The sequence below is a fragment of the Salvelinus alpinus genome, chromosome 4 (genome assembly GCF_045679555.1).
Source record: "Salvelinus alpinus chromosome 4, SLU_Salpinus.1, whole genome shotgun sequence".
Taxonomy (NCBI): Eukaryota; Metazoa; Chordata; class Actinopteri; order Salmoniformes; family Salmonidae; genus Salvelinus; species Salvelinus alpinus.
In genome coordinates, this window is record NC_092089.1 from 102,772,952 (window position 1) to 102,899,328 (window position 126,377).

At 42.4% G+C, this 126,377-nt stretch overlaps 1 protein-coding gene across 1 annotated transcript; it reads right to left on the bottom strand.

Annotated features, from left to right (window-relative positions):
- Positions 1–22,438: 22,438 nt before the first annotated feature.
- Positions 22,439–104,708, bottom strand: LOC139574871 (endothelin receptor type B-like). Its single transcript, XM_071399840.1, has 8 exons — positions 104,461–104,708; positions 86,910–87,623; positions 77,108–77,220; positions 76,808–77,012; positions 74,127–74,276; positions 24,215–24,348; positions 24,021–24,129; positions 22,439–23,546 (listed from the first exon to the last, which is right to left on the bottom strand). Exons 2-8 carry the CDS (start codon positions 87,339–87,341, stop codon positions 23,409–23,411), a joined length of 1,281 nt encoding a protein of 426 aa, XP_071255941.1. The 5' UTR covers positions 87,342–87,623; positions 104,461–104,708; the 3' UTR covers positions 22,439–23,408.
- Between the last annotated feature and the right edge of the window lie 21,669 nt (positions 104,709–126,377).

The window sequence follows — 126,377 nt, forward strand, 5'->3', positions numbered from 1 at the left end:
GGACAAAATAAATGTATGCAACATAGCGCACGATGGCGCACGCGCGCAGCCGGTTTGGGTAAGGTGTAAGGTTCAGTCTGAATGGTCAGCACACGCAACTATGTCGAGAACGATGTTGTTTACACTTTGATCTTAATATAAATCCACAAGCGTTCTATAATTACAATATTCGTTTGTGTTTCTTACATCTGCAAACAGCTAGTTTGTATTTTCTTAGCAAGATAAGCTAAATCGTGTTAGCCGCTAATCGCTAGTTAGCTTGCTAGCTTCCTAGTTAGCTTGCTAGCTAACTAGCTAATAAAAGTACTGAGTCAGAGCAAACCTAGCTAGCTAATACAGCCTGATACCAGTACTGGTGGAGGCTTAAATCAGCATGTTGTCTGTTCAACAGTATCTTTTAAATCAGAGGAATAGGCGAAGCATGTAATGTTGTCTATATGAATAAAGATTTAATGTAGCCAAAGATTATAGGGTCCCCTAGGAAACACTGAACATCACTTTGGTTCCTACCCTGTCAAAATAACTCCTCCATGGCATTTTCATTCGTTGTCATGTCAAACATCACTATTCAAAGTACCCACTATTATTAATATAGAATTACAATAAACATATTTCCATGATTCTAAAAGTTCACCCAGGTGTTTTGATCTAAATCGCAATTGCAACATTTGGTTAAAAATTAGGCCTCGTATTTTTACCCATATCGTGGCAGTGTAGAAATGATCTCAAATGAGTGCAGGAAATGCAGAAATGGATGGAAATGCAGGAAATTATTTTTGGTTTATACTGTTAATTTCGACTTCAACCTATCAGAATGGAGAAAGACGCATTGATATATTTTAGAATATATGTGTTGCCCCCCTAGGGTCACACACTACTCATAAAGCAAATTTAGAAATCAAAAACATAAAATACTGTAATGAAACAAGCAGGGAGCAAGTCTCGAACCATCGACCTAGCCCGAAGTCCAGCGCACTATCGACTGCCGCAAAAGCATACTCGTGCGGCAGAGTCGATTTCCGCGCTTATAAACCCAGGGTCGTTACAATACCGTCAAATACCGTCAAAAATGTGAAAAATACCATGATATGATATTTGAGCCATATCGCCCAACCCTACGTCAAGCAGTGCAGCCACAATAACAGCAAAGTATTTGTATTTGTTTCAGCTATTTTCTAGTGATATTTATTTGGACACATCCATAACAATGAGCTAATGAGGTGTGATTTCACCCTGGCATAGAACATGTGTTCTCTCACCAGGACACTGTTGTTCAGAGGAGTTAGCCAACAACACAGCCAACAACACAGCCAACAACACAGCCAACAACACAGCCAACAACACAGTCAACAACACAGCCAACAACACAGCCAACAACACAGTCACTTCAAACTGAAGCAGGAAAGACTGAAAACCAGCTGCACTTCGTTTCATGTTACCATATTTCTTCGTATATGTCCATAATGATGCCAGGTAATTCATGATTTCAACTGGCTGAGAAACGCTGCCTGCCTGCCTGTCTCTCATCCCGACTCCCGACACGTTCGTTACTATGGGACAGCTGGAGGTCGATTTTGAATATTGAAACAATGTTGCAAATGTCAGAAAAACAGACGACAAGGTTTATACAAATCTCCGCTGTTAAAAACTAAATGTTAGTCTGAAAGAAATGTGAGATAATGTCTAGATGCTGTTTATAGTAGAGATCAAGTTTATAAATTGCCTGGCTGGGCTGATGAGACAGTGGATTGCACAGTCAGATGGAACAGAGTAAATAAGCATTTTAACGTCATAGATTTAGCCGGTGGTAACTTTTGGAATAGACACCGGCTGGAATGCGGTTTTAACCAATCAGCATTCAGGACTAGACCCACCCATTGTATAATTAAGCAATAAGGCCCGTAGGGGTGTGGCATATGGTCAATATACCACAGCTAATGGCTGTTCTTAGGCACGTCGCAACGCAGAGAATGATAGTCAAATAACAAATGATAGTCCCACTAAACACAAACCAGATGGGATGGTGTATTGCTGCAGAATGCTGTGGTAGCCATGCTGGTTAAGAATGCCTTGAATTATAAATAAATCAGACAGTGTCACCAGCAAAGCGCTCCCACACATCACACTTCCTACTCCATCTTTAATGTTGGGAACCGTTCCTACTCTGCGTCTCACAAAGACACGACAGTTGGAACCAAAAATCTCAAAGTTGGACTCATCGGACCAAAGGACAGATTTCCACCAGTCTAATGTCCATTGCTCGTGTTTCTTGGCCCAAGTAAGTATTTTCTTCTTCAATCCAGAAAATTTCAAGAACTTTGAAAGTTTCTTCAAGTGAGATCGCAAAAACCATCAAGCGCTATGATGAAACTGGCTCTCATGAGGACCACCACAGGAATGGAAGACCCAGAGTTACCTCTGCTGCAGAGGATAAGTTCATTAGAGTTACCTGCCTCAGAAATTACAGCCCAAATAAATGCTTCACAGAGTTCAAGTAACAGACACATCTCAACATCAACTGTTCAGAGGAGATAAGACTGACTAGACTGTCATAGACGGTTCTCTCTGCTACCTCACGGCAAGCGGTACCGGAGCGCCAAGTCTAGGTCCAAGAGGCTTCTAAACAGCTTCTACCCCCAAGCCATAAGACTCCTGAACATCTAGTCAAATGGCTACCCAGACTATTTACACTGCTCCCCTCCCCCTCTTTTACGCTGCTGCTACTCTGTTAATATCTATGCATAGTCACTTTAATAACTCTACCTACATGTAAGTAAGTATTTCACTGTAAGTTCTACACCTGTCGTATTCGGCGGATGTGATAAATAACATTTGATTTGATTTGCTGCAAAGAAACCACTACTAAAGGACACCAATAAGAAGTCACTTTAACTCTACCTACCTACCTACATGTACATATTATATTACCTGAACTACCTTGACTAACCTGTGCCCCTGCACGTTGACTCTGTACCGGTACTCCTTGTATATAGCCTTGTTACTGTTATTTTATTGTTGCTCTTTAATTATTTGTTATTTTTCTTTTTTACTTCAGTTTATTTGAGTAAATCCTTTCCTAACACAAATTTTTCTTAACTGCATCGTTGGTTCAGGGCTTGTAAGTATTTCACTGTAAGGTCTACTACACCTGTTGTATTCGGCGCATGTGACAAATTCAATTTGATATGACTTTGAGACTTGCTTGGACCAAGAAACACGAGCAATATACAGTGGGGCAAAAAAGTATTTAGTCAGCCACCAATTGTGCAAGTTCTCCCACTTAAAAAGATGAGAGAGGCCTGTAATTTTCATCATAGGTACACTTCAACTATGACAGACAAAATGAGAAAAAAAATCCAGAAAATCACATTGTAGGATTTTTAATGAATTTATTTGCAAATTATGGTGGAAAATAAGTATTTGGTCACCTACAAACAAGCAAGATTTCTGGCTCACAGACCTGTAAATTATTCTTTAAGAGGCTCCTCTGTCCTCCACTCGTTACCTGTATTAATGGCACCTGTTTGAACTTGTTATCAGTATAAAAGACACCTGTCCACAACCTCAAACAGTCACACTCCAAACTCCACTATGGCCAAGACCAAAGAGCTGTCAAAGGACACCAGAAACAAAATTGTAGACCTGCACCAGGCTGGGAAGACTGAATCTGCAATGTAGTCCTGGTCCCCCCACTGTACATTAGACTGGTGGAAATCTGTCCTTTGGTCTGATGAGTCCACATTTTGAGATTTTTGGTTCCAACCGCTTTGTCTTTGTGAGTTGCAAAGTAGGTGAATGGATGATCTCTGCATGTGTGGTTCCCACCGTGAAGCATGGAGGAGGAGGTGTGATGATGCTTTGCTGGTGACACTGTCAGTGATTTATTTAGAATTCAAGGGGCACAGTTAAGCAGCATGGCTACCACAGAATTCAGCGATACGCCATTCCATCTGGTTCACGCTTAGTGGGACTATCATTTGTTTTTCAACAGGACAATGACCCAAAACACACCTCCAGGCTGTGTAAGGGCTATTTGACCAATAAGGAGAGTGATGTTGTGCTGCATCAGATGACCTGGTCTCCACAATCACCCGACCTCAACCCAATTGAGATGGTTTGGGATGATTTGGACAACAGAGTAAAGGAAAAGCAGCCAACAAGTGCTCAGCATATGTGGGAACATCTTCAAGACTGTTGAATAGACTATAATAGAGTATATACAGTTGAAGTCGGAAGTTTACATACACTTAGGTTGGAGTCATTAAAACTCGTTTTTCAACCACTCCACAAATTTCTTGTTAACAAACTATAGTTTTGGCAAGTCGGTTAGGACATCTACTTTGTGCATGACACAAGTCATTTTTCCAACAATTGTTTACAGACAGATTATTTCACTTATAATTCCCTGTATCACAATTCCAGTGGGTCAGAAGTGTACATACACTAAGTTGACTGTGCCGTTAAACAGCTTGGAAAATTTCAGAAAATTATGTCATGGCTTTAGAAGCTTCTGATAGGCTAATTGACATCATTTGAGTCAATTGGAGGTGTACCTGTGGATGTATTTCAAGGCCTACCTTCAAACTCAGTGCCTCTTTCCTTGACATCATGGGAAAATCTAAAGAAATCAGCCAAGACCTCAGAAAAAAATTTGTAGACCTCCACAAGTCTGGTTCATCCTTGGGAGCAATTTCCAAATGCCTGAAGGTACCACGTTCATCTGTACAAACAATAGTACGCAAGTATAAACACCATGGGACCACGCAGCCGTCATACCGCTCAGGAAGGAGACGCGTTCTGTCTCCTAGAGATTAACGTACTTTGGTGCGAAAAGTACAAATCAATCCCAGAACAACAGCAAAGGACCTTGTGAAGATGCTGGAGGAAACGGGTACAAAAGTATCTATATCCACAGTAAAACGAGTCCTATATCGACATTTCACATTCTTAAAATAAAGTGGTGATCCTAACTGACCTAAGACAGGGAATTTGTACTGGGATTAAATGTCAGGAATTGTGAAAAACTGAGTTTAAATGTATTTGGCTAAGGTGTATGTAAACTCCCGACTTCAACTGTACATATTAAATGGGTAAAACAGTATGTAAATATTATTATAGTTAACAGTGTTCCATGAATCTGTACATAGGGCAGCAGCCTCTAAGCTGCAGGGTAGTACTGGGTGGAGGCCAGCTAGTGGTGACTATTTAACAGTCTGATGGCCTGGAGAATCTGATTTTCAGTCTCTCGGTCCCAGCCCAGTTTACTGTCTCCGCCTTTTAGATCAGCGACTGGCAATTTCCGGTCCGGCCCCCCTTTTGAAAAAGAATTGCAACAAACTGCATTTTCTCTACGCCCCAAGGCAAAATGTGTAGAATTGCATAAAATTAACTCTAAAACGTCCAAAAAATATTTCTGCTGTCAAGAGGGGCTGCTAAAATGTTTTGGTCCCCACCCCCATCCCTGGTGTTTCAGGTTGTCAGTAATGTTCACGCCGAGGGACTAGAAGCTCTTCAGTCTCCACTGCGGCCCCGGCCATGTGCTTTCTCTGCTTCTGAAGTCCACGATCAGCTCCTTAATTCTTTTCATTCTGAGGGAGAAGTTGTTTTCCTGGTACCACTACGCCAGGGCTCTCACCTCCTCCCTGTTGGCTGTCTCATCATTGTTTGTAATCAGGTCTACCACTGTTGTATCGTCTGCAAACTTGATAATACAGTTGGAGACGTGCATGATCACACAGTCATGGGTAAACAGGGAGTACAGGAGGGCCCTGAGGATCAGCGTAGTGGTGTTGCCTACTTTAACTACCTTGGATGATAAATTATGATTTATTAAAGGGTAGGAGGCCCGTTAGGAAGTCCAGTTTTATAGAACTGCAGTCCTCCTGTGATGAAGCCAAAGTTTACAGAATATTAAAGGGATTCTATACTGAACACTAATATAAAGGCAACATGTAAAGTGTTTCATGAGGTAAAGTAAAAGATCTCTCTCTTTTTGGTCATAAAATGGGTTTACAAACCTGTTAGTGAGCATTTATCCTTTGCCTAGATATTCTATCCACCTAACAGGTGTCACATATCAAGAAGCTGATTAAACAGCATGACCATTACACAGGTGCATCTTGTGCTGGGGACAATAAAAGGCCACTTTAAAATGTGCAGTTTTGTCACAACACAATGCCACAGATGTCTCAAGTTTTGAGGGAGCGTGCAGTTGACATGCTTTAATTAATTTAATGTTAATTTCTCCACCATAAACTGCCTCCTACGTCGCTTTAGAGAATTTGGCAGTACGTCCAACCAGCCTCACAATCGCAGACCACATCTGACCACGCCAGTCCAGGACCTCCACATCCGGGTTCTTCACCTGCAGGATCGTCTGAGGGGGGTAGAGGGGGTGCTGAGGAGTTTTTATGTCTGCAATAAAGCCCTTTTGTGGGGAAAAACTCATTCTGATTGGCTGGACCTGGATCACCAGTGGGTGGGCCTATCCCCTCTGTGCCCTGCCAGTCATGTGAATCCATAGATTAGGGCCTAAGGAATTTATTTCAATTGACTGATTTCTTTTATATGAACTGTAACTCAGTAAAGTCTTTGCAATTGTTGCGTTTATATTTTTGTTCAGTATATAATGTTAGATTACATTTTTGTCATTTAGCAAGTGCGTTGCTCAAGGGTACAGCAACAGATATCCCCCCTAGTCGGTCCTGGGATTTGAACCAGCAACCTTTAGGTTACTAGCCCAATGCTCTTAACCGCTAGTCTACCTACTGCCCTAGATTACAGAATGTTAGATTACAGATTGTTAGTGATTCTAGAATGTTAGATTACAGAATGTTAGATTACAGAATGTTAGATTACAGATTATTAGTGATTCTAGAATGTTAGATTACAGAATGTTAGATGACAGAATGTTAGATTACAGAATGTTAGTGATTCTAGAATGTTAGATTACAGAATGTTAGTGATTCTAGAATGTTAGATTACAGAATGTTAGATTACAGAATGTTAGTGATTCTAGAATGTTAGATTACAGAATGTTAGATTACAGAATGTTAGATTACAGATTGTTAGTGATTCTAGAATGTTAGATTACAGAATATTAGATTACAGAATGTTAGATGACAGATTGTTAGTGATTCTAGAATGTTAGATTACAGAATATTAGATTACAGAATGTTAGATGACAGATTGTTAGTGATTCTAGAATGTTAGATTACAGAATATTAGATTACAGATTGTTAGTGATTCTAGAATGTTAGATTACAGAATATTAGATTACAGAATGTTAGATGACAGAATGTTAGATTGAACAATGTTAGGGCTCAGACACACCAATAGCATTTGCTGGTAGAGAGTATTTAGCACCTCTGAAAATATGCGAACTGAGTGCGCAGCGATTTTGTGCAGAATGGCCTGAAAACGCCACAAAAGAGATGCCAGCCAGACGTCTACAGCAGGTGCTCCCTAAAACACAGCATGCTGAACAATCGCAGAGGAATTCTAGATACAAATTCGGTGCGATGTGTGCGAGCCTTCAGAGAGTGATTCTAGAATGTTACATTCTAGAATGCTAGATTACAAAATGTTTGAGTGATTCTAGAATGTCTATCAACTGAGGAATGTTGGGGAGGAACCTCCCGTGGAGGAGGGAAAAAAGTTATCTCAATAATCTAATCAAAGCTGTAGAGGTCTCAATAATCTAATCACAGCTGTAGAGGTCTCAATAATATAATCACAGCTGTAGAGGTCTCAATAATCTAATTACAGCTGTAGAGGTCTCAATAATATAATCACAGCTGTAGAGGTCTCAATAATCTAATCACAGCTGTAGAGGTCTCAATAATATAATCACAGCTGTAGAGGTCTCAATAATCTAATTACAGCTGTAGAGGTCTCAATAATCTAATCACAGCTGTAGAGGTCTCAATAATATAATCACAGCTGTAGAGGTCTTGTCATGGTCCTCTGTGTGTCTCTATTCGCGCACGCACACAGACACTCTGTCAGTCTACACACACACTCTCTGTTAGTCTACACACAGACACTCTGTCAGTCTACACACACTCTGTCAGTCAACACACACACTCTCTGTCAGTCTAAACACACACTCTCTGTTAGTCTACACACAGACACACTGTCAGTCTACACACTCTCTGTCAGTCAACACACACACTCTCTGTCAGTCTAAACACACACTCTCTGTTAGTCTACACACAGACACACTGTCAGTCTACACACACTCTGTCAGTCAACACACACACTCTCTGTCAGTCTAAACACACACTCTCTGTTAGTCTACACACAGACACACTGTCAGTCTACACACACTCTGTCAGTCAACACACACTCTCTCTGTCAGTCTAAACACCCACTCTCTGTTAGTCTACACACACTCTACACACACTGCCAGTCTACACACACACACACACTATGTCAGTCTTCACACAGACACACTGTCCGTCTACACACTCTCTGTCAGTCTACACACACTATGTCTGTCTACACACACACACTCTACACACACTGCCAGTCTACACACACACACACTATGTCAGTCTTCACACACACACTCTGTCAGTCTACACTCAGACACACTCTGTCAGTCTACACACACACACACACACTGTCAGTCTACACACACTCTGTCTGTCTACACATACTCACTCTGTCAGTCTACACACACACACACACACACTATGTCAGTCTTCACACACACACACACACTATGTCAGTCTACACACACACACACACTATGTCAGTCTACACACACACACTCTGTCAGTCTACACACACACACACACACTGTCAGTCTACACTCAGACACACTCTGTCAGTCTACACACACACACACACACTGTCAGTCTACACACACTCTGTCTGTCTACACATACTCACTCTGTCAGTCTACACACACACACACTATGTCAGTCTTCACACACACACACTATGTCAGTCTACACACACACACACACTATGTCAGTCTACACACACACTCTGTCAGTCTACAAACACACACACACACACTATGTCAGTCTACACACACTCTGTCTGTCTACACACACACACTCTACACACACTGCCAGTCTACACACACACACACTATGTCAGTCTTCACACACACACTCTGTCAGTCTACACTCAGACACACTCTGTCAGTCTACACACACACACACACACACACTGTCAGTCTACACACACTCTGTCTGTCTACACATACTCACTCTGTCAGTCTACACACACACACACACACTATGTCAGTCTTCACACACACACACACACTATGTCAGTCTACACACACACACACACTATGTCAGTCTACACACACACACTCTGTCAGTCTACACACACACACACACTGTCAGTCTACACTCAGACACACTCTGTCAGTCTACACACACACACACACACACTGTCAGTCTACACACACTCTGTCTGTCTACACATACTCACTCTGTCAGTCTACACACACACACACTATGTCAGTCTTCACACACACACACTATGTCAGTCTACACACACACACACACACTATGTCAGTCTACACACACACTCTGTCAGTCTACAAACACACACACACACACACACACTATGTCAGTCTACACACACACACACACACTCTCTGTCAGTCTACACACACACACACACACTATGTCAGTCTTCACACACTCTGTCAGTCTACACATACTCACTCTGTCAGTCTACACACACACACACACACACACTATGTCAGTCTTCACACACACACACACACACACTATGTCAGTCTTCACACACACACACACTCTCTGTCAGTCTACACACACACACACACACACACTATGTCAGTCTTCACACACTCTGTCAGTCTACACATACTCACTCTGTCAGTCTACACACACACACACACACTCTGTCAGTCTACACACACACACTATGTCAGTCTACACACACACACACACACACTCTGTCAGTCTACACACACACACTATGTCAGTCTACACACACACACACACACTCTGTCAGTCTACACACACACACTATGTCAGTCTAAACACACACTCTCTCTGTCAGTCTACACACACACACACACACACACACTATGTCAGTCTTCACACACTCTGTCAGTCTACACATACTCACTCTGTCAGTCTACACACACACACACACACACTCTGTCAGTCTACACACACACACTATGTCAGTCTACACACACACACACACACTGTGTCAGTCTACACACACATTTAAAATACTACACAGTATGTATTTAGAATACTACACAGTATGTTCTAAACAGTATGTATTTAGAATACTACACAGTATGTATTTAGAATACTACACAGTATGTTCTAAACAGTATGTATTTAGAATACTAAACAGTATGTTCTACACAGTATGTATTTAGAATACTACACAGTATGTTCTACACAGTATGTATTTAGAATACTACACAGTATGTTCTAAACACTATGTATTTAGAATACTAAACAGTATGTATTTAGAATACTACACAGTATGTATTTAGAATACTACACAGTACACAGACCAATAACATCTGCTAAATATGTTTATGTGACCAATAACATCTGATAAATATGTGTATGTGACCAATAACATCTGTTAAATATGTGTATGGACCAATAACATCTGTTAAATATGGACCAATAACATCTGCTAAATATGTATATGTGACCAATAACATCTGCTAAATATGTGACCAATAACATCTGCTAAATATGTGTATGTGACCAATAACATCTGTTAAATATGGACCAATAACATCTGTTAAATATGGACCAATAACATCTGCTAAATATGTGTATGGACCAATAACATCTGTTAAATATGGACCAATAACATCTGTTAAATATGTGTATGGACCAATAACATCTGTTAAATATGTGTATGGACCAATAACATCTGTTAAATATGGACCAATAACATCTGTTAAATATGTGTATGGACCAATAACATCTGATAAATATGGACCAATAACATCTGTTAAATATGTGTATGGACCAATAACATCTGATAAATATGGACCAATAACATCTGCTAAATATGTGTATGTGACCAATAACATCTGCTAAATATGGACCAATAGCATCTGCTAAATATGTGTATGGACCAATAACATCTGTTAAATATGGACCAATAGCATCTGCTAAATATGTGTATGGACCAATAACATCTGTTAAATATGGACCAATAGCATCTGCTAAATATGTGTATGTGTCAGAGCTACTAGGAGTACTGGGTGGATGGAATCAAGCGCAGAGAGCAGGTTTAAGGAACGTGGATTTATTTCCCAATGCACAGGGAAAACGATCATGCCTTAAAACACACGGGCGCATGAAACGATGAGTCCAAAAACACCGGACTAAACTGTTCCGAGAAAATAACAAAATCCACTTCACAATCCAACACCAACATAACAGAAAAACAAGCCCGCACAACAGCCAGCGGGCTACCTACCCTTAAATAGCCTACCCACCAAACTAAACTCAAAACAGGTGCACCCAATCAGCCCAAACTAACAGAAACAAAAGAAACGAATCGATGGCAGCTAGTAGGCCGGTGACGACGACCGCCGAGCGCCGCCCGAACAGGAAGAGGCACCATCCTCGGCGGGATTTGTGACAGTACCCCCCCTCTGACGCGCGGCTCCCGCAGCGCGCCGACCCCGGCCTCGAGGACGACCCGGAGGGCGAGGCGCAGGACAATCCGGGTGGCGACGGTGGAAATCAGCCAAGAGGGAAGGATCTAAAATGTCTCTCCCCGGTACCCAGCACCTCTCCTCCGGACCGTACCCCTCCCAGTCAACGAGGTACTGCAGGCCCCTCACCCGGCGTCTCGAGTCCAGAATAGCTCGTACAGCGTACGCCGGGGACCCCTCGATCTCCAGAGGGGGCGGAGGGACCTCCGGTACCTCACCTTCCTGAAGGGGACCAGCTACCACCGGCCTGAGGAGAGACACATGAAACGAGGGGTTAATACGATAGTAAGAAGGGAGTTGTAATCTATAACACACCTCGTTTATCCTCCTCAGGACTTTAAATGGCCCCACACACTGCGGCCCCAGCTTCCGGCAGGGCAGGCGGAGGGGCAGGTTTCGGGTCGAGAGCCAGACCCTGTCCCCTGGTGCGAACACAGGGGCCTCACTGCGGTGGCGGTCAGCGCTCCTCTTCTGCCGCTCACTGGCCTGCCTGAGAGAGGCCTGAACTGCCCGCCAGGTCTCTCTAGAGCGCTGTACCCACTCCTCCACCGCAGGAGCTTCGGTCTGGCTCTGATGCCACGGAGCCAGGACCGGCTGGTACCCCAATACGCATTCAAATGGCGACATGTTAGTTGAGGAGTGGCGGAGTGAGTTCTGGGCCAACTCTGCCCACGGGACGTACCTTGCCCATTCTCCCGGCAATACGACCTCAGAAACCTACCCACTTCCTGGTTCACTCTTTCCACCTGCCCATTACTTTCGGGGTGATACCCAGAGGTAAGGCTGACCGAGACCCCCAGACGCTCCATAAACGCCCTCCATACCCGGGACGTGAACTGGGGACCTCGATCAGATACGATGTCCTCCGGCACCCCGTAATGCCGGAAGACGTGGGTAAATAGAGCCTCCGCAGTCTGTAGGGCCGTAGGGAGACCAGGCAATGGAAGGAGACGACAGGACTTAGAAAACCGATCCACAACGACCAAAACGGTAGTGTTCCCCTGAGACGGGGGAAGATCAGTCAGGAAATCTACCGATAAATGAGACCATGGCCGTTGTGGAACCGGGAGGGGTTGTAACTTCCCTCTCGGCAGGTGCCTAGGAGCCTTACTCTGTGCGCATACCGAGCAGGAAGAGACATAGAGTCTCACGTCCTTAGCCAAGGTGGGCCACCAGTATTTCCTCCTAAGACCCCGCACTGTCCTCTCAATCCCCGGATGACCCGAAGAAGGTAGTGTATGAGCCCACCGAATCAAACGATCACGAACACCAAGCGGTACGTACCTAAGGCCAGTTGGACACTGGGATGGCACAGGTTCTACCCTTAACGCCCGCTCGATGTCCGCGTCCACCTCCCATACCACCGGGGCCACCAGACACGAGGCTGGAAGGATGGGAGTCGGATCGATGGGCCGGTCATCCGTGTCATAGAGACGAGACAGCGCGTCGGCCTTAGTGTTGAGGGAACCTGGTCGGTAAGAGATCGTAAATCTAAAACGAGTAAAGAACATGGCCCACCTAGCTTGACGCGGATTCAGTCTCTTCGCCTCTCGGATATACTCCAGATTGCGGTGGTCAGTCCAGATGAGAAAAGGGTATTTTGCCCCCTCAAGCCAGTGTCTCCACACCTTCAGGGCTTTTACCATAGCTAGTAACTCCCGGTCCCCCACATCATAGTTCCGCTCCGCCGGCTCCAGCTTCTTAGAAAAGAAAGCACAGGGACGGAGCTTCGGTGGCGTGCCCGAGCGCTGTGATAGCACGGCTCCAACACCAGCCTCGGACGCATCCACCTCCACTATGAACGCTAACGAAGGGTCCGGATGCGCCAACACGGGAGCCTCAGTAAACCTTGCCTTCAACTGGTTGAAGGCTCCATTTGCCTCGGCCGACCACCGTAGACGCACCGGCCCCCCCTTCAGCAGTGAGGTAATGGGTGCCGCCACTTGGCCAAAACCCCGGATAAACCTCCGGTAGTAATTGGCAAACCCTAAAAACCGCTGCACCTCCTTTACCGTGGTTGGAGTCGGCCAATTACGCACGGCGTTAACGCGGTCACACTCCATCATCACCCCCGAGGTGGAAATGCGATAACCCAGGAAGGAAACGGCTGGTTTGGAGAACACACATTTCTCAGCCTTGACGTACAGGTCATGCTCCAGCAGTCGCCTAAGCACCCTGCGCACCAGGGAGACATGCGCGGCGCGTGTGGCAGAATAGATCAAGATGTCATCAATATATACTACCACACCCTGCCCCTGCAAGTCCCTGAGAATCTCATCTACAAAGGATTGGAAGACGGCTGGAGCATTCTTCAACCCATACGGCATGACGAGGTACTCATAGTGGCCTGATGTGGTACTAAACGCTGTTTTCCACTCGTCTCCTCCCCGAATACGCACCAGATTATACGCGCTCCTGAGGTCCAGTTTTGTGAAAAAACGCGCTCCGTGGAATGATTCCATCGCCGTAGCGATGAGAGGTAGTGGATAACTAAATCCCACTGTGATTGAATTTAGACCTCGATAATCAATGCACGGACGCAGTCCTCCCTCCTTTTTTCTCACAAAAAAGAAACTCGAGGAGGCGGGTGACATGGAGGGCCGAATGAACCCTTGTCCCAGAGCTTCCGTGACATATGTCTCCATAGCCAACGTCTCCTCCTGTGACAATGGGTACACGTGACTCCTGGGAAGTGCAGCGTTCTCCTGGAGGTTTATCACGCAATCCCACCGTCGATGAGGTGGTAATTTAGTCGCTTCTTTCTTACTAAAAGCGATAGCCAAATCGGCATATTCTGGGGGAATGCGCACAGTGGAAACCTGGTCTGGACTCTCCACCGATGTGGCACCGATGGAAACTCCCACACACCTACCTGAACACTCATCTGACCACCCCTGAAGAGCTCCCTGTCGCCAGGAAATGAGGGGATTGTGAATGGCTAGCCAGGGAACCCCCAACACCACTGGAAACCCAGGTGAATCAATAAGGAAAAAACTGATCTGCTCCCTATGATCCCCCTGGGTTACCATGTCCAGCGGAATCGTGGCCTCCCTGACCAGCCCTGACCCTAACGGTCGGCTATCTAGGGAGTGCACGGGAAAAGGTGGGTCTATCTGCACCAGCGGAATACCCAACCTACGGGCGAGTCCGCGATCCATAAAACTCCCAGCTGCGCCTGAGTCGACTAGCGCCTTATGCTGAAGAGAGGGGAAAAACGCAGGGAAAAAAATAACCAAAAACATGTGACCAACAGGGAGCTCTGGGTGAGTCTTGTGCCTACTCACCTGGGGTGGCCGAGGAGTATTCCGCCTGCCATCCCGACTCCCAGATGGACTCCTCCAGCACCGGTCCGAAGTGTGTCCTCTCCGGCCACAATAGGTGCAAGAAGAGCCACCTCCTCCGGTCACCCTAGATGCAGCTCCTCCCAACTCCATCGGAGTTGGAGCGGGAGGGCTGGGAGGTGGAATGGACAGGACCCCCTCTGAACGCCCGCGGGCAGCTAGCAAGTTATCTAATCGGATCGACATGTCGATCAGTTCATCGAGAGAGAGTGTGGTGTCCCGACAAGCTAGCTCCCGACGGACGTCCTCCCGGAGGCTACAACGGTAATGGTCTATTAAGGCCCTGTCATTCCACCCCGCACCAGCAGCCAAGGTCCGGAACTCTAAAGCGAACTCCTGGGCGCTCCTCGTCTCCTGTCTAAGGTGGAACAGACGCTCACCCGCCGCTCGGCCCTCTGGTGGGTGGTCGAACACAGCCCGAAACCGGCGGGTGAACTCTGCGTAATGGTCCCGAGCCGAGTCTGGGCTGTTCCAGACTGCGTTGGCCCAGTCCAGGGCCCTCCCCGACAAACAGGAGACAAGGAGGCTTACACTCTCCTCCCCCGAGGGAGTCGGACGCACGGTAGCCAGGTAAAGCTCAAGCTGGAGCAGAAATCCCTGGCAACCAGCCGCTGCTCCATCGTACACCCTCGGAGGGGTGAGACGCAATGAGCTGGTCCCAGCCGATGACCCTGTAGGAGTGGGCTGTGTCGTCTGCAGGGGAGCTGAAGGGGCCGTCGGGAGACCACTCCTCTCCCATCGTTCCATCCTCTCCATCATCTGGTCCATCGCTGACCCGATACGATGAAGGACAGCGGTATGATGATGGACACGCTCCTCCATAGTTGGGAGAGGGGTGGTCGCTGCTCCTGCTGACTCTATAAGAGGTGCGGGCTTCTGTCAGAGCTACTAGGAGTACTGGGTGGATGGAGTCAAGCGCAGAGAGCAGGTTTAAGGAACGTGGATTTATTTCCCAATGCACAGGGAAAACGATCATGCCTTAAAACACACGGGCGCATGAAACGATGAGTCCAAAAACACCGGACTAAACTGTTCCGAGAAAATAACAAAATCACAATCCAACACCAACATAACAGAAAAACAAGCCCGCACAACAGCCAGCGGGCTACCTACCCTTAAATAGCCTACCCACCAAACTAAACTCAAAACAGGTGCACCCAATCAGCCCAAACTAACAGAAACAAAAGAAACGAATCGATGGCAGCTAGTAGGCCGGTGACGACGACCGCCGAGCGCCGCCCGAACAGGAAGAGGCACCATCCTCGGCGGGATTCGTGACAGTATGGACCAATACAATTTGATTTGATTTAAAGTAAGAAGTAGGAAAGCCAGATTTCAGACACGGCCAGACTGATTATTCTGACTTGGGTTAACTATAATCTTACTGGATCCAGAGTTATATTATTCTGACTTGGGTTAACTATAATCTTACTGGATCCAGAGTTAAATTATTCTGAGGGTTGACTGTAACCATATTGGGATCCAGAGTTATATTATTCTGAGGGTTGACTGTAACCATATTGGGATCCAGAGTTATATTATTCTGAGGGTTACAATACATTACATAATCTGAATCTACTCTTCCCTCGCTAGTCCTAATACGTACATGATACATTCACTTCAGTGACCTCTTTTAGTAGAATCTATAATAATATATAAGAGTCTTATTACCAATTGATTCTGAAAAGCAAAGTGCATTGTACCCATATCGAGATCCAGAGAGTTTGAAACCAGACTGTGATAAAATAGTATTTATTGCTGCATAGGTACAATAGAAAAGCTTTTTTTAATATGAAAAACTCCAGCAATAGTTCTATTTTACATAAAAGGAAAACACATTGGTAAAGTAAATATATTTGAAGATAATCACAACATATAATACAGTATTTTGTAAAGATAAAATGGTAATAATTTGGACAGTTTGAATAAATGTCTTACAAAAAGATATTTTCTTATAAAAATACATCTGAAGGCACTCAGGCAATCTTTAGACAAAGTTGGAGGCTTTATACATAATGGTGGCTATATTAGGGTTGCAAAATGACGCTAACTTTCCCAAAATTCCCAGGTTTTCCAGAAATTCCGGTTGGAAGATTCCCAGAATCAGGAGAGAACAGGCCTACACAGGAAATCCAGAATCTGGAGAGAATAGGCCTACACAGGAAATCAAGAATCAGGAGAGAACAGGCCTACACAGGAAACCCAGAATCAGGAGACAACAGGCCTACACAGGAAACCCAGAATCAGGAGAGAACAGGCCTACACAGGAAATTCAGAATCAGGAGAGAATAGGCCTACACAGGAAATCCAGAATTAGAAGAGAATAGGTCTACACAGGAAATCCAGAATCAGGAGAGAATAGGCCTACACAGGAAACCCAGAATCAGGAGAGAATAGGCCTACACAGGAAACCCAGAATCCACCAACCAGGACTCCGGGAAAACCTGGTAATTTTGAGAAAGTTCCGGGAACTTTGCAACCTCAGGTAAGGCTTTCTACATAGTGGTTTCTACAGATTACTACTAGCTATAAGAAGACGAAACAACAACATACACAGATCTTAACATGATCATAACAGTATTACAGGGATTCACCTGTCGCTTGTTAACGGTCTGAAGTCGATCCGACCGCATGACTCTAATGTGCCATTCATCTCTGTCCTCTCCTGGCTCTGTGCTGTGTATCACATGATGATGCAGCCCTGCAGACATTAAGCCCCTCTCTGTCTGATGCCAGTATTGAGATAAACCTTGTTTGCTACTGTGAGAAACAGTAGCTTTTGTCTGGTCTGGTCATCATGTGTAACTCAACATCTAATTCAGATGTCAGTATGGTAAGTATTACAATTAGCTTTGCTTTGCTTCACTCCAAGGTAAGTATTAGGGATAGCTTTGCTTTGCTTCACTCTATGGTAAGTATTAGGGATAGCTTTGCTTTGCTTCACTCTATGGTAAGTATTAGGGAAAGCTTTGCTTTGCTTCACTCTATGGTAAGTATTAGGGATAGCTTTGCTTTGCTTCACTCTATGGTAAGTATTAGGGAAAGCTTTGCTTTGCTTCACTCTATGGTAAGTATTAGGGATAGCTTTGCTTTGCTTCACTCTATGGTAAGTATTAGGGATAGCTTTGCTTTGCTTCACTCTATGGTACGTATTAGGGAAAGCTTTGCTTTGCTTCACTCTATGGTAAGTATTAGGGATAGCTTTGCTTCACTCTATGGTAAGTATTAGGGAAAGCTTTGCTTTGCTTCATTCCAAGGTAAGTATTAGGGATACCTTTGCTTTGCTTCACTCTATGGTAAGTATTAGGGATAGCTTTGCTTTGCTTCACTCTATGGTAAGTATTAGGGATAGCTTTGCTTTGCTTCACTCTATGGTAAGTATTAGGGAAAGCTTTGCTTTGCTTCACTCTATGGTAAGTATTAGGGATAGCTTTGCTTTGCTTCACTCTATGGTAAGTATTAGGGATAGCTTTGCTTTGCTTCACTCTATGGTAAGTATTAGGGTAAGCTTTGCGTTGCTTCACTCTATGGTAAGTATTAGGGATAGCTTTGCTTTGCTTCACTCTATGGTAAGTATTAGGGATAGCTTTGCTTCACTCTATGGATGGTAAGTATTAGGGATAGCTTTGCTTTGCTTCACTCCATGGTAAGTATTAGGGAAAGCTTTGCTTTGCTTCACTCTATGGTAAGTATTAGGGAAAGCTTTGCTTTGCTTCACTCTATGGTAAGTATTAGGGATAGCTTTGCTTTGCTTCACTCTATGGTAAGTATTAGGGAAAGCTTTGCTTTGCTTCACTCTATGGTAAGTATTAGGGAAAGCTTTGCTTTGCTTCACTCCATGGTAAGTATTAGGGATAGCTTTGCTTTGCTTCACTATGGATGGTAAGTATTAGGGATAGCTTTGCTTCCCTCCATGGTAAGTATTAGGGATAGCTTTGCTTCCCTCCATAGTAAGTATTAGGGATAGCTTTGCTTCCCTCCATGGTAAGTATTAGGGATAGCTTTGCTTCCCTCCATGGTAAGTATTAGGGATAGCTTTGCTTCACTCCATGGTAAGTATTAGGGATAGCTTTGCTTCACTCCATGGTAAGTATTAGGGATATCTTTGCTTCACTCCATGGTAAGTATTAGGGATAGCTTTGCTTCCCTCCATGGTAAGTATTAGGGATAGCTTTGCTTCACTCCATGGTAAGTATTAGGGAAAGCTTTGCTTTGCTTCACTCTATGGTAAGTATTAGGGAAAGCTTTGCTTTGCTTCACTCTATGATACGTATTAGGGATAGCTTTGCTTTGCTTCACTCCATGATAAGTATTAAGGATAGCTTTGCTTTGCTTCACTCCATGATAAGTATTAAGGATAGCTTTGCTTCACTCTATGGTAAGTATTAGGGATAGCTTTGCTTTGCTTCACTCTATGCTAAGTATTAGGGATAGCTTTGCTTTGCTTCACTCTATGGTAAGTATTAGGGATAGCTTTGCTTTGCTTCACTCCATGATAAGTATTAAGGATAGCTTTGCTTTGCTTCACTCCATGATAAGTATTAAGGATAGCTTTGCTTCACTCTATGGTAAGTATTAGGGATAGCTTTGCTTTGCTTCACTCCATGGTAAGTATTAGGGATAGCTTTGCTTCCCTCCATGGTAAGTATTAGGGATAGCTTTGCTTCACTCCATGGTAAGTATTAGGGATAGCTTTGCCTCCCTCCATGGTAAGTATTAGGGATAGCTTTGCTTCCCTCCATGGTAAGTATTAGGGATAGCTTTGCTTCCCTCCATGGTAAGTATTAGGGATAGCTTTGCTTCACTCCATGGTAAGTATTAGGGATAGCTTTGCTTCACTCCATGGTAAGTATTAGGGATAGCTTTGCTTCCCTCCATGGTAAGTATTAGGGATAGCTTTGCTTCACTCCATGTAAGTATTAGGGATAGCTTTGCTTCACTCCATGGTAAGTATTAGGGATAGCTTTGCTTCCCTACATGGTAAGTATTAGGGATAGCTTTGCTTCCCTCCATGGTAAGTATTAGGGATAGCTTTGCTTCACTCCATGGTAAGTATTAGGGATAGCTTTGCTTCCCTCCATGGTAAGTATTAGGGATAGCTTTGCTTCACTCTATGGTAAGTATTAGGGTTAGCTTTGCTTTGCTTCACTCTATGGTAAGTATTAGGGATAGCTTTGCTTTGCTTCACTCTATGGTAAGTATTAGGGAAAGCTTTGCTTTGCTTCACTCTATGGTAAGTATTAGGGATAGCTTTGCTTTGCTTCACTCTATGGTAAGTATTAGGGAAAGCTTTGCTTTGCTTCACTCTATGGTAAGTATTAGGGATAGCTTTGCTTTGCTTCACTCTATGGTAAGTATTAGGGATAGCTTTGCTTTGCTTCACTCTATGGTACGTATTAGGGAAAGCTTTGCTTTGCTTCACTCTATGGTAAGTATTAGGGATAGCTTTGCTTCACTCTATGGTAAGTATTAGGGAAAGCTTTGCTTTGCTTCATTCCAAGGTAAGTATTAGGGATACCTTTGCTTTGCTTCACTCTATGGTAAGTATTAGGGATAGCTTTGCTTTGCTTCACTCTATGGTAAGTATTAGGGATAGCTTTGCTTTGCTTCACTCTATGGTAAGTATTAGGGAAAGCTTTGCTTTGCTTCACTCTATGGTAAGTATTAGGGATAGCTTTGCTTTGCTTCACTCTATGGTAAGTATTAGGGATAGCTTTGCTTTGCTTCACTCTATGGTAAGTATTAGGGTAAGCTTTGCTTTGCTTCACTCTATGGTAAGTATTAGGGATAGCTTTGCTTTGCTTCACTCTATGGTAAGTATTAGGGATAGCTTTGCTTCACTCTATGGATGGTAAGTATTAGGGATAGCTTTGCTTTGCTTCACTCCATGGTAAGTATTAGGGAAAGCTTTGCTTTGCTTCACTCTATGGTAAGTATTAGGGAAAGCTTTGCTTTGCTTCACTCTATGGTAAGTATTAGGGATAGCTTTGCTTTGCTTCACTCTATGGTAAGTATTAGGGAAAGCTTTGCTTTGCTTCACTCTATGGTAAGTATTAGGGAAAGCTTTGCTTTGCTTCACTCCATGGTAAGTATTAGGGATAGCTTTGCTTTGCTTCACTATGGATGGTAAGTATTAGGGATAGCTTTGCTTCCCTCCATGGTAAGTATTAGGGATAGCTTTGCTTCCCTCCATAGTAAGTATTAGGGATAGCTTTGCTTCCCTCCATGGTAAGTATTAGGGATAGCTTTGCTTCCCTCCATGGTAAGTATTAGGGATAGCTTTGCTTCACTCCATGGTAAGTATTAGGGATAGCTTTGCTTCACTCCATGGTAAGTATTAGGGATAGCTTTGCTTCACTCCATGGTAAGTATTAGGGATAGCTTTGCTTCCCTCCATGGTAAGTATTAGGGATAGCTTTGCTTCACTCCATGGTAAGTATTAGGGAAAGCTTTGCTTTGCTTCACTCTATGGTAAGTATTAGGGAAAGCTTTGCTTTGCTTCACTCTATGATACGTATTAGGGATAGCTTTGCTTTGCTTCACTCCATGATAAGTATTAAGGATAGCTTTGCTTTGCTTCACTCCATGATAAGTATTAAGGATAGCTTTGCTTCACTCTATGGTAAGTATTAGGGATAGCTTTGCTTTGCTTCACTCTATGCTAAGTATTAGGGATAGCTTTGCTTTGCTTCACTCTATGGTAAGTATTAGGGATAGCTTTGCTTTGCTTCACTCCATGATAAGTATTAAGGATAGCTTTGCTTTGCTTCACTCCATGATAAGTATTAAGGATAGCTTTGCTTCACTCTATGGTAAGTATTAGGGATAGCTTTGCTTTGCTTCACTCCATGGTAAGTATTAGGGATAGCTTTGCTTCCCTCCATGGTAAGTATTAGGGATAGCTTTGCTTCACTCCATGGTAAGTATTAGGGATAGCTTTGCCTCCCTCCATGGTAAGTATTAGGGATAGCTTTGCTTCCCTCCATGGTAAGTATTAGGGATAGCTTTGCTTCCCTCCATGGTAAGTATTAGGGATAGCTTTGCTTCACTCCATGGTAAGTATTAGGGATAGCTTTGCTTCACTCCATGGTAAGTATTAGGGATAGCTTTGCTTCCCTCCATGGTAAGTATTAGGGATAGCTTTGCTTCACTCCATGGTAAGTATTAGGGATAGCTTTGCTTCACTCCATGGTAAGTATTAGGGATAGCTTTGCTTCCCTCCATGGTAAGTATTAGGGATAGCTTTGCTTCCCTCCATGGTAAGTATTAGGGATAGCTTTGCTTCACTCCATGGTAAGTATTAGGGATAGCTTTGCTTCCCTACATGGTAAGTATTAGGGATAGCTTTGCTTCCCTCCATGGTAAGTATTAGGGATAGCTTTGCTTCACTCCATGGTAAGTATTAGGGATAGCTTTGCTTCCCTCCATGGTAAGTATTAGGGATAGCTTTGCTTCACTCTATGGTAAGTATTAGGGATAGCTTTGCTTCACTCCATGGTAAGTATTAGGGATAGCTTTGCTTCACTCCATGGTAAGTATTAGGGATAGCTTTGCTTCCCTCCATGGTAAGTATTAGGGATAGCTTTGCTTCCTTCCATGATAAGTATTAGGGATATCTTTGCTTCACTCCATGGTAAGTATTAGGGTTAGCTTTGCTTCCCTCCATGGTAAGTATTAGGGATAGCTTTGCTTCCCTCCATGATAAGTATTAGGGATATCTTTGCTTCACTCCATGGTAAGTATTAGGGCTAGCTTGGGTCATTGGTTTGTTTTCGTCCGATGCAGGCTGTCTGTTTCAGTGCTACGCAGTGATTTCACAGCATTGTCGACCTGTCAGTCCCAGTAACAACATGTGACTGGGAATGGGGCCAAGGGAGAGGGGATGGGGCTGGGGGTATGTTGGGTTTAGAAGGAGAGGGGATGGGGCTGGGGGTATGTTGGGTTTAGAAGGAGAGGGGATGGGGCTGGGGGTATGTTGGGTTTAGAAGGAGAGGGGATGGGGCTGGGGGTATGTTGGGTTTAGAAGGAGAGGGGATGGGGCTGGGGGTATGTTGGGTTTAGAAGGAGAGGGGATGGGGCTGGGGGTATGTTGGGTTTAGAAGGAGAGGGGATGGGGCTGGGGGTATGTTGGGTTTAGAAGGAGAGGGGATGGGGCTGGGGGTATGTTGGGTTTAGAAGGAGAGGGGATGGGGCTGGGGGTATGTTGGGTTTAGAAGGAGAGGGGATGGGGCTGGGGGTATGTTGGGTTTAGAAGGAGAGGGGATGGGGCTGGGTGAAGTTAAACTGGGGTTAGGTTGGGTTTAGCTGGACTGGACAGGAAGGAAGGGCTAGTGTGTCTTCATGCATGAATGTACCTGTGTGTGAGTGTTTGTTTAGGTGGAGGTGTATTTCTGACTGGAACGAGAGCTTGTTCTGTCGAGTTCGTTGCCATGACAGCTTCCCTTCCAGCGGACACCGTCTCTCTCTGGAATCACATTCCTGCTCCTCGTACACCAGCAGCACAGACATGACTACAGACACAGACACAGAAATACGAGTTAGAAACTAAAGCTGAGGCATTCAATCTATCTGAATTTTGGTACATTGCAATCCCTTTATCCCTTTCATGAAATGGAGGTAGAGGGTTCATGACAGCTGCAGATTAAATAGAGGTAGAGGGTTCATGACAGCTGCAGATGAAGTAGAGGTTTTCGTTTTCCATTTCTGCTTAGAACAGACAGCTGTATGATAAAATAGCTGTGTACTGACTGTCTGTCTCACACCATCTCTCTCATCCTCTCTTCATCTCACACTCTCTCATGCTCTCACTCTGTTTCTCTCTCCCTCTTACCCCTTCTCTCTCTCTCTCTCTCTCTCTCTCTCTCTCTCTCTCTCTCTCTCTCTCTCTCTCTCTCTCTCTCTCTCTCTCTCTCTCTCTCTCTCTCTCTCTCTCTCTCTCGCTCTCTCTTTCACCCCTTATTTCTCTCTCTCACGCATCCTCTCACCTTGAAACAGTTTTTGAACTTCTGGCTGACGAAGTAGAGAGCGACAGGGTTGATACAGGAGTTGAGAGACGCCATGTTGATACCGATATAATCCATCACTAGCAGGAAACTACAGGGGTTATAGGTCAGGGGTCAGCATCACATCAACAGGAACCACAGAACAATGGACCATGGGGCAGGCATGGTGTGTGTACCTGAGTAGTTCACAGCGGTTGGGGTCGTTCTGATCGTAGATCGTTTTCTTCAGGATGCGGCTGAGGTGGAGCGGTAGCCAGCACAGAGCAAAGATCACCACCAAGCAGAAGACTGTCTTAGCCACTTCGCGACGCTACACAGACACATACAGGGTTAGGCTTTTACACAGCACGTATATCACATAGGTTATCATAGTTCATATAGCTGATGACAGCAGAGATTGCTGAGTTTATTTTTAACGTCTTTATGTGAAAAGGTCATGTGAAGAAGGCTCCCTCTGAGCTGCTGTTATATACTGTACACACACACACACACACCACATGCTGTTAGAAAGAATTCAAACTCAGAGGCCCCGCCGTTGCAAAATAAAAACATGAAAAAATCCTGTGAAATTTCATGTGAATCATTTCTATTTTTTATTATTTTACATGAGTCCATACGTGATTTCTTCCCACATGTTTATTTTTTCCCACTTCCAGCTATATCTGGTCTCCCATCCAGGGACCAACCAGGACCGACCCTGCTTCAGCTTCAGAGACAAACCAGCAGTGGGATGCAGGGTGCTATGTTGCTGGAATGAATGTGCCAAGACTTACAACTGGAGAAAAGGAAGCCAAAGCAAAGGCTGAGTAACAACTAAAGATAGGGGAAACTGCAGGAAAATAACAACTAATGATAGGGGAAACTGCAGGAAAGTAACAACTGAAGATAGGGGAAACTGCAGGAAAGTAACAACTAAAGATAGGGGAAACTGCAGGAAAGTAACAACTAATGATAGGGGAAACTGCAGGAAAGTAACAACTAAAGATAGGGGAAACTGCAGGAAAGTAACAACTAAAGATAGGGGAAACTGCAGGAAAGTAACAACTAAAGATAGGGGAAACTGCAGGAAAGTAACAACTAATGATAGGGGAAACTGCAGGAAAATAACAACTAAAGATAGGGGAAACTGCAGGAAAGTAACAACTAATGATAGGGGAAACTGCAGGAAAATAACAACTAATGATAGGGGAAACTGCAGGAAAATAACAACTAAAGATAGGGGAAACAGCAGGAAAGTAACAACTAAAGATAGGGGAAACTGCAGGAAAGTAACACAACTAAAGATAGGGGAAACTGCAGGAAAGTAACAACTAAAGATAGGGGAAACTGCAGGAAAGTAACACAACTAAAGATAGGGGAAACTGCAGGAAAGTAACAACTAAAGATAGGGGAAACTGCAGGAAAGTAACAACTAATGATAGGGGAAACTGCAGGAAAATAACAACTAATGATAGGGGAAACTGCAGGAAAGTAACAACTAAAGATAGGGGAAACTGCAGGAAAATAACAACTAATGATAGGGGAAACTGCAGGAAAGTAACACAACTAAAGATAGGGGAAACTGCAGGAAAGTAACACAACTAAAGATAGGGGAAACTGCAGGAAAGTAACAACTAAAGATAGGGGAAACTGCAGGAAAGTAACACAACTAAAGATAGGGGAAACTGCAGGAAAGTAACAACTAATGATAGGGGAAACTGCAGGAAAATAACAACTAATGATAGGGGAAACTGCAGGAAAGTAACACAACTAAAGATAGGGGAAACTGCAGGAAAGTAACACAACTAAAGATAAGGGAAACTGCAGGAAAGTAACAACTAAAGATAGGGGAAACTGCAGGAAAGTAACACAACTAAAGATAGGGGAAACTGCAGGAAAATAACAACTAATGATAGGGGAAACTGCTGGAAAGTAACAACTAAAGATAGGGGAAACTGCAGGAAAATAACAACTAAAGATAGGGGAAACTGCAGGAAAGTAACAACTAAAGATAGGGGAAACTGCAGGAAAGTAACACAACTAAAGATAGGGGAAACTGCAGGAAAGTAACACAACTAAAGATAGGGGAAACTGCAGGAAAGTAACACAACTAAAGATAGGGGAAACTGCAGGAAAGTAACATAACTAAAGATAGGGGAAACTGCAGGAAAGTAACATAACTAAAGATAGGGGAAACTGCAGGAAAGTAACAACTAATGATAGGGGAAACTGCAGGAAAATAACAACTAATGATAGGGGAAACTGCAGGAAAATAACAACTAATGATAGGGGAAACTGCAGGAAGGTAACAACTAAAGATAGGGGAAACTGCAGGAAAGTAACAACTAAAGATAGGGGAAACTGCAGGAAAGTAACAACTAATGATAGGGGAAACTGCAGGAAAGTAACAACTAAAGATAGGGGAAACTGCAGGAAAGTAACAACTAAAGATAGGGGAAACTGCAGGAAAGTAACAACTAAAGATAGGGGAAACTGCAGGAAAGTAACAACTAAAGATAGGGGAAACTGCAGGAAAATAACAACTAAAGATAGGGGAAACTGCAGGAAAGTAACAACTAAAGATAGGGGAAACTGCAGGAAAGTAACAACTAAAGATAGGGGAAACTGCAGGAAAGTAACACAACTAAAGATAGGGGAAACTGCAGGAAAGTAACACAACTAAAGATAGGGGAAACTGCAGGAAAGTAACATAACTAAAGATAGGGGAGACTGCAGGAAAGTAACATAACTAAAGATAGGGGAAACTGCAGGAAAGTAACAACTAATGATAGGGGAAACTGCAGGAAAATAACAACTAATGATAGGGGAAACTGCAGGAAAATAACAACTAATGATAGGGGAAACTGCAGGAAAGTAACAACTAAAGATAGGGGAAACTGCAGGAAAGTAACAACTAAAGATAGGGGAAACTGCAGGAAAGTAACAACTAATGATAGGGGAAACTGCAGGAAAGTAACAACTAAAGATAGGGGAACCTGCAGGAAAGTAACACAACTAAAGATAGGGGAAACTGCAGGAAAGTAACAACTAATGATAGGGGAAACTGCAGGAAAGTAACAACTAAAGATAGGGGAAACTGCAGGAAAGTAACAACTAATGATAGGGGAAACTGCAGGAAAATAACAACTAAAGATAGGGGAAACTGCAGGAAAGTAACAACTAATGATAGGGGAAACTGCAGGAAAATAACAACTAATGATAGGGGAAACTGCAGGAAAATAACAACTAAAGATAGGGGAAACAGCAGGAAAGTAACAACTAAAGATAGGGGAAACTGCAGGAAAGTAACACAACTAAAGATAGGGGAAACTGCAGGAAAGTAACAACTAAAGATAGGGGAAACTGCAGGAAAGTAACACAACTAAAGATAGGGGAAACTGCAGGAAAGTAACAACTAAAGATAGGGGAAACTGCAGGAAAGTAACAACTAAAGATAGGGGAAACTGCAGGAAAGTAACACAACTAAAGATAGGGGAAACTGCAGGAAAGTAACACAACTAAAGATAGGGGAAACTGCAGGAAAGTAACACAACTAAAGATAGGGGAAACTGCAGGAAAGTAACATAACTAAAGATAGGGGAAACTGCAGGAAAGTAACATAACTAAAGATAGGGGAAACTGCATGAAAGTAACAACTAAAGATAGGGGAAACTGCAGGAAAGTAACACAACTAAAGATAGGGGAAACTGCAGGAAAGTAACAACTAAAGATAGGGGAAACTGCAGGAAAGTAACACAACTAAAGATAGGGGAAACTGCAGGAAAGTAACAACTAAAGATAGGGGAAACTGCAGGAAAGTAACAACTAAAGATAGGGGAAACTGCAGGAAAGTAACACAACTAAAGATAGGGGAAACTGCAGGAAAGTAACACAACTAAAGATAGGGGAAACTGCAGGAAAGTAACACAACTAAAGATAGGGGAAACTGCAGGAAAGTAACATAACTAAAGATAGGGGAAACTGCAGGAAAGTAACATAACTAAAGATAGGGGAAACTGCATGAAAGTAACAACTAATGATAGGGGAAACTGCAGGAAAATAACAACTAATGATAGGGGAAACTGCAGGAAAATAACAACTAATGATAGGGGAAACTGCAGGAAAGTAACAACTAAAGATAGGGGAAACTGCAGGAAAGTAACAACTAAAGATAGGGGAAACTGCAGGAAAGTAACAACTAATGATAGGGGAAACTGCAGGAAAGTAACAACTAAAGATAGGGGAAACTGCAGGAAAGTAACAACTAAAGATAGGGGAAACTGCAGGAAAGTAACAACTAAAGATAGGGGAAACTGCAGGAAAGTAACAACTAAAGATAGGGGAAACTGCAGGAAAATAACAACTAATGATAGGGGAAACTGCAGGAAAATAACAACTAATGATAGGGGAAACTGCAGGAAAATAACAACTAATGATAGGGGAAACTGCAGGAAAGTAACAACTAAAGATAGGGGAAACTGCAGGAAAGTAACAACTAAAGATAGGGGAAACTGCAGGAAAGTAACAACTAATGATAGGGGAAACTGCAGGAAAGGAACAACTAAAGATAGGGAAAACTGCAGGAAAGTAACAACTAATGATAGGGGAAACTGCAAGAAAGTAACAACTAAAGATAGGGGAAACTGCAGGAAAGTAACAACTAAAGATAGGGGAAACTGCAGGAAAGTAACAACTAAAGATAGGGGAAACTGCAGGAAAGTAACACAACTAAAGATAGGGGAAACTGCAGGAAAGTAACACAACTAAAGATAGGGGAAACTGCAGGAAAGTAACACAACTAAAGATAGGGGAAACTGCAGGAAAGTAACAACTAATGATAGGGGAAACTGCAGGAAAGTAACAACTAATGATAGGGGAAACTGCAGGAAAGTAACAACTAATGATAGGGGAAACTGCAGGAAAGTAACAACTAATGATAGGGGAAACTGCAGGAAAGTAACAACTAATGATAGGGGAAACTGCAGGAAAATAACAACTAATGATAGGGGAAACTGCAGGAAAATAACAACTAATGATAGGGGAAACTGCAGGAAAGTAACAACTAAAGATAGGGGAAACTGCAGGAAAGTAACAACTAAAGATAGGGGAAACTGCAGGAAAGTAACAACTAATGATAGGGGAAACTGCAGGAAAGGAACAACTAAAGATAAGGGAAACTGCAGGAAAGTAACAACTAAAGATAGGGGAAACTGCAGGAAAGTAACAACTAAAGATAGGGGAACCTGCAGGAAAGTAACACAACTAAAGATAGGGGAAACTGCAGGAAAGTAACAACTAATGATAGGGGAAACTGCAGGAAAGTAACAACTAAAGATAGGGGAAACTGCAGGAAAGTAACAACTAATGATAGGGGAAACTGCAGGAAAATAACAACTAAAGATAGGGGAAACTGCAGGAAAGTAACAACTAATGATAGGGGAAACTGCAGGAAAATAACAACTAATGATAGGGGAAACTGCAGGAAAATAACAACTAAAGATAGGGGAAACAGCAGGAAAGTAACAACTAAAGATAGGGGAAACTGCAGGAAAGTAACACAACTAAAGATAGGGGAAACTGCAGGAAAGTAACAACTAAAGATAGGGGAAACTGCAGGAAAGTAACACAACTAAAGATAGGGGAAACTGCAGGAAAGTAACAACTAAAGATAGGGGAAACTGCAGGAAAGTAACAACTAAAGATAGGGGAAACTGCAGGAAAGTAACACAACTAAAGATAGGGGAAACTGCAGGAAAGTAACACAACTAAAGATAGGGGAAACTGCAGGAAAGTAACACAACTAAAGATAGGGGAAACTGCAGGAAAGTAACATAACTAAAGATAGGGGAAACTGCAGGAAAGTAACATAACTAAAGATAGGGGAAACTGCATGAAAGTAACAACTAATGATAGGGGAAACTGCAGGAAAATAACAACTAATGATAGGGGAAACTGCAGGAAAATAACAACTAATGATAGGGGAAACTGCAGGAAAGTAACAACTAAAGATAGGGGAAACTGCAGGAAAGTAACAACTAAAGATAGGGGAAACTGCAGGAAAGTAACAACTAATGATAGGGGAAACTGCAGGAAAGTAACAACTAAAGATAGGGGAAACTGCAGGAAAGTAACAACTAAAGATAGGGGAAACTGCAGGAAAGTAACAACTAAAGATAGGGGAAACTGCAGGAAAGTAACAACTAAAGATAGGGGAAACTGCAGGAAAATAACAACTAATGATAGGGGAAACTGCAGGAAAATAACAACTAATGATAGGGGAAACTGCAGGAAAATAACAACTAATGATAGGGGAAACTGCAGGAAAGTAACAACTAAAGATAGGGGAAACTGCAGGAAAGTAACAACTAAAGATAGGGGAAACTGCAGGAAAGTAACAACTAATGATAGGGGAAACTGCAGGAAAGGAACAACTAAAGATAGGGAAAACTGCAGGAAAGTAACAACTAATGATAGGGGAAACTGCAAGAAAGTAACAACTAAAGATAGGGGAAACTGCAGGAAAGTAACAACTAAAGATAGGGGAAACTGCAGGAAAGTAACAACTAAAGATAGGGGAAACTGCAGGAAAGTAACACAACTAAAGATAGGGGAAACTGCAGGAAAGTAACACAACTAAAGATAGGGGAAACTGCAGGAAAGTAACACAACTAAAGATAGGGGAAACTGCAGGAAAGTAACAACTAATGATAGGGGAAACTGCAGGAAAGTAACAACTAATGATAGGGGAAACTGCAGGAAAGTAACAACTAATGATAGGGGAAACTGCAGGAAAGTAACAACTAATGATAGGGGAAACTGCAGGAAAGTAACAACTAAAGATAGGGGAAACTGCAGGAAAGTAACACAACTAAAGATAGGGGAAACTGCAGGAAAGTAACAACTAATGATAGGGGAAACTGCAGGAAAGTAACAACTAATGATAAGGGAAACTGCAGGAACGTAACAACTAATGATAGGGGAAACTGCAGGAAAGTAACACAACTAAAGATAGGGGAAACTGCAGGAAAATAACAACTAAAGATAGGGGAAACTGCAGGAAAGTAACAACTAATGATAGGGGAAACTGCAGGAAAGTAACAACTAAAGATAGGGGAAACTGCAGGAAAGTAACAACTAAAGATAGGGGAAACTGCAGGAAAGTAACACAACTAAAGATAGGGGAAACTGCAGGAAAATAACAACTAAAGATAGGGGAAACTGCAGGAAAGTAACAACTAAAGATAGGGGAAACTGCAGGAAAATAACAACTAATGATAGGGGAAACTGCAGGAAAATAACAACTAAGGATAGGGGAAACTGCAGGAAAGTAACAACTAATGATAGGGGAAACTGCAGGAAAATAACAACTAATGATAGGGGAAACTGCAGGAAAGTAACACAACTAAAGATAGGGGAAACTGCAGGAAAGTAACACAACTAAAGATAGGGGAAACTGAAGGAAAGTAACAACTAAAGATAGGGGAAACTGCAGGAAAGTAACACAACTAAAGATAGGGGAAACTGCAGGAAAATAACAACTAATGATAGGGGAAACTGCAGGAAAGTAACAACTAAAGATAGGGGAAACTGCAGGAAAATAACAACTAAAGATAGGGGAAACTGCAGGAAAGTAACAACTAAAGATAGGGGAAACTGCAGGAAAGTAACACAACTAAAGATAGGGGAAACTGCAGGAAAGTAACACAACTAAAGATAGGGGAAACTGCAGGAAAGTAACATAACTAAAGATAGGGGAAACTGCAGGAAAGTAACATAACTAAAGATAGGGGAAACTGCAGGAAAGTAACAACTAATGATAGGGGAAACTGCAGGAAAATAACAACTAAAGATAGGGGAAACTGCAGGAAAGTAACAACTAAAGATAGGGGAAACTGCAGGAAAGTAACACAACTAAAGATAGGGGAAACTGCAGGAAAGTAACACAACTAAAGATAGGGGAAACTGCAGGAAAGTAACACAACTAAAGATAGGGGAAACTGCAGGAAAGTAACAACTAATGATAGGGGAAACTGCAGGAAAGTAACAACTAATGATAGGGGAAACTGCAGGAAAGTAACAACTAATGATAGGGGAAACTGCAGGAAAGTAACAACTAATGATAGGGGAAACTGCAGGAAAGTAACAACTAAAGATAGGGGAAACTGCAGGAAAGTAACACAACTAAAGATAGGGGAAACTGCAGGAAAATAACAACTAAGGATAGGGGAAACTGCAGGAAAGTAACAACTAATGATAGGGGAAACTGCAGGAAAATAACAACTAATGATAGGGGAAACTGCAGGAAAGTAACACAACTAAAGATAGGGGAAACTGCAGGAAAGTAACACAACTAAAGATAGGGGAAACTGCAGGAAAGTAACAACTAAAGATAGGGGAAACTGCAGGAAAGTAACACAACTAAAGATAGGGGAAACTGCAGGAAAATAACAACTAATGATAGGGGAAACTGCAGGAAAGTAACAACTAAAGATAGGGGAAACTGCAGGAAAATAACAACTAAAGATAGGGGAAACTGCAGGAAAGTAACAACTAAAGATAGGGGAAACTGCAGGAAAGTAACACAACTAAAGATAGGGGAAACTGCAGGAAAGTAACACAACTAAAGATAGGGTAAACTGCAGGAAAGTAACATAACTAAAGATAGGGGAAACTGCAGGAAAGTAACATAACTAAAGATAGGGGAAACTGCAGGAAAGTAACAACTAATGATAGGGGAAACTGCAGGAAAATAACAACTAAAGATAGGGGAAACTGCAGGAAAGTAACAACTAAAGATAGGGGAAACTGCAGGAAAGTAACACACCTAAAGATAGGGGAAACTGCAGGAAAGTAACACAACTAAAGATAGGGGAAACTGCAGGAAAGTAACACAACTAAAGATAGGGGAAACTGCAGGAAAGTAACAACTAATGATAGGGGAAACTGCAGGAAAGTAACAACTAATGATAGGGGAAACTGCAGGAAAGTAACAACTAATGATAGGGGAAACTGCAGGAAAGTAACAACTAATGATAGGGGAAACTGCAGGAAAGTAACAACTAAAGATAGGGGAAACTGCAGGAAAGTAACACAACTAAAGATAGGGGAAACTGCAGGAAAGTAACAACTAATGATAGGGGAAACTGCAGGAAAGTAAAAACTAAAGATAGGGGAAACTGCAGGAAAGTAACAACTAATGATAGGGGAAACTGCAGGAAAGTAACAACTAAAGATAGGGGAAACTGCAGGAAAGTAACAACTAAAGATAGGGGAAACTGCAGGAAAGTAACACAACTAAAGATAGGGGAAACTGCAGGAAAATAACAACTAAAGATAGGGGAAACTGCAGGAAAGTAACAACTAAAGATAGGGGAAACTGCAGGAAAATAACAACTAAAGATAGGGGAAACTGCAGGAAAATAACAACTAAGGATAGGGGAAACTGCAGGAAAGTAACAACTAATGATAGGGGAAACTGCAGGAAAATAACAACTAATGATAGGGGAAACTGCAGGAAAGTAACACAACTAAAGATAGGGGAAACTGCAGGAAAGTAACACAACTAAAGATAGGGGAAACTGCAGGAAAGTAACAACTAAAGATAGGGGAAACTGCAGGAAAGTAACACAACTAAAGATAGGGGAAACTGCAGGAAAATAACAACTAATGATAGGGGAAACTGCAGGAAAGTAACAACTAAAGATAGGGGAAACTGCAGGAAAATAACAACTAAAGATAGGGGCAACTGCAGGAAAGTAACAACTAAAGATAGGGGAAACTGCAGGAAAGTAACACAACTAAAGATAGGGGAAACTGCAGGAAAGTAACACAACTAAAGATAGGGGAAACTGCAGGAAAGTAACATAACTAAAGATAGGGGAAACTGCAGGAAAGTAACAAAACTAAAGATAGGGGAAACTGCAGGAAAGTAACAACTAATGATAGGGGAAACTGCAGGAAAATAACAACTAATGATAGGGGAAACTGCGGGAAAATAACAACTAATGATAGGGGAAACTGCAGGAAAGTAACAACTAATGATAGGGGAAACTGCAAGAAAGTAACAACTAAAGATAGGGGAAACTGCAGGAAAGTAACAACTAAAGATAGGGGAAACTGCAGGAAAGTAACAACTAAAGATAGGGGAAACTGCAGGAAAGTAACACAACTAAAGATAGGGGAAACTGCAGGAAAGTAACACAACTAAAGATAGGGGAAACTGCAGGAAAGTAACACAACTAAAGATAGGGGAAACTGCAGGAAAGTAACAACTAATGATAGGGGAAACTGCAGGAAAGTAACAACTAATGATAGGGGAAACTGCAGGAAAGTAACAACTAATGATAGGGGAAACTGCAGGAAAGTAACAACTAATGATAGGGGAAACTGCAGGAAAGTAACAACTAAAGATAGGGGAAACTGCAGGAAAGTAACACAACTAAAGATAGGGGAAACTGCAGGAAAGTAACAACTAATGATAGGGGAAACTGCAGGAAAGTAACAACTAAAGATAGGGGAAACTGCAGGAAAGTAACAACTAATGATAGGGGAAACTGCAGGAAAGTAACAACTAAAGATAGGGGAAACTGCAGGAAAGTAACAACTAAAGATAGGGGAAACTGCAGGAAAGTAACACAACTAAAGATAGGGGAAACTGCAGGAAAATAACAACTAAAGATAGGGGAAACTGCAGGAAAGTAACAACTAAAGATAGGGGAAACTGCAGGAAAATAACAACTAATGATAGGGGAAACTGCAGGAAAATAACAACTAAAGATAGGGGAAACTGCAGGAAAGTAACAACTAATGATAGGGGAAACTGCAGGAAAATAACAACTAATGATAGGGGAAACTGCAGGAAAGTAACACAACTAAAGATAGGGGAAACTGCAGGAAAGTAACACAACTAAAGATAGGGGAAACTGCAGGAAAGTAACAACTAAAGATAGGGGAAACTGCAGGAAAGTAACACAACTAAAGATAGGGGAAACTGCAGGAAAATAACAACTAATGATAGGGGAAACTGCAGGAAAGTAACAACTAAAGATAGGGGAAACTGCAGGAAAATAACAACTAAAGATAGGGGAAACTGCAGGAAAGTAACAACTAAAGATAGGGGAAACTGCAGGAAAGTAACACAACTAAAGATAGGGGAAACTGCAGGAAAGTAACAACTAATGATAGGGGAAACTGCAGGAAAGTAACAACTAATGATAGGGGAAACTGCAGGAAAGTAACAACTAATGATAGGGGAAACTGCAGGAAAGTAACAACTAATGATAGGGGAAACTGCAGGAAAGTAACAACTAAAGATAGGGGAAACTGCAGGAAAGTAACACAACTAAAGATAGGGGAAACTGCAGGAAAATAACAACTAAGGATAGGGGAAACTGCAGGAAAGTAACAACTAATGATAGGGGAAACTGCAGGAAAATAACAACTAATGATAGGGGAAACTGCAGGAAAGTAACACAACTAAAGATAGGGGAAACTGCAGGAAAGTAACACAACTAAAGATAGGGGAAACTGCAGGAAAGTAACAACTAAAGATAGGGGAAACTGCAGGAAAGTAACACAACTAAAGATAGGGGAAACTGCAGGAAAATAACAACTAATGATAGGGGAAACTGCAGGAAAGTAACAACTAAAGATAGGGGAAACTGCAGGAAAATAACAACTAAAGATAGGGGAAACTGCAGGAAAGTAACAACTAAAGATAGGGGAAACTGCAGGAAAGTAACACAACTAAAGATAGGGGAAACTGCAGGAAAGTAACACAACTAAAGATAGGGGAAACTGCAGGAAAGTAACATAACTAAAGATAGGGGAAACTGCAGGAAAGTAACATAACTAAAGATAGGGGAAACTGCAGGAAAGTAACAACTAATGATAGGGGAAACTGCAGGAAAATAACAACTAAAGATAGGGGAAACTGCAGGAAAGTAACAACTAAAGATAGGGGAAACTGCAGGAAAGTAACACACCTAAAGATAGGGGAAACTGCAGGAAAGTAACACAACTAAAGATAGGGGAAACTGCAGGAAAGTAACACAACTAAAGATAGGGGAAACTGCAGGAAAGTAACAACTAATGATAGGGGAAACTGCAGGAAAGTAACAACTAATGATAGGGGAAACTGCAGGAAAGTAACAACTAATGATAGGGGAAACTGCAGGAAAGTAACAACTAATGATAGGGGAAACTGCAGGAAAGTAACAACTAAAGATAGGGGAAACTGCAGGAAAGTAACACAACTAAAGATAGGGGAAACTGCAGGAAAGTAACAACTAATGATAGGGGAAACTGCAGGAAAGTAAAAACTAAAGATAGGGGAAACTGCAGGAAAGTAACAACTAATGATAGGGGAAACTGCAGGAAAGTAACAACTAAAGATAGGGGAAACTGCAGGAAAGTAACAACTAAAGATAGGGGAAACTGCAGGAAAGTAACACAACTAAAGATAGGGGAAACTGCAGGAAAATAACAACTAAAGATAGGGGAAACTGCAGGAAAGTAACAACTAAAGATAGGGGAAACTGCAGGAAAATAACAACTAAAGATAGGGGAAACTGCAGGAAAATAACAACTAAGGATAGGGGAAACTGCAGGAAAGTAACAACTAATGATAGGGGAAACTGCAGGAAAATAACAACTAATGATAGGGGAAACTGCAGGAAAGTAACACAACTAAAGATAGGGGAAACTGCAGGAAAGTAACACAACTAAAGATAGGGGAAACTGCAGGAAAGTAACAACTAAAGATAGGGGAAACTGCAGGAAAGTAACACAACTAAAGATAGGGGAAACTGCAGGAAAATAACAACTAATGATAGGGGAAACTGCAGGAAAGTAACAACTAAAGATAGGGGAAACTGCAGGAAAATAACAACTAAAGATAGGGGCAACTGCAGGAAAGTAACAACTAAAGATAGGGGAAACTGCAGGAAAGTAACACAACTAAAGATAGGGGAAACTGCAGGAAAGTAACACAACTAAAGATAGGGGAAACTGCAGGAAAGTAACATAACTAAAGATAGGGGAAACTGCAGGAAAGTAACAAAACTAAAGATAGGGGAAACTGCAGGAAAGTAACAACTAATGATAGGGGAAACTGCAGGAAAATAACAACTAATGATAGGGGAAACTGCAGGAAAATAACAACTAATGATAGGGGAAACTGCAGGAAAGTAACAACTAATGATAGGGGAAACTGCAAGAAAGTAACAACTAAAGATAGGGGAAACTGCAGGAAAGTAACAACTAAAGATAGGGGAAACTGCAGGAAAGTAACAACTAAAGATAGGGGAAACTGCAGGAAAGTAACACAACTAAAGATAGGGGAAACTGCAGGAAAGTAACACAACTAAAGATAGGGGAAACTGCAGGAAAGTAACACAACTAAAGATAGGGGAAACTGCAGGAAAGTAACAACTAATGATAGGGGAAACTGCAGGAAAGTAACAACTAATGATAGGGGAAACTGCAGGAAAGTAACAACTAATGATAGGGGAAACTGCAGGAAAGTAACAACTAAAGATAGGGGAAACTGCAGGAAAGTAACACAACTAAAGATAGGGGAAACTGCAGGAAAGTAACAACTAATGATAGGGGAAACTGCAGGAAAGTAACAACTAAAGATAGGGGAAACTGCAGGAAAGTAACAACTAATGATAGGGGAAACTGCAGGAAAGTAACAACTAAAGATAGGGGAAACTGCAGGAAAGTAACAACTAAAGATAGGGGAAACTGCAGGAAAGTAACACAACTAAAGATAGGGGAAACTGCAGGAAAATAACAACTAAAGATAGGGGAAACTGCAGGAAAGTAACAACTAAAGATAGGGGAAACTGCAGGAAAATAACAACTAATGATAGGGGAAACTGCAGGAAAATAACAACTAAAGATAGGGGAAACTGCAGGAAAGTAACAACTAATGATAGGGGAAACTGCAGGAAAATAACAACTAATGATAGGGGAAACTGCAGGAAAGTAACACAACTAAAGATAGGGGAAACTGCAGGAAAGTAACACAACTAAAGATAGGGGAAACTGCAGGAAAGTAACAACTAAAGATAGGGGAAACTGCAGGAAAGTAACACAACTAAAGATAGGGGAAACTGCAGGAAAATAACAACTAATGATAGGGGAAACTGCAGGAAAGTAACAACTAAAGATAGGGGAAACTGCAGGAAAATAACAACTAAAGATAGGGGAAACTGCAGGAAAGTAACAACTAAAGATAGGGGAAACTGCAGGAAAGTAACACAACTAAAGATAGGGGAAACTGCAGGAAAGTAACAACTAATGATAGGGGAAACTGCAGGAAAGTAACAACTAATGATAGGGGAAACTGCAGGAAAGTAACAACTAATGATAGGGGAAACTGCAGGAAAGTAACAACTAATGATAGGGGAAACTGCAGGAAAGTAACAACTAAAGATAGGGGAAACTGCAGGAAAGTAACACAACTAAAGATAGGGGAAACTGCAGGAAAATAACAACTAAGGATAGGGGAAACTGCAGGAAAGTAACAACTAATGATAGGGGAAACTGCAGGAAAATAACAACTAATGATAGGGGAAACTGCAGGAAAGTAACACAACTAAAGATAGGGGAAACTGCAGGAAAGTAACACAACTAAAGATAGGGGAAACTGCAGGAAAGTAACAACTAAAGATAGGGGAAACTGCAGGAAAGTAACACAACTAAAGATAGGGGAAACTGCAGGAAAATAACAACTAATGATAGGGGAAACTGCAGGAAAGTAACAACTAAAGATAGGGGAAACTGCAGGAAAATAACAACTAAAGATAGGGGAAACTGCAGGAAAGTAACAACTAAAGATAGGGGAAACTGCAGGAAAGTAACACAAGTAAAGATAGGGGAAACTGCAGGAAAGTAACACAACTAAAGATAGGGGAAACTGCAGGAAAGTAACATAACTAAAGATAGGGGAAACTGCAGGAAAGTAACATAACTAAAGATAGGGGAAACTGCAGGAAAGTAACAACTAATGATAGGGGAAACTGCAGGAAAATAACAACTAAAGATAGGGGAAACTGCAGGAAAGTAACAACTAAAGATAGGGGAAACTGCAGGAAAGTAACACAACTAAAGATAGGGGAAACTGCAGGAAAGTAACACAACTAAAGATAGGGGAAACTGCAGGAAAGTAACACAACTAAAGATAGGGGAAACTGCAGGAAAGTAACAACTAATGATAGGGGAAACTGCAGGAAAGTAACAACTAATGATAGGGGAAACTGCAGGAAAGTAACAACTAATGATAGGGGAAACTGCAGGAAAGTAACAACTAATGATAGGGGAAACTGCAGGAAAGTAACAACTAAAGATAGGGGAAACTGCAGGAAAGTAACACAACTAAAGATAGGGGAAACTGCAGGAAAGTAACAACTAATGATAGGGGAAACTGCAGGAAAGTAAAAACTAAAGATAGGGGAAACTGCAGGAAAGTAACAACTAATGATAGGGGAAACTGCAGGAAAGTAACAACTAAAGATAGGGGAAACTGCAGGAAAGTAACAACTAAAGATAGGGGAAACTGCAGGAAAGTAACACAACTAAAGATAGGGGAAACTGCAGGAAAATAACAACTAAAGATAGGGGAAACTGCAGGAAAGTAACAACTAAAGATAGGGGAAACTGCAGGAAAATAACAACTAATGATAGGGGAAACTGCAGGAAAATAACAACTAAGGATAGGGGAAACTGCAGGAAAGTAACAACTAATGATAGGGGAAACTGCAGGAAAATAACAACTAATGATAGGGGAAACTGCAGGAAAGTAACACAACTAAAGATAGGGGAAACTGCAGGAAAGTAACACAACTAAAGATAGGGGAAACTGCAGGAAAGTAACAACTAAAGATAGGGGAAACTGCAGGAAAGTAACACAACTAAAGATAGGGGAAACTGCAGGAAAATAACAACTAATGATAGGGGAAACTGCAGGAAAGTAACAACTAAAGATAGGGGAAACTGCAGGAAAATAACAACTAAAGATAGGGGCAACTGCAGGAAAGTAACAACTAAAGATAGGGGAAACTGCAGGAAAGTAACACAACTAAAGATAGGGGAAACTGCAGGAAAGTAACACAACTAAAGATAGGGGAAACTGCAGGAAAGTAACATAACTAAAGATAGGGGAAACTGCAGGAAAGTAACATAACTAAAGATAGGGGAAACTGCAGGAAAGTAACAACTAATGATAGGGGAAACTGCAGGAAAATAACAACTAATGATAGGGGAAACTGCAGGAAAATAACAACTAATGATAGGGGAAACTGCAGGAAAGTAACAACTAATGATAGGGGAAACTGCAAGAAAGTAACAACTAAAGATAGGGGAAACTGCAGGAAAGTAACAACTAAAGATAGGGGAAACTGCAGGAAAGTAACAACTAAAGATAGGGGAAACTGCAGGAAAGTAACACAACTAAAGATAGGGGAAACTGCAGGAAAGTAACACAACTAAAGATAGGGGAAACTGCAGGAAAGTAACACAACTAAAGATAGGGGAAACTGCAGGAAAGTAACAACTAATGATAGGGGAAACTGCAGGAAAGTAACAACTAATGATAGGGGAAACTGCAGGAAAGTAACAACTAATGATAGGGGAAACTGCAGGAAAGTAACAACTAATGATAGGGGAAACTGCAGGAAAGTAACAACTAAAGATAGGGGAAACTGCAGGAAAGTAACACAACTAAAGATAGGGGAAACTGCAGGAAAGTAACAACTAATGATAGGGGAAACTGCAGGAAAGTAACAACTAAAGATAGGGGAAACTGCAGGAAAGTAACAACTAATGATAGGGGAAACTGCAGGAAAGTAACAACTAAAGATAGGGGAAACTGCAGGAAAGTAACAACTAAAGATAGGGGAAACTGCAGGAAAGTAACACAACTAAAGATAGGGGAAACTGCAGGAAAATAACAACTAAAGATAGGGGAAACTGCAGGAAAGTAACAACTAAAGATAGGGGAAACTGCAGGAAAATAACAACTAATGATAGGGGAAACTGCAGGAAAATAACAACTAAAGATAGGGGAAACTGCAGGAAAGTAACAACTAATGATAGGGGAAACTGCAGGAAAATAACAACTAATGATAGGGGAAACTGCAGGAAAGTAACACAACTAAAGATAGGGGAAACTGCAGGAAAGTAACACAACTAAAGATAGGGGAAACTGCAGGAAAGTAACAACTAAAGATAGGGGAAACTGCAGGAAAGTAACACAACTAAAGATAGGGGAAACTGCAGGAAAATAACAACTAATGATAGGGGAAACTGCAGGAAAGTAACAACTAAAGATAGGGGAAACTGCAGGAAAATAACAACTAAAGATAGGGGAAACTGCAGGAAAGTAACAACTAAAGATAGGGGAAACTGCAGGAAAGTAACACAACTAAAGATAGGGGAAACTGCAGGAAAGTAACACAACTAAAGATAGGGGAAACTGCAGGAAAGTAACATAACTAAAGATAGGGGAAACTGCAGGAAAGTAACATAACTAAAGATAGGGGAAACTGCAGGAAAGTAACAACTAATGATAGGGGAAACTGCAGGAAAGTAACAACTAATGATAGGGGAAACTGCAGGAAAGTAACAACTAAAGATAGGGGAAACTGCAGGAAAGTAACACAACTAAAGATAGGGGAAACTGCAGGAAAGTAACAACTAATGATAGGGGAAACTGCAGGAAAGTAAAAACTAAAGATAGGGGAAACTGCAGGAAAGTAACAACTAATGATAGGGGAAACTGCAGGAAAGTAACAACTAAAGATAGGGGAAACTGCAGGAAAGTAACAACTAAAGATAGGGGAAACTGCAGGAAAGTAACACAACTAAAGATAGGGGAAACTGCAGGAAAATAACAACTAAAGATAGGGGAAACTGCAGGAAAGTAACAACTAAAGATAGGGGAAACTGCAGGAAAATAACAACTAATGATAGGGGAAACTGCAGGAAAATAACAACTAAGGATAGGGGAAACTGCAGGAAAGTAACAACTAATGATAGGGGAAACTGCAGGAAAATAACAACTAATGATAGGGGAAACTGCAGGAAAGTAACACAACTAAAGATAGGGGAAACTGCAGGAAAGTAACACAACTAAAGATAGGGGAAACTGCAGGAAAGTAACAACTAAAGATAGGGGAAACTGCAGGAAAGTAACACAACTAAAGATAGGGGAAACTGCAGGAAAATAACAACTAATGATAGGGGAAACTGCAGGAAAGTAACAACTAAAGATAGGGGAAACTGCAGGAAAATAACAACTAAAGATAGGGGAAACTGCAGGAAAGTAACAACTAAAGATAGGGGAAACTGCAGGAAAGTAACACAACTAAAGATAGGGGAAACTGCAGGAAAGTAACACAACTAAAGATAGGGGAAACTGCAGGAAAGTAACATAACTAAAGATAGGGGAAACTGCAGGAAAGTAACATAACTAAAGATAGGGGAAACTGCAGGAAAGTAACAACTAATGATAGGGGAAACTGCAGGAAAATAACAACTAATGATAGGGGAAACTGCAGGAAAATAACAACTAATGATAGGGGAAACTGCAGGAAAGTAACAACTAATGATAGGGGAAACTGCAAGAAAGTAACAACTAAAGATAGGGGAAACTGCAGGAAAGTAACAACTAAAGATAGGGGAAACTGCAGGAAAGTAACAACTAAAGATAGGGGAAACTGCAGGAAAGTAACACAACTAAAGATAGGGGAAACTGCAGGAAAGTAACACAACTAAAGATAGGGGAAACTGCAGGAAAGTAACACAACTAAAGATAGGGGAAACTGCAGGAAAGTAACACAACTAAAGATAGGGGAAACTGCAGGAAAGTAACAACTAATGATAGGGGAAACTGCAGGAAAGTAACAACTAATGATAGGGGAAACTGCAGGAAAGTAACAACTAATGATAGGGGAAACTGCAGGAAAGTAACAACTAATGATAGGGGAAACTGCAGGAAAGTAACAACTAAAGATAGGGGAAACTGCAGGAAAGTAACACAACTAAAGATAGGGGAAACTGCAAGAAAATAACAACTAAGGATAGGGGAAACTGCAGGAAAGTAACAACTAATGATAGGGGAAACTGCAGGAAAATAACAACTAATGATAGGGGAAACTGCAGGAAAGTAACACAACTAAAGATAGGGGAAACTGCAGGAAAGTAACACAACTAAAGATAGGGGAAACTGCAGGAAAGTAACAACTAAAGATAGGGGAAACTGCAGGAAAGTAACACAACTAAAGATAGGGGAAACTGCAGGAAAATAACAACTAATGATAGGGGAAACTGCAGGAAAGTAACAACTAAAGATAGGGGAAACTGCAGGAAAATAACAACTAAAGATAGGGGAAACTGCAGGAAAGTAACAACTAAAGATAGGGGAAACTGCAGGAAAGTAACAACTAAAGATAGGGGAAACTGCAGGAAAGTAACACACCTAAAGATAGGGGAAACTGCAGGAAAGTAACACAACTAAAGATAGGGGAAACTGCAGGAAAGTAACACAACTAAAGATAGGGGAAACTGCAGGAAAGTAACAACTAATGATAGGGGAAACTGCAGGAAAGTAACAACTAATGATAGGGGAAACTGCAGGAAAGTAACAACTAATGATAGGGGAAACTGCAGGAAAGTAACAACTAATGATAGGGGAAACTGCAGGAAAGTAACAACTAAAGATAGGGGAAACTGCAGGAAAGTAACACAACTAAAGATAGGGGAAACTGCAGGAAAGTAACAACTAATGATAGGGGAAACTGCAGGAAAGTAAAAACTAAAGATAGGGGAAACTGCAGGAAAGTAACAACTAATGATAGGGGAAACTGCAGGAAAGTAACAACTAAAGATAGGGGAAACTGCAGGAAAGTAACAACTAAAGATAGGGGAAACTGCAGGAAAGTAACACAACTAAAGATAGGGGAAACTGCAGGAAAATAACAACTAAAGATAGGGGAAACTGCAGGAAAGTAACAACTAAAGATAGGGGAAACTGCAGGAAAATAACAACTAATGATAGGGGAAACTGCAGGAAAATAACAACTAAGGATAGGGGAAACTGCAGGAAAGTAACAACTAATGATAGGGGAAACTGCAGGAAAATAACAACTAATGATAGGGGAAACTGCAGGAAAGTAACACAACTAAAGATAGGGGAAACTGCAGGAAAGTAACACAACTAAAGATAGGGGAAACTGCAGGAAAGTAACAACTAAAGATAGGGGAAACTGCAGGAAAGTAACACAACTAAAGATAGGGGAAACTGCAGGAAAATAACAACTAATGATAGGGGAAACTGCAGGAAAGTAACAACTAAAGATAGGGGAAACTGCAGGAAAATAACAACTAAAGATAGGGGCAACTGCAGGAAAGTAACAACTAAAGATAGGGGAAACTGCAGGAAAGTAACACAACTAAAGATAGGGGAAACTGCAGGAAAGTAACACAACTAAAGATAGGGGAAACTGCAGGAAAGTAACATAACTAAAGATAGGGGAAACTGCAGGAAAGTAACAAAACTAAAGATAGGGGAAACTGCAGGAAAGTAACAACTAATGATAGGGGAAACTGCAGGAAAATAACAACTAATGATAGGGGAAACTGCAGGAAAATAACAACTAATGATAGGGGAAACTGCAGGAAAGTAACAACTAATGATAGGGGAAACTGCAAGAAAGTAACAACTAAAGATAGGGGAAACTGCAGGAAAGTAACAACTAAAGATAGGGGAAACTGCAGGAAAGTAACAACTAAAGATAGGGGAAACTGCAGGAAAGTAACACAACTAAAGATAGGGGAAACTGCAGGAAAGTAACACAACTAAAGATAGGGGAAACTGCAGGAAAGTAACACAACTAAAGATAGGGGAAACTGCAGGAAAGTAACAACTAATGATAGGGGAAACTGCAGGAAAGTAACAACTAATGATAGGGGAAACTGCAGGAAAGTAACAACTAATGATAGGGGAAACTGCAGGAAAGTAACAACTAATGATAGGGGAAACTGCAGGAAAGTAACAACTAAAGATAGGGGAAACTGCAGGAAAGTAACACAACTAAAGATAGGGGAAACTGCAGGAAAGTAACAACTAATGATAGGGGAAACTGCAGGAAAGTAACAACTAAAGATAGGGGAAACTGCAGGAAAGTAACAACTAATGATAGGGGAAACTGCAGGAAAGTAACAACTAAAGATAGGGGAAACTGCAGGAAAGTAACAACTAAAGATAGGGGAAACTGCAGGAAAGTAACACAACTAAAGATAGGGGAAACTGCAGGAAAATAACAACTAAAGATAGGGGAAACTGCAGGAAAGTAACAACTAAAGATAGGGGAAACTGCAGGAAAATAACAACTAATGATAGGGGAAACTGCAGGAAAATAACAACTAAAGATAGGGGAAACTGCAGGAAAGTAACAACTAATGATAGGGGAAACTGCAGGAAAATAACAACTAATGATAGGGGAAACTGCAGGAAAGTAACACAACTAAAGATAGGGGAAACTGCAGGAAAGTAACACAACTAAAGATAGGGGAAACTGCAGGAAAGTAACAACTAATGATAGGGGAAACTGCAGGAAAGTAACAACTAATGATAGGGGAAACTGCAGGAAAGTAACAACTAAAGATAGGGGAAACTGCAGGAAAGTAACACAACTAAAGATAGGGGAAACTGCAGGAAAATAACAACTAAGGATAGGGGAAACTGCAGGAAAGTAACAACTAATGATAGGGGAAACTGCAGGAAAATAACAACTAATGATAGGGGAAACTGCAGGAAAGTAACACAACTAAAGATAGGGGAAACTGCAGGAAAGTAACACAACTAAAGATAGGGGAAACTGCAGGAAAGTAACAACTAAAGATAGGGGAAACTGCAGGAAAGTAACACAACTAAAGATAGGGGAAACTGCAGGAAAATAACAACTAATGATAGGGGAAACTGCAGGAAAGTAACAACTAAAGATAGGGGAAACTGCAGGAAAATAACAACTAAAGATAGGGGAAACTGCAGGAAAGTAACAACTAAAGATAGGGGAAACTGCAGGAAAGTAACACAACTAAAGATAGGGGAAACTGCAGGAAAGTAACACAACTAAAGATAGGGGAAACTGCAGGAAAGTAACATAACTAAAGATAGGGGAAACTGCAGGAAAGTAACATAACTAAAGATAGGGGAAACTGCAGGAAAGTAACAACTAATGATAGGGGAAACTGCAGGAAAATAACAACTAAAGATAGGGGAAACTGCAGGAAAGTAACAACTAAAGATAGGGGAAACTGCAGGAAAGTAACACAACTAAAGATAGGGGAAACTGCAGGAAAGTAACACAACTAAAGATAGGGGAAACTGCAGGAAAGTAACACAACTAAAGATAGGGGAAACTGCAGGAAAGTAACAACTAATGATAGGGGAAACTGCAGGAAAGTAACAACTAATGATAGGGGAAACTGCAGGAAAGTAACAACTAATGATAGGGGAAACTGCAGGAAAGTAACAACTAATGATAGGGGAAACTGCAGGAAAGTAACAACTAAAGATAGGGGAAACTGCAGGAAAGTAACACAACTAAAGATAGGGGAAACTGCAGGAAAGTAACAACTAATGATAGGGGAAACTGCAGGAAAGTAAAAACTAAAGATAGGGGAAACTGCAGGAAAGTAACAACTAATGATAGGGGAAACTGCAGGAAAGTAACAACTAAAGATAGGGGAAACTGCAGGAAAGTAACAACTAAAGATAGGGGAAACTGCAGGAAAGTAACACAACTAAAGATAGGGGAAACTGCAGGAAAATAACAACTAAAGATAGGGGAAACTGCAGGAAAGTAACAACTAAAGATAGGGGAAACTGCAGGAAAATAACAACTAATGATAGGGGAAACTGCAGGAAAATAACAACTAAGGATAGGGGAAACTGCAGGAAAGTAACAACTAATGATAGGGGAAACTGCAGGAAAATAACAACTAATGATAGGGGAAACTGCAGGAAAGTAACACAACTAAAGATAGGGGAAACTGCAGGAAAGTAACACAACTAAAGATAGGGGAAACTGCAGGAAAGTAACAACTAAAGATAGGGGAAACTGCAGGAAAATAACAACTAAAGATAGGGGCAACTGCAGGAAAGTAACAACTAAAGATAGGGGAAACTGCAGGAAAGTAACACAACTAAAGATAGGGGAAACTGCAGGAAAGTAACACAACTAAAGATAGGGGAAACTGCAGGAAAGTAACATAACTAAAGATAGGGGAAACTGCAGGAAAGTAACAACTAATGATAGGGGAAACTGCAGGAAAATAACAACTAATGATAGGGGAAACTGCAGGAAAATAACAACTAATGATAGGGGAAACTGCAGGAAAGTAACAACTAATGATAGGGGAAACTGCAAGAAAGTAACAACTAAAGATAGGGGAAACTGCAGGAAAGTAACACAACTAAAGATAGGGGAAACTGCAGGAAAGTAACAACTAAAGATAGGGGAAACTGCAGGAAAGTAACACAACTAAAGATAGGGGAAACTGCAGGAAAATAACAACTAATGATAGGGGAAACTGCAGGAAAGTAACAACTAAAGATAGGGGAAACTGCAGGAAAATAACAACTAAAGATAGGGGCAACTGCAGGAAAGTAACAACTAAAGATAGGGGAAACTGCAGGAAAGTAACACAACTAAAGATAGGGGAAACTGCAGGAAAGTAACACAACTAAAGATAGGGGAAACTGCAGGAAAGTAACATAACTAAAGATAGGGGAAACTGCAGGAAAGTAACAACTAATGATAGGGGAAACTGCAGGAAAATAACAACTAATGATAGGGGAAACTGCAGGAAAATAACAACTAATGATAGGGGAAACTGCAGGAAAGTAACAACTAATGATAGGGGAAACTGCAAGAAAGTAACAACTAAAGATAGGGGAAACTGCAGGAAAGTAACAACTAAAGATAGGGGAAACTGCAGGAAAGTAACAACTAAAGATAGGGGAAACTGCAGGAAAGTAACACAACTAAAGATAGGGGAAACTGCAGGAAAGTAACACAACTAAAGATAGGGGAAACTGCAGGAAAGTAACACAACTAAAGATAGGGGAAACTGCAGGAAAGTAACAACTAATGATAGGGGAAACTGCAGGAAAGTAACAACTAATGATAGGGGAAACTGCAGGAAAGTAACAACTAATGATAGGGGAAACTGCAGGAAAGTAACAACTAATGATAGGGGAAACTGCAGGAAAGTAACAACTAAAGATAGGGGAAACTGCAGGAAAGTAACACAACTAAAGATAGGGGAAACTGCAGGAAAGTAACAACTAATGATAGGGGAAACTGCAGGAAAGTAACAACTAAAGATAGGGGAAACTGCAGGAAAGTAACAACTAATGATAGGGGAAACTGCAGGAAAGTAACAACTAAAGATAGGGGAAACTGCAGGAAAGTAACAACTAAAGATAGGGGAAACTGCAGGAAAGTAACACAACTAAAGATAGGGGAAACTGCAGGAAAATAACAACTAAAGATAGGGGAAACTGCAGGAAAGTAACAACTAAAGATAGGGGAAACTGCAGGAAAATAACAACTAATGATAGGGGAAACTGCAGGAAAATAACAACTAAAGATAGGGGAAACTGCAGGAAAGTAACAACTAATGATAGGGGAAACTGCAGGAAAATAACAACTAATGATAGGGGAAACTGCAGGAAAGTAACACAACTAAAGATAGGGGAAACTGCAGGAAAGTAACACAACTAAAGATAGGGGAAACTGCAGGAAAGTAACAACTAAAGATAGGGGAAACTGCAGGAAAGTAACACAACTAAAGATAGGGGAAACTGCAGGAAAATAACAACTAATGATAGGGGAAACTGCAGGAAAGTAACAACTAAAGATAGGGGAAACTGCAGGAAAATAACAACTAAAGATAGGGGAAACTGCAGGAAAGTAACAACTAAAGATAGGGGAAACTGCAGGAAAGTAACACAACTAAAGATAGGGGAAACTGCAGGAAAGTAACACAACTAAAGATAGGGGAAACTGCAGGAAAGTAACATAACTAAAGATAGGGGAAACTGCAGGAAAGTAACATAACTAAAGATAGGGGAAACTGCAGGAAAGTAACAACTAATGATAGGGGAAACTGCAGGAAAGTAACAACTAATGATAGGGGAAACTGCAGGAAAGTAACAACTAAAGATAGGGGAAACTGCAGGAAAGTAACACAACTAAAGATAGGGGAAACTGCAGGAAAGTAACAACTAATGATAGGGGAAACTGCTTGAAAGTAAAAACTAAAGATAGGGGAAACTGCAGGAAAGTAACAACTAATGATAGGGGAAACTGCAGGAAAGTAACAACTAAAGATAGGGGAAACTGCAGGAAAGTAACAACTAAAGATAGGGGAAACTGCAGGAAAGTAACACAACTAAAGATAGGGGAAACTGCAGGAAAATAACAACTAAAGATAGGGGAAACTGCAGGAAAGTAACAACTAAAGATAGGGGAAACTGCAGGAAAATAACAACTAATGATAGGGGAAACTGCAGGAAAATAACAACTAAGGATAGGGGAAACTGCAGGAAAGTAACAACTAATGATAGGGGAAACTGCAGGAAAATAACAACTAATGATAGGGGAAACTGCAGGAAAGTAACACAACTAAAGATAGGGGAAACTGCAGGAAAGTAACACAACTAAAGATAGGGGAAACTGCAGGAAAGTAACAACTAAAGATAGGGGAAACTGCAGGAAAGTAACACAACTAAAGATAGGGGAAACTGCAGGAAAATAACAACTAATGATAGGGGAAACTGCAGGAAAGTAACAACTAAAGATAGGGGAAACTGCAGGAAAATAACAACTAAAGATAGGGGAAACTGCAGGAAAGTAACAACTAAAGATAGGGGAAACTGCAGGAAAGTAACACAACTAAAGATAGGGGAAACTGCAGGAAAGTAACACAACTAAAGATAGGGGAAACTGCAGGAAAGTAACATAACTAAAGATAGGGGAAACTGCAGGAAAGTAACATAACTAAAGATAGGGGAAACTGCAGGAAAGTAACAACTAATGATAGGGGAAACTGCAGGAAAATAACAACTAATGATAGGGGAAACTGCAGGAAAATAACAACTAATGATAGGGGAAACTGCAGGAAAGTAACAACTAATGATAGGGGAAACTGCAAGAAAGTAACAACTAAAGATAGGGGAAACTGCAGGAAAGTAACAACTAAAGATAGGGGAAACTGCAGGAAAGTAACAACTAAAGATAGGGGAAACTGCAGGAAAGTAACACAACTAAAGATAGGGGAAACTGCAGGAAAGTAACACAACTAAAGATAGGGGAAACTGCAGGAAAGTAACACAACTAAAGATAGGGGAAACTGCAGGAAAGTAACAACTAATGATAGGGGAAACTGCAGGAAAGTAACAACTAATGATAGGGGAAACTGCAGGAAAGTAACAACTAATGATAGGGGAAACTGCAGGAAAGTAACAACTAATGATAGGGGAAACTGCAGGAAAGTAACAACTAAAGATAGGGGAAACTGCAGGAAAGTAACACAACTAAAGATAGGGGAAACTGCAGGAAAGTAACAACTAATGATAGGGGAAACTGCAGGAAAGTAACAACTAAAGATAGGGGAAACTGCAGGAAAGTAACAACTAATGATAGGGGAAACTGCAGGAAAGTAACAACTAAAGATAGGGGAAACTGCAGGAAAGTAACAACTAAAGATAGGGGAAACTGCAGGAAAGTAACACAACTAAAGATAGGGGAAACTGCAGGAAAATAACAACTAAAGATAGGGGAAACTGCAGGAAAGTAACAACTAAAGATAGGGGAAACTGCAGGAAAATAACAACTAATGATAGGGGAAACTGCAGGAAAATAAGAACTAAGGATAGGGGAAACTGCAGGAAAGTAACAACTAATGATAGGGGAAACTGCAGGAAAATAACAACTAATGATAGGGGAAACTGCAGGAAAGTAACACAACTAAAGATAGGGGAAACTGCAGGAAAGTAACACAACTAAAGATAGGGGAAACTGCAGGAAAGTAACAACTAAAGATAGGGGAAACTGCAGGAAAGTAACACAACTAAAGATAGGGGAAACTGCAGGAAAATAACAACTAATGATAGGGGAAACTGCAGGAAAGTAACAACTAAAGATAGGGGAAACTGCAGGAAAATAACAACTAAAGATAGGGGAAACTGCAGGAAAGTAACAACTAAAGATAGGGGAAACTGCAGGAAAGTAACACAACTAAAGATAGGGGAAACTGCAGGAAAATAACAACTAAAGATAGGGGAAACTGCAGGAAAGTAACAACTAAAGATAGGGGAAACTGCAGGAAAATAACAACTAATGATAGGGGAAACTGCAGGAAAATAAGAACTAAGGATAGGGGAAACTGCAGGAAAGTAACAACTAATGATAGGGGAAACTGCAGGAAAATAACAACTAATGATAGGGGAAACTGCAGGAAAGTAACACAACTAAAGATAGGGGAAACTGCAGGAAAGTAACACAACTAAAGATAGGGGAAACTGCAGGAAAGTAACAACTAAAGATAGGGGAAACTGCAGGAAAGTAACACAACTAAAGATAGGGGAAACTGCAGGAAAATAACAACTAATGATAGGGGAAACTGCAGGAAAGTAACAACTAAAGATAGGGGAAACTGCAGGAAAATAACAACTAAAGATAGGGGAAACTGCAGGAAAGTAACAACTAAAGATAGGGGAAACTGCAGGAAAGTAACACAACTAAAGATAGGGGAAACTGCAGGAAAGTAACACAACTAAAGATAGGGGAAACTGCAGGAAAGTAACATAACTAAAGATAGGGGAAACTGCAGGAAAGTAACATAACTAAAGATAGGGGAAACTGCAGGAAAGTAACAACTAATGATAGGGGAAACTGCAGGAAAATAACAACTAATGATAGGGGAAACTGCAGGAAAATAACAACTAATGATAGGGGAAACTGCAGGAAAGTAACAACTAAAGATAGGGGAAACTGCAGGAAAGTAACAACTAAAGATAGGGGAAACTGCAGGAAAGTAACAACTAATGATAGGGGAAACTGCAGGAAAGTAACAACTAAAGATAGGGGAAACTGCAGGAAAGTAACAACTAAAGATAGGGGAAACTGCAGGAAAGTAACAACTAAAGATAGGGGAACCTGCAGGAAAGTAACACAACTAAAGATAGGGGAAACTGCAGGAAAGTAACAACTAATGATAGGGGAAACTGCAGGAAAGTAACACAACTAAAGATAGGGGAAACTGCAGGAAAGTAACATAACTAAAGATAGGGGAAACTGCAGGAAAGTAACATAACTAAAGATAGGGGAAACTGCAGGAAAGTAACAACTAATGATAGGGGAAACTGCAGGAAAATAACAACTAATGATAGGGGAAACTGCAGGAAAATAACAACTAATGATAGGGGAAACTGCAGGAAAGTAACAACTAAAGATAGGGGAAACTGCAGGAAAGTAACAACTAAAGATAGGGGAAACTGCAGGAAAGTAACAACTAATGATAGGGGAAACTGCAGGAAAGTAACAACTAAAGATAGGGGAAACTGCAGGAAAGTAACAACTAATGATAGGGGAAACTGCAGGAAAATAACAACTAATGATAGGGGAAACTGCAGGAAAATAACAACTAAAGATAGGGGAAACAGCAGGAAAGTAACAACTAAAGATAGGGGAAACTGCAGGAAAGTAACACAACTAAAGATAGGGGAAACTGCAGGAAAGTAACAACTAAAGATAGGGGAAACTGCAGGAAAGTAACACAACTAAAGATAGGGGAAACTGCAGGAAAGTAACAACTAAAGATAGGGGAAACTGCAGGAAAGTAACAACTAAAGATAGGGGAAACTGCAGGAAAGTAACACAACTAAAGATAGGGGAAACTGCAGGAAAGTAACACAACTAAAGATAGGGGAAACTGCAGGAAAGTAACAACTAAAGATAGGGGAAACTGCAGGAAAGTAACACAACTAAAGATAGGGGAAACTGCAGGAAAATAACAACTAATGATAGGGGAAACTGCAGGAAAGTAACAACTAAAGATAGGGGAAACTGCAGGAAAATAACAACTAAAGATAGGGGAAACTGCAGGAAAGTAACAACTAAAGATAGGGGAAACTGCAGGAAAGTAACACAACTAAAGATAGGGGAAACTGCAGGAAAGTAACACAACTAAAGATAGGGGAAACTGCAGGAAAGTAACAACTAATGATAGGGGAAACTGCAGGAAAATAACAACTAATGATAGGGGAAACTGCAGGAAAGTAACACAACTAAAGATAGGGGAAACTGCAGGAAAGTAACACAACTAAAGATAGGGGAAACTGCAGGAAAGTAACAACTAAAGATAGGGGAAACTGCAGGAAAGTAACACAACTAAAGATAGGGGAAACTGCAGGAAAATAACAACTAATGATAGGGGAAACTGCAGGAAAGTAACAACTAAAGATAGGGGAAACTGCAGGAAAATAACAACTAAAGATAGGGGAAACTGCAGGAAAGTAACAACTAAAGATAGGGGAAACTGCAGGAAAGTAACACAACTAAAGATAGGGGAAACTGCAGGAAAGTAACACAACTAAAGATAGGGGAAACTGCAGGAAAGTAACACAACTAAAGATAGGGGAAACTGCAGGAAAGTAACATAACTAAAGATAGGGGAAACTGCAGGAAAGTAACATAACTAAAGATAGGGGAAACTGCAGGAAAGTAACAACTAATGATAGGGGAAACTGCAGGAAAATAACAACTAATGATAGGGGAAACTGCAGGAAAATAACAACTAATGATAGGGGAAACTGCAGGAAAGTAACAACTGAAGATAGGGGAAACTGCAGGAAAGTAACAACTAAAGATAGGGGAAACTGCAGGAAAGTAACAACTAATGATAGGGGAAACTGCAGGAAAGTAACAACTAAAGATAGGGGAAACTGCAGGAAAGTAACAACTAAAGATAAGGGAAACTGCAGGAAAGTAACAACTAAAGATAGGGGAAACTGCAGGAAAGTAACAACTAATGATAGGGGAAACTGCAGGAAAATAACAACTAATGATAGGGGAAACTGCAGGAAAATAACAACTACTGATAGGGGAAACTGCAGGAAAGTAACAACTGAAGATAGGGGAAACTGCAGGAAAGTAACAACTAAAGATAGGGGAAACTGCAGGAAAGTAACAACTAATGATAGGGGAAACTGCAGGAAAGTAACAACTAAAGATAGGGGAAACTGCAGGAAAGTAACAACTAAAGATAGGGGAAACTGCAGGAAAGTAACAACTAAAGATAGGGGAAACTGCAGGAAAATAACAACTAATGATAGGGGAAACTGCAGGAAAATAACAACTAATGATAGGGGAAACTGCAGGAAAATAACAACTAATGATAGGGGAAACTGCAGGAAAGTAACACAACTAAAGATAGGGGAAACTGCAGGAAAGTAACACAACTAAAGATAGGGGAAACTGCAGGAAAGTAACAACTAAAGATAGGGGAAACTGCAGGAAAGTAACACAACTAAAGATAGGGGAAACTGCAGGAAAATAACAACTAATGATAGGGGAAACTGCAGGAAAGTAACAACTAAAGATAGGGGAAACTGCAGGAAAATAACAACTAAAGATAGGGGAAACTGCAGGAAAGTAACAACTAAAGATAGGGGAAACTGCAGGAAAGTAACACAACTAAAGATAGGGGAAACTGCAGGAAAGTAACACAACTAAAGATAGGGGAAACTGCAGGAAAGTAACAACTAATGATAGGGGAAACTGCAGGAAAATAACAACTAATGATAGGGGAAACTGCAGGAAAGTAACACAACTAAAGATAGGGGAAACTGCAGGAAAGTAACACAACTAAAGATAGGGGAAACTGCAGGAAAGTAACAACTAAAGATAGGGGAAACTGCAGGAAAGTAACACAACTAAAGATAGGGGAAACTGCAGGAAAGTAACACAACTAAAGATAGGGGAAACTGCAGGAAAGTAACAACTAAAGATAGGGGAAACTGCAGGAAAATAACAACTAAAGATAGGGGAAACTGCAGGAAAGTAACAAATAAAGATAGGGGAAACTGCAGGAAAGTAACACAACTAAAGATAGGGGAAACTGCAGGAAAGTAACACAACTAAAGATAGGGGAAACTGCAGGAAAGTAACACAACTAAAGATAGGGGAAACTGCAGGAAAGTAACATAACTAAAGATAGGGGAAACTGCAGGAAAGTAACATAACTAAAGATAGGGGAAACTGCAGGAAAGTAACAACTAATGATAGGGGAAACTGCAGGAAAATAACAACTAATGATAGGGGAAACTGCAGGAAAATAACAACTAATGATAGGGGAAACTGCAGGAAAGTAACAACTGAAGATAGGGGAAACTGCAGGAAAGTAACAACTAAAGATAGGGGAAACTGCAGGAAAGTAACAACTAATGATAGGGGAAACTGCAGGAAAGTAACAACTAAAGATAGGGGAAACTGCAGGAAAGTAACAACTAAAGATAGGGGAAACTGCAGGAAAGTAACAACTAAAGATAGGGGAAACTGCAGGAAAGTAACAACTAATGATAGGGGAAACTGCAGGAAAATAACAACTAATGATAGGGGAAACTGCAGGAAAATAACAACTAATGATAGGGGAAACTGCAGGAAAGTAACAACTGAAGATAGGGGAAACTGCAGGAAAGTAACACCTAAAGATAGGGGAAACTGCAGGAAAGTAACAACTAATGATAGGGGAAACTGCAGGAAAGTAACAACTAAAGATAGGGGAAACTGCAGGAAAGTAACAACTAAAGATAGGGGAAACTGCAGGAAAGTAACAACTAAAGATAGGGGAAACTGCAGGAAAATAACAACTAATGATAGGGGAAACTGCAGGAAAATAACAACTAATGATAGGGGAAGCTGCAGGAAAATAACAACTAATGATAGGGGAAACTGCAGGAAAGTAACAACTAAAGATAGGGGAAACTGCAGGAAAGTAACAACTAAAGATAGGGGAAACTGCAGGAAAGTAACACAACTAAAGATAGGGGAAACTGCAGGAAAGTAACAACTAATGATAGGGGAAACTGCAGGAAGGTAACAACTAAAGATAGGGGAAACTGCAGGAAAGTAACACAACTAATGATAGGGGAAACTGCAGGAAAGTAACAACTAAAGATAGGGGAAACTGCAGGAAAGTAACAACTAAAGATAGGGGAAACTGCAGGAAAGTAACAACTAAAGATAGGGGAAACTGCAGGAAAGTAACACAACTAATGATAGGGGAAACTGCAGGAAAATAACAACTTATGATAGGGGAAACTGCAGGAAAGTAACACAACTAAAGATAGGGGAAACTGCAGGAAAGTAACACAACTAAAGATAGGGGAAACTGCAGGAAAGTAACAACTAAAGATAGGGGAAACTGCAGGAAAGTAACACAACTAAAGATAGGGGAAACTGCAGGAAAGTAACAACTAAAGATAGGGGAAACTGCAGGAAAATAACAACTAAAGATAGGGGAAACTGCAGGAAAGTAACAAATAAAGATAGGGGAAACTGCAGGAAAGTAACACAACTAAAGATAGGGGAAACTGCAGGAAAGTAACACAACTAAAGATAGGGGAAACTGCAGGAAAGTAACACAACTAAAGATAGGGGAAACTGCAGGAAAGTAACATAACTAAAGATAGGGGAAACTGCAGGAAAGTAACATAACTAAAGATAGGGGAAACTGCAGGAAAGTAACAACTAATGATAGGGGAAACTGCAGGAAAATAACAACTAATGATAGGGGAAACTGCAGGAAAATAACAACTAATGATAGGGGAAACTGCAGGAAAGTAACAACTGAAGATAGGGGAAACTGCAGGAAAGTAACAACTAAAGATAGGGGAAACTGCAGGAAAGTAACAACTAATGATAGGGGAAACTGCAGGAAAGTAACAACTAAAGATAGGGGAAACTGCAGGAAAGTAACAACTAAAGATAGGGGAAACTGCAGGAAAGTAACAACTAAAGATAGGGGAAACTGCAGGAAAGTAACAACTAATGATAGGGGAAACTGCAGGAAAATAACAACTAATGATAGGGGAAACTGCAGGAAAATAACAACTAATGATAGGGGAAACTGCAGGAAAGTAACAACTGAAGATAGGGGAAACTGCAGGAAAGTAACAACTAAAGATAGGGGAAACTGCAGGAAAGTAACAACTAATGATAGGGGAAACTGCAGGAAAGTAACAACTAAAGATAGGGGAAACTGCAGGAAAGTAACAACTAAAGATAGGGGAAACTGCAGGAAAGTAACAACTAAAGATAGGGGAAACTGCAGGAAAATAACAACTAATGATAGGGGAAACTGCAGGAAAATAACAACTAATGATAGGGGAAGCTGCAGGAAAATAACAACTAATGATAGGGGAAACTGCAGGAAAGTAACAACTAAAGATAGGGGAAACTGCAGGAAAGTAACAACTAAAGATAGGGGAAACTGCAGGAAAGTAACACAACTAAAGATAGGGGAAACTGCAGGAAAGTAACAACTAATGATAGGGGAAACTGCAGGAAAGTAACAACTAAAGATAGGGGAAACTGCAGGAAAGTAACACAACTAATGATAGGGGAAACTGCAGGAAAGTAACAACTAAAGATAGGGGAAACTGCAGGAAAGTAACAACTAAAGATAGGGGAAACTGCAGGAAAGTAACACAACTAAAGATAGGGGAAACTGCAGGAAAATAACAACTAAAGATAGGGGAAACTGCAGGAAAGTAACAACTAAAGATAGGGGAAACTGCAGGAAAATAACAACTAATGATAGGGGAAACTGCAGGAAAATAACAACTAATGATAGGGGAAACTGTAGGAAAGTAACAACTAATGATAGGGGAAACTGCAGGAAAATAACAACTAATGATAGGGGAAACTGCAGGAAAGTAACACAACTAAAGATAGGGGAAACTGCAGGAAAGTAACACAACTAAAGATAGGGGAAAATGCAGGAAAGTAACAACTAAAGATAGGGGAAACTGCAGGAAAGTAACACAACTAAAGATAGGGGAAACTGCAGGAAAATAACAACTAATGATAGGGGAAACTGCAGGACAGTAACAACTAAAGATAGGGGAAACTGCAGGAAAATAACAACTAAAGATAGGGGAAACTGCAGGAAAGTAACAACTAAAGATAGAGGAAACTGCAGGAAAGTAACACAACTAAAGATAGGGGAAACTGCAGGAAAGTAACACAACTAAAGATAGGGGAAACTGCAGGAAAGTAACATAACTAAAGATAGGGGAAACTGCAGGAAAGTAACATAACTAAAGATAGGGGAAACTGCAGGAAAGTAACAACTAATGATAGGGGAAACTGCAGGAAAATAACAACTAATGATAGGGGAAACTGCAGGAAAATAACAACTAATGATAGGGGAAACTGCAGGAAAGTAACAACTAAAGATAGGGGAAACTGCAGGAAAGTAACAACTAAAGATAGGGGAAACTGCAGGAAAGTAACAACTAATGATAGGGGAAACTGCAGGAAAGTAACAACTAAAGATAGGGGAAACTGCAGGAAAGTAACAACTAAAGATAGGGGAAACTGCAGGAAAGTAACAACTAAAGATAGGGGAACCTGCAGGAAAGTAACACAACTAAAGATAGGGGAAACTGCAGGAAAGTAACAACTAATGATAGGGGAAACTGCAGGAAAATAACAACTAATGATAGGGGAAACTGCAGGAAAGTAACACAACTAAAGATAGGGGAAACTGCAGGAAAGTAACATAACTAAAGATAGGGGAAACTGCAGGAAAGTAACAACTAATGATAGGGGAAACTGCAGGAAAATAACAACTAATGATAGGGGAAACTGCAGGAAAATAACAACTAATGATAGGGGAAACTGCAGGAAAGTAACAACTAAAGATAGGGGAAACTGCAGGAAAGTAACAACTAAAGATAGGGGAAACTGCAGGAAAGTAACAACTAATGATAGGGGAAACTGCAGGAAAGTAACAACTAAAGATAGGGGAAACTGCAGGAAAGTAACAACTAAAGCTGGGGAAACTGCAGGAAAGTAACAACTAAAGATAGGGGAACCTGCAGGAAAGTAACACAACTAAAGATAGGGGAAACTGCAGGAAAGTAACAACTAATGATAGGGGAAACTGCAGGAAAATAACAACTAATGATAGGGGAAACTGCAGGAAAGTAACACAACTAAAGATAGGGGAAACTGCAGGAAAGTAACACAACTAAAGATAGGGGAAACTGCAGGAAAGTAACAACTAAAGATAGGGGAAACTGCAGGAAAGTAACACAACTAAAGATAGGGGAAACTGCAGGAAAATAACAACTAATGATAGGGGAAACTGCAGGAAAGTAACAACTAAAGATAGGGGAAACTGCAGGAAAATAACAACTAAAGATAGGGGAAACTGCAGGAAAGTAACAACTAAAGATAGGGGAAACTGCAGGAAAGTAACACAACTAAAGATAGGGGAAACTGCAGGAAAGTAACACAACTAAAGATAGGGGAAACTGCAGGAAAGTAACATAACTAAAGATAGGGGAAACTGCAGGAAAGTAACATAACTAAAGATAGGGGAAACTGCAGGAAAGTAACAACTAATGATAGGGGAAACTGCAGGAAAATAACAACTAATGATAGGGGAAACTGCAGGAAAATAACAACTAATGATAGGGGAAACTGCAGGAAAGTAACAACTAAAGATAGGGGAAACTGCAGGAAAGTAACAACTAAAGATAGGGGAAACTGCAGGAAAGTAACAACTAATGATAGGGGAAACTGCAGGAAAGTAACAACTAAAGATAGGGGAAACTGCAGGAAAGTAACAACTAAAGATAGGGGAAACTGCAGGAAAGTAACAACTAAAGATAGGGGAACCTGCAGGAAAGTAACACAACTAAAGATAGGGGAAACTGCAGGAAAGTAAACACTAATGATAGGGGAAACTGCAGGAAAGTAACAACTAAAGATAGGGGAAACTGCAGGAAAGTAACAACTAATGATAGGGGAAACTGCAGGAAAATAACAACTAAAGATAGGGGAAACTGCAGGAAAGTAACAACTAATGATAGGGGAAACTGCAGGAAAATAACAACTAATGATAGGGGAAACTGCAGGAAAATAACAACTAAAGATAGGGGAAACAGCAGGAAAGTAACAACTAAAGATAGGGGAAACTGCAGGAAAGTAAAACAACTAAAGATAGGGGAAACTGCAGGAAAGTAACAACTAAAGATAGGGGAAACTGCAGGAAAGTAACACAACTAAAGATAGGGGAAACTGCAGGAAAGTAACACAACTAAAGATAGGGGAAACTGCAGGAAAGTAACAACTAAAGATAGGGGAAACTGCAGGAAAGTAACACAGCTAAAGATAGGGGAAACTGCAGGAAAGTAACAACTAATGATAGGGGAAACTGCAGGAAAATAACAACTAATGATAGGGGAAACTGCAGGAAAGTAACACAACTAAAGATAGGGGAAACTGCAGGAAAGTAACACAACTAAAGATAGGGGAAACTGCAGGAAAGTAACAACTAAAGATAGGGGAAACTGCAGGAAAGTAACACAACTAAAGATAGGGGAAACTGCAGGAAAATAACAACTAATGATAGGGGAAACTGCAGGAAAGTAACAACTAAAGATAGGGGAAACTGCAGGAAAATAACAACTAAAGATAGGGGAAACTGCAGGAAAGTAACAACTAAAGATAGGGGAAACTGCAGGAAAGTAACACAACTAAAGATAGGGGAAACTGCAGGAAAGTAACACAACTAAAGATAGGGGAAACTGCAGGAAAGTAACACAACTAAAGATAGGGGAAACTGCAGGAAAGTAACATAACTAAAGATAGGGGAAACTGCAGGAAAGTAACAACTAATGATAGGGGAAACTGCAGGAAAATAACAACTAATGATAGGGGAAACTGCAGGAAAGTAACAACTAAAGATAGGGGAAACTGCAGGAAAGTAACAACTAAAGATAGGGGAAACTGCAGGAAAGTAACAACTAATGATAGGGGAAACTGCAGGAAAGTAACAACTAAAGATAGGGGAAACTGCAGGAAAGTAACAAATAAAGATAGGGGAAACTGCAGGAAAGTAACAACTAAAGATAGGGGAAACTGCAGGAAAGTAACAACTAAAGATAGGGGAAACTGCAGGAAAATAACAACTAATGATAGGGGAAACTGCAGGAAAATAACAACTAATGATAGGGGAAACTGCAGGAAAATAACAACTAATGATAGGGGAAACTGCAGGAAAGTAACAACTAAAGATAGGGGAAACTGCAGGAAAGTAACACAACTAAAGATAGGGGAAACTGCAGGAAAGTAACAACTAAAGATAGGGGAAACTGCAGGAAAGTAACACAACTAAAGATAGGGGAAACTGCAGGAAAGTAACACAACTAAAGATAGGGGAAACTGCAGGAAAGTAACAACTAAAGATAGGGGAAACTGCAGGAAAGTAACACAACTAAAGATAGGGGAAACTGCAGGAAAGTAACAACTAAAGATAGGGGAAACTGCAGGAAAGTAACAACTAAAGATAGGGGAAACTGCAGGAAAATAACAACTAAAGATAGGGGAAACTGCAGGAAAGTAACAACTAAAGATAGGGGAAACTGCAGGAAAGTAACACAACTAAAGATAGGGGAAACTGCAGGAAAGTAACACAACTAAAGATAGGGGAAACTGCAGGAAAGTAACACAACTAAAGATAGGGGAAACTGCAGGAAAGTAACATAACTAAAGATAGGGGAAACTGCAGGAAAGTAACATAACTAAAGATAGGGGAAACTGCAGGAAAGTAACAACTAATGATAGGGGAAACTGCAGGAAAATAATAACTAATGATAGGGGAAACTGCAGGAAAATAACAACTAATGATAGGGGAAACTGCAGGAAAGTAACAACTAAAGATAGGGGAAACTGCAGGAAAGTAACAACTAAAGATAGGGGAAACTGCAGGAAAGTAACAACTAATGATAGGGGAAACTGCAGGAAAGTAACAACTAAAGATAGGGGAAACTGCAGGAAAGTAACAACTAAAGATAGGGGAAACTGCAGGAAAGTAACAACTAGAGATAGGGGAAACTGCAGGAAAGTAACAACTAAAGATAGGGGAAACTGCAGGAAAATAACAACTAATGATAGGGGAAACTGCAGGAAAATAACAACTAATGATAGGGGAAACTGCAGGAAAATAACAACTAATGATAGGGGAAACTGCAGGAAAGTAACAACTAAAGATAGGGGAAACTGCAGGAAAGTAACAACTAAAGATAGGGGAAACTGCAGGAAAGTAACAACTAATGATAGGGGAAACTGCAGGAAAGGAACAACTAAAGATAGGGGAAACTGCAGGAAAGTAACAACTAATGATAGGGGAAACTGCAAGAAAGTAACAACTAAAGATAGGGGAAACTGCAGGAAAGTAACAACTAAAGATAGGGGAAACTGCAGGAAAGTAACAACTAAAGATAGGGGAAACTGCAGGAAAGTAACACAACTAAAGATAGGGGAAACTGCAGGAAAGTAACACAACTAAAGATAGGGGAAACTGCAGGAAAGTAACACAACTAAAGATAGGGGAAACTGCAGGAAAGTAACAACTAATGATAGGGGAAACTGCAGGAAAGTAACAACTAATGATAGGGGAAACTGCAGGAAAGTAACAACTAATGATAGGGGAAACTGCAGGAAAGTAACAACTAAAGATAGGGGAAACTGCAGGAAAGTAACACAACTAAAGATAGGGGAAACTGCAGGAAAGTAACAACTAATGATAGGGGAAACTGCAGGAAAGTAACAACTAAAGATAGGGGAAACTGCAGGAAAGTAACAACTAATGATAGGGGAAACTGCAGGAAAGTAACAACTAAAGATAGGGGAAACTGCAGGAAAGTAACAACTAAAGATAGGGGAAACTGCAGGAAAGTAACACAACTAAAGATAGGGGAAACTGCAGGAAAGTAACAACTAATGATAGGGGAAACTGCAGGAAAGAACAACTAAAGATAGGGGAAACTGCAGGAAAGTAACACAACTAAAGATAGGGGAAACTGCAGGAAAGTAACAACTAAAGATAGGGGAAACTGCAGGAAAGTAACACAACTAAAGATAGGGGAAACTGCAGGAAAGTAACAACTAAAGATAGGGGAAACTGCAGGATAGTAACACAACTAAAGAGGTTGGTCCCTCTGTCCCTCTAAGGACTCCGGCCGCAAAACCTGAACCTATAGGGGAGAGTCAGGGTGGGCATTTCACCGCGGTGGCGGCTCTGGTGCGGGACCCTCGCCGCCGACCCCGGACGGGGGACCCTCGCAGCGGACCCCGGGCTGGAGGGCGACTCTGGCAGCTCCGGGCTGGAGGGCGACTCTGGCAGCTCCGGGCTGGAGGGCGACTCTGGCAGCTCCGGGCTGGAGGGCGACTCTGGCAGCTCCGGGCTGGAGGGCGACACTGGCAGCTCCGGGCTGGAGGGCGACTCTGGAGGGAGGAGACGCAGAGACAGCCTAGTGCGTGGGGCTGCCACAGGGCCCACCAGGCTGGGGAGACCTACAGGAGGTCTGGTGCGTAGAGGAGGCACCGGATAAACCGGGCTGTGGGGGAGCACTGGAGATCTGGTGCTTACCTCTTGCACCTCTCCATTAGGCTCAATGCCCACCTTCGCCCGGGACAGGGGCGGAGCACAGGCATAGGACGAACAGCACCCTCCCAGCGCCCCGGAGACACAGTACGCAGAGCCGGCGCAGGATACCCTGGGCCGAAACCGTGCACCGGAGACCAAACGCGCTGAGCTGGCACAATCCGCCCTGGCTGGATGCCCACTCTCGCATGTCACTTGCGGGGGGCTGGCATATAGCGCTCCGGGCTATGAGCGCGCACTGGAGACACCGTGCGCTTCACCGCATAACACGGTGCCTGACCAGTACCACGCTGCTTCCGGTAAGCACGGGGAGTTGGCTCAGGTCTATCGCCTGACTCCGCCAATCTCCCCGTGTGCCTCCCCCAAAACATTTTTTGGGGCTGCCTCTCGTGCCTGCTGCGCTGCCCTGCCTCGCCGCCTCTCAGCTTTAGCTGCCTCTAGTTCCTTCTTCGGACGGCGATATTCCCCAGCCTGTCTCCAGGGTCCCTGTCCGTCCAATATCTCCTCCCAAGTACAGGAGTCGTGAACCCTCTGCTCCTCGTTACAACGCTGCATGGTCCGTTTGTGGTGGGTAGTTCTGTAACGGTGTCGTCGGAATGAGAAGGAGATGAATCATCGGACCAAAACGCAGCGTGGTAAGTGTTCATGATTATTTAATAAAACTGAACACTGAGACAAAATAACAAAAATAGAACAACACGAAACAGTTCTGTCTGGTGCAGACACAAAGACAGAAAACAACTTCCCACAAAGACAGGTGGGAAAAAGGCTACCTAAGTATGGTTCTCAATCAGAGACAACGAAAGACAGCTGCCTCTGATTGAGAACCACACCAGGCCAAACACCTAGAAATAGAAAATCATAGAACATAGAATGCCCACCCAAATCACACCCTGACCAACCCAAAATAGAGAATAAATGAAAGACTCTCTACGGTCAGGGCATGACAAGGTGTTTTATTTAATCGCATTATTATAAAATAAAATTGTTCTCACATTTCAAAATTATTTCCTTGCAATATTTTGGTTTCAATATTATTATTTTTGTTTGCAATACTCAGAATTTTGTTCTCGACTTCAGCAGTTTTGCTTTACAGTGTGGTACAAACAGACACTCCCTCACTAGACAACTGCACCATATAATAACACTATTACTATGTTAAAGGTGTTTAAAGCGTCAATCTTTAATTGAAACATGAACAGTGTTTACTCTGCCACAGTTTCACTAAAAAAGCCCGTCACGTTGTCCAACCAGATTTCTAACAGGATGGGCCTGGTGAAGTACAACCACTCTCAGACTCAAAGACACAGGTATGGATGCAAGGACTGACCATGATATCAACACTATAGGTTTAACCATATGTTGAGGCTATATAGATGTGTTTACATTTGCTTTTGTTTATAAACATTGGAGTAAAACCAATGTTTAAAAGCTAATATTTTGGGTTCTGATGGGGTACAACAGTAGAACTAAGCCCATGAGACATTTATAAGTTATATTCTTCAAGAATCAATAGGTACATATCAATAATTTATAATTCCAAAAATGGATGTCGCTAATAAGGATTGCCCCTCAGGCAGTGACCTTCATAGAGCAGAACTATGTTGCCAATTGAACGTGATCCATTAACCTGCCCACCAAAAATTCCGTCCAAATGTGGCGTAAATCCCTGCTACACTGCAACATGTTAACATCATCTTTTTACATGTGAGGAAAATAACATTATTTCAACTCCACATGAGAGGAAAATAACATTATTTCAACTCCACATGAGAGGAAAATAACATTATTTCAAATCCAAATGTGAGGAAAATAACATTATTTCAACTCCACATGTGAGGAAAATAACATTATTTCAACTCCACATGAGAGGAAAATAACATTATTTCAACTCCACACGTGAGGAAAATAACATTATTTCAACTCCACATGAGAGGAAAATAACATTATTTCAACGCAACACGTGAGGAAAATAATATTATTTCAACTCCACATGAGAGGAAAATAACATTAGTTCAACTCCACATGTGAGGAAAATAACATTATTTCAACTCCACATGTGAGGAAAATAACATTATTTCAACTCCACGTGAATCTTCAATTCCACATGTGAAAGTGAGATTTTAACAGTTGGAGTGTTCTTACTAGAAAAACTGCAAATTACATTTTCACGTGATTGATTTTCACAAGTGAAACTGCATATCACATGTGAGGTGAAAACATGTTATTCTCCTCACATGTGAAAAGGTGGTATTAACATTTGAATACATGTGGAAATATGGTTTCATGTTTGAAATTTATGCTCAACGTGTGAAAATAGCATTTTCACAGCTGAAAATGTGATTTAACATGTGAAAATGTGATTTAACATGTGAAAATGTGAATGTTTTTTTTGTAAGAGACACACTGAAGTAGCAGCTCAACTGATATTCAATCTGTCAGATAGCAGAGTGAAAACAAATACACCAGCAGAGACATGATCACCCCAGAGAACACTGAGTTCATCTCAGGCTATGCTGCCCTTCAGTCCCTAGACATTATGGCCCTGATGGAGACATGATCACCCCAGAAAACACTGCTTCTCCAGCTGCTCTCTCTTCATCTGACTATGTAGTCCGAGAGCATCTGGTCATCACGGTGGTGGAACAGGGCTACTCATTTCTCCTAACTGGAGATGTTCTCTTTTCTCACCTGTCTGTCTCCTCATTTGAATTTCATGCTGTCACTGTCAATTGTCCACTCAAGCTTAACATTGTTGTCATCTATCACCCACCAGGTGCCCTTGGAGAGTTCCTCAATGAGCTGGACACCTTGGAGAGTTCCTCAATGAGCTGGACACCTTGGAGAGTTCCTCAATGAGCTGGACACCTTGGAGAGTTACTCAATGAGCTGGACACCTTGGAGAGTTCCTCAATGAGCTGGACAGCTTGGAGAGTTCCTCAATGAGCTGGACACCTTGGAGAGTTCCTCAATGAGCTTGACACCTTGGAGAGTTCCTCAATGAGCTGGACACCTTGGAGAGTTCCTCAATGAGCTGGACACCTTGGAGAGTTCCTCAATGAGCTGGACACCTTGGATAGTTCCTCAAGGAGCTGGACACCTTGGAGAGTTCCTCAATGAGCTGGACACCTTGGAGAGTTCCTCAATGAGCTGGACACCTTGGAGAGTTCCTCAATGAGCTGGACACCTTGGAGAGTTCCTCAATGAGCTTGACACCTTGGAGAGTTCCTCAATGACCTGGACACCTTGGAGAGTTCCTCAATGAGCCGGACACCTTGGAGAGTTCCTCAATGAGCTGGACACCTTGGAGAGTTCCTCAATGAGCCGGACACCTTGGAGAGTTCCTCAATGAGCTGGACACCTTGGAGAGTTCCTCAATGAGCCGGACACCTTGGAGAGTTCCTCAATGAGCTGGACACCTTGGAGAGTTCCTCAATGAGCCGGACACCTTGGAGAGTTCCTCAATGATCTGGACACCTTGGAGAGTTCCTCAATGAGCTGCACACCTTGGAGAGTTACTCAATGAGCTGGACACCTTGGAGAGTTCCTCAATGAGCTGGACACCTTGGAGAGTTCCTCAATGAGCTGGACACCTTGGAGAGTTCCTCAATGAGCTTGACACCTTGGAGAGTTCCTCAATGAGCTTGACACCCTGGAGAGTTCCTCAATGAGCTGGACACCTTGGAGAGTTCCTCAATGAGCTTGACACCCTGGAGAGTTCCTCAATGAGCTGGACACCTTGGAGAGTTCCTCAATGAGCTGGACACCTTGGAGAGTTCCTCAATGAGCTGGAAACCTTGGAGAGTTCCTCAATGAGCTGGACACCTTGGAGAGTTCCTCAATGAGCTTGACACCTTGGAGAGTTCCTCAATGAGCTGGACACCTTGGAGAGTTCCTCAATGAGCTGGACACCTTGGAGAGTTCCTCAATGAGCTGGACACCTTGGAGAGTTCCTCAATGAGCCGGACACCTTGGAGAGTTCCTCAATGAGCTGGACACCTTAGAGAGTTCCTCAATGAGCCGGACACCTTGGAGAGTTCCTCAATGAGCTGGACACCTTGGAGAGTTCCTCAATGAGCCGGACACCTTGGAGAGTTCCTCAATGATCTGGACACCTTGGAGAGTTCCTCAATGAGCTGCACACCTTGGAGAGTTCCTCAATGAGCTGGACACCTTGGAGAGTTCCTCAATGAGCTGGACACCTTGGAGAGTTCCTCAATGAGCTGGACACCTTGGAGAGTTCCTCAATGAGCTTGACACCTTGGAGAGTTCCTCAATGAGCTTGACACCCTGGAGAGTTCCTCAATGAGCTGGACACCTTGGAGAGTTCCTCAATGAGCTTGACACCCTGGAGAGTTCCTCAATGAGCTGGACACCTTGGAGAGTTCCTCAATGAGCTGGACACCTTGGAGAGTTCCTCAATGAGCTGGACACCTTGGAGAGTTCCTCAATGAGCTGGACACCTTGGAGAGTTCCTCAATGAGCTGGACACCTTGGAGAGTTCCTCAATGAGCTGGACACCTTGGAGAGTTCCTCAATGAGCTGGACACCTTGGAGAGTTCCTCAATGAGCTGGACACCTTGGAGAGTTCCTCAATGAGCCGGACACCTTGGAGAGTTCCTCAATGAGCTGGACACCTTGGAGAGTTCCTCAATGAGCCGGACACCTTGGAGAGTTCCTCAATGAGCTGGACACCTTGGAGAGTTCCTCAATGAGCCGGACACCTTGGAGAGTTCCTCAATGATCTGGACACCTTGGAGAGTTCCTCAATGAGCTGCACACCTTGGAGAGTTCCTCAATGAGCTGGACACCTTGGAGAGTTCCTCAATGAGCTGGACACCTTGGAGAGTTCCTCAATGAGCCGGACACCTTGGAGAGTTCCTCAATGAGCTGGACACCTTGGAGAGTTCCTCAATGAGCTGGACACCTTGGAGAGTTCCTCAATGAGCTAGACACCTTGGAGAGTTCCTCAATGAGCTGGACACCTTGGAGAGTTCCTCAATGAGCTTGACATCTTTATAAGCTCATTTCCTGATGATGGCTCACCGCTCTTCGTACTTGTCAACTTCAAACTCCCGACGTCTGCCATCAATTTCTTTCTTTCCAACTCTTTCTCCCCCTTGCCTCTTTTGACTTTACCCTTTCCCAATCCCCTCCAACTCACAAGGTAGGCAATACGCTTGACCTCATCTTTACTAGAAGCTGCTCACCTACTAACCTCACTGCAACACCACTGCAACAGGTCTCTGATCACTACTTTCTTTCATTTTCTGTCTCCCTTTCCTCCAAACCTAACCACTCAGCCCCTACCCAGATGGTCATGCACCATCGCAATCCTCTCTCTCTCTCTCTCTCTCTCTCTCTCTCTCTCTCTCTCTCTCTCTCTCTCTACCAATACTCTCTCCTTTTCTATCTTATCAGCTCTCCCTTCTGTTAAATACTTCTCCCTTCTGTCTCCTGATTCTGTCTCTGCGACCCTACACTCCACCCTTTCCACATTCTATGACACGCACTGTCCCACTACCTCAAGCTCAAGCTCAACAAGGTGGAGCTGCTCTTCCTCCCGGGGAAGGGATGCACGCTCAAAGAACTCTCCTCCATAGTGCCGCTCTCATAGAATGCAAAGAACTCTCCTCCATAGTGCCGCTCTCATAGAATGCAAAGAACTCTCCTCCATCCATAGTGCCGCTCTCATAGAATGCAAAGAACTCTCCTCCATAGTGCCGCTCTCATAGAATGCAAAGAACTCTCCTCCATAGTGCCGCTCTCATAGAATGCAAAGGACTCTCCTCCATAGTGCCGCTCTCATAGAATGCAAAGAACTCTCCTCCATAGTGCCGCTCTCATAGAATGCAAAGAACTCTCCTCCATAGTGCTGCTCTCATAGAATGCAAAGAACTCTCCTCCATAGTGCCGCTCCTCCATAGTGCGAACTCTCCTCCAACTCAGAAGGCAGGCAACACGCTTGACCTCATCTATATTAGAGGCTGCTCACCTGCTTGCTCAAAGACCTCTCCATCACGGTTGACAACTCCACAGTGTTGCCCTCCCAGAGTGCAAAGAACCTTGGCGTGACCCTGGACGACACCCTGTCGTTCTCTGAAAACATAAAATACCCGCTCCTGAATGGTTCAAGATCTACAACATCCGTAGAGTACGACGCTACCTCACACAGGAAGCGGCGCAGGTCCTAATCCAGGCACCAGTCATCTCCTGTCTGGACTATTGCAACTCGTTGTTGGCTGGGCTTCCCGCTTGTGCCATCAAACCCCAGCAACTTGGGGAGCACGTGATGCCGCGGAGCTGAGCAGACGTTGACAAACCGAGCTCTTCAAAGTTATCCTATTATTACCTAAATAACAAAGTTGAAACAATATTCTAAAATCGGCTGATAAACTGTCAAGTACTTACCTTCCCAAAGAGCCATGGACCTCCGGCCGAGAGGCAAGAAGGATGACCAAAACTTAGTTGATTCCCAAGATAAAAATAATTCTCAGGCCGACTCTCTTCTCTGTATACATCAATGATGTCACTCTCGTTGCTGGTGATTCTCTGATCCACCTCTATGCAGACGACACCATTCTGTATACTTCTGGCCCTTCCTTGGACACTGTGTAAACTAACCTCCAGACGAGCTTCAATGCCATACAACTCTCCTTCCGTGGCCTCCAACTGCTCTTAAATGCAAGTAAAACTAAATGCATGCTCTTCAACCGATCACTGCCCGCACCTGTCCGCCCATCCAGCGTCACTACTCTGGACGGTTCTGACTTAGAATATGTTGACAACTACAAATACCTAGGTGTCTGGCTAGACTGTAAACTCTCCTTCCAGTCTCACATTAACCTCTTTGGGCTAGGGGGCCTACCACTGTTTCCAATGGCTGTTATGTTTATTATGAGGCGATAATCTCCAATAGATGTCAACAGTCTTTAGAAAAAGTTTCCGGCTTGTTTTTTGGAAAAATGAGAATTTGTAGTTGTGAGGCTCCCATTTTGGCTGTAGTGTTTTCATGCGCGTGGATGAGAGCGCGTTCTTTGTTGTTTATCTCCGGTAAAGACAATAACGATTCTCCGTCTTAAATTGTATCGTTTATTTACATATTAGGGTACCTGAGGTTTGATTTTAAACGTTGTTTGACTTGTTTGGAGAAGTTTATTGGTAACGTTTGGGATTCATTTTGTATGCATTTTGAAGGAGGGAAACCGGTGGATTATTGAATGAAGCACGCCAGCTAAACTGAGTTTTTATGGATATAAAGAAGGACATTATCGAACAAAAGGACCATTTGTGATGTAACTGGGACCTTTTGGAGTGCCAACAGAAGAATATCTTCAAAGGTAAGGCATTTATTTTATCGCTATTTCTGACTTTCGTGGCACACCTGCCTGGTTGAAAAATGTTTTTAATACTTTGTAGCGAGGTGCTGTCCTCAGATAATCGCATGGTGTGCTTTCGCCGTAAAGCCTTTTTGAAATCTGACACAGCGGCTGGATTAACAAGAAGTTAAGCTTTATTTTGATGTATGACACTTGTATTTTCATGAAAGTTAAATATTACTATTTCTGTAATTTGAATTTCGCGCTCTGCAATTTCACCGGATTTTGTCAAATCTATTCCGTTAACGGGATTTGATCCATAATTAAGCATCTCAAATCCAAAATTAAATCTAGAATCGACTTCCTATTTCGCATCAAAGCATCCTTCACTCATGCTGCCAAACATACCCTCGTAAAACTGACCATCCTACCGATCCTCGACTTCGGCGATGTCATTTATAAAATAGCCTCCAACACTCTACTCTACAAATTGGATGCAGTCTGTCACAGTGCCATCCGTTTTGTCACCAAAGCCCCATATATTACCCACTGCAACCTGTACGCTCTCGTTGGCTGGCCATCGCTTCATACTAGTCGCCAAACCCACTGGCTCCAGGTCATCTACAAGTCTCTGCTAGGTAAAGCCCCGCCTTATCTCAGCTCACTGGTCACCATAGCAGCACCCACTCGTAGCACGCGCTCCAGCAGGTATATCTCACTGGTCACCCCCAAAGCCAACTCCTCCTTTGGCTGCCTTTCCTTCCAGTTCTCTGCTGCCAATGACTGGAACGAACTGCAAAAATCACTGAAGCTGGAGACTTATCTCCCTCACTAGCTTTAAGTACCAGCTGTCAGAGCAGCTCACAGATCACTGCACCTGTACATAGCCCATCTGTAAACATCCCATCCAATTTATCTCATCCCCATACTGTATTTTTATTTTATTCTCCTTTGCACCCCAGTATCTCCACTTGCACATTCGTCTTCTGCACATCAACCATTCCAGTGTTTAATTGCTATATTGTAATTACTTCGCCACCATGGCCTTACCTCCATTATCTTACCTCATTTGCACTCACTGTATATAGATTTGTCTTTTTCTACTGTATTATTGACTGTATGTTTGTTTATTCCATGTGTAACTCTGTGTTGTTGTATGTCGAACTGCTTTGCTTTATCTTGGCCAGGTCGCAGTTGTAAATGAGAATTTGTTCTCAACTAGCCTACCTGGTTAAATAAAGGTGAAATAAAAAAATAAAAAAATAATAGACAACACATATCACAGGACATACAACACTTGAATTATGGACAATACATATAGCCTCCACTATTCCGGGAAGGGTTTCCTGCTGAAACAGGAAAGAGCCTTCCCCAAACTGTTGCCACAAAGTTGGAAGCATAGAATCGTCTAGAATGTCATTGTATTCTGTAGCATTAAGATTTCCCTTCACTGGAACTAAAGTGCCCGAACCATGAAAAATAACCCCAGACCATTCTTCCTCCACCAAACTTTACAGTTGGCACTATGCATTGGGGCAGGTAGTGTTCTCGTGGCATCCGCCAAACCCAGATTCGTCCTTCAGACTGCCAGATGGTGAAGCGTGATTCATCATTCCAGAGAACGTGATTCCACTGCTCCAGACTCCAATTACGGGGAGCTCTACACCATTCCGACCAACACTTGGCATTGAGCATGGTGATCTTAGGCTTGTATGCGGCTGCTCGGCCATGGAAACACATTTCATGAAGCTCCCGACTAACAGTTCTTGTGATGACGTTGCTTCCAGAGGCAGTTTGGAACTCGGTAGTGAGTGTTGCAACCGAGGACAGACGATTTTTACAAGCTGCACACTTCAGCAATCGGCGGCCCCGCTCTCTGAGCGTGTGTGGCCTACCACTTCAAATCAAATTGTATTGGTCACATACACATATTTAGCAGATGTTATTGCGGGTGTAGTGAAATGCTTGTGTTCCTATCTCAAATAGTGCAGTAATATCTAACAATTCACAACAATACACACAAATCTAAATGTAGAACAATGGAATTAAGAAATATACAAATATTAGGACGAGCGATGTCGGAGTGGCATTGACTACAGTAGAATAGAATATATACATATGAGATAAGTGGCCGTTGGTCCTCCTAGATGTTTCCACTTCACAATAACAGCACTAACAGTTGACCAGCTCTAGCAGGGCAGACGTTTGACAAACTGACTTGTTAGAAAGGTGGCATCCTATGACGGTGCCACGTTGAAAGTCAACATTGTCAATGTTGTGTCTATGGAGATTGCATGGCTTGTGTGCTCCATTTTATACATCAGTCATCAACGGCTATGGCTGAAATAGCCATATCCACTCTTTTGAAGGGGCGTCCACATACTTTTATATATGTTATCTGTATGACAGGACATACTTCACACTGACATATAGATGAATACTGTAGGGGTGGGGTTGTGCTTAATAGTCCATCTACGTTAAGGAATCTGATGCTGGTTGAAATACAGACTGAAGGACAGGTTAAACAGACAGACGGACAGGTTAAACACACAGACAGACAGAAACATGGGTTATATAGCCAGACAGGTTATACAGAAGGACAGACAGCCAGATAGACAGACAGGTCAGACAGACAGACGGACAGGTTAAACACACAGACAGACAGAAACATGGGTTATATAGCCAGACAGGTTATACAGAAGGACAGACAGCCAGACAGGTCAGGTCAGGCAGACCTGGGTTATACAGAAGGACAGCCCGATAGACAGGTCAGACAGACAGACAGACCTGGGTTATACAGAAGGACAGACAGACAGACAGACAGACAGACAGACAGACAGACAGACAGACAGACAGACAGACAGACAGGTCAGACAGACAGACAGACCTGGGTTATACAGAAGGACAGACAGACAGACAGGTCAGACAGACAGACGGACAGGTTAAACACACAGACAGAAACATGGGTTATATAGCCAGACAGGTTATACAGAAGGACAGCCAGACAGGTTATACAGAAGGTCAGACTGACCTGTTTCATGTGGTCGTTGAGAGCGATCCTCATGCCCTTCTTCCTGCTCAACATCCCCCAGGACATCAGGGTGTAGAAGACGCCGGTGCAGGCCAGAGGAAGACAGAAATAGAACCCTAGCAACCACCAGTCCTTCACATCCTGGTAGAACTGACAACACCATGGTTACAACACTGTCACAAGTCTGCTGCTTTTAGCAGTCATATATTGGGGTAATCTTATGGTAGAACAGAGGGTGATATATCGGGGTAATGTTATGTTACAACAGGGTGATATATCGGGGTAATGTTATGTTACAACAGGGTAATATATCGGGGTAATGTCATGTTACAACAGGGTGATATATCGGGGTAATGTCATGTTACAACAGGGTTACATATCGGGGTAATGTTATGTTACAACAGGGTGATATATCGGGGTAATGTTATGTTATAACAGGGTGATATATCGGGGTAATGTCATGGTACAACAGGGTGATATATCGGGGTAATGTCATGTTACAACAGGGTGATATATCGGGGTAATGTTATGTTACAACAGGGTGATATATCGGGGTAATGTTATGTTACAACAGGGTGATATATCGGGGTAATGTCATGGTACAACAGGGTGATATATCGGGGTAATGTCATGTTACAACAGGGTTACATATCGGGGTAATGTCATGTTACAACAGGGTGATATATCGGGGTAATGTCATGTTACAACAGGGTGATATATCGGGGTAATGTTATGTTACAACAGGGTGATATATCGGGGTAATGTTATGTTACAACAGGGTGATATATCGGGGTAATGTTATGTTACAACAGGGTGATATATCGGGGTAATGTTATGTTACAACAGGGTGATATATCGGGGTAATGTCATGTTACAACAGGGTGATATATCGGGGTAATGTTATGTTACAACAGGGTGATATATCGGGGTAATGTCATGTTACAACAGGGTGATATATCGGGGTAATGTCATGTTACAACAGGGTGATATATCGGGGTAATGTTATGTTACAACAGGGTGATATATCGGGGTAATGTTATGTTACAACAGGGTGATATATCGGGGTAATGTTATGTTACAACATGGTGATATATCGGGGTAATGTCATGTTACAACAGGGTGATATATCGGGGTAATGTCATGTTACAACAGGGTGATATATCGGGGTAATGTCATGTTACAACAGGGTGATATATCGGGGTAATGTTATGTTACAACAGGGTGATATATCGGGGTAATGTTATGTTACAACAGGGTGATATATCGGGGTAATGTTATGTTACAACAGGGTGATATATCGGGGTAATGTCATGTTACAACAGGGTGATATATCGGGGTAATGTCATGTTACAACAGGGTGATATATCGGGGTAATGTCATGGTACAACAGGGTGATATATCGGGGTAATGTCATGTTACAACAGGGTGATATATCGGGGTAATGTCATGTTACAACAGTGTGATATATCGGGGTAATGTTATGTTACAACAGGGTGTTATATCGGGGTAATGTTATGTTACAACAGGGTGATATATCGGGGTAATGTTATGTTACAACAGGGTGATATATCGAGGTAATGTCATGTTACAACAGGGTGATATATCAGGGTAATGTTATGTTACAACAGGGTGATATATCGGGGTAATGTCATGTTACAACAGGGTGATATATCGGGGTAATGTCATGTTACAACAGGGTGATATATCGGGGTAATGTTACGTTACAACAGGGTGATATATCGGGGTAATGTCATGTTACAACAGGGTGATATATCGGGGTAATGTTATGTTACAACAGGGTGATATATCGGGGTAATGTTATGTTACAACAGGGTGATATATCGGGGTAATGTCATGTTACAACAGGGTGATATATCGGGGTAATGTCATGTTACAACAGGGTGATATATCGGGGTAATGTTATGTTACAACAGGGTGATATATCGGGGTAATGTTATGTTACAACAGGGTGATATATCGGGGTAATGTTATGTTACAACAGGGTGATATATCGGGGTAATGTTATGTTACAACAGGGTGTTATATCGGGGTAATGTTATGTTACAACAGGGTGATATATCGGGGTAATGTTATGTTACAACAGGGTGATATATCGGGGTAATGTCATGTTACAACAGGGTGATATATCAGGGTAATGTTATGTTACAACAGGGTGATATATCGGGGTAATGTCATGTTACAACAGGGTGATATATCGGGGTAATGTTATGTTACAACAGGGTGATATATCGGGGTAATGTCATGTTACAACAGGGTGATATATCGGGGTAATGTTATGTTACAACAGGGTGATATATCGGGGTAATGTTATGTTACAACAGGGTGATATATCGGGGTAATGTTATGTTACAACAGGGTGATATATCGGGGTAATGTCATGTTACAACAGGGTGATATATCGGGGTAATGTTATGTTACAACAGGGTGATATATCGGGGTAATGTCATGTTACAACAGGGTGATATATCGGGGTAATGTTATGTTACAACAGGGTGATATATCGGGGTAATGTCATGTTACAACAGGGTGATATATCGGGGTAATGTTATGTTACAACAGGGTGATATATTGGGGTAATGTCATGGTACAACATATATATATAAGTGAGGGGGGGGGCAATGAAGTGTCTGTCTATCAAGATACAATGTGTTTGTGTGTACCTTCATAAAAGCAGTGTTCTGCTGGGGGTGTAACAGACAGACTCGTAGCTTGCTGCCTCTGTAAGGCATCTCCATCATGTCAAAGGCCACAGCCTCCGGAACAGCCAGCAGGACAGCTACCAGCCATATGAATGTGACCTGCATAGCCTTCCACAGAGGGATCCCTATCCTCTTCACCCTACTCCACGACGTCACCGCATGGTACCTAGACACACACACACACACAGAAACATTTTCTCCACTTACTGTCCATATGTGTGTGAATGTGCAGTCATCCATTTGTGTGTGTTTGCTACTGACCTGTCGATGCTCAGGGCACACAGGCTGAGGACAGTGATTCCTACTGAAGCCTTCTGGATAAACGGCATCAACTTGCAAACATGAACCCCAAACGGCCAGTCTTCTGCTATCAGCTAGAGAGGAGAGAAGAGCAAGAGAGGGAGGAGAGGAGAGAGAGAGGGAGGGGAGGAGAGGAGAGAGAGAGGGAGGGGAGGAGAGAGAGAAGGAGGGGAGGAGAGGAGAGAAGAGCAAGAGAGGGAGGAGAGGAGAGAGAGAAGGAGGGGAGGAGAGGAGAGAGAGAAGGCGGGAGGAGAGAAGAGAGAGAAGGAGGGGAGGATATGAGAGAGAGAAGGAGGGGAGGATAGGAGAGAGAGAAGGAGGGGAGGAGCGAAGAGAGAGAAGGAGGGGAGGATAGGAGAGAGAGAAGGAGGGGAGGATAGGAGAGAGAAAAGGAGGGGAGGATAGGAGAGAGAGAAGGAGGGGAGGAGAGGAGAGAGAGAAGGAGGGGAGGAGAGAGAGGAGGGGAGGAGAGAAGAGAGAAGGAGGGGAGGAGAGAAGAGAGAAGGAGGGGAGGAGAGAGAGAGAGAAGGAGGGGAGAAGAGAAGAGAGAGAAGGAGGGGAGGAGAGAGAGAAGGAGGGGAGGAGAGGAGAGAGAGGAGGGAGGAGAGAAGAGAGAAGGAGGGGAGGAGAGAAGAGCAAGAGAGGGAGGAGGGAAGAGAGAGAAGGAGGGGAGGAGAGGAGAGAGAGAAGGAGGGGAGGAGAGAAGAGAGAGAAGGAGGGGAGGAGAGAAGAGAGAGAAGGAGGGGAGGAGAGAGAGAGAGGAGGGGAGGAGAGAAGAGAGAGAAGGAAGGGAGGAGAGGAGAGAGAGGAGGGGAGGAAAGAAGAGAGAAGGAGGGGAGGAGAGGAAATGGATAGGAAATGGAGAGAAAAGGAGCAGAGAGCATGTGAGAGGAGAGGAAGAGAAGGAGGAGAGGAGGAGAAAGAGAAAGGGAAGAGATCAGTTAGCAGCTTATTTTTCACATTTTAATTTCCCTCCGTCTCTGTCTCTATATGAGGGTCAGTCCAGGACTCTGTCTCTATACGAGGGTCAGTCCAGGACTCTGTCTCTATACGAGGGTCAGTCCAGGACTCTGTCTCTATATGAGGGTCAGTCCAGGACTCTGTCTCTATACGAGGGTCAGTCCAGGACTCTGTCTCTATACGAGGGTCAGTCCAGGACTCTGTCTCTATACGAGGGTCAGTCCAGGACTCTGTCTCTATACGAGGGTCAGTCCAGGACTCTGTCTCTATACGAGGGTCAGTCCAGGACTCTGTCTCTATACGAGGGTCAGTCCAGGACTCTGTCTCTATATGAGGGTCAGTCCAAGTCTCCTCTCTCATTCCTCTCCTGTTATGACAGGGGATCCAGCCAACATCATCATATCTCTGTTATTCAGAGAATCCTCCCTGTTCTACAGGTTATCTGTCAGCTGTTATTAAGACGTGTTTCTAACAGGACTGATGAACTCTGACAGGTCGGTAGTGTAATAAAGATGCCCTGGTTTTGACTCAATTTACAGTCCACTCTGTGTGTAGAAAAGGCCCATGGAGTTGGTGGAATAATCCTTTAATTCATGGCCTCTTACTCAGCTGGGCCAGGGCGCTTTAATTAGGTCAGGTGGTAATGACCGACAGATCTCATCCCCATAAAAGGAGGAAAACGCCATCGCCTGATCTCGCTGCTTTCTCTTCCTTAACTCCGTCTGCTCCAGAAGTTCTGTGCGTCCATGAATCCACGTAAGTCCACCGACTCTGTTACCTTTCATCTGAACTATCTGTTGCGATCGGGAGAGTGGGCCATCAGTTATCGTTTCTAGTTATTATCGCGGAGCGCGGCTCGGAGCGCTCGCTTCAAACATATGGTGTAATGTGACTGGTCAATGATCGCGGCCATACGGATCCTCATAGGCCAATTATGCCATCGATTATATGGTTAATATGTAATTAATATTAATATTAATTACATGTACACATGAAGACAATTGAAAGGGTGAAATGAGAAACGTCAATGTTGGCTGAACTGATCGACTTTGATATCAAACTATAGGGGATTATAGATTGAATGACCATTCACTGTTTGTATTTATTTCATGATTTATGATAAATAGTTACGAGCGTAAATGACTCAGGGGTGATTATTATTGACTTCTTAATGAACTGGATTGTTGAAATCCCTAAATTATGTTAATAATGAATGATTGTTATGATTTGATCTTTGTGATTTATGAATTTGATTGGATACATGTTATTTTGTTTCCTTTGTTATGCAGCACAGACTAGTAAATATACCACTTTATGGCTAAAGGAATTCCTGCCTCTCATCCATTCCTCTGTCACCTGACCCCTGACCCCTGACCCCTGACCACCTGTTCACCTTCACCGTCAGTCATCCTACCTGTCCAGCTACCCACACAGATTCCTAGGCTCTAACACACAGATTCCTAGGCTCTAACACACAGATTCCTAGGCTCTAACACACAGATTCCTAGGCTCTAACACACAGATTCCTAGGCTCTAACACACAGATTCCTAGGCTCTAACACACAGATTCCTAGGCTCTAACACACAGATTCCTAGGCTCTAACACACAGATTCCTAGGCTCTAACACACAGATTCCTAGGCTCTAACACACAGATTCCTAGGCTCTAACACACAGATTCCTAGGCTCTAACACACAGATTCCTAGGCTCTAACACACAGATTCCTAGGCTCTAACACACAGATTCCTAGGCTCTAACACACAGATTCCTAGGCTCTAACACACAGATTCCTAGGCTCTAACACACAGATTCCTAGGCTCTAACACAGATTCCACTATTCTTTCACTGTGTGTCAGAGCCTCTTTCTGAACGTGTCCCTAAAGGCAGTGTCGTTATAAATGGTTTACGCTGTTGACTCTGGACTTTTCCTCGCACGACACAAGTCCTAAACTCAATCCTCCACGGAGATGATTACAGTCACTCCTCGTATTTCTCTCTAGGAATCTGAGGTTAGCAGACACAGAGACTGACAGAGGGAGGACTGAGGTTAGCAGGCACAGAGACTAACAGAGGGAGGACTCTGAGGTTAGCTGGCACAGAGACTGACAGAGGGAGGACTCTGAGGTTAGCAGACACAGAGACTGACAGAGGGAGGAATCTGAGGTTAGCAGACACAGAGACTGACAGAGGGAGGACTCTGAGGTTAGCAGGCACAGAGACTGACAGAGGGAGGACTCTGAGGTTAGCAGACACAGAGACTGACAGAGGGAGGACTCTGAGGTTAGCAGACACAGAGACTGACAGAGGGAGGACTCTGAGGTTAGCAGGCACAGAGACTGACAGAGGGAGGACTCTGAGGTTAGCAGGCACAGAGACTGACAGAGGGAGGACTCTGAGGTTAGCAGGCACAGAGACTAACAGAGGGAGGAATCTGAGGTTAGCAGACACAGAGACTGACAGAGGGAGGACTCTGAGGTTAGCAGGCACAGAGACTGACAGAGGGAGGACTCTGAGGTTAGCAGGCACAGAGACTGACAGAGGGAGGACTCTGAGGTTAGCAGGCACAGAGACTGACAGAGGGAGGACTCTGAGGTTAGCAGGCACAGAGACTGACAGAGGGAGGACTGAGGTTAGCAGGCACAGAGACTAACAGAGGGAGGACTCTGAGGTTAGCAGGCACAGAGACTGACAGAGGGAGGACTCTGAGGTTAGCAGGCACAGAGACTGACAGAGGGAGGACTCTGAGGTTAGCAGGCACAGAGACTGACAGAGGGAGGACTCTGAGGTTAGCAGGCACAGAGACTGACAGAGGGAGGACTCTGAGGTTAGCAGGCACAGAGACTGACAGAGGGAGGACTCTGAGGTTAGCAGACACAGAGACTAACAGAGGGAGGACTCTGAGGTTAGCAGGCACAGAGACTGACAGAGGGAGGACTCTGAGGTTAGCAGGCACAGAGACTGACAGAGGGAGGACTCTGAGGTTAGCAGGCACAGAGACTGACAGAGGGAGGAATCTGAGGTTAGCAGGCACAGAGACTGACAGAGGGAGGACTCTGAGGTTAGCAGGCACAGAGACTAACAGAGGGAGGACTCTGAGGTTAGCAGACACAGAGACTGACAGAGGGAGGACTCTGAGGTTAGCAGGCACAGAGACTGACAGAGGGAGGACTCTGAGGTTAGCAGACACAGAGACTGACAGAGGGAGGACTCTGAGGTTAGCAGGCACAGAGACTGACAGAGGGAGGACTCTGAGGTTAGCAGGCACAGAGACTGACAGAGGGAGGACTCTGAGGTTAGCAGGCACAGAGACTGACAGAGGGAGGAATCTGAGGTTAGCAGGCACAGAGACTGACAGAGGGAGGACTCTGAGGTTAGCAGGCACAGAGACTAACAGAGGGAGGACTCTGAGGTTAGCAGACACAGAGACTGACAGAGGGAGGACTCTGAGGTTAGCAGGCACAGAGACTGACAGAGGGAGGACTCTGAGGTTAGCAGGCACAGAGACTGACAGAGGGAGGACTCTGAGGTTAGCAGGCACAGAGACTGACAGAGGGAGGACTCTGAGGTTAGCAGGCACAGAGACTGACAGAGGAGGAATCTGAGGTTAGCAGGCACAGAGAATGACATGGGGTGGTTAGGAGAAACGGTTTATAGTTGTAAATGTGATTTGGTTCTCTACATGCGGTGAAATTTAGCCCACAGCATGCTATAATAAACACAGCTACAGCTGTTGTTGACTACTATAACTGTTGACTACTATAACTGTTGTTGACTACTATAACTGTTGTTGACTACTGTAACTGTTGACTACTGTAACTGTTGTTGACTACTGTAACTGTTGACTACTGTAACTGTTGTTGACTACTGTAACTGTTGACTACTGTAACTGTTGTTGACTACTGTAACTGTTGTTGACTACTGTAACTGTTGACTACTGTAACTGTTGTTGACTACTGTAACTGTTGTTGACTACTGTAACTGTTGTTGACTACTATAACTGTTGACTACTGTAACTGTTGTTGACTACTGTAACTGTTGTTGACTACTATAACTGTTGTTGACTACTGTAACTGTTGTTGACTACTGTAACTGTTGACTACTGTAACTGTTGTTGACTACGGTAACTGTTGTTGACTACTGTAACTGTTGTTGACTACTATAACTGTTGTTGACTACTGTAACTGTTGTTGACTACTGTAACTGTTGTTGACTACTGTAACTGTTGTTGACTACTGTAACTGTTGACTACTGTAACTGTTGTTGACTACTGTAACTGTTGTTGACTACTGTAACTGTTGTTGACTACTGTAACTGTTGTTGACTACTGTAACTGTTGACTACTGTAACTGTTGTTGACTACTGTAACTGTTGTTGACTACTGTAACTGTTGTTGACTACTGTAACTGTTGTTGACTACTGTAACCGTTGTTGACTACTGTAACCGTTGTTGACTACTGTAACTGTTGTTGACTACTGTAACTGTTGTTGACTACTGTAACTGTTGTTGACTACTGTAACTGTTGTTGACTACTGTAACTGTTGACTACTGTAACTGTTGTTGACTACTGTAACTGTTGTTGACTACTGTAACTGTTGACTACTGTAACTGTTGTTGACTACTGTAACTGTTGTTGACTACTGTAACTGTTGTTGACTACTGTAACTGTTGTTGACTACTGTAACCGTTGTTGACTACTGTAACCGTTGTTGAATACTGTAACCGTTGTTGACTACTGTAACTGTTGTTGACTACTGTAACTGTTGACTACTGTAACTGTTGTTGACTACTGTAACTGTTGACTACTGTAACTGTTGTTGACTACTGTAACTGTTGACTACTGTAACTGTTGTTGACTACTGTAACCGTTGTTGACTACTGTAACTGTTGACTACTGTAACTGTTGTTGACTACTATAACTGTTGTTGACTACTGTAACTGTTGACTAATGTAACCGTTGTTGACTACTGTAACTGTTGACTACTGTAACTGTTGTTGACTACTGTAACTGTTGACTACTGTAACTGTTGTTGACTACTGTAACTGTTGACTACTGTAACCGTTGTTGACTACTGTAACTGTTGACTACTGTAACTGTTGTTGACTACTGTAACTGTTGACTACTGTAACTGTTGTTGACTACTGTAACCGTTGTTGACTACGGTAACTGTTGACTACTGTAACCGCTGTTGACTACTGTAACTGTTGACTACTGTAACCGTTGTTGACTACTGTAATTGTTGTTGACTACTGTAACTGTTGTTGACTACTGTAACTGTTGTTGACTACTGTAACTGTTGTTGACTACTGTAACTGTTGACTACTGTAACCGTTGTTGACTACTGTAACTGTTGTTGACTACTGTAACTGTTGACTACTGTAACCGTTGTTGACTACTGTAACTGTTGTTGACTACTGTAACTGTTGTTGACTACTGTAACCGTTGTTGACTACTGTAACTGTTGTTGACTACTATAACTGTTGACTACTATAACTGTTGTTGACTACTGTAACTGTTGTTGACTACTGTAACTGTTGTTGACTACTGTAACTGTTGACTACTGTAACTGTTGTTGACTACTGTAACTATTGACTACTGTAACTGTTGACTACTGTAACTGTTGTTGACTACTGTAACCGTTGTTGACTACTGTAACTTTTGTTGACTACTATAACTGTTGTTGACTACTATAACTGTTGTTGACTACTGTAACTGTTGACTACTGTAACCGTTGTTGACTACTGTAACTGTTGACTACTGTAACTGTTGTTGACTACTGTAACTGTTGACTACTGTAACTGTTGTTGACTACTGTAACTGTTGACTACTGTAACTGTTGTTGACTACTGTAACTGTTGACTACTGTAACCGTTGTTGACTACTGTAACTGTTGACTACTGTAACTGTTGTTGACTACTGTAACTGTTGACTACTGTAACTGTTGTTGACTACTGTAACTGTTGTTGACTACGGTAACTGTTGACTACTGTAACCGTTGTTGACTACTGTAACTGTTGACTACTGTAACCGTTGTTGACTACTGTAACTGTTGTTGACTACTGTAACTGTTGTTGACTACTGTAACCGTTGTTGACTACTGTAACTGTTGTTGACTACTGTAACTGTTGTTGACTACTGTAACTGTTGACTACTGTAACCGTTGTTGACTACTGTAACTGTTGACTACTGTAACTGTTGTTGACTACTGTAACTGTTGTTGACTACTGTAACTGTTGACTACTGTAACCGTTGTTGACTACTGTAACTGTTGTTGACTACTGTAACTGTTGTTGACTACTGTAACCGTTGTTGACTACTGTAACTGTTGTTGACTACTATAACTGTTGACTACTATAACTGTTGTTGACTACTGTAACTGTTGTTGACTACTGTAACTGTTGACTACTGTAACTGTTGTTGACTACTGTAACTATTGACTACTGTAACTGTTGTTGACTACTGTAACTGTTGTTGACTACTGTAACCGTTGTTGACTACTGTAACTGTTGTTGACTACTGTAACTGTTGTTGACTACTGTAACTGTTGTTGACTACTGTAACTGTTGTTGACTACTATAACTGTTGACTACTGTAACTGTTGACTACTGTAACCGTTGTTGACTACTGTAACCGTTGTTGACTACTGTAACTGTTGACTACTATAACTGTTGTTGACTACTGTAACTGTTGACTACTGTAACTGTTGTTGACTACTGTAACTGTTGTTGACTACTGTAATTGTTGACTACTGTAACCGTTGTTGACTACTGTAACCGTTGTTGACTACTGTAACCGTTGTTGACTACTGTAACCGTTGTTGACTACTGTAACTGTTGTTGACTACTGTAACTGTTGTTGACTACTGTAACTGTTGACTACTGTAACCGTTGTTGACTACTGTAACCGTTGTTGACTACTGTAACTGTTGACTACTATAACTGTTGTTGACTACTATAACTGTTGTTGACTACTGTAACTGTTGACTACTGTAACTGTTGTTGACTACTGTAACTGTTGTTGACTACTGTAACCGTTGTTGACTACTGTAACCGTTGTTGACTACTGTAACTGTTGACTACTGTAACTGTTGACTACTGTAACCGTTGTTGACTACTGTAACTGTTGACTACTGTAACTGTTGTTGACTACTATAACTGTTGTTGACTACTGTAACTGTTGACTACTGTAACTGTTGACTACTGTAACTGTTGACTACTGTAACTGTTGACTACTGTAACTGTTGTTGACTACTGTAACTGTTGACTACTGTAACTGTTGTTGACTACTGTAACTCTTGTTGACTACTGTAACTGTTGACTACTGTAACTGTTGACTACTGTAACTGTTGTTGACTACTGTAACTGTTGACTACTGTAACTGTTGTTGACTACTGTAACTGTTGTTGACTACTGTAACTGTTGTTGACTACTGTAACTGTTGACTACTGTAACCGTTGTTGACTACTGTAACTGTTGACTACTGTACCTGTTGTTGACTACTGTAACTGTTGACGACTACTGTAACTGTTGTTGACTACTGTAACTGTTGTTGACTACTGTAACTGTTGACTACTGTAACTGTTGACTACTGTAACCGTTGTTGACTACTGTAACTGTTGTTGACTACTGTAACTGTTGACTACTGTAACCGTTGTTGACTACTGTAACTGTTGACTACTGTAACTGTTGTTGACTACTGTAACTGTTGTTGACTACTGTAACTGTTGACTACTGTAACCGTTGTTGACTACTGTAACCGTTGTTGACTACTGTAACTGTTGACTACTATAACTGTTGTTGACTACTGTAACTGTTGTTGACTACTGTAACTGTTGTTGACTACTATAACTGTTGTTGATTACTATAACTGATGATTATTATAACTGTTGATTATCATAACTGTTGATTATTATAACCGTTGATTACTATAACTGTTGATTATTATAACTGTTGATATCATAACTGTTGATATCATAACTGTTGATTATCATAACTGTTGATAATTATAACTGTTGATTATTGTCGATTATCATAACTGTTGATTATTATAACTGTTGATTATTATAACTGTTGATTATTATAACTGTTGATTACTATATCTGTTGATTATTATAACTGTTGATTATTATAACTGTTGATTATTATAACTGTTGATTATCATAACTGTTGATTATTATAACCGTTGATTACTATAACTGTTGATTATTATAACTGTTGATTATTATAACTGTTGATTATCATAACTGTTGATTATTATAACTGTTGATTATCATAACTGTTGATTATTATAACTGTTGATTATTATAACTGTTGATTATTATAACTGTTGATTATTATAACTGTTGATTATTATAACTTATTATAACTGTTGATTATTATAACTGTTGATTATTATAACTGTTGACGGCATTTGTGTGCTCCATTTATGGGGTTAGGGTTAGTGTGACCCCTCCCTACCTTGTTAGAGTTAGGGTTAGTGTTAGAGTTAGAGTTAGGGTTAGGGTTAGGGTTGGGGTTAGGGTTAGTGTGACCCCTCCCTACCTTGTTAGAGTTAGGGTTAGGGTTGGGGTTGGGGTTAGAGTTAGAGTTAGGGTTAGGGTTGGGGTTGGGGTTGGGGTTGGGGTTGGGGTTAGGGTTGGGGTTGGGGTTGGGGTTAGGGTTAGGGTTAGGGTTGGGGTTGGGGTTGGGGTTGGGGTTAGGGTTAGAGTTAGAGTTAGGGTTAGGGTTGGGGTTGGGGTTGGGGTTGGGGTTGGGGTTGGGGTTAGGGTTGGGGTTAGGGTTAGAGTGACCCTCCCTACTCCCTACCTTGAAGACGTTGATGGGGATAGCGATGAGGATGTAGAGAAGATCCCCCAAGGCAAGAGAGCCAATCAGAATGTTGGGTCCGTTTCTCATACACTTGTTCTTATAGATGATCCTTAATAGGGTGGAGTTACCGATCATCCCCACCACCAAGATCACACAGCTCACCACCGTGTTCACATATTTAAAGGCTTGTTTAATCTCTGTGGGCTTGATACACATGGGGGGGTAGGAGCCTGGTGGGCGTGGTCGGAAGGCGGGAGGGAGAGGGGGGACAGGGAGGGAGCTGTTGGGGTTCAGAGTGTCCAGGAGAAGGTTGGGGGAGTTGGTCTCCTCCGTAATGACCCTGGGGCTCTGAGATGACGTGTCACGGGGGAACCGGGAGGACGCCGTCGCTACAGCCAGTACACACAGTAGTAGTCCTGATGACCTCATCCTCACTCACACACAGACGCAGCGACAACAACACACACACAAACAGACAGACACTCTCTCAGAGACTCAGACACAAACAGACAGACAGACTCTCAGAGACTCAGACACAAAGAGACAGACAGACTCTCAGAGACTCAGACACACACAGACAGACAGACAGACAGACAGACAGACAGACAGACAGACAGACAGACACAGACAGACACAGACAGACAGACACAGACAGACAGACATAGACAGACTCTAAGGTCCTGGATCACTGTGTTCTCTCCTCTCAGCGACCTGGAGGAAAAACAGAGACAGAAACGTCACACACTGTGGCACTTTGGCAGGTAGCCTAGTGGTTAAAGGTTTGGGCCAGTAACCATCAGGTAGCCTAGTGGTTAAAGGTTTGGGCCAGTAACCATCAGGTAGCCTAGTGGTTAAAGGTTTGGGCCAGTAACCATCAGGTAGCCTAGTGGTTAAAGGTTTGGACCAGTAACCATCAGGTAGCCTAGTGGTTAAAGGTTTGGGCCAGTAACCATCAGGTAGCCTAGTGGTTAAAGGTTTGGACTAGTAACCATCAGGTAGCCTAGTGGTTAAAGGTTTGGACTAGTAACCATCAGGTAGCCTAGTGGTTAAAGGTTTGGACTAGTAACCATCAGGTAGCCTAGTGGTTAAAGGTTTGGGCCAGTAACCATCAGGTAGCCTAGTGGTTAAAGGTTTGGGCCAGTAACCATCAGGTAGCCTAGTGGTTAAAGGTTTGGGCCAGTAACCATCAGGTAGCCTAGTGGTTAAAGGTTTGGACTAGTAACCATCAGGTAGCCTAGTGGTTAAAGGTTTGGACTAGTAACCATCAGGTAGCCTAGTGGTTAAAGGTTTGGACTAGTAACCATCAGGTAGCCTAGTGGTTAAAGCGTTGGGCCAGTAACCATCAGGTAGCCTAGTGGTTAAAGGTTTGGACTAGTAACCATCAGGTAGCCTAGTGGTTAAAGCGTTGGGCCAGTAACCATCAGGTAGCCTAGTGGTTAAAGGTTTGGACTAGTAACCATCAGGTAGCCTAGTGGTTAAAGCGTTGGGCCAGTAACCATCAGGTAGCCTAGTGGTTAAAGGTTTGGACTAGTAACCATCAGGTAGCCTAGTGGTTAAAGCGTTGGGCCAGTAACCATCAGGTAGCCTAGTGGTTAAAGGTTTGGACTAGTAACCATCAGGTAGCCTAGTGGTTAAAGGTTTGGACTAGTAACCAGCAGGTAGCCTAGTGGTTAAAGGTTTGGACTAGTAACCAGCAGGTAGCCTAGTGGTTAAAGGTTTGGACTAGTAACCATCAGGTAGCCTAGTGGTTAAAGGTTTGGACTAGTAACCATCAGGTAGCCTAGTGGTTAAAGGTTTGGACTAGTAACCATCAGGTAGCCTAGTGGTTAAAGGTTTGGACTAGTAACCATCAGGTAGCCTAGTAGTTACATTTACATTTAAGTCATTTAGCAGACGCTCTTATCCAGAGCGACTTACAAATTGGAAAGTTCATACATATTCATCCTGGTCCCCCCGTGGGGAATGAACCCACAACCCTGGCGTTGCAAGCGCCATGCTCTACCAACTGAGCCACACGGGACCGTGTAGTTAAAGCGTTGGGCCAGTAACTGGAAGGTTGCTGGATCGAATCCCAGAGCTGACAAAGTACAAATGTGTGGTTCTGCCCCTGAGCAAGGCAGTTAACCCACTGTTCCCCGGGCCCTGAGCAAGGCAGTTAACCCACTGTTCACCGGGCCCTGAGCAAGGCAGTTAACCCACTGTTCCCCGGGCCCTGAGCAAGGCAGTTAACCCACTGTTCACCGGGCCCTGAGCAAGGCAGTTAACCCACTGTTCCCCGGGCCCTGAGCAAGGCAGTTAACCCACTGTTCACCGGGCCCTGAGCAAGGCAGTTAACCCACTGTTCACCGGGCCCTGAGCAAGGCAGTTAACCCACTGTTCACCGGGCCCTGAGCAAGGCAGTTAACCCACTGTTCACCGGGCCCTGAGCAAGGCAGTTAACCCACTGTTCCCCGGGCCCTGAGCAAGGCAGTTAACCCACTGTTCACCGGGCCCTGAGCAAGGCAGTTAAACCACTGTTCCCCGGGCCCTGAGCAAGGCAGTTAACCCACTGTTCACCGGGCCCTGAGCAAGGCAGTTAACCCACTGTTCCCCGGGCCCTGAGCAAGGCAGTTAACCCACTGTTCCCCGGGCCCTGAGCAAGGCAGTTAACCCACTGTTCCCCGGGCCCTGAGCAAGGCAGTTAACCCACTGTTCCCCGGGCCCTGAGCAAGGCAGTTAACCCACTGTTCCCCAGGCCTGTCGATTAAGGCCCGCACTTCTATCATTCCCATTTCAGTTGAATACATTCAGTTGGACAACCCCCTTTCACTACTGGTGTGGAAGATTCTTCAGTGGTTACTGTTCTGCTCTTTAAGAACATCTATTTTAGTGCGTCTGTCAATATCTCTCTCTCTCTCTCTCTCTCTGTGTGTGTGTGTGTGTGTGTGTGTATATATATATATATATCAGGACACAGAGGGACTTTGTTTCGCAGGGTTCGCCAGTCATGTGGCCCATAATGCCGAGGGCATGTTGGCGATGGTCAGTATGAAAGAGCTGCTTGATAGAACATCTGGAGGGAGGACCCAACCCTCCTATCTGTCCTCTATACACTAACCCAACCCTCCTATCTGTCCTCTATACACTAACCCAACCCTCCTATCTGTCCTCTATAAACTAACCCTCCTATCTGTCCTCTATACACTAACCCTCCTATCTGTCCTCTATACACTAACCATCCTATCTGTCCTCTATACACTAACCCAACCCTCCTATCTGTCCTCTATACACTTACCCAACCCTCCTATCTGTCCTCTATACACTTACCCAACCCTCCTATCTGTCCTCTATATACTAACCCTCCTATCTGTCCTCTATACACTAACCTAACCCTCCTATCTGTCCTCTATACACTAACCCTCCTATCTGTCCTCTATACACTAACCCAACCCTTCTATCTGTCCTCTATACACTAACCCAACCCTCCTATCTGTCCTCTATACACTAACCCAACCCTTCTATCTGTCCTCTATACACTAACCCTCCTATCTGTCCTCTATACACTAACCATCCTATCTGTCCTCTATACACTAACCCAACCCTCCTATCTGTCCTCTATACACTAACCCAACCCTCCTATCTGTCCTCTATACACTAACCCAACCCTTCTATCTGTCCTCTATACACTAACCCAACCCTCCTATCTGTCCTCTATACACTAACTCAACCCTCCTATCTGTCCTCTATACACTAACCCAACCCTTCTATCTGTCCTCTATACACTAACCCAACCCTCCTATCTGTCCTCTATACACTAACCCAACCCTTCTATCTGTCCTATATACACTAACCCTCCTATCTGTCCTCTATATACTAACCTAACCCTCCTATCTGTCCTCTATACACTAACCTAACCCTCCTATCTGTCCTCTATACACTAACCCTCCTATCTGTCCTCTATACACTAACCCAACCCTTCTATCTGTCCTATATATACTAACCCAACCCTCCTATCTGTCCTCTATACACTAACCCAACCCTTCTATCTGTCCTCTATACACTAACCCTCCTATCTGTCCTCTATATACTAACCTAACCCTCCTATCTGTCCTCTATACACTAACCTAACCCTCCTATCTGTCCTCTATACACTAACCCTCCTATCTGTCCTCTATACACTAACCCAACCCTTCTATCTGTCCTCTATACACTAACCCAACCCTCCTATCTGTCCTCTATACACGAACCCAACCCTTCTATCTGTCCTCTATACACTAACCCAACCCTCCTATCTGTCCTCTATACACTAACCCAACCCTCCTATCTGTCCTCTATACACTAACCCAACCCTCCTATCTGTCCTCTATACACTAACCCAACCCTCCTATCTGTCCTCTATACACTAACCCAACCCCCCTATCTGTCCTCTATACACTAACCCTCCTATCTGTCCTCTATACACTAACCCTCCTATCTGTCCTCTATACACTAACCATCCTATCTGTCCTCTATACACTAACCCAACCCTCCTATCTGTCCTCTATACACTTACCCAACCCTCCTATCTGTCCTCTATACACTTACCCAACCCTCCTATCTGTCCTCTATACACTAACCCAACCCTCCTATCTGTCCTCTATATACTAACCCTCCTATCTGTCCTCTATACACTAACCTAACCCTCCTATCTGTCCTCTATACACTAACCCTCCTATCTGTCCTCTATACACTAACCCAACCCTTCTATCTGTCCTCTATACACTAACCCAACCCTCCTATCTGTCCTCTATACACTAACCCAACCCTTCTATCTGTCCTCTATACACTAACCCTCCTATCTGTCCTCTATACACTAACCATCCTATCTGTCCTCTATACACTAACCCAACCCTCCTATCTGTCCTCTATACACTTACCCAACCCTCCTATCTGTCCTCTATACACTTACCCAACCCTCCTATCTGTCCTCTATACACTTACCCAACCCTCCTATCTGTCCTCTATACACTAACCCAACCCTCCTATCTGTCCTCTATACACTAACCTAACCCTCCTATCTGTCCTCTATACACCAACCCTCCTATCTGTCCTCTATACACTAACCCTCCTATCTGTCCTCTATATACTAACCCAACCCTCCTATCTGTCCTCTATACACTAACCCAACCCTTCTATCTGTTCTCTATACACTAACCTAACCCTCCTATCTGTCCTCTATACACTAACCTAACCCTCCTATCTGTCCTCTATACACTAACCTAACCCTCCTATCTGTCCTCTATACACTAACCCAACCCTCCTATCTGTCCTCTATACACTAACCCAACCCTTCTATCTGTCCTCTATACACTAACCCAACCCTCCTATCTGTCCTCTATACACTAACTCAACCCTCCTATCTGTCCTCTATACACTAACCCAACCCTTCTATCTGTCCTATATATACTAACCCAACCCTCCTATCTGTCCTCTATACACTAACCCAACCCTTCTATCTGTCCTCTATACACTAACCCAACCCTCCTATCTGTCCTCTATACACTAACCCAACCCTTCTATCTGTCCTATATACACTAACCCTCCTATCTGTCCTCTATACACTAACCCAACCCTCCTATCTGTCCTCCATACACTAACCCAACCCTTCTATCTGTCCTCTATACACTAACCCTCCTATCTGTCCTCTATATACTAACCTAACCCTCCTATCTGTCCTCTATACACTAACCTAACCCTCCTATCTGTCCTCTATACACTAACCCTCCTATCTGTCCTCTATACACTAACCCTCCTATCTGTCCTCTATACACTAACCCAACCCTTCTATCTGTCCTCTATACACTAACCCAACCCTCCTATCTGTCCTCTATACACGAACCCAACCCTGCTATCTGTCCTCTATACACTAACCCAACCCTCCTATCTGTCCTCTATACACTAACCCAACCCTCCTATCTGTCCTCTATACACTAACCCAACCCTCCTATCTGTCCTCTATACACTAACCCAACCCTCCTATCTGTCCTCTATACACTAACCTAACCCTCCTATCTGTCCTCTATACACTAACCCTCCTATCTGTCCTCTATACACTAACCCTCCTATCTGTCCTCTATACACTAACCATCCTATCTGTCCTCTATACACTAACCCAACCCTCCTATCTGTCCTCTATACACTTACCCAACCCTCCTATCTGTCCTCTATACACTTACCCAACCCTCCTATCTGTCCTCTATACACTAACCCAACCCTCCTATCTGTCCTCTATACACTTACCCAACCCTCCTATCTGTCCTCTATATACTAACCCTCCTATCTGTCCTCTATACACTAACCTAACCCTCCTATCTGTCCTCTATACACTAACCCTCCTATCTGTCCTCTATACACTAACCCAACCCTTCTATCTGTCCTCTATACACTAACCCAACCCTCCTATCTGTCCTCTATACACTAACCCAACCCTTCTATCTGTCCTCTATACACTAACCCTCCTATCTGTCCTCTATACACTAACCATCCTATCTGTCCTCTATACACTAACCCAACCCTCCTATCTGTCCTCTATACACTTACCCAACCCTCCTATCTGTCCTCTATACACTTACCCAACCCTCCTATCTGTCCTCTATACACTTACCCAACCCTCCTATCTGTCCTCTATACACTAACCCAACCCTCCTATCTGTCCTATATACACTAACCTAACCCTCCTATCTGTCCTCTATACACCAACCCTCCTATCTGTCCTCTATACACTAATCCTCCTATCTGTCCTCTATATACTAACCCAACCCTCCTATCTGTCCTCTATACACTAACCCAACCCTTCTATCTGTTCTCTATACACTAACCTAACCCTCCTATCTGTCCTCTATACACTAACCTAACCCTCCTATCTGTCCTCTATACACTAACCTAACCCTCCTATCTGTCCTCTATACACTAACCCAACCCTCCTATCTGTCCTCTATACACTAACCTAACCCTCCTATCTGTCCTCTATACACTAACCCAACCCTCCTATCTGTCCTCTATACACTAACCCAACCCTCCTATCTGTCCTCTATACACTAACCCAACCCTCCTATCTGTCCTCTATACACTAACCCAACCCTCCTATCTGTCCTCTATACATTAACCCAACCCTTCTATCTGTCCTCTATACACTAACCCAACCCTTCTATCTGTCCTCTATACACTAACCCAACCCTCCTATCTGTCCTCTATACACTAACTTAACCCTCCTATCTGTCCTCTATACACTAACCCAACCCTTCTATCTGTCCTCTATACACTAACCCAACCCTCCTATCTGTCCTCTATACACTAACCCAACCCTTCTATCTGTCCTATATACACTAACCCTCCTATCTGTCCTCTATATACTAACCTAACCCTCCTATCTGTCCTCTATACACTAACCTAACCCTCCTATCTGTCCTCTATACACTAACCCTCTTATCTGTCCTCTATACACTAACCCAACCCTTCTATCTGTCCTATATATACTAACCCAACCCTCCTATCTGTCCTCTATACACTAACCCAACCCTTCTATCTGTCCTCTATACACTAACCCTCCTATCTGTCCTCTATATACTAACCTAACCCTCCTATCTGTCCTCTATACACTAACCTAACCCTCCTATCTGTCCTCTATACACTAACCCTCCTATCTGTCCTCTATACACTAACCCTCCTATCTGTCCTCTATACACTAACCCAACCCTTCTATCTGTCCTCTATACACTAACCCAACCCTCCTATCTGTCCTCTATACACGAACCCAACCCTTCTATCTGTCCTCTATACACTAACCCAACCCTCCTATCTGTCCTCTATACACTAACCCAACCCTCCTATCTGTCCTCTATACACTAACCCAACCCTCCTATCTGTCCTATATACACTAACCTAACCCTCCTATCTGTCCTCTATACACTAACCCTCCTATCTGTCCTCTATACACTAACCCTCCTATCTGTCCTCTATACACTAACCATCCTATCTGTCCTCTATACACTAACCCAACCCTCCTATCTGTCCTCTATACACTTACCCAACCCTCCTATCTGTCCTCTATACACTTACCCAACCCTCCTATCTGTCCTCTATACACTAACCCAACCCTCCTATCTGTCCTCTATACACTTACCCAACCCTCCTATATGTCCTCTATATACTAACCCTCCTATCTGTCCTCTATACACTAACCTAACCCTCCTATCTGTCCTCTATACACTAACCCTCCTATCTGTCCTCTATACACTAACCCAACCCTTCTATCTGTCCTCTATACACTAACCCAACCCTCCTATCTGTCCTCTATACACTAACCCAACCCTTCTATCTGTCCTCTATACACGAACCCTCCTATCTGTCCTCTATACACTAACCATCCTATCTGTCCTCTATACACTAACCCAACCCTCCTATCTGTCCTCTATACACTTACCCAACCCTCCTATCTGTCCTCTATACACTTACCCAACCCTCCTATCTGTCCTCTATACACTTACCCAACCCTCCTATCTGTCCTCTATACACTAACCCAACCCTCCTATCTGTCCTCTATACACTAACCTAACCCTCCTATCTGTCCTCTATACACCAACCCTCCTATCTGTCCTCTATACACTAACCCTCCTATCTGTCCTCTATATACTAACCCAACCCTCCTATCTGTCCTCTATACACTAACCCAACCCTTCTATCTGTTCTCTATACACTAACCTAACCCTCCTATCTGTCCTCTATACACTAACCCTCCTATCTGTCCTATATACACTAACCTAACCCTCCTATCTGTCCTCTATACACTAACCTAACCCTCCTATCTGTCCTCTATACACTAACCCAACCCTCCTATCTGTCCTCTATATACTAACCCAACCCTCCTATCTGTCCTCTATACACTAACCCAACCCTCCTATCTGTCCTCTATACACTAACCCAACCCTTCTATCTGTCCTCTATACACTAACCCAACCCTCCTATCTGTCCTCTATACACTAACTCAACCCTCCTATCTGTCCTCTATACACTAACCCAACCCTTCTATCTGTCCTCTATACACTAACCCAACCCTCCTATCTGTCCTCTATGCACTAACCCAACCCTTCTATCTGTCCTCTATACACTAACCCTCCTATCTGTCCTCTATATACTAACCTAACCCTCCTATCTGTCCTCTATACACTAACCTAACCCTCCTATCTGTCCTCTATACACTAACCCTCCTATCTGTCCTCTATACACTAACCCAACCCTTCTATCTGTCCTATATATACTAACCCAACCCTCCTATCTGTCCTCTATACACTAACCCAACCCTTCTATCTGTCCTCTATACACTAACCCTCCTATCTGTCCTCTATACACTAACCCTCCTATCTGTCCTCTATATACTAACCCTCCTATCTGTCCTCTATATACTAACCCTCCTATCTGTCCTCTATATACTATCCCTCCTATCTGTCCTCTATACACTAACCTAACCCTCCTATCTGTCCTCTATATACTAACCCAACCCTCCTATCTGTCCTCTATACACTAACCCTCCTATCTGTCCTCTATATACTAACCTAACCCTCCTATCTGTCCTCTATACACTAACCTAACCCTCCTATCTGTCCTCTATACACTAACCCAACCCTCCTATCTGTCCTCTATACACTAACCTAACCCTCCTATCTGTCCTCTATACACCAACCCTCCTATCTGTCCTCTATATACTAACCCTCCTATCTGTCCTCTATATACTAACCCTCCTATCTGTCCTCTATATACTAACCCTCCTATCTGTCCTCTATACACTAACCTAACCCTCCTATCTGTCCTCTATATACTAACCCAACCCTCCTATCTGTCCTCTATATACTAACCTAACCCTCCTATCTGTCCTCTATACACTAACCCAACCCTTCTATCTGTCCTCTATACACTAACCCTCCTATCTGTCCTCTATATACTAACCTAACCCTCCTATCTGTCCTCTATACACTAACCTAACCCTCCTATCTGTCCTCTATACACTAACCCTCCTATCTGTCCTCTATACACTAACCCAACCCTTCTATCTGTCCTATATATACTAACCCAACCCTCCTATCTGTCCTCTATACACTAACCCAACCCTTCTATCTGTCCTCTATACACTAACCCTCCTATCTGTCCTCTATACACTAACCCTCCTATCTGTCCTCTATACACTAACCTAACCCTCCTATCTGTCCTCTATATACTAACCCAACCCTCCTATCTGTCCTCTATACACTAACCCTCCTATCTGTCCTCTATATACTAACCTAACCCTCCTATCTGTCCTCTATACACTAACCTAACCCTCCTATCTGTCCTCTATACACTAACCCTCCTATCTGTCCTCTATACACTAACCCAACCCTTCTATCTGTCCTATATATACTAACCCAACCCTCCTATCTGTCCTCTATACACTAACCCAACCCTCCTATCTGTCCTCTATACACCAACCCTCCTATCTGTCCTCTATATACTAACCCTCCTATCTGTCCTCTATATACTAACCCTCCTATCTGTCCTCTATATACTAACCCTCCTATCTGTCCTCTATACACTAACCTAACCCTCCTATCTGTCCTCTATATACTAACCCAACCCTCCTATCTGTCCTCTATATACTAACCTAACCCTCCTATCTGTCCTCTATACACTAACCCAACCCTTCTATCTGTCCTCTATACACTAACCCTCCTATCTGTCCTCTATATACTAACCTAACCCTCCTATCTGTCCTCTATACACTAACCTAACCCTCCTATCTGTCCTCTATACACTAACCCTCCTATCTGTCCACTATACACTAACCCAACCCTTCTATCTGTCCTATATATACTAACCCAACCCTCCTATCTGTCCTCTATACACTAACCCAACCCTTCTATCTGTCCTCTATACACTAACCCTCCTATCTGTCCTCTATACACTAACCCTCCTATCTGTCCTCTATACACTAACCTAACCCTCCTATCTGTCCTCTATATACTAACCCAACCCTCCTATCTGTCCTCTATACACTAACCCTCCTATCTGTCCTCTATATACTAACCTAAGCCTCCTATCTGTCCTCTATACACTAACCTAACCCTCCTATCTGTCCTCTATACACTAACCCTCCTATCTGTGCTCTATACACTAACCCTCCTATCTGTCCTCTATATACTAACCCTCCTATCTGTCCTCTATATACTAACCCTCCTATCTGTCCTCTATACACTAACCTAACCCTCCTATCTGTCCTCTATACACTAACCCTCCTATCTGTCCTCTATATACTTACCTAACCCTCCTATCTGTCCTCTATATACTAACCTAACCCTCCTATCTGTCCTCTATATACTAACCTAACCCTCCTCCTCACATTACAAACCACCCAGCCCACTACTGTCTGACACACACATTACAAACCACCCAGCCCACTACTGTCTGACACACACATTACAGACCACCCAGCCCACTACTGTCTGACACACACATTACAAACCACCCAGCCCACTACTGTCTGACACACACATTACAAACCACCCAGCCCATTACTGTCTGACACACACATTACAAACCACCCAGCCCACTACTGTCTGACACACACATTACAAACCACCCAGCCCATTACTGTCTGACACACACATTACAAACCACCCAGCCCACTACTGTCTGACACATTACAGTTCATTAGGACCGTATCTTAAAGGTTTAATGTTGCCATCCTGTAAATTTAATAAAATCTTATTGGTCACATACACGTGATTAGCAGATGTTATTGGCTGTAGTGAAATGCTTGTGCTTCTAGCTCCGACAGTGCAGTAATATATAACAAATTACACAACATAACCAAGACCCTAACTAACTCTAACCCATAACCAAGACCCATGAGATACTGTAGAATAGTATAGACAAACAGTATATACATATGAGATGAGTAATGCTAGATATGTAAACTTTATTACGTGAATGAGATACTGTAGAATAGTATAGAATACAGTATATACATATGAGATCAGTAATGCTAGATATGTAAACTTTATTACGTGAATGAGATACTGTAGAATAGTATAGAATACAGTATATACATATGAGATGAGTAATGCTAGATATGTAAACTTTATTACGTGAATGAGATACTGTAGAATAGTATAGAAAACAGTATATACATATGAGATGAGTAATGCTAGATATGTAAACTTTATTACGTGAATGAGATACTGTAGAATAGTATAGAATACAGTATATACATATGAGATCAGTAATGCTAGATATGTAAACTTTATTACGTGAATGAGATACTGTAGAATAGTATAGAATACAGTATATACATATGAGATCAGTAATGCTAGATATGTAAACTTTATTACGTGAATGAGATACTGTAGAATAGTATAGAATACAGTATATACATATGAGATCAGTAATGCTAGATATGTAAACTTTATTACGTGAATGAGATACTGTAGAATAGTATAGAATACAGTATATACATATGAGATCAGTAATGCTAGATGTGTAAACTTTATTACGTGAATGAGATACTGTAGAATAGTATAGAATACAGTATATACATATGAGATCAGTAATGCTAGATGTGTAAACTTTATTACGTGAATGAGATACTGTAGAATAGTATAGAATACAGTATATACATATGAGATCAGTAATGCTAGATATGTAAACTTTATTACGTGAATGAGATACTGTAGAATAGTATAGAATACAGTATATACATATGAGATCAGTAATGCTAGATATGTAAACTTTATTACGTGAATGAGATACTGTAGAATAGTATAGAATACAGTATATACATATGAGATCAGTAATGCTAGATGTGTAAACTTTATTACGTGAATGAGATACTGTAGAATAGTATAGAATACAGTATATACATATGAGATCAGTAATGCTAGATGTGTAAACTTTATTACGTGAATGAGATACTGTAGAATAGTATAGAATACAGTATATACATATGAGATCAGTAATGCTAGATGTGTAAACTTTATTACGTGAATGAGATACTGTAGAATAGTATAGAATACAGTATATACATATGAGATCAGTAATGCTAGATGTGTAGCCAGCAGTAGTGAGCCTTGCCAAGCAGCCGTAACGAGAACCTCTGTAGCAGACAGACAGGCTGTAGCAGACAGACAGACTGTAGCAGACAGACAGGCTGTAGCAGACAGACAGACTGTAGCAGACAGACAGACTGTAGCAGACAGACAGGCTGTAGCAGACAGACAGGCTGTAGCAGACAGACAGACTGTAGCAGACAGACAGACTGTAGCAGACAGACAGGCTGTAGCAGACAGACAGACTGTAGCAGACAGGCAGACTGTAGCAGACAGACAGACTGTAGCAGACAGACAGACTGTAGCAGACAGACGTCAACCTGAAGAAGACCAGCTCTTTGAAGTGACGGTTAATTGGTTTGATCTCATAGACAAAACATATCTCTAACATCTAACCCATAACCAAGACCCTAACTATCTCTAACATCTAACCCATAACCAAGACCCTAACTATCTCTAACATCTAACCCATAACCAAGACCCTAACTACATCTAACATCTAACCCATAACCAAGACCCTAACTACATCTAACATCTAACCCATAACCAAGACCCTAACTATCTCTAACATCTAACCCATAACCAAGACCCTAACTACATCTAACATCTAACCCATAACCAAGACCCTAACTATCTCTAACATCTAACCCATAACCAAGACCCTAACTATCTCTAACATCTAACCCATAACCAAGACCCTAACTACATCTAACATCTAACCCATAACCAAGACCCTAACTACATCTAACATCTAACCCATAACCAAGACCCTAACTATCTCTAACATCTAACCCATAACCAAGACCCTAACTACATCTAACATCTAACCCATAACCAAGACCCTAACTACATCTAACATCTAACCCATAACCAAGACCCTAACTATCTCTAACATCTAACCCATAACCAAGACCCTAACTATCTCTAACATCTAACCCATAACCAAGACCCTAACTATCTCTAACATCTAACCCATAACCAAGACCCTAACTACATCTAACATCTAACCCATAACCAAGACCCTAACTACATCTAACATCTAACCCATAACCAAGACCCTAACTATCTCTAACATCTAACCCATAACCAAGACCCTAACTACATCTAACATCTAACCCATAACCAAGACCCTAACTATCTCTAACATCTAACCCATAACCAAGACCCTAACTATCTCTAACATCTAACCCATAACCAAGACCCTAACTACATCTAACATCTAACCCATAACCAAGACCCTAACTACATCTAACATCTAACCCATAACCAAGACCCTAACTACATCTAACATCTAACCCATAACCAAGACCCTAACTACATCTAACATCTAACCCATAACCAAGACCCTAACTACCTTGAACCCATAACCAAGGTCCAACTATCTCTAACCCATAACCAAGACCCTAACTACCTCTAACCCATAACCAAGATCCTAACTACATCTAACCCATAACCAAGACCCTAACTACCTCTAACATCTAACCCATAACCAAGACCCTAACTACATCTAACCCATAACCAAGATCCTAACTACCTTGAACCCATAACCAAGGTCCAACTATCTCTAACCCATAACCAAGACCCTAACTATCTCTAACCCATAACCCTAACTATCTCTAACCCATAACCCTAACTACCTCTAACCCATAACCCTAACTATCTCTAACCCATAACCCTAACTATCTCTAACCCATAACCAAGACCCTAACTACCTCTAACCCATAACCAAGATCCTAACTACATCTAACCCATAACCAAGACCCTAACTACCTCTAACCCATAACCCTAACTATCTCTAACCCATAACCCTAACTATCTCTAACCCATAACCAAGACGCCAACTACCTCTAACCCATAACCCTAACTACCTCTAACCCATAACCAAGACCCCAACTACCTCTAACCCATAACCCTAACTATCTCTAACCCATAACCAAGACCACAACTACCTCTAACCCCTAACCAAGACCCTAACTACCGCTAACCCATAACCAAGGTCCAACTACCTCTAACCCATAACCAAGACCCTAACTTCCTCTAACCATAACCAATACGCTAACTACCTCTAACCATAACCAATACACTAACTAACTCTAACCCATAACCAATACGCTAACTACCTCTAACCATAACCAATACACTAACTAACTCTAACCCATAACCAAGATCCTAACTACCTTGAACCCATAACCAAGGTCCAACTACCTCTAACCCATAACCCTAACTAAGTCTAACCCATAATCAAGACCCTGACTACCTCTAACCCATAATCAAGACCATCAATACCTCTAACCAATAACCCTAACTACCTCCAACACATAACCAAGACCCTAACTTCCTCTAACCATACCCCAAACTACCTCTAACCATACCCCAAACTACCTCTAACCATACCCCAAACTACCTCTAACCAATAACCCTAACTACCTCCAACACATAACCAAGACCCAAACTACCTCTAACCATACCCCAAACTACCTCTAACCATACCCCAAACTACCTCTAACCAATAACCCTAACTACCTCCAACACATAACCAAGACCCTAACTACCTCTAACCATAACCCTAACTACCTCTAACCCATAACCAATACGCTAACTATCTCTAACCCATAACCAATACGTTAACTATCTCTATCCCATAACCAATACGTTAACTATCTCTATCCCATAACCAATATCCTAACTACCTCTAACCATTAACCAATACCCTTGCTAACCCAAACCCATAACCCTAACTAAGCCACAACCCTAACTAACCCTACCTTAACCCTGAATCCCTCAACATCACCACAATTTAACCACATGAGGTATCCCAGTTAACAAACTATTTAAAAAGATTGAATGTGTCTGTGTGCAAGGTTCCAAGATAACTATTTCAAAATATGGCATGTGTCTATGTGTGTAATCTCTTGTGCACGCATTAGGCAATGTGTGTGGGAAAGACAGTAAATGATGCTAATCAATGAACTAGTGTGTGGGAAAGACAGTAAATGATGCTAATCAATGAACTAGTGTGTGGGAAAGACAGTAAATTATGCTAATCAATTAACTAGTGTGTGGGAAAGACAGTAAATGATGCTAATCAATGAACTAGTGTGTGGGAAAGACAGTAAATGATGCTAATCAATGAACTAGTGTGTGGGAAAGACAGTAAATGATGCTAATCAATGAACTAGTGTGTGGGGAAGACAGTAAACGATGCTAATCAATGAACTAGTGTGTGGGAAAGACAGTAAATGATGCTAATCAATGAACTAGTGTGTGGGAAAGACAGTAAATGATGCTAATCAATGAACTAGTGTGTGGGAAAGACAGTAAATGATGCTAATCAATGAAGTAGTGTGTGGGAAAGACAGTAAACGATGCTAATCAATGAACTAGTGTGTGGGAAAGACAGTAAATGATGCTAATCAGATCTTTCAGCATGGTGCTTTTTCGTGTTCTTGAAAACAGTTTAAACATTACCATTTTGTTTATCTTATATAAATGGATGCATTTAAAAAAGCTTCAAGCCCGTTATAAGACTTCTATCAGACCAGTCAGTCAACAGCAACATAAAGTGCCTTTCTCCTGGAAGTGTAAAAACTCAATTCTATTTGAATCCCCCCCCCCCCCCCCCTAAATGCACACAGAATTAGACAATTAATATAACTTAGAATAGCCCTATACATGGTATGCCATTGAGCATAGGAAATGCGCTTTACAAATGAAATAATATTATTATTATTAAATCGGCATTAAAAAGCAGCCATGCCATTATACTGTAATAATCTGTTGCGCCAGGCTTTGTGTGGTAATATATTATATAAACTATGTTTACTGTAAATACTGCGATACTAATTACATTCCATGTTTCTCTGCATGCAGCATTCTGATGTCTTTCCATCCATCCTTCCGTCATCAGTCACATGTCACTCAAACTCAGGCCATACAGTCAATACTGTATGTAGTAAGCGATCTTCCTGCCCTGTAAGTGTCCAAATATCCTATCATGTTTCCAACTCCATGCTAACTTTTTGGAAATTTATATTTTCTTCTTTACTAATCAGTCAACATATAAAAACATTTGATTACCTTCCAAAGTGCATCAATAATTGTTCACTCGAGTCAGAGCCTATTCTATTATTCTCAAACTTTTAGAGGTTTTTATCGGTAAAAGAGATGGATAAACAAATACTTGTTCCATTCTTGATCATTAATGGCATTGAGGTATTTATCAATTCAACGAAAAAGTCAAATTTGTTTTTTAGGAGTGACGGCGTTGATAAATGTCGTGTGATTCCTGATATGTTCCATATCCCAGAGCGCGCGACAGGAAAGCCGTGCGTCATCTCTCCATACTCCGGAAGCTCACTTCTAATTTTAATTAAATCATCTAATCATATCAAATCAAACTCTGATTCCAGAAGTTGATGGGTCCACTATAAAGATGCAGAGTCCCGTTAGAATCTCACCTTGCCGCTGGGATGATACTGCCTTGCCGTGGGATGATACCGAGTTGTGGTGGAGTATTTTAGTGTTATTATTCCAATAAAATAGTCCAGCAGGGAGAGAATAGAATAACCATTAAATATGTCCGTTAGATCTGCCAGTCTTCAGTCAAATCACCAAAACTATGTCGGTTTGGGTTTAGCGGTTTCAATTAACTGACCTCGTGCTCTCTGGCTCACAACATGTCTATGGTCTGTCTCTATTTCACAACGGTCTGATGCGCTCTGGCGCAGAGGGGGGACAGCGCAGGGTTTTATAGCCATGTTCACGGACTGGGAACTCTATTGGGACAACCAATCAGAGGCCAGGACAGATCCGCCAGATCTCTGCGTCCAACTTTTATTTTACTCAGAACAGCTTTATCTTCTCGTGGTAGTGAAATAGCCTAAACAATGCCGTATAAATTAATTAAAACAAAATCAGGGGAGAGGAGCACAGGTTATAGCCCAATGATAATAATCTGTACATGTAGACCAACCAAACCTAATGTCCATTAATTTGGTCAATAATGCAGCACCTCCTCTAAATAGTAACCCTGTTGTCAAGGAGGTGATGGAGAAATGCTGCTGTGTAGAACCCTAACCAACCCTAACCCTAACCAACCCTACCCCTATCCCTAACCCTAACCAACCCTACCCCTATCCCTAACCAACACTACCCCTAACCAACCCTACCCCTAACCCTATCCAACCCTACCCCTAACCCTAACCAACACTATCCCTATCCAACCCTAACCCTAACCAACCCTATCCCTATCCAACCCTACCCCTACTGTACACAAAAGACTGGTTCCCTCTCCATAGGGTTCCAGCCGTCTGTCTTCATAATGAAATCTAACTAATGGATGGACAACCGCCCTTTGTCTCAGACTCAGCACCACCAGCAGTAGTAGCAACACCCCAAACCACACCCCTTTCCCCACAGGCCCTGGTCTAAAGTAGTGCACCGTAAAGGGGATTGATTATCACCTTTTCCCCACAGGCCCTGGTCTAAAGTAGTGCACCATAAAGGGGATTGATTATCACCTTTTCCCCACAGGCCCTGGTCTAAAGTAGTGCACCATAAAGGGGATTGATTATCACATTTTCCCCACAGGCCCTGGTCTAAAGTAGTGCACAATAAAGGAGATTGATTATCACCTTTTCCCCACAGGCCCTGGTCTAAAGTAGTGCACCATAAAGGGGATTGATTATCATTTGTGATGCAGCCGTAGTGTTTGTTGGCATGACAATACAGACCCACAGCATCACTGGAGAGGACTACTGAAGAATGGCCATTACATTTATTTCTAAACCTATAGTTCATACTTGCGAACATTAGAAAAAGTTTACATTTAAGTTTAAATCTCAAAATGCGCATCAGCCAATTCAAATCATTGACGTAGTTGCAAGGGCTAAAACGCTCATGTTAGCTGTTTCCTTTACATAACCTGCAACATTTAGCCATATGCTAACCTGAGCAGGTGGCAGACATTATTTCCTGTAACAAATCATGCATCAGCCTATCAAAGAGCTTCGACGTTATATCCACCAACCAACGGCATTTCTGAAAATATGTCAACTTGGCCATCAGAGGGGTATTTTAAACCTCAAAATGCAAGGTTTACTTTTGTGCCACTTGGTCTGTCTCAAGTGTAGAGTGACACTATTGCATGATGTATCTTCGACTAGGCTACTGGCTACCAACGTTAGACAAAATGAGTGAGAAAGATACCCAAGACATGCTAACCTCTCACCATTACAATAACAGGGGAGGTTAGCATTTTATATCATAACCCCAAGACATGCTAACCTCTCACCATTACAATAACAGGGGAGGTTAGCATTTTATATCATACCCCCAATACATGCTAACCTCTCACCATTACAATATAAGGGGAGGTTAGCATTTTATATCATACCCCCAAGACATGCTAACCTCTCACCATTACAATAACAGGGGAGGTTAGCATTTTATATCATACCCCCAAGACATGCTAACCTCTCACCATTACAATAACAGGGGAGGTTAGCATTTTATATCATACCCCCAAGACATGCTAACCTCTCACCATTACAATAACAGGGGAGGTTAGCATTTTGAGGGGGTTTGATATTTATGTAACTTTCTCACTCGTTATTCATGATTCATTCAGGATTATCTATAATCATGGTAACATCCACATTAATGTAGAAGTGTTTAGAAACAGATTCTATTCTTATTTACAATAAAAGTGACTCCAAAATGACTACATTATTTACCATTCATTTAGAATTGGGCACAAAATAATCTGAAACACAATCAAAACAGCAAAAGCATCCTATACATGTGTAGAGTCACAATCTTGATGTAGTCATTGGGTGCTATGAATATGGGACTAAATACTAAACTTTTTACTACTTTAATACACATATATACACGTAAGTAAATTTGTCCCAATACTTTTGGTCCCCTAAAATGGGGGGTTTATGTACAAAAAGTGATGTAATTTATAAATGGTTCAACCGATATGGATGAAAACACCCTCAAATTAAAGCTAACAGTCTGCACTTTAACCCCATAGTCATTGTATCATTTCAAAATGTCATTGTCCCAATACTTTGCTCACTGTATGTAAGGACAATCAACAAGGGGCTATGCGTTTTATGGAAATGAATGGATGAATTGGAAGGTGTGTACCACAATGCATCTTTGTTTTCCCCAGAAGATGCAGCTCCTCATTAGCCTGTTAAATGTAACCTAAATAGATATAACCAACATGAATGATTTATTATGAGAGGGCAATAAAACCTGGGAATGTTTATACTGACAGAAACATTTCAATCTCAGATTTTTGGCCAGAATAATTACAAATTGCTGAGATGTAGTCACTTTTGAGGACAAACTCAAGGACACTGTACAAATATGGTACAAATAGGAAAATTCATGTATTTTTTTCATATTCAACAAAAGTGGGGGAATAGAGGCTTGAAATTATTGAAATGCTTTCTAAATATATTAACATTCAAATTATAAACGACTTACTATAAGATTTCAAATTAAATCAAATGTTATTGGTTACATACACATATTTAGCAGATGTTATTGTGGGTGTAGTGAAATGCTTGTGTTCCTAGCTCCAACAGTGCAGTAATATCTAACAATTCACAGCAATACAAACACATCTAAAAGTAAAATAATGGAATTAAGAAATATATACATTTTAGGACCAGCAGGGTTGAAGTGGCATTGACTAAAATACAATAGAATAGAGTACAGTATATATATATGAGTGTCACGGCCATTTAAAGGAGTGGACCAAGGCGCAGCATAATTTGAAGCCATTCTTCTATTTATTAAACGAAGAACACTTAACAAACTCACAAAGACAACAAAATGAACCGTGAAACCAACGTAGTGCTCACATGCAACTAAACAAGGACAACTACCCACAAAACCAACATGGCAAATGGCAACCTAAATAGGCTCCCCAATCAGAGACAACGATAAACAGCTGTCTCTGGGAACCCACTCAGGCCACCATAAACCTACAACCCCTAGACAATACAAAATCCCCATAGATAACAAAAACCCTAGACAAGACAAAACTAAACACACCACCCCTTGTCACACCCTGACCTAACCAAATAATAAAGAATGCAAATAAAACTAAAGTCAGGGCGTGACAATGAGTAAAGCAGTATGTAAACATTATTAAAGTGACCAGTGTTCCTTATTAAAGTGGCCAGTGATTCCACGTCTATGTAATCCAGGCTAGCTGTGCAGGTTAGCATAGGGCTAAATGTGTCAGGTTAGCATAGGGCTAAATGTGCCAGGTTAGCATAGGGCTAAATGTGCCAGGTTAGCATAGGGCTAAATGTACCAGGTTAACATAGGGCTAAATGTGCCAGGTCAGCATAGGGCTAAATGTGCCAGGTTAGCATAGGGCTAAATGTGCCAGGTTAGCATAGGGCTAAATGTGCCAGGTTAGCATAGGGCTAAATGTGCCAGGTTAGCATAGGGCTAAATGTGCCAGGTTAGCATAGGGATACATGTGCCAGGTCAGCATAGGGCTAAATGTGCCAGGTTAGCATAGGGCTAAATGTGCCAGGTTAGCATAGGGCTAAATGTGCCAGGTTAGCATAGGGCTAAATGTGCCAGGTTAGCATAGGGCTAAATGTGCCAGGTTAGCATAGGGCTAAATGTGCCAGGTTAGCATAGGGCTAAATGTGCCAGGTTAGCATAGGGCTAAATGTGCCAGGTTACAGTATCTAAATGGGAACCGCTTACATGTAGGGGTTGATCACATGCAACTATGTCAATGATTTTAATTGGCTGATAAGCATTTGGAAATGGAGAAAGAATTTCAACTTTAACTTTTTCTAATGTTCACAGGTATGAAGCCCCCTGTGTCTCACCTCTACCTGCAGGGTTAAACAGAGGCAGAGACTGTAATGACTACATGTATTTAGTATTGGACCCCCTGTGTCTCAGCTCTACCTGCAGGGTTAAACAGAGGCAGAGACTGTAATGACTACATGTATTTAGTATTGGATCCCCTCTGCAGTATATACTCCAAGGAGCGCTCCACCAAAAGAACCATAAACAATGGAACAACCGAACGCGTCCCATGACACACACACCAGTGGCACGGGAGCGTCCCTACGCTATTAGTTCTATGACAGGCTACATATAGCTCACCCCTGGGGGAGAAGTCGAGAGTATTTTAGGATCCATCCTGGAGAGGTACCTTGTCTTCTGTATTACCTAATTCACATTGTCCCCATTACAGACATGATGAGTGGGAATGTTCCCTCCACTGTTTCCACTGTTCTGTCAGCACCATGTTCTGGATCTAAAGGCTGTTAGTCAGCACCATGTTCTGGATCTAAAGGCTGTTATTCAGCACCATGTTCTGGATCTAAAGGCTGTTAGTCAGCACCATGTTCTGGATCTAAAGGCTGTTAGTCAGCACCATGTTCTGGATCTAAAGGCTGTTAGTCAGCTCCATGTTCTGGATCTAAAGGCTGTTAGTCAGCACCATGTTCTGGATCTAAAGGCTGTTAGTCAGCACCATGTTCTGGATCTAAAGGCTGTTAGTCAGCACCATGTTCTGGATCTAAAGGCTGTTAGTCAGCACCATGTTCTGGATCTAAAGGCTGTTAGTCAGCACCATGTTCTGGATCTAAAGGCTGTTAGTCAGCACCATGTTCTGGATCTAAAGGCTGTTAGTCAGCACCATGTTCTGGATCTAAAGGCTGTTAGTCAGCACCATGTTCTGGATCTAAAGGCTGTTAGTCAGCACCATGTTCTGGATCTAAAGGCTGTTAGTCAGCACCATGTTCTGGATCTAAAGGCTGTTAGTCAGCACCATGTTCTGGATCTAAAAGCTGTTAGTCAGCACCATGTTCTGGATCTAAAGGCTGTTAGTCAGCACCATGTTCTGGATCTAAAGGCTGTTAGTCAGCACCATGTTCTGGATCTAAAGGCTGTTAGTCAGCACCATGTTCTGGATCTAAAAGCTGTTAGTCAGCACCATGTTCTGGATCTAAAAGCTGTTAGTCAGCACCATGTTCTGGATCTAAAGGCTGTTAGTCAGCACCATGTTCTGGATCTAAAGGCTGTTAGTCAGCACCATGTTCTGGATCTAAAGGCGGTTAGTCAGCACCATGTTCTGGATCTAAAGGCTGTTAGTCAGCACCATGTTCTGGATCTAAAGGCTGTTAGTCAGCACCATGTTCTGGATCTAAAGGCTGTTAGTCAGCACCATGTTCTGGATCTAAAGGCTGTTAGTCAGCACCATGTTCTGGATCTAAAGGCTGTTAGTCAGCACCATGTTCTGGATCTAAAAGCTGTTAGTCAGCACCATGTTCTGGATCTAAAGGCTGTTAGTCAGCACCATGTTCTGGATCTAAAGGCTGTTAGTCAGCAACATGTTCTGGATCTAAAGGCTGTTAGTCAGCACCATGTTCTGGATCTAAAGGCTGTTAGTCAGCACCATGTTCTGGATCTAAAAGCTGTTAGTCAGCACCATGTTCTGGATCTAAAGGCTGTTAGTCAGCACCATGTTCTGGATCTAAAGGCGGTTAGTCAGCACCATGTTCTGGATCTAAAGGCTGTTAGTCAGCACCATGTTCTGGATCTAAAGGCTGTTAGTCAGCACCATGTTCTGGATCTAAAGGCTGTTAGTCAGCACCATGTTCTGGATCTAAAGGCTGTTAGTCAGCACCATGTTCTGGATCTAAAGGCTGTTAGTCAGCACCATGTTCTGGATCTATAGGCTGTTAGTCAGCACCATGTTCTGGATCTAAAGGCTGTTAGTCAGCACCATGTTCTGGATCTAAAAGCTGTTAGTCAGCACCATGTTCTGGATCTAAAGGCTGTTAGTCAGCACCATGTTCTGGATCTAAAGGCTGTTAGTCAGCGCCATGTTCTGGATCTAAAAGCTGTTAGTCAGCACCATGTTCTGGATCTAAAAGCTGTTAGTCAGCACCATGTTCTGGATCTAAAGGCTGTTAGTCAGCACCATGTTCTGGATCTAAAGGCTGTTAGTCAGCACCATGTTCTGGATCTAAAAGCTGTTAGTCAGCACCATGTTCTGGATCTAAAGGCTGTTAGTCAGCACCATGTTCTGGATCTAAAGGCTGTTAGTCAGCACCATGTTCTGGATCTAAAAGCTGTTAGTCAGCACCTTGTTCTGGATCTAAAGGCTGTTAGTCAGCACCATGTTCTGGATCTAAAAGCTGTTAGTCAGCACCATGTTCTGGATCTAAAAGCTGTTAGTCAGCACCATGTTCTGGATCTAAAGGCTGTTAGTCAGCACCATGTTCTGGGTCTAAAAGCTGTTAGTCAGCACCATGTTCTGGATCTGAAGGCTGTTAGTCAGCACCATGTTCTGGATCTAAAAGCTGTTAGTCAGCACCATGTTCTGGATCTAAAAGCTGTTAGTCAGCACCATGTTCTGGATCTAAAGGCTGTTAGTCAGCACCATGTTCTGGATCTAAAGGCTGTTAGTCAGCACCATGTTCTGGATCTAAAGGCTGTTAGTCAGCACCATGTTCTGGATCTAAAAGCTGTTAGTCAGCACCATGTTCTGGATCTAAAAGCTGTTAGTCAGCACCATGTTCTGGATCTAAAGGCTGTTAGACAGCACCATGTTCTGGATCTAAAGGCTGTTAGTCAGCACCATGTTCTGTATCTAAAGGCTGTTAGTCAGCACCATGTTCTGGATCTAAAGGCTGTTAGTCAGCACCATGTTCTGGATCTAAAAGCTGTTAGTCAGCACCTTGTTCTGGATCTAAAGGCTGTTAGTCAGCACCATGTTCTGGATCTAAAAGCTGTTAGTCAGCACCATGTTCTGGATCTAAAAGCTGTTAGTCAGCACCATGTTCTGGATCTAAAGGCTGTTAGTCAGCACCATGTTCTGGGTCTAAAAGCTGTTAGTCAGCACCATGTTCTGGATCTGAAGGCTGTTAGTCAGCACCATGTTCTGGATCTAAAAGCTGTTAGTCAGCACCATGTTCTGGATCTAAAAGCTGTTAGTCAGCACCATGTTCTGGATCTAAAGGCTGTTAGTCAGCACCATGTTCTGGATCTAAAGGCTGTTAGTCAGCACCATGTTCTGGATCTAAAGGCTGTTAGTCAGCACCATGTTCTGGATCTAAAGGCTGTTAGTCAGCACCATGTTCTGGATCTAAAAGCTGTTAGTCAGCACCATGTTCTGGATCTAAAGGCTGTTAGACAGCACCATGTTCTGGATCTAAAGGCTGTTAGTCAGCACCATGTTCTGTATCTAAAGGCTGTTAGTCAGCACCATGTTCTGGATCTAAAGGCTGTTAGTCAGCACCATGTTCTGGATCTAAAAGCTGTTAGTCAGCACCATGTTCTGGATCTAAAGGCTGTTAGTCAGCACCATGTTCTGGATCTAAAGGCTGTTAGTCAGCACCATGTTCTGGATCTAAACGCTGTTAGTCAGCACCATGTTCTGGATCTAAAAGCTGTTAGTCAGCACCATGTTCTGGATCTAAAAGCTGTTAGTCAGCACCATGTTCTGGATCTAAAGGCTGTTAGTCAGCACCATGTTCAGGATGTAAAGGCTGTTAGTAAGCACCATGTTCTGGATCTAAAGGCTGTTAGTCAGCACCATGTTCTGGATCTAAAAGCTGTTAGTCAGCACCATGTTCTGGATCTAAAAGCTGTTAGTCAGCACCATGTTCTGGATCTAAAGGCTGTTAGTCAGCACCATGTTCTGGATCTATAGGCTGTTAGTCAGCACCATGTTCTGGATCTAAAGGCTGTTAGTCAGCACCATGTTCTGGATCTAAAAGCTGTTAGTCAGCACCATGTTCTGGATCTAAAGGCTGTTAGTCAGCACCATGTTCTGGATCTAAAAGCTGTTAGTCAGCACCATGTTATGGATCTAAAAGCTGTTAGTCAGCACCATGTTCTGGATCTAAAAGCTGTTAGTCAGCACCATGTTCTGGATCTAAAGGCTGTTAGTCAGCACCATGTTCTGGATCTAAAGGCTGTTAGTCAGCACCATGTTCTGGATCTAAAGGCTGTTAGTCAGCACCATGTTCTGGATCTAAAAGCTGTTAGTCAGCACCAAGTTCTGGATCTAAAAGCTGTTAGTCAGCACCATGTTCTGGATCTAAAGGCTGTTAGCCAGCACCATGTTCTGGATCTAAAGGCTGTTAGTCAGCACCATGTTCTGTATCTAAAGGCTGTTAGTCAGCACCATGTTCTGGATCTAAAGGCTGTTAGTCAGCACCATGTTCTGGATCTAAAGGCTGTTAGTCAGCACCATGTTCTGGATCTAAAAGCTGTTAGTCAGCACCATGTTCTGGATCTAAAGGCTGTTAGTCAGCACCATGTTCTGGATCTAAAAGCTGTTAGTCAGCACCATGTTCTGGATCTAAAAGCTGTTAGTCAGCACCATGTTCTGGATCTAAAGGCTGTTAGTCAGCACCATGTTCTGGATCTAAAAGCTGTTAGTCAGCACCATGTTCTGGATCTAAAAGCTGTTAGTCAGCACCATATTCTGGATCTAAAAGCTGTTAGTCAGCACCATGTTCTGGATCTAAAGGCTGTTAGTCAGCACCATGTTCTGGATCTAAAGGCTGTTAGTCAGCACCATGTTCTGGATCTAAAGGCTGTTAGTCAGCACCATGTTCTGGATCTAAAGGCTGTTAGTCAGCACCATGTTCTGGATCTAAAGGCTGTTAGTCAGCACCATGTTCTGGATCTAAAGGCTGTTAGTCAGCACCATGTTCTGGATCTAAAGGCTGTTAGTCAGCACCATGTTCTGGATCTAAAAGCTGTTAGTCAGCACCATGTTCTGGATCTAAAAGCTGTTAGTCAGCACCATGTTCTGGATCTGAAGGCTGTTAGTCAGCACCATGTTCTGGATCTAAAAGCTGTTAGTCAGCACCATGTTCTGGATCTAAAAGCTGTTAGTCAGCACCATGTTCTGGATCTAAAGGCTGTTAGTCAGCACCATGTTCTGGATCTAAAGGCTGTTAGTCAGCACCATGTTCTGGATCTAAAGGCTGTTAGTCAGCACCATGTTCTGGATCTAAAGGCTGTTAGTCAGCACCATGTTCTGGATCTAAAAGCTGTTAGTCAGCACCATGTTCTGGATCTAAAGGCTGTTAGACAGCACCATGTTCTGGATCTAAAGGCTGTTAGTCAGCACCATGTTCTGTATCTAAAGGCTGTTAGTCAGCACCATGTTCTGGATCTAAAGGCTGTTAGTCAGCACCATGTTCTGGATCTAAAAGCTGTTAGTCAGCACCATGTTCTGGATCTAAAGGCTGTTAGTCAGCACCATGTTCTGGATCTAAAGGCTGTTAGTCAGCACCATGTTCTGGATCTAAACGCTGTTAGTCAGCACCATGTTCTGGATCTAAAAGCTGTTAGTCAGCACCATGTTCTGGATCTAAAAGCTGTTAGTCAGCACCATGTTCTGGATCTAAAGGCTGTTAGTCAGCACCATGTTCAGGATGTAAAGGCTGTTAGTAAGCACCATGTTCTGGATCTAAAGGCTGTTAGTCAGCACCATGTTCTGGATCTAAAAGCTGTTAGTCAGCACCATGTTCTGGATCTAAAAGCTGTTAGTCAGCACCATGTTCTGGATCTAAAGGCTGTTAGTCAGCACCATGTTCTGGATCTATAGGCTGTTAGTCAGCACCATGTTCTGGATCTAAAGGCTGTTAGTCAGCACCATGTTCTGGATCTAAAAGCTGTTAGTCAGCACCATGTTCTGGATCTAAAGGCTGTTAGTCAGCACCATGTTCTGGATCTAAAAGCTGTTAGTCAGCACCATGTTATGGATCTAAAAGCTGTTAGTCAGCACCATGTTCTGGATCTAAAAGCTGTTAGTCAGCACCATGTTCTGGATCTAAAGGCTGTTAGTCAGCACCATGTTCTGGATCTAAAGGCTGTTAGTCAGCACCATGTTCTGGATCTAAAGGCTGTTAGTCAGCACCATGTTCTGGATCTAAAAGCTGTTAGTCAGCACCAAGTTCTGGATCTAAAAGCTGTTAGTCAGCACCATGTTCTGGATCTAAAGGCTGTTAGACAGCACCATGTTCTGGATCTAAAGGCTGTTAGTCAGCACCATGTTCTGTATCTAAAGGCTGTTAGTCAGCACCATGTTCTGGATCTAAAGGCTGTTAGTCAGCACCATGTTCTGGATCTAAAGGCTGTTAGTCAGCACCATGTTCTGGATCTAAAAGCTGTTAGTCAGCACCATGTTCTGGATCTAAAAGCTGTTAGTCAGCACCATGTTCTGGATCTAAAGGCTGTTAGTCAGCACCATGTTCTGGATCTAAAAGCTGTTAGTCAGCACCATGTTCTGGATCTAAAAGCTGTTAGTCAGCACCATATTCTGGATCTAAAAGCTGTTAGTCAGCACCATGTTCTGGATCTAAAGGCTGTTAGTCAGCACCATGTTCTGGATCTAAAGGCTGTTAGTCAGCACCATGTTCTGGATCTAAAGGCTGTTAGTCAGCACCATGTTCTGGATCTAAAGGCTGTTAGTCAGCACCATGTTCTGGATCTAAAGGCTGTTAGTCAGCACCATGTTCTGGATCTAAAGGCTGTTAGTCAGCACCATGTTCTGGATCTAAAGGCTGTTAGTCAGCACCATGTTCTGGATCTAAAAGCTGTTAGTCAGCACCATGTTCTGGATCTAAAAGCTGTTAGTCAGCACCATGTTCTGGATCTAAAAGCTGTTAGTCAGCACCATGTTCTGGATCTAAAAGCTGTTAGTCAGCACCATGTTCTGGATCTAAAAGCTGTTAGTCAGCACCATGTTCTGGATCTAAAGGCTGTTAGTCAGCACCATGTTCTGGATCTAAAGGCTGTTAGTCAGCACCGTGTTCTGGATCTAAAGGCTGTTAGTCAGCACCGTGTTCTGGATCTAAAGGCTGTTAGTCAGCACCATGTTCTGGATCTAAAGGCTGTTAGTCAGCACCATGTTCTGGATCTAAAAGCTGTTAGTCAGCACCATGTTCTGGATCTAAAAGCTGTTAGTCAGCACCATGTTCTGGATCTAAAGGCTGTTAGTCAGCACCATGTTCTGGATCTAAAGGCTGTTAGTCAGCACCATGTTCTGGATCTAAAAGCTGTTAGTCAGCACCATGTTCTGGATCTAAAGGCTGTTAGTCAGCACCATGTTCTGGATCTAAAAGCTGTAAGTCAGCACCATGTTCTGGATCTAAAGGCTGTTAGTCAGCACCATGTTCTGGATCTAAAAGCTGTTAGTCAGCACCATGTTCTGGATCTAAAGGCTGTTAGTCAGCACCATGTTCTGGATCTAAAAGCTGTTAGTCAGCACCATGTTCTGGATCTAAAAGATGTTAGTCAGCACCATGTTCTGGATCTAAAGGCTGTTAGTCAGCACCATGTTCTGGGTCTAAAGGCTGTTAGTCAGCACCATGTTCTGGATCTGAAGGCTGTTAGTCAGCACCATGTTCTGGATCTAAAAGCTGTTAGTCAGCACCATGTTCTGGATCTAAAAGCTGTTAGTCAGCACCATGTTCTGGATCTAAAGGCTGTTAGTCAGCACCATGTTCTGGATCTAAAGGCTGTTAGTCAGCACCATGTTCTGGATCTAAAGGCTGTTAGTCAGCACCATGTTCTGGATCTAAAAGCTGTTAGTCAGCACCATGTTCTGGATCTAAAAGCTGTTAGTCAGCACCATGTTCTGGATCTAAAGGCTGTTAGACAGCACCATGTTCTGGATCTAAAGGCTGTTAGTCAGCACCATGTTCTGGATCTAAAGGCTGTTAGTCAGCACCATGTTCTGGATCTAAAGGCTGTTAGTCAGCACCATGTTCTGGATCTAAAGGCTGTTAGTCAGCACCATGTTCTGGATCTAAAAGCTGTTAGTCAGCACCATGTTCTGGATCTAAAGGCTGTTAGTCAGCACCATGTTCTGGATCTAAAAGCTGTTAGTCAGCACCATGTTCTGGATCTAAAGGCTGTTAGTCAGCACCATGTTCTGGATCTAAAAGCTGTTAGTCAGCACCATGTTCTGGATCTAAAAGCTGTTAGTCAGCACCATGTTCTGGATCTAAAAGCTGTTAGTCAGCACCATGTTCTGGATCTAAAGGCTGTTAGTCAGCACCATGTTCTGGATCTAAAGGCTGTTAGTCAGCACCATGTTCTGGATCTATAGGCTGTTAGTCAGCACCATGTTCTGGATCTAAAGGCTGTTAGTCAGCACCATGTTCTGGATCTAAAAGCTGTTAGTCAGCACCATGTTCTGGATCTAAAGGCTGTTAGTCAGCACCATGTTCTGGATCTAAAAGCTGTTAGTCAGCACCATGTTCTGGATCTAAAGGCTGTTAGTCAGCACCATGTTCTGGATCTAAAGGCTGTTAGTCAGCACCATGTTCTGGATCTAAAGGATGTTAGTCAGCACCATGTTCTGGATCTAAAGGCTGTTAGTCAGCACCATGTTCTGGATCTAAAGGCTGTTAGTCAGCACCATGTTCTGGATCTAAAGGCTGTTAGTCAGCACCATGTTCTGGATCTAAAGGCTGTTAGTCAGCACCATGTTCTGGATCTAAAAGCTGTTAGTCAGCACCATGTTCTGGATCTAAAAGCTGTTAGTCAGCACCATGTTCTGGATCTAAAGGCGGTTAGTCAGCACCATGTTCTGGATCTAAAGGCTGTTAGTCAGCACCATGTTCTGGATCTAAAGGCTGTTAGTCAGCACCATGTTCTGGATCTAAAGGCTGTTAGTCAGCACCATGTTCTGGATCTAAAGGCTGTTAGTCAGCACCATGTTCTGGATCTAAAGGCTGTTAGTCAGCACCATGTTCTGGATCTAAAAGCTGTTAGTCAGCACCATGTTCTGGATCTAAAGGCTGTTAGTCAGCACCATGTTCTGGATCTAAAGGCTGTTAGTCAGCACCATGTTCTGGATCTAAAGGCTGTTAGTCAGCACCATGTTCTGGATCTAAAGGCTGTTAGTCAGCACCATGTTCTGGATCTAAAGGCTGTTAGTCAGCACCATGTTCTGGATCTAAAAGCTGTTAGTCAGCACCATGTTCTGGATCTAAAAGCTGTTAGTCAGCACCATGTTCTGGATCTAAAGGCTGTTAGTCAGCACCATGTTCTGGATCTAAAGGCTGTCAGTCAGCACCATGTTCTGGATCTAAAAGCTGTTAGTCAGCACCATGTTCTGGATCTAAAGGCTGTTAGTCAGCACCATGTTCTGGATCTAAAAGCTGTAAGTCAGCACCATGTTCTGGATCTAAAGGCTGTTAGTCAGCACCATGTTCTGGATCTAAAAGCTGTTAGTCAGCACCATGTTCTGGATCTAAAGGCTGTTAGTCAGCACCATGTTCTGGATCTAAAAGCTGTTAGTCAGCACCATGTTCTGGATCTAAAAGCTGTTAGTCAGCACCATGTTCTGGATCTAAAGGCTGTTAGTCAGCACCATGTTCTGGGTCTAAAGGCTGTTAGTCAGCACCATGTTCTGGATCTGAAGGCTGTTAGTCAGCACCATGTTCTGGATCTAAAAGCTGTTAGTCAGCACCATGTTCTGGATCTAAAAGCTGTTAGTCAGCACCATGTTCTGGATCTAAAGGCTGTTAGTCAGCACCATGTTCTGGATCTAAAGGCTGTTAGTCAGCACCATGTTCTGGATCTAAAGGCTGTTAGTCAGCACCATGTTCTGGATCTAAAAGCTGTTAGTCAGCACCATGTTCTGGATCTAAAAGCTGTTAGTCAGCACCATGTTCTGGATCTAAAGGCTGTTAGACAGCACCATGTTCTGGATCTAAAGGCTGTTAGTCAGCACCATGTTCTGTATCTAAAGGCTGTTAGTCAGCACCATGTTCTGGATCTAAAGGCTGTTAGTCAGCACCATGTTCTGGATCTAAAGGCTGTTAGTCAGCACCATGTTCTGGATCTAAAGGCTGTTAGTCAGCACCATGTTCTGGATCTAAAAGCTGTTAGTCAGCACCATGTTCTGGATCTAAAAGCTGTTAGTCAGCACCATGTTCTGGATCTAAAGGCGGTTAGTCAGCACCATGTTCTGGATCTAAAGGCTGTTAGTCAGCACCATGTTCTGGATCTAAAAGCTGTTAGTCAGCACCATGTTCTGGATCTAAAGGCTGTTAGTCAGCACCATGTTCTGGATCTAAAGGCTGTTAGTCAGCACCATGTTCTGGATCTAAAGGCTGTTAGTCAGCACCATGTTCTGGGTCTAAAGGCTGTTAGTCAGCACCATGTTCTGGATCTGAAGGCTGTTAGTCAGCACCATGTTCTGGATCTAAAAGCTGTTAGTCAGCACCATGTTCTGGATCTAAAAGCTGTTAGTCAGCACCATGTTCTGGATCTAAAGGCTGTTAGTCAGCACCATGTTCTGGATCTAAAGGCTGTTAGTCAGCACCATGTTCTGGATCTAAAGGCTGTTAGTCAGCACCATGTTCTGGATCTAAAAGCTGTTAGTCAGCACCATGTTCTGGATCTAAAAGCTGTTAGTCAGCACCATGTTCTGGATCTAAAGGCTGTTAGACAGCACCATGTTCTGGATCTAAAGGCTGTTAGTCAGCACCATGTTCTGTATCTAAAGGCTGTTAGTCAGCACCATGTTCTGGATCTAAAGGCTGTTAGTCAGCACCATGTTCTGGATCTAAAGGCTGTTAGTCAGCACCATGTTCTGGATCTAAAGGCTGTTAGTCAGCACCATGTTCTGGATCTAAAAGCTGTTAGTCAGCACCATGTTCTGGATCTAAAAGCTGTTAGTCAGCACCATGTTCTGGATCTAAAGGCGGTTAGTCAGCACCATGTTCTGGATCTAAAGGCTGTTAGTCAGCACCATGTTCTGGATCTAAAAGCTGTTAGTCAGCACCATGTTCTGGATCTAAAGGCTGTTAGTCAGCACCATGTTCTGGATCTAAAGGCTGTTAGTCAGCACCATGTTCTGGATCTAAAGGCTGTTAGTCAGCACCATGTTCTGGATCTAAAGGCTGTTAGTCAGCACCATGTTCTGGATCTAAAGGCTGTTAGTCAGCACCATGTTCTGGATCTAAAAGCTGTTAGTCAGCACCATGTTCTGGATCTAAAAGCTGTTAGTCAGCACCATGTTCTGGATCTAAAAGCTGTTAGTCAGCACCATGTTCTGGATCTAAAGGCTGTTAGTCAGCACCATGTTCTGGATCTAAAGGCTGTTAGTCAGCACCATGTTCTGGATCTAAAAGCTGTTAGTCAGCACCATGTTCTGGATCTAAAAGCTGTTAGTCAGCACCATGTTCTGGATCTAAAGGCTGTTAGTCAGCACCATGTTCTGGATCTAAAGGCTGTTAGTCAGCACCATGTTCTGGATCTAAAAGCTGTTAGTCAGCACCATGTTCTGGATCTAAAGGCTGTTAGTCAGCACCATGTTCTGGATCTAAAAGCTGTAAGTCAGCACCATGTTCTGGATCTAAAGGCTGTTAGTCAGCACCATGTTCTGGATCTAAAAGCTGTTAGTCAGCACCATGTTCTGGATCTAAAGGCTGTTAGTCAGCACCATGTTCTGGATCTAAAAGCTGTTAGTCAGCACCATGTTCTGGATCTAAAAGCTGTTAGTCAGCACCATGTTCTGGATCTAAAGGCTGTTAGTCAGCACCATGTTCTGGGTCTAAAGGCTGTTAGTCAGCACCATGTTCTGGATCTGAAGGCTGTTAGTCAGCACCATGTTCTGGATCTAAAAGCTGTTAGTCAGCACCATGTTCTGGATCTAAAAGCTGTTAGTCAGCACCATGTTCTGGATCTAAAGGCTGTTAGTCAGCACCATGTTCTGGATCTAAAGGCTGTTAGTCAGCACCATGTTCTGGATCTAAAGGCTGTTAGTCAGCACCATGTTCTGGATCTAAAAGCTGTTAGTCAGCACCATGTTCTGGATCTAAAAGCTGTTAGTCAGCACCATGTTCTGGATCTAAAGGCTGTTAGACAGCACCATGTTCTGGATCTAAAGGCTGTTAGTCAGCACCATGTTCTGTATCTAAAGGCTGTTAGTCAGCACCATGTTCTGGATCTAAAGGCTGTTAGTCAGCACCATGTTCTGGATCTAAAGGCTGTTAGTCAGCACCATGTTCTGGATCTAAAGGCTGTTAGTCAGCACCATGTTCTGGATCTAAAAGCTGTTAGTCAGCACCATGTTCTGGATCTAAAAGCTGTTAGTCAGCACCATGTTCTGGATCTAAAGGCGGTTAGTCAGCACCATGTTCTGGATCTAAAGGCTGTTAGTCAGCACCATGTTCTGGATCTAAAAGCTGTTAGTCAGCACCATGTTCTGGATCTAAAGGCTGTTAGTCAGCACCATGTTCTGGATCTAAAGGCTGTTAGTCAGCACCATGTTCTGGATCTAAAGGCTGTTAGTCAGCACCATGTTCTGGGTCTAAAGGCTGTTAGTCAGCACCATGTTCTGGATCTGAAGGCTGTTAGTCAGCACCATGTTCTGGATCTAAAAGCTGTTAGTCAGCACCATGTTCTGGATCTAAAAGCTGTTAGTCAGCACCATGTTCTGGATCTAAAGGCTGTTAGTCAGCACCATGTTCTGGATCTAAAGGCTGTTAGTCAGCACCATGTTCTGGATCTAAAGGCTGTTAGTCAGCACCATGTTCTGGATCTAAAAGCTGTTAGTCAGCACCATGTTCTGGATCTAAAAGCTGTTAGTCAGCACCATGTTCTGGATCTAAAGGCTGTTAGACAGCACCATGTTCTGGATCTAAAGGCTGTTAGTCAGCACCATGTTCTGTATCTAAAGGCTGTTAGTCAGCACCATGTTCTGGATCTAAAGGCTGTTAGTCAGCACCATGTTCTGGATCTAAAGGCTGTTAGTCAGCACCATGTTCTGGATCTAAAGGCTGTTAGTCAGCACCATGTTCTGGATCTAAAAGCTGTTAGTCAGCACCATGTTCTGGATCTAAAAGCTGTTAGTCAGCACCATGTTCTGGATCTAAAGGCGGTTAGTCAGCACCATGTTCTGGATCTAAAGGCTGTTAGTCAGCACCATGTTCTGGATCTAAAATTCTGTTAGTCAGCACCATGTTCTGGATCTAAAGGCTGTTAGTCAGCACCATGTTCTGGATCTAAAGGCTGTTAGTCAGCACCATGTTCTGGATCTAAAGGCTGTTAGTCAGCACCATGTTCTGGATCTAAAGGCTGTTAGTCAGCACCATGTTCTGGATCTAAAGGCTGTTAGTCAGCACCATGTTCTGGATCTAAAAGCTGTTAGTCAGCACCATGTTCTGGATCTAAAAGCTGTTAGTCAGCACCATGTTCTGGATCTAAAAGCTGTTAGTCAGCACCATGTTCTGGATCTAAAGGCTGTTAGTCAGCACCATGTTCTGGATCTAAAAGCTGTTAGTCAGCACCATGTTCTGGATCTAAAGGCTGTTAGTCAGCACCATGTTCTGGATCTAAAGGCTGTTAGTCAGCACCATGTTCTGGATCTAAAGGCTGTTAGTCAGCACCATGTTCTGGATCTAAAAGCTGTTAGTCAGCACCATGTTCTGGATGTAAAGGCTGTTAGTCAGCACCATGTTCTGGATCTAAAGGCTGTTAGTCAGCACCATGTTCTGGATCTAAACGCTGTTAGTCAGCACCATGTTCTGGATCTAAAAGCTGTTAGTCAGCACCATGTTCTGGATCTAAAGGCTGTTAGTCAGCACCATGTTCTGGATCTAAAGGCTGTTAGTCAGCACCATGTTCTAGATCTAAAGGCTGTTAGTCAGCACCATGTTCTGGATCTAAAAGCTGTTAGTCAGCACCATGTTCTGGATCTAAAGGCTGTTAGTCAGCACCATGTTCTGGATCTAAAAGCTGTTAGTCAGCACCATGTTCTGGATCTAAAGGCTGTTAGTCAGCACCATGTTCAGGATGTAAAGGCTGTTAGTCAGCACCATGTTCTGGATCTAAAGGCTGTTAGTCAGCACCATGTTTTGGATCTAAAAGCTGTTAGTCAGCACCATGTTCTGGATCTAAAAGCTGTTAGTCAGCACCATGTTCTGGATCTAAAGGCTGTTAGTCAGCACCATGTTCTGGATCTATAGGCTGTTAGTCAGCACCATGTTCTGGATCTAAAGGCTGTTAGTCAGCACCATGTTCTGGATCTAAAGGCTGTTAGTCAGCACCATGTTCTGGATCTAAAGGCTGTTAGTCAGCACCATGTTCTGGATCTAAAAGCTGTTAGTCAGCACCATGTTCTGGATCTAAAAGCTGTTAGTCAGGACCATGTTCTGGATCTAAAGGCGGTTAGTCAGCACCATGTTCTGGATCTAAAGGCTGTTAGTCAGCACCATGTTCTGGATCTAAAGGCTGTTAGTCAGCACCATGTTCTGGATCTAAAGGCTGTTAGTCAGCACCATGTTCTGGATCTATAGGCTGTTAGTCAGCACCATGTTCTGGATCTAAAAGCTGTAAGTCAGCACCATGTTCTGGATCTAAAGGCTGTTAGTCAGCACCATGTTCTGGATCTAAAAGCTGTTAGTCAGCACCATGTTCTGGATCTAAAGGCTGTTAGTCAGCACCATGTTCTGGATCTAAAAGCTGTTAGTCAGCACCATGTTCTGGATCTAAAAGCTGTTAGTCAGCACCATGTTCTGGATCTAAAGGCTGTTAGTCAGCACCATGTTCTGGATCTAAAGGCTGTTAGTCAGCACCATGTTCTGGATCTAAAGGCTGTTAGTCAGCACCATGTTCTGGATCTAAAGGCTGTTAGTCAGCACCATGTTCTGGATCTAAGGGCTGTTAGTCAGCACCATGTTCTGGATCTAAAAGCTGTTAGTCAGCACCATGTTCTGGATCTAAAGGCTGTTAGTCAGCACCATGTTCTGGATCTATAGGCTGTTAGTCAGCACCATGTTCTGGATCTAAAGGCTGTTAGTCAGCACCATGTTCTGGATCTAAAGGCTGTTAGTCAGCACCATGTTCTGGATCTAAAGGCTGTTAGTCAGCACCATGTTCTGGATCTAAAAGCTGTTAGTCAGCACCATAATCTGGATCTAAAAGCTGTTAGTCAGCACCATGTTCTGGATCTAAAGGCTGTTAGTCAGCACCATGTTCTGGATCTAAAAGCTGTTAGTCAGCACCATGTTCTGGATCTAAAGGCTGTTAGTCAGCACCATGTTCTGGATCTAAAGGCTGTTAGTCAGCACCATGTTCTGGATCTAAAGGCTGTTAGTCAGCACCATGTTCTGGATCTAAAGGCTGTTAGTCAGCACCATGTTCTGGATCTAAAAGCTGTTAGTCAGCACCATGTTCTGGATCTAAAGGCTGTTAGTCAGCACCATGTTCTGGATCTAAAAGCTGTTAGTCAGCACCATGTTCTGGATCTAAAGGCTGTTAGTCAGCACCATGTTCTGGATCTAAAGGCTGTTAGTCAGCACCATGTTCTGGATCTAAAAGCTGTTAGTCAGCACCATGTTCTGGATCTAAAGGCTGTTAGTCAGCACCATGTTCTGGATCTAAAGGCTGTTAGTCAGCACCATGTTCTGGATCTAAAGGCTGTTAGTCAGCACCATGTTCTGGATCTAAAGGCTGTTAGTCAGCACCATGTTCTGGATCTAAAGGCTGTTAGTCAGCACCATGTTCTGGATCTAAAGGTTGTTAGTCAGCACCATGTTCTGGATCTAAAAGCTGTTAGTCAGCACCATGTTCTGGATCTAAAGGCTGTTAGTCAGCACCATGTTCTGGATCTAAAGGCTGTTAGTCAGCACCATGTTCTGGATCTAAAGGCTGTTAGTCAGCACCATGTTCTGGATCTAAAGGCTGTTAGTCAGCACCATGTTCTGGATCTAAAGGCTGTTAGTCAGCACCATGTTCTGGATCTAAAAGCTGTTAGTCAGCACCATGTTCTGGGTCTAAAGGCTGTTAGTCAGCACCATGTTCTGGATCTAAAAGCTGTTAGTCAGCACCATGTTCTGGATCTAAAGGCTGTTAGTCAGCACCATAATCTGGATCTAAAAGCTGTTAGTCAGCACCATGTTCTGGATATAAAGGCTGTTAGTCAGCACCATGTTCTGGATCTAAAGGCTGTTAGTCAGCACCATGTTCTGGATCTAAAGGCTGTTAGTCAGCACCATGTTCTGGATCTAAAAGCTGTTAGTCAGCACCATAATCTGGATCTAAAAGCTGTTAGTCAGCACCATGTTCTGGATCTAAAGGCTGTTAGTCAGCACCATGTTCTGGATCTAAAAGCTGTTAGTCAGCACCATGTTCTGGATCTAAAGGCTGTTAGTCAGCACCATGTTCTGGATCTAAAGGCTGTTAGTCAGCACCATGTTCTGGATCTAAAGGCTGTTAGTCAGCACCATGTTCTGGATCTAAAGGTTGTTAGTCAGCACCATGTTCTGGATCTAAAAGCTGTTAGTCAGCACCATGTTCTGGATCTAAAGGCTGTTAGTCAGCACCATGTTCTGGATCTAAAGGCTGTTAGTCAGCACCATGTTCTGGATCTAAAGGCTGTTAGTCAGCACCATGTTCTGGATCTAAAGGCTGTTAGTCAGCACCATGTTCTGGATCTAAAGGCTGTTAGTCAGCACCATGTTCTGGATCTAAAAGCTGTTAGTCAGCACCATGTTCTGGGTCTAAAGGCTGTTAGTCAGCACCATGTTCTGGATCTAAAAGCTGTTAGTCAGCACCATGTTCTGGATCTAAAGGCTGTTAGTCAGCACCATAATCTGGATCTAAAAGCTGTTAGTCAGCACCATGTTCTGGATATAAAGGCTGTTAGTCAGCACCATGTTCTGGATCTAAAGGCTGTTAGTCAGCACCATGTTCTGGATCTAAAGGCTGTTAGTCAGCACCATGTTCTGGATCTAAAAGCTGTTAGTCAGCACCATAATCTGGATCTAAAAGCTGTTAGTCAGCACCATGTTCTGGATCTAAAGGCTGTTAGTCAGCACCATGTTCTGGATCTAAAAGCTGTTAGTCAGCACCATGTTCTGGATCTAAAGGCTGTTAGTCAGCACCATGTTCTGGATCTAAAGGCTGTTAGTCAGCACCATGTTCTGGATCTAAAAGCTGTTAGTCAGCACCATGTTCTGGATCTAAAGGCTGTTAGTCAGCACCATGTTCTGGATCTAAAAGCTGTTAGTCAGCACCATGTTCTGGATCTAAAGGCTGTTAGTCAGCACCATGTTCTGGATCTAAAGGCTGTTAGTCAGCACCATGTTCTGGATCTAAAAGCTGTTAGTCAGCACCATGTTCTGGATCTAAAGGCTGTTAGTCAGCACCATGTTCTGGATCTAAAGGCTGTTAGTCAGCACCATGTTCTGGATCTAAAGGCTGTTAGTCAGCACCATGTTCTGGATCTAAAGGCTGTTAGTCAGCACCATGTTCTGGATCTAAAGGCTGTTAGTCAGCACCATGTTCTGGATCTAAAAGCTGTTAGTCAGCACCATGTTCTGGATCTAAA

Bases quoted from the DNA above. Each gene is read 5' to 3' on its own strand.
- LOC139574871 (XM_071399840.1), bottom strand. From the start codon at position 87,341: ATGAGGTCATCAGGACTACTACTGTGTGTACTGGCTGTAGCGACGGCG. The intron at 77,013-77,107 runs GTCAGTAGCAAA...GTGTGTGTCTAG, and splicing joins TGTGCCCTGAGCATCGACAG to GTACCATGCGGTGACGTCGT. The intron at 24,349-74,126 runs GTCAGTCTGACC...GTGTCTGTGTAG, and splicing joins TCAACGACCACATGAAACAG to CGTCGCGAAGTGGCTAAGAC.